Consider the following 143,568-nt stretch of genomic DNA (forward strand, 5'->3'; position numbering starts at 1 on the left):
TATATTACTTATATTACGTATATTACGTATATTACTTACAGGGTTCAGCAAAATAAGTTCAACTTCAGCCTGAACCCTCCGGTCTTCCTCTGTAGTTTTTTTTTTGTTGTTGTTGCAAATAAACTACTACTACTACTACTACTACTACTACTACTAGTACTACTACTACTAGTTAAGTGAAACGTTTTACAGGATCTCAGTGTTTGTACGGAGAGTGAACAGTGACCGATGAGGATCGCTGCAGTTTCACTCTCCGGACCTGGAGAGGAAACCTGGAGAGGAAACCTGGAGAGGAAACCTGGAGAGGAAACCTGGAGAGGAAACCTGGAGAGGAAACCTGGAGAGGAAACCTGGTGAGGTGAGGAAACCTTGAGAGGAAACCTGGAGAGGAAATCTGGAGAGGAAACCTTGTGAGGAAACCTGGAGAGGAAACCTGGTGAGGAAACCTGGAGAGGAAACCCGGAGAGGAAACCTGGAGAGGAAACCTGGTGAGGAAACCTGGAGAGGAAACCTGGAGAGGAAACCTGGTGAGGAAACCTGGTGAGGAAACCTGGAGAGGAAACCTGGAGAGGAAACCTGGTGAGGAAACCTGGAGAGGAAACCTGGAGAGGAAACCTGGAGAGGAAACCTGGAGAGGAAACCTGGTGAGGAAACCTGGTGAGGTGAGGAAACCTTGAGAGGAAACCTGGAGAGGAAACCTGGAGAGGAAACCTGGTTGGGCAAATCTCTGGTGTCTGGTGAAACCCCGGAGGATGTGGAGGTGAAGAAACGAGGTTGTGACACGTCCTCGCTGAGAAAGGCGAGACGCTTTTAACACAACCAAGTCCCTGATGTTCCTCTGGAGCCACAGAAAGGAGGAGAAACTGCTCATGAAGTAGATCAACTGTAACAGAACTACATTCTGGATTGTCCCTTTGTGGTTCCATTTTGGAGAATTGTCTCACGGCATCCCGGGGGATGTTTTTAAATTTAAAATCTGTTTTGACTATAAAATCATGGACCTCAATGATATGGAGGAACCTAAATGTGCTAAGAAGGATAAATGTTCATTGAGACTCACAAACAAGAAGGGAAGAGACATTTTCTGGTGGTTTTAAGCTTTTAGACAATTTAGATGTTTTCAATTTTGCTGCTTTTTTTTTTTTTTAGGAGAGAAGACTTCTTTTGATGTGCAGATAAAAAAAAGAGAAAGACAGAAGTTAATTCAAAGCTCGCTTCAGCTCACCTTTCCCGTGGGGCTCTTGACGTTTCCGGGGTATAAGAAGATTCCTCCGTACATCAGCGTTCGGTGGACGTCGGCCACCATGGAGCCGACGTACCGGGCGGCGTACGGCTCGCTGCCGTCCTGATTGGGTCACAGCATTTCATCCCACTTCATTCAAGAGCAAGAGTCCATTTTCATTTGCCCACATTTCATATGAGTATAAATAAATCCAAGTAATAAAAGAGGTCACAGCACCATCTTGTGGTAAAACATAGTATTACAAGATTTAATTACTTAACGTGCTAACTTGAGACGACGTTCCTGCAGCAGATTTCTATCACACTAAGTCAGCCATTCCCCGTGTTCAGGTGGGATTACCTGCGGGAACTTCTTCTTCTGCACGTACTCTGTGATCGCGGGGTCAAAGTATTTGGCGTAGCCTTCGTTCAAGCTGTAAATCTTCCCCCGTTTCTTGATCCTCACGTCTCGGTCAACGAGGATGAATTCGCCAAGAGCCTGATGAGCAAAGAAGCACAGGATTCAATAAACAACCAGATTTTCCGCGAGAGCCGATCGACCTGAGGCCTCACCGGGTCGAGCATGAAGCAGTTGACTCCGTGGCCGGTGGAGAGGACGACCATGGTGGCGCTGCCGTAGAGGGCGTACCCCGCTGCCACCAGGTTCCTCCCGGGCTGCAGAGCGTCTTTCTCACAGGGTTCATCATCCGTGACCTGAAGCGAAACGTGGAGTCATGTAACGTTATATTATGGCGCTTTTCCACTAGTTCCTACTACTCAGCCCGTTTCCATTACTATACAGTACCACCACGGCGTGGGCGGAGTCATCGGAGCTTTTCCCTGTCGTGTACAAGCGATCACCCCGATATGACATGGAGCGAACATCCATTGGATATCAGCTCAAATTATAAATGAGATAGTATATATTTATCAATAATACTACAAAATGTGTTTTGTTACGATGATGCTTCACTGCCCGGTGCTTCGGTTTCACTGGTGCCCCTGTTAACTGGTGACTTCTGCCACCAGCAGTTAGCAGCAGCTGACGTTAAAATAAGAGAAACAAACGCTACGATACTTTAATGGAAATGTGGTTAAACGACGTTCTCCAGGACAGCTGCCGGTTCTGGTCGGGTTTTTAACATCTGCGGTGAAAAGGAGACGTTGGAGGAAGAAGGTCACCAGTTAACAGGGGAACCAGTTAATCCTAAACACCGCTGATGTCGTGGCTCAGAGACCTCCTGAATCCTCTGGTCGCCCCCAGACGAAGAAACCTCTCAGCTGCTCGCTGCTCCACTGGTTGGTTTCTGAGCGTCTCTCTGGTTCTGATCGGGTTTAAAAATGGCGGCTGAACGAGACGCTCTCTGACTCGTCTGTGTCGTGACGCATCGGCCAATCAGCAGCTGCCGTCTGCTGACGTCACGTCGTCTCCTGGCCTCAGCTCTCTGGGAACCGGGAGGAGGAACCAGGGACATACCTGGTAGCAGGTACTAGAAAGGTACGTGGTACTAGAAAAGTACGTGGTACTAGAAAAGTACGTGGTACCAGGTACTAACACGTAGTGGAAAAGTGGAAAAGGCGAGTCAGGTTGAGTCGGTTCTAGTTGATAAGCGTCATTATTCTTCCCCTGTTGCTCATGACGAGGCAGCGAGCTGGTTCACGGCGCAGCCTTCGCACTGTGGCGTTACTTGGTATTGTATCGGTAAAGACATCAGCGGTTTCTCGCGCCACAACCCACTGAACGCTTACACAAAAAGAAAGTTGGTAACGCTGCAGTAATACCTTTTTGTAAACGGAGAAGATGGTGCCGATGGAGACGAGACAGTCGATGTTGGAGGAGCCGTCCAACGGATCAAAGCACACGATGTATTTACCCTGAAAACACAGGAAACGCAGTAGAAGTACATTAAATACTCTGGTAAATAACAATCCAGGGACTAAAATGAACACTTTTATCAGCGTCTAGTTATTAAACTTTGTTTCCATGACAACGTTTTGAGTTGCCCCCCCCCCCCCCCCCCCCCCCCCAGGAATCCTCACCCTCAGCTCCGGCTCCACGATGATGGCCTTCTCGTTCTCCTCGGAGATGAGCACGCAGGAGGTGAAAGACGACTTGATCATGTTGATGACCAGATCGTTGGACAGGATGTCCAACTTCTTCACCTGGTCGCCCGTCACGTTGGTGCTGCCGGCGATCCCGTACCTGACGAGACACGAAGCGCCGCAACGCCGTCAGCGACGCCATTTTGAACGAGTCGATGCAGATATCGATAATATCCCTACCGAACGATACCAGTACAATGAGATGGATATTTCAGTTTCTCTCCTGCATGCTGCTCCATTTCTAATTTCTTCTGGAGGGAGAGTTTCGTACACTTTGCTGATTTAGGAAAAATAAAAATCCAGACGTTACAGAGTCTGGGAGAAAATGGTTCTGTTACTGTTGTTTGAACATTTTTTATTATGATGATGATGATATACACCAACAGAACTTTACCAAATTCTGTTCTGGGTTCCACTAATTAATAAACCAAAGGAGAAAATCATAAAAACACTTAAAGGTCATGAAGATTCATCCAGATTTTGCACTTTGATGACGCATCGACCTGGAATATTAAAGAGTATTGGATCGATACCGACGGTACTGGCTCAGTATTTAATGATTTCAGAAGGATATTAGATCTTTTGGTATCGCACACCACTACTTCAGAGCTCAAATCAAAACCACGAGTCTGCTCTGTATGAATAAAACATTTCAATTCGTTAAAATAATAGACATTTTGAATCGGGTCCGTCCGGCCCGTTTACACGTCTTAAGGTTTTAAGTGAAAAGAATCGTTTTGCTGTTCGTCCTGGACAAAACCGGGGAAACAGAGTCTAAGAGTCGCTTTACAAACCGCCACTCAGGGAAACAAGAAAAGGTTGTTTGAATAGTTTCATGCTTGACTCACATGAATATTACATCTCAGATTTCAGAAGCACAACTTCAGCATGACTCTGCGTTTTTTTTTTTTTTTAAAAACACTGAAGAAAAACGAATCTGCTGGATGAAAAGGAAGGAGGCTCGGTAGAACTCTGGGTCCTGCAAGCAAAAGGTTGGAAATCACTGGTTTGCTTGATGGAAGAAAAGAAAAAGAAAAAGAAGCAACATCAGAGGAAGGAGTCGTTGGAAAAGAAGAAGAAGCAGAAGTTACCACAGTTTGCGGTCTTTTATTATTGCGCAATATTTGCAATAAAATATTGCATTTGGAGCTTCGTTTTCACGTGCCAGTGGCCCTCGGCTCCTCTGAATGAGACTCCTGCCTTCAGAGGAGCCTCTCGGGATCAGACAGTCTCGCGCTGCCTGCAGGTTTCAGGTATGCGCTTCCTGGTGGAGGCGCACAGAACCGGACTCTCCTGCTCGACGTGTGGCTACGCGGACGCGCAGGTTTGCACAGTTTTAGTCTCTGTTGCTTTAAATGAATAAAAACAAGAGTTTCACAAACGGGAGATGTTCGTAAATACTCATGAAAGAAGAAGTGGAGGACGGTGAACTCACAGATGCGCGATCCCGGCTTTACGCACGGCGCTGGAGATGGCTTTGACCGCCGTGCACACGGAGTTGAGCAGCGTGGTCAGCTCCCCGGTGCCTTTGGCCCGGCGGCCCTCCTCCATCACGAACCGGGTCACGGTCACCACGTTGGTGTCGAAGGCCTCGTGCTCGGACATGGTGGCGCAGGGTTCGGAGGCTGCGGCTCAGGAAGGTGGCGCACGGTTCTCCGGGTGGAGGCTGGAGGTGGTAGCGCACGGTTCTCCGGGTGGAGGCTGGAGGTGGTAGCGCACGGTTCTCCGGGTGGAGGCTGGATGTGGTAGCGCACGGTTCTCCGGGTGGAGGCTGGAGGTGGTAGCGCACGGTTCTCCGGGTGGAGGCTGGAGGTGGTAGCGCACGGTTCTCCGGGTGGAGGCTGGAGGAAGCTGCGCACAGTTTTATAAACGCGCCGCGACGCGGAAACTGGAGCGCAGCGCCAATCCAGAGGCGCAGAAGAGGTGCGTGCCCCCCCCCCCCCCCCCCAGCACAAAGCCAACAGTGATGAAATGAGAGATGTGAGCAGAAGAATAGCAGCCCGGTTGAGTTAGAAAGGTCGTGGACTTTCCATCAGATTTGACGCAGATAAGAAGCTTGAATCAACAGTTCGTCCTTCCTTCTCTTACTGAGATTCACATTCTTCTTTTTCTCAGATTGTAGATTTCCACCGATTTTTACCCTGAAAGTTTAAAAACAACAACTGAAATGCAATGAGACGAGTAACATCCTCAACTTCATCAGGACAACAGAGGATCCAGCTTGTGCTCGTAAATAAAAAGTGTATAAGAAACTTTCTAAGCCGCGTCAGGCGGGTTTTAAAGGTTAAACATGTTTTCTGGCTTCAGTTAAATTCGATTTGGTGGAAAGTCACAGAAAGTCTCTCTGGTTGCAGACCCAGGAACTTTAAAAAGGAAAATCTGCACTGAATGGTTGATCTTTTAGTACAATGATCATTAAGGTTGTGATTCTGATGCTGGTGTTTGGGCTGCGGCGGGAATGGAACCGACACACCGAGAGCCTGTGTGATGGATTTATTTATTTATGTAATGAAATGATGGGTGAGTGTATGAACATCCTCCTCTGGGCCTGGTTCTGCAGGTTTCCTGAGCAGGAAGTCTTTCCTTTCCTCCGTCACCTCCACTTGCTCATGTCATTGGAAATGAATTGAACTTGAAAATATTTAAAACCAAGGAGAATTACTCAGATTACTCCGTACTTATTATCCATGGAGAGAAGCGTTCTGTTTAGCAGAGAAAAGCTTCAGAAGCACACAGACGTTCCTCCAGCAGGGGGGGTGGGGGGGGGGGGGGGAGCTGATTCCTCTCTGGGGCCTGAAGTGGAAGTACAGTGGAGTCCTGAGCTCACTTCTCTCCAGATGTACTTACAGTACTCACACAGACTGGGTATACAGCCTCTGGAGAGTACTCCTCCTGCAGAGAGCTGGCAGCCATTGTTTGGGTCTCACTGTTGCTTCACACCTGCTGCTTGTTTCTACCTGCTGTTGTTACACAACTGAGTTATAAGGATTTAAACTTTATCTGGTAGAAACTGTAGAGTGTGTGTGTGTGTGTGTGTGTGTGTGTGTGTGTGTGTGTGTGTGTGTGTGTGTGTGTGTGTGTGTGTGTGTGTGTGTGTGTGTGTGTGTGTTTTGGCTAAAGTAACACTAAGCTGGATGGATGAGTGAATGATGGATGGATGGATGGATGGACGAGTGAATGATGGATGGATGATGGATAGATGATAGATGATAGATGATAGATGATAGATGATAGATGATAGATGATAGATAAATGAATGAATGAATGATGGATGGATGAATGATGGATGGATGGATGGATGATGGATAGATGATGGATGGATGGATGGATGGATAGATGAATGGATGAATGAATGATGGATGAATGATGGATGGATGGATGGATAGATGATAGATGATAGATAAATGAATGAATGATGGATGGATGGATGGATGAATGAATGATGAATGAATGATGGATGGATGGATGGATGAGTGAATGATGGATGATGGATGGATCTGCTCTCAGAGGCTAGAAGTTCCTGATGTCATTGCAGAATCTGCCACCTGATGGCAGTATCGGACCATCAGTCCCGTTGTGGATTTTTCTCCTTTTCAAACCTGCAGAAACGAGTGACGGAATTCTGTTTGATATTTAAATGAGCTCCACGTTTTTATATTAGTCTAAATTTGTGGCTGAAATGATATTTGATATGTTTAATAAAAATCTCTTCAATGTTTGGACAAGTAAACTGTCAAATTGTTAAACGTGTGTATTTTTCCTTCATCCCGTCGTTTTCCACTTTAGTTCGAATCAAGTTCGAGTCCAATAACAAGGTCCCAGGTGATTGACAGCACTCAGAACCAACAAGGGTTAAGCCCCGCCCCCTTTTGAACAACTCACCTTCTAACATCAAATCCTCTCTAATCTAATTTTTAAATAGTGATCAGTCTAATTGATCCTTTATTAGTCTTTTGAATTTCTTAAATAATTATAGATGTTTTTAGTGTTTGAACCAATGGTTTTATAATTACAACTAACTTTCTTTGTATAAGAAGAAATAATTACAAAATAATGCAACGTAAAGTGTCTGAGTGTCCAGAAAAGCGCTTTATAAAACCTATGTATTATTATTATTATTATTATTATTATTATTAATAATGTGTGTGTGTGTGTGTGTGTGTGTGCGTGCGCGGTCTTCACCTGAGAAAGTAGGCCAGGGAGGATCTGCAGGTAAGCCCCACCTGTGTGCTTGTGTGTGAATTTGAGTGCGTGTGCGCGTGTACGTGTGCGTGGGAGGTTGAGCCTACGGGAGTGTGCGCGCCCCCTGCGCCCCCTGCTCACTGCGCATGCGCCGCTCTCCTCCGCTCCGCCGCTCAGTCTCTCGGTACAAAGACTCCGGACGGTCGCGTCGCTCGTCACCGGGATAAAAGTGCAGGTCGAGGCGGACGTGGCGGCTTTTCCTGCTCCGTTCTCCCTCCAACGACTTCCCCGGGGAGGACGGCGAGTTTCCGGGGCTGAGCTCCAGCGGCGGTCCGGGTCCGGAGACACTTTGTCCGGTGAGTGAGTCGCTCCTGCAGCCCGAGGGGGAGAGGCTCCGGAGTCCGGGGAGAGAAGCTCCGGAGCCCGGGAGGAAAAGCTCCGGAGCCCGGGGGGAGAAGCTCCGGAGCCCGGGAGGAGAAGCTCCGGAGCCCGGGGGGAGAAGCTCCGGAGCCCGGGGGTGAGAAGCTCCGGGTGTTTGAGGCTGATGTCGGTGTTCGTCGGGGAGGGTTTAGTGATCTCAATCCCATGAAGCGCTGCTCGTTAAGCGGGATTATGGTTAAAGTTGGCCGGCCTGTTGCACCTGCTGCTCCCCGGACAGACTGCACCGTGTCCGGGAAGAAGCAGGACTTTGAGCCCCAGACGGAACGGAAACGATCTGAAGCCGCTCCTGCACTTATATGTCAACTTTTAAAGTCTGCACGGTTTGATTCTTGCTACTCAACAACCTCATGGTTCCTCCAAATGAAAACCTTAAAACTGAATGAGAGTCCAGAGAGCAGAGTGTTTCTCCCACCATGTGGTCCTGGACTCCTTCTTAACCAAACAGCTTTAGAATATTAACATAACGTTTATAAAACCACTGTAAATAACGCTTTTGATAAAACTCTAAAACAAAACGGTGTTTCAGTCAAATATACAATTTAAAAACACTTTTAGGCTAATAAATGCTTAATTTTGTTTGTACATTTCTATTTAAGTGTTTTATCATTTAAAATTCTATTAACATTTTAAATGAACAAAAAACTACTTTTAAACACGTCTTCAACTTAAAGTATTTTAAAAATACATTTCTATATGTATATAATGTATGCCGTTTAGGAATCATAACGTTTCAAAGAAAGATGTTTATATTTATGGAGGCAAAACCAAGTGTTTATGTTTTTAACATGTTAAATCCTGTAACGATCGATTTGATGTCAAACAAACAGAACAAGACACTTTGGAGGCAGTTTGAGTCCTGGAAGACTCTTCTTCTCCATCTTATGTGTTTTCCTGCTGAAACACCTGGTCACATTCCACTGTTTACACCCGAGCTTCCGCCGGACCATGGCGTGTTTCCGTCTGAACTTGGCGTGTTTCCGTCTGACCATGGCGTGTTTCCGCCGGGCCATGGTGTGTTTCCGCCGGGCCATGGCGTGTTTCCGCCGGGCAATGGCGTGTTTCCGTCTGACCATGGCGTGTTTCCGTCTGACCATGGCGTGTTTCCGTCTGACCTTAGCGTGTTTAAGTCTGACCTTGGCGTGTTTCCGTCTGACCATGGCGTGTTTCCGTCTGACCTTAGCGTGTTTCCGTCTGACCTTAGCGTGTTTCCGTCTGACCGTGGCGTGTTTCCGTCTGACCATAGCGTGTTTCCGCCGGGCCATGGTGTGTTTCCGCCGGGCCATGGCGTGTTTCCGCCGGGCCATGGCGTGTTTCCGCCGGGCCATGGCGTGTTTCCGCCGGGCCATGGCGTGTTTCCGCCGGGCAATGGCGTGTTTCCGCCGGGCCATGGCGTGTTTCCGTCTGACCATGGCGTGTTTCCGTCTGACCATGGCGTGTTTCCGTCTGACCTTGGCGTGTTTCCGTCTGACCTTGGCGTGTTTCCGTCTGGCGATGGCGTGTTTCCGTCTGGCCATGGCGTGTTTCCGTCTGACCATGGCGTGTTTCCGTCTGACCATGGCGTGTTTCCGTCTGACCATGGCGTGTTTCCGCCGGGCCATGGCGTGTTTCCGTCTGGCGATGGCGTGTTTCCGTCTGGCGATGGCGTGTTTCCGTCTGGCCATGGCGTGTTTCCGTCTGGCCATGGCGTGTTTCCGTCTGACCATGGCGTGTTTCCGTCTGAACTTGGCGTGTTTCCGTCTGACCATGGCGTGTTTCCGTCGGGCTTTAGCTGGTTTTGGGGCATTTCCAGGGGGGGGGGGACTTGGGGTGGGGGGGTAGATAATACCTGCATTGTGAATGAGGCACTTTTTAAAATGAGATTCTTGGGCTTCCAGTGTGACCCGTCTTGGCCGATCCTCTTCTCTGCAGCTGCGTCTCCTGAGAGCAGGTTACAGACGGAGCGTTCATCGGAGGAGGAACTTCAGCCTGGTGAGGCTCCGGTGCTTCAGCTCAACTGTGGCTGAAGCCGCGAGGCAAACATGGAAGTTTTCCAACGACACGGTAGAAATGTGGAGTTTCATGAGTTTGTTGTTGTGGACTCATCGTCTGGAGTCGAACCGTTTGCTTCACCACGATTGTCCGTGTATTAGTGCAGCGTTTGGTTCTGGTGAACGATGAGCCGTCGTAGCAGGAAGAAGCTTTCGGTTCTGGAGCGCCGGGTTGTTTTTGTGCGGGACAGTTTGTACTGTACACATGGTTTTATCTGAGGGCTTATCTGTCTGTTTATGTGTCGGTGCTGTGAAGCTTGGAAGACGTTTCGTTCCTCGGTGGAGACGGACAGATTCATCGTCTGTTATTATGAAAGTTTAGTCTTATTTTGGTGGTTCTGTCGGTTCCAGGTTCAAAATGGATCAAACTCGGGTCACAAGGCCCATCGTTTGCTAATGAATTTGGCTTTTTGGCTTTTAATGAGTTTTCGTATCGGCAAGTTGCTAAAGGTTAGTACTCGAACCCCCCCCCCCCCCCCCCCCCGAGGCTTAGTGTTCAGTCTGTACATAGTACTCGTCTTACGGAGGCAAACAGCGTTTCATAGCTGGTTTCCCACCGAAACATAAGCTGATCTGGTGGCGGGGCGACCCGGCGTAGCGTGGTACATCAGGCTTAGGGGGGTGTGTGTGTGGGGGTGGGGGTGGGGGGGTGTGAGAGACTTGGCCCGTCGCCAACATATGGTGGAGGCCTCGCAATTAACACCTTGGTGAGAAGACCCTCGTTCAGGAGATGAAAGCGGCGACCTCCTCTGTTAAGATGTGCCACCCCCCTGCTATAACCCCCCCTGCTACACCCCCCCTGCTATAACCCCCCTCCTCCAGGGTCCACATGGATCCAGCCTTGATGGGATCCTCATCCAGGTCTCTGTAATTTTCCCTCCACCCGGAGGTGTAATTTCACATCTGTGCACACTTTCTGCTCTCGGCGTCTCCAGCTCGAAATAGAAAAACTCCTCGTCGCCACGAAAACCTGAATTCCTCCCCGATAACCTCGGAGGCAGCGAGTCTTACTGGCCGACTGGAGGAGGAGACCGTTGTTGCAGCTGCTCGGGGTTTAACATGCAGGATGGGATCCGCCCCCCGTTATTATAAGATCCCCAGATTCCACCAAACAATGACGGGAGCGTTCAGACGTTCGTCTTCAGGCGGTGCAGAGCGACGGATCGGAAGGCACGAAGCCCGTCGCCAGGCCTGCGCTGTAGAGTTAGACATAGTAGAACCAACCGGGACGGGAGCGCCGGCCCCCGCGGAGGTTCAACAGTCGCTTGTTGCAGCAGCCGGAAGTCCTTGTTCCCCCGATCAAAGCTCCGACAGAATCGCTGTCAAATCTTTCCTTGTTGTGTTCAGAAGCTTTTCAGAGTCTGAGCCGCCTCAGTGGATCCTGGGACTTTGTCTGGGCCCAGTATGCAACTTTTTCTTTTTTTCTTTTTCTTTTTCTGGCGCACAGCTTCCACATTTCTTTCTCTTGAATGAAAGTCACAAGTAAACACAAACAAAAGGTTGATGTTACGCCGCTATCCTCATGAGTCGTTAAACGTTTCCTCCAAACGGGAGATCGTCTCACTTTAAAAGCTTTTTTCTTGCTTTACTTGTATGTTTTGGCGTTCTCCAGTCTGGGTTCTCCAGTCTGGGTTCTCCAGTCTGGGTTCTCCAGTCTGGGTTCTCCAGTCTGGGTTCTTCCGGCGTTAGTGTTGGAGCCGTGTGTGTGTGTGTGTGTGTGTGTGTGTGTGTGTGTGTGTGTGTGTGTGTGTGTGTGTGTGTGTGTGTGTGTGTGTGTGTGTGTGTGTGTGTGTGTGTGTGTGTGTGTGTGTGTGTGTGTGTGTGTGTGTGTGTGTGTGTGTGTGTGTGTGTGTGTGTGTGTGTGTGTGTGTGTGTGTGTGTGTGGTACAAACACTAGAGCTACACTCGGTAGAGCGCAGACCTTCACCAACGCCATATTTGTTTACAGAACTTAATTAGCATCACTAGCATGTTAGCCGTTAGCTCATATCGATGCTAACTAGCCTGTCAGGTAGCTACATCACTGTGAAACACTGAGCGTCTCCATGGCAACAGACGCTGATCTCCTTTGATCTCCATGAGGAGCCTCTCATCCACTTTGTATGGAACATTTATTCACAGTTTTTTGGGGGATTTATTCCTAAGCGGTTAGCCGCTAACGTCCTAAAATCTAATCGACTGGTCCTTGATGATGACAAATCATCCCTGAAGATTTCATGCAAGTAGGAAGAGTAGTTTTTGTTAGTGAAATACATACGTCCTTACAAACAAACCAATAAATAATTGAATGCACGCAGCGGAAAACCTTACTTTCTCGCTTAACTTTCGTTGGTGAAGGTAACAACCAACAGCACCAACTAGTGGCCTGGCATGCTGACGACATCATTTTTCATTGTTTACGTTGTTGCCTTGTAACCGTGAAACTTTTCTGAAATGAAACTGCCAAGGCGAAGCGTTTTAACCTGAAACTCTGTGTAAATGGTTTACGGAGTAGCACGGGTACTGGAAGTGAGTATTGTGTGTTTGTCTCCAGAGCCCAGCAGCCCTGGAAGTTCTAACTTTCCCTGTGTTCCTAAGTAGCTCCTCTCTTCCTGTGTCCACAAGCCTGATGAGCGGAAGTCGCTGATGTAGACCCGATAAGCTTTTCCCCCCTGGAGGGCGAGGCGCAGAGTTTCTCCACCAAACTCAAAGTGTGTCGGCTGGACTTTCCCCTCGCCGTGTCGCCTCGCGGCCAGACGCTCTGCCGTGAACTGGTCCGTGTTGTTTACCGGTGAGCCGCAGGGCTTTTCGCGGTCGCCGGCGTAGGGAGGATTGCCGGGTGACTCGCTCCAGCGTGCCTCGGCTTGAGCGCGCCAGATTCCCTCCACTGGGGAGAAAATGGTGGCGGCGAACATGAAAGAGGGAAGGTACGGCCCTGCGCGGTCGGGATTAACCTCGACTAAACCCCGAAGTGTGTTTCACAAAGACGTTTTGTTTCCTGGTATGTTAATCCCTTTCTTTCAGTCACGCTTCCTCCCGCTCTGCGAGGAGAGGATCGTTGGCACACGTCACCGATTCTACATCAGCTTCTTCAGCTCCACTTCCACTCGGCTAATTTGTGAAAATGTCCTGAGACGCGACTCGGAGGTGATCCGATGATTCCCATTAATTACACACTGGAGAGCTGCTTGACGAGGCTTGTAGAGGTCGATTTAGTCCGCAGAGGGAGGATCTGTGAAAACACAAGATCCACAACCTCTTTAACAAAAGTCATGACATCATCATATTCCTGAACGTTCCGCTCGTTTTAATGTTCCAACGGACGCTGATCTCCTTTGATCTCAGCTTCTTTCTTTGCAGTGGTAATGGTATGGACTAGCTGAAACCAGCAGGTGGCGGTAGTGAGACTTTATGGACGCAAACAGCGGTTAAACTCAAAACAAGCAGCCTCTCCCGTCTGCTTTGTATGAGACATTCTTGTAACTTTATTTATTTCTAGAACAGTTTTAAAACAACTGAATTGTTAATAAAAGTTGTAGCAACATATTCCTGACCGTTCTGCGCGTGTTGCTGTGCTCTTAGTCTCCGTGCTCCCGGCGGTGTGGGACTCGTTACTCGCAAGAAAGGAAAAGTCAGAAAAAAGACAATAAAATGAAACGGCTGTCTGGGAGAGTAATCTGGCGCCCTGCCAGAGGCAGACACAACAACAATAAATAAAACATGTCTGGACGCTAAACGTCATGAACGATCGTGTCTTTAAACGATTGAGGTTTTATGAATAAATCCACCAATTATCTCAGGATTACGACGGCATAACAGTAAAACGGTGTAACTGTGGTGCTGTGGGAGGCGTGTCCAACACTGAGACATTGATTGTCTTTTAATGGAAATGGCGCAGGTTCGATTCCCCTCCTCCCAACCTTTCCACGTGCTGTAGTGTCCTTGAGCAAGTCACTGAAAGTGAGAGTTCTTGTCTTTGAGCAGTTTTGCACAGGAAGGGATTGTTGCACACTTCCTGGAACGTTGCCAAAGGTTCGTCAATCACGATCTTTTGTCTGTCGGAGACGACGGTTATGAGCGAACCCCTTCAACACCTCCCTCTCACAAACATGGAGGCGCTGCGTGTCGGAGGGGAGGGTCATTAACCCGTCTGTCTCTCGTCCGCTAAGCAGGACAAGGCAGCTGCCAGTCGGGGCTGCAGTGATACTGTGATGATCCCTCAGCTATGCGGGCGTGCTCAGACTTTTACTTGTCGCGTCGTAACATTCCTCAAGGAGGCAGTTTGGGCAGCGATTCAATTTATCCAGAACTCGGGGTTTCCTGGAAAGGGTTAACCAGGGAGGGACGCATGGCCGGCGTCGAACCAGCGGGACAATTTGAGTTTTGCAGTTTTACAGAAGCTCATCGTTTCAGACTTTTATTGAGCTGCTCCTTCTGAAAACATTTAGTTTGCTTTATTCACAGTGTGTGGGTGAGTGGAAGGGTCACCTCCACCCACAGCCTCCAGTCGGTTCAGTGCAGGTTTTAGTTCCTTCCTGCATCAGCAGACCTGAATCTAATGATGATGTCATCACCAAGGTTGTGAAAAAGCCCGATAACGAGCCCCTCATTGCAGACAGGTGTGTTGGAACTGGGAGGAGCTAAACTCTGAGCCCTCCAGGACCGAGCCTGGACACTTCCTGGTTTACGGGAATGAGACTGACCGACGTGCTCAAAGGGACTCTCTGTTTAACAAACTTCCTCGATGTATTGGTGACACAGGAGTGGAACACCGAAAACACAACCCGAAACCATTTTTATACAGTTAAATTCTCAGAGCAGAGCTGCCTAATTGTGGGAGGAGTCAAAGGGAGGGCCGACCTTGATTGGGATTGGCTAAACCCCCGATGACACTATATAGGGTTTGATTTCTGATTGGCTGGTTGGAGCAACACACTTTTTAAAAGCTGAAACAAGCCAGGGAGAGAGAGGACAGACTGTCTTCACTTCTGGGACGTCAGTCCAGGTATGGGGACGAGTAGTACTGCTGGAGAACCTTCAGGAAGTGAATTTTACATAGTGTGACCCTTTAAAACTCCATAACCTTGTATGAATGCATCAATAGTGTATTCGAAGAAAACACACGGTGGTTTTACGGAGTACTCTCCAGGCCCTGGAGAACTATGTATTTGCTCGACAGGCGACGAGTGGTGGCGTTGAGTTTGTGTGTCCTGGGGACGGTGGACGAAGCTTTCTGTTTGGGTTTTAATCCTCGCCCTGGTGTTGATGGAGGGACCTCGTATCTCCGCACATCTTCTTGTTTCAATTTTTCCGTCTGAAACGACTTCAATAGTCCAGAAAACTACAATAAAGTGTTTCCAGCTCTGAAGCTTCTCACTGAGAATGTCTGAGTCGGCGTTTGCTGGCAGTTGGTAGTTGAATGCTATTGGTTTGTTTGCTTTGGGGGGGGCAGCAGAGGAGTCCCTCCTGATCTGGGTTTGTCTGTGACCAGGGATGTTTACGGCTGGCGGCACAGCAGCCTCGGCCTGCCGGTCACCAGCCTGCTCAGGTTACAGCCTCCCTCGCCGTTGTCGGGTTACAGAGCCGCCGGCTGAGAAACGTCTCCGGGTTAATCCATCCTTCCTCTGCCTGGGGAGTTAACGGGAGGAGCTTCACTGAGCGAGGCCGGTGAGTACAAGCGACGGCTCGTGATGCAGACGACGCCTTTTTTTGTATAGAAATCTACATTTTGAATTCCGACGGCTCCGAACTCCTTCGACTTTATTCTCAACCCAGAAAACCATCAACTTTATGGGAAAACAAAGACAAACGGGAAACTAGTTAGCAGCTTTACATGTGAAAATCTGAAGGTGAATGAATATTCTGCTTTCCGCTCTGGATTTTCCCATTTTAGTATCTCACAAGCATCTTTACCTTTTGCGTCTTTCCTCTGGTAGAAACGGGAACACTGAGAATCAGAAGTGACACGTTCAGTGAAATAAGTGGAAAAGCTCGGTAAAGGTAAAACCATTACCGCGGAACATTAAACAGTCACGACACGTCAGGACTTAAAGGAACTTTCTCGAAGCAGTGAGATTCATTACCACAGTTAAACGCCTTATTTTAATTCACTGAAGTGAAGCAAAGCCCCATTTCTTATATTTAAGCTAAGATTTGAAGCTTTACTTGTTTTATTTTTTTTTACTTCTGCAGTGTTCTCTGAGACAATAGAACCCTAAAAGGTAAAATCTAAACTGAGACACCAAAGGAGACAGACGTCTCATATGAGTCTGTATTGAAGGCCCTCTGCCAGTTTCTTAAATTCCCGTCTCATCTACAGACAAACTTCATCAAGAAGCACAATCGACCTGAAAGTGACACTGTTGGTATCTGACCTGGTTTAGGGCGTTTTTCCACCGGTACCTCCTCGGCCCGACTCGCCTCAACTCTGCTTTGTTTGTTTTTCCATTTCAATACGGTACCACCGCGGTGTGGGCGGAGTCATCAAAGCTTTTCCCCGTCGTGCACAAGTGATCACTGCCGATAGAATCTGTGTCTCCTGATGTGGAGTGAACATGTATTCTGAAGAGTGGAGCCACAACTCCACCTTGGAGTGATCTCCTAGGTGGAGATTATTAATATTACAAAATGTGGATTGTTACGGTCGTGCTTCACTGTTCGGTGTTTCGGTTTTACTGGTGCCCCTGTTAATTGGTGATTCTAACAACGTTCTCCAGCACAGCTTCGGGTTCTGGTCTGGTTTTTAACATCTGCTGTGAAAAGGAGACGCTGGAGGAAGAAGGTCACCAGTTAACAGGGGAGCCAGTTAATCCTAAACACCGGTGGTATCGTGGCTCGGAGACCCCCTGAGCCTGGTAATGTGTCGCTGAACCCTCTGGTCACCACCAGACAAAAAAACGTCTGCAGCTCCTCGCTGCTCCACTGGTTGATTTCTGAGCGTCTCTTTGGTTCTGATCGGGCTGAACGAGACGCCCTCCGACTCACCTGTCAGCTCCACATTCTTCGTTTGGCATTCTTCATTTTGTGGGGCTTCTACACCAAACAAGTTTTCCATGAATCCACATGTAGAAACTGGATATTTAAATGAGTGATATTGTAGAGTACTGCCATCATTGTGTCACTTGTGTTGCCAGATCTTTGGTCTTTTCATTGTACAGCCTGTACACAGCAGAGACTGTTATCACTGCACTGTGTGTGGCGAGCGTGATGTGGATGATAGTGGAGTATTTGTGCTTTGTACTTCTAAATGGCAATTCTCTTTCTGTTCTTGGACTCAGCTTTAACCAGACCGCAATGTTTGTTACCTGCCAACGACAGTTGGGCGAGAAGGTTATGTTTTCGTCTACATTTATTTATTTGTTGGTTTGTATGTTTGTATTTTACCAACTTTTCGCAAAAACGACTCACCCGAATTCCATGAAATCTTCAGGGATGATTTGTCATCATCAAGGACCGATCCATTAGATATTAGGACGTTAACGGCTAAACGTTTCCCAATAAATCCTGAAAAACTGTGAAAAAATGTCCCGTACAAAGCAGACGAGAGAGGTACCCCGTGGAGATCAAAGGAGATCAGCGTCTGTTGCCATGGAGACGCTCTCTGCTCAGTGTTTCGCAGTGATGTAGCTACCTGACAGGCTAGTTAGCATCAATATGAGCTAACAATGCTAACTCAGTTCTGCAAACAAATGTGGCGTTGGTGAAGTTCTGCGCTCTACCGAGTGTAGCTCTAGTTTGTCTTTTGATCGTGTGTGTCTGCGGTTCCCACAGGTCGTGTTTCTAGTTTCAGAGATTTTTCTTTCTGTGCTTTTGACTTTCCAGCAACTCCGAATGAATTTAGATTTTTCATTTTCATCAATTTTTATTTTCATTTTTCAAGTTAAATAAAATGTAAATTTTCCTCCCAGATTTTCCACAAACTGGCCTTAAAGTTGATTCTGAGTAGTTCTGAGATGGATAAAGATTTCTCTTTAAGTTCCCAGGACTTCTCTCTTGATTAGAAGAAGTGCTGGCTTCCAGCCGGTGGTGTCGGAGGAGGCTCTGGGGTTCAGGTGAAGATCTTGTGGTCTTCAAATAGGAACCAGAGCAACATTTTTCCAGCCCAGACTGTTTGATAGACGCCGCCTGTGGCCACACGCCGCCTCGGCGTCTTGCTGCAGCCGTCCGGTAAATGATTTCCTCTTGTGGGGTTTTGTTTGCGGTGGAGATCGACCCCCTGCTCGGACCGCTGAGCTCATCTGGTGAAGCATGATGTTAAAGATGTTAAAGTCCGTTGTGATGTATGTGTGTGACTTCGGCCCTCGTCGGCTTGGCGACCATCCCGACGTCCTCTCAGGTTTCAGTTTCCACAAAGTGAAAGGGCAGGTCGCCACGGCAACGCCGTCAGCAGGTTCCTCCTCCGAGGGCTGGACGGCACCAGGTGGATCCTGGTTTCAGGGTCTGGAGGTTATCAGGAGGAGATCCCAGAGGGATCATTGATCTCAGGTGAACATATTCAAAAGTATCACGACATGACTGGTATTAAACGTCTGTGTGGATTACGTTACCGTCTATAGCTGGACGATACCATTTCAGGCCCCGTTAACACGGCGACCTTTCAAGTGAAAACTGTCTGTTTCCACGACAACGCTGCTAGGAGACACTGAAAACGCCACTTTTTGGAAACCGCTCCTAAGGTGGAACTTTTTGAAAACACTCCGACTCCTAAAAGACTAAAATGAGACTTTCTGGAAACGCTCGGGGCAGAAGCGCTGGTCCTGGTCCTGGTCCTGGTCCTGGTCCTGGTCCTGGTCACCACGTTGGTAGTAACTAGTAGATCTGCACATGCTCAGTAGAGCCAATCATTAAAGTTTCCTCCGTGATGTCATGACTCCCAGTCCATCTTCTCCTGGGACTTGGTAGTTTGGTAATCCTCCCGAGTTCTTTGTCCCGCCCCTTATCCAATAAAGCACACATTTACTTCACCGTCATGTTGTGTCCCATGACGTGGCAGAGCCGACCAATCACAGCCCTCGTGGTGGTTCACGCTAACGCAGAGCATCGATTTGGCTTTATACTCCGGCCCCGTCTACACCACGACGTTTCACATGCCGACACCTAATCTGTCTCCACTGCAGCAGCAGACACACTGACAATGATGGCGTTAGTATGCCAGGCCACGGGAGGGCGCTGTCGCTTGTTTTTGTAATGAAACCACCAGAGAACAAAATGCTATAAACATGAACAAAATGTAGAGAAGCGACATTTTAGTGGACTGACGAGGAATCGGATGATATCAGGGGAGAATGTCGAGTATAAAAGTACTGATCTGGACGATAAAACTAGAATACGCCCTGCGAGTCGAACCACGACGGGTCGGCCATGTTGGTTTACTGGAGCATGAGCAGAAGAAGTATTTAATTTGTGTAATTCGTGTAGTCGGGGCCTCAGACGTGACTTTAGTCCAGAAAATGCGGTAGAAATTCGAACATATTAACGATTCTGGGATTTGATTGAGGTGAAGTTGTCGGAGCGGGAACAGAAGCGAGTTGCAGTGAGTTTACATTCCAACGGGGAGAAAACGAGTTTGCAGTGATTCCCAGCCGTGGCGGCGCAGAGGAAGCTGTAATAACTGTGGGACTAACTAATGACTTCCATGTCATCCTTTTCTCTATCTTGGCCTCGGCGGGCGGTCACAGGGTCAGAGGCTACCAAAACACAGGCATGCCTTCATAGGTATAATGCGGCACATTGTATTGTGCTGGCAGCGAGGGGGGAGGGGGGGTGAGGGGGGGGGGGGGGGGGGGGTGTCTTCGTGGTTTAGTCTCCCCAGCCTGACAATGGCTGCAACATTCCAGTGGAAACACTGTGGCATTATGGCCGCCCTCTGTTCTGCGGGAGGATCTCCACTTCCACCAAAACAAAGGGATTAGCTCCTGTGGGATTCTGGGAACGTTTGGGAACCTCGGCCTCGTTTCCCAAATGACTCATCATCAACTTTATTGCTCACAAACTCCAGTTTTCCTCACAATGAAGCAGTTTTTAAGGTTTTCAGCTGATTCACATACATTAATGGCTTCATGTTGTTCACGGCTAAATCACAAGGTGTTTTCTTTGCTGCTCGTTATAATGATGGTTAGACATGGTTAGACATGGTTAGACATGGTTAGACATGGTTAGACATGGTTAGACATCGTTACACATCGTTACATCGTTAGACATGGTTAGACATGGTTACACATCGTTACACATCGTTACACATGGTTAGACATGGCTAGACATGGTTACACATGGTTACACATCGTTACATCGTTAGACATGGTTAGACATGTTTAGACATGGTTACACATGGTTACACATCGTTACATCGTTAGACATGGCTAGACATGGTTACACATGGTTACACATCGTTACATCGTTAGACATGGTTACACATGGTTACACATGGTTACACATGGTTACACATGGTTACACATGGTTACATCGTTACATCGTTAGACATCGTTAGACATCGTTAGACATGGTTAGACATGGTTAGACATCGTTACACATCGTTACACATCGTTACACATCGTTACACATCGTTACATCGTTAGACATGGTTAGACATGGTTAGACATGGTTAGACATCGTTACATCGTTACACATCGTTACATCGTTAGACATCGTTACATCGTTAGACATCTCAGTATCTACTCTAATATCCATTGTTGTTTCTATCGCGTCACATAAACATGGACTGTACAATAATATAGTAAAGCATCAATGAATAATTAGTCTCTGAATTATGTTATATTGATTAAATTGGAATATTAATCGTATTAATCAATACATCTCGAGCAGTAGTAATTGATGCTAATGCTACACTAATAGTTTTTATTTTATTTATTATTTCAATAGTTTCTTATCAGACGTGATCTCAGTTAAACATGTGATCACAATATCATGCCGTAAATATAAATACAAGTGTATGATGTCTTTGTATTGTGGGATTGATGCTCATTATTAACAGTGTTCTTTCTCTTTGCGCCCCGTTTTAATCAGACCCTACTGGCAATGCGCCAATATCGAATGCTGTTAACAGTGTTGGAGCGATGGAGTGAATTTACCTTCATTGACTCAAGATGGAAACTTCATATTGTGTTTCTACTCAAACATGATATTTTCATTTTTTCTGAATGCTTTAGTCCAACATGGGAAAAATACACAAGAAAATACTTCTATAATATTTCAATTAGATCAGCACGATATCGGCGTGTGCGTGCGTGCGTGCGTGCGTGCGTGCGTGCGTGCGTGCGTGCGTGCGTGCGTGCGTGCGTGCGTGTTTGTGTGTCAGAGGTTCGTCACATATTTAAACAGCTGCTGCTCAGAACAACAGAAAGTCTCTTTCAATAAAGGGTTAATGAAGCTTGAGGCTTCCAGTCAGAGATAAGAGATTACTTTTCTGCAGCAGTAACTGTTCACGCCGTCCACTGAGTGCTGATGGATGGAACCTGATGGATGGAACCTCCCGGAACGTCGCTGTTGCAGAATGAAATGTACTGATCAGCGCCACTCGACCGTAGTCGGTCACTATAATAATCCAACTTGGTGGTTTTATTTTGACAGTCAGTGTTCTCTTATTGTTCTCTGTTGCGTGTGTGTGTGTGTGCTTTCATTACAGAAACAAACAGCGCCAACTAGTGGACCAACATGTTAACTACATAGTTTTCACAAATCGTTTCCTTGGTGTGAACCAGGCCTTCATGTTGGGGATTATTTATCTTCCCCACCAGTTTTAACCAACATTTTCTGACATGTAGAATAAATTCCGACGTTAAACGCTTGTAGAGAATCAGTGGAACCCGTCTGGCCTGTCGTCTCTGGATGAACTGAAAACTGCCCCGAGTAGTAAAGTAAATTCCCCCCAGAGCAGAATGAAGCTTCAGCCCAGTCGTCGGTGTGACGTGGTAGATGAGGGACGTTCACTGGGAGGGAAGCTGGCTGAAAGGGGGACGTCGTGTTTTGGAAACAAGCTTCAGAAAATGGTAGTTTTCATCGCTCTGCGGCGGCCGCGCCGCTCTGCGGCCGTCCGTCTTCACCAAACAGACGTTTAAGGACTTCCTGAAGCTGTGGAGTTTCACTGGGTGGAGGCGGGGAGCCTCTTCAGCAGGTTTTTAGAGCCATCGGCTGTTTTCCTGGTACCGGTGACGGGACCAGTTTGGTAAGATCCTTCGCCGAAGGCAGATGATGAGACTTCCTGAAACTCGTTTTAAAAGGTTGAACTGTCGTCTGCTGCAGTTCGGTTCCCGTCCCGTTTGTCTGCTTCCTCGCTGCAGCGCCGGTCGGAAGAATTCCGACCCCAGAATCCGGGCTTGACGTGGCATGCGGGCAACTTTCAGCTGAGCTTTGGGCCCCGTCTTTACTGTCCTCCCCTCCCAAACGCCCCTTTCTTCCTCCCTGTACGGCCCCTTTTTATCTGTGCCCCTCTCACAGCGGAACAAATCGTTTAGCTAATGGGATTACCCCCCCACCCCCAACCCCCGTCTTCTTTCTCTACTAGAGTCCATACTCCAGCTCCTCTCTTTTCCTGGAAAAACACGAGTGCGTTCGTTCAGTGGGGATGTAAAAGAGGGAAAAGTGAATTAATGGGGCCTAAATGGAGGATTTCAAAGCCGGTATTGACCCCGCTGTGGTCTGAATCCGGCCCTCTGCTTCCTCCGTTCATCCTCCGTTCACCGTGTTTTGGTTTCGGCGTCTTAACGGCAGCTTGAGTGGCGGTAACGCCAGCAGTAACCCCCCGCCCATTAACATCCTCCGTGTCCCCGGAGACGAGTGTCATGAAGCCAGTTAATCAGGCCGAACCCGCTCACTGCCGTGACGCCGGCGTTTCTCCGCAGGGAACAATGAGCCCAGCTGAGAGCGGCGGCGTCTGGGGGCGTCAAGGGACATCAGGGGGCGTCAAGGGACATCAGGGGGCGTCTGGGGACGTCTGAGGGCGTCTGGGGGCGTCAAGGGACATCAGGGGGCGTCTGGGGACTTCTGAGGGTGTCTGGGGACGAGGCGCCCGACAGATGGACATGAATCTGTTTTACATTACGCTTAAATGCGGCGTTGGTGAGCGATCCACAATCGGAGCGTCGACGAGTCGTTTCTTGAATAACTGACGAGTCGGCGGTTTACATCTCTGTACTCCCCCCTGGGGGGCGTCATCATCATTACAACTTGGCAACTGTTGCAGGAAATGATGATTAAAAGCTTTTTGTATATAAAAACACGACGTGCTGTCGGAACTGTTTGGGGAAAAATCCTTCCTGTTTGGTTAGCATGGATGCTATCGCTAAGCTGTCTGGCCTGGACTCCCGAGTCGCCGTTCAAAAGTTCCTCTGCTTCTTCTGAGGCGTTTCACCTCGTTTTATTGCTTTTTCCAAAGGTTGTAGGCTTTGCAGCCGTAATGTTTTTGAAGCGAACCCTTAGCTTTAGCAGGACTCGTGTCCATTTCATAGAAAAGCCGGCGACTGAAGGGAAACTTCCTTTATCTTTAGATTTGCAGTAAAGCCTTCAGAGAGCCTGTTGTTGGTCAGACAGCTGCCGTCCGGCCGGCTCCTTCAGTGTTGACGGTGATTATCAGATTCTGCCTCTTCAGGAGGCGAACGACTGAGAACACGACTGAGAACACGACTGGGAACACGACTGGGAACACGACTGGGAACACGACTGGGAACACGACTGGGAACACGACTGGGAACACGACTGGGAACACGACTGGGAACACGACTGGGAACACGACTGAGAACACGACTGAGAACACGACTGAGAAACACGTTCAACAGGAAACTCGTTTCCTCCTGGAGGTTCGAGGCGCGTTGAGCTTGGTGGAATCAGGTGTGTTTTGTCCTCAGGACGTGGACCGAGTCAGGGACTGAGACTCACCAGGGAGTCTTTATGGCACCATCTCCACGTCTCCATGGCAACAGACGCTGATCTCCTTTGATCTCCATGATTTTCCTCTCTTTGTATGGGGAAACATTTTTTTTGCAGTTTTTTGGGGATTTATTGGGAAAAGATTAATCTAATCAGTTGATCTTTGGATGAAGACAAATCATCCCTGAAGGTTTCCTGCAATTCGGTTGAGCAGTTTTTGCAAGAAGTTGAAAAAATACATAGAAACCAATGAATAACTCAATAAATACACGCAGACGGAAATATAACGTTATTGGCCAACTTTCATTGGCAAAGGTAATAAATGGAAGAAGGATCAAAAGTACTGCAAACCAGATCTCCACAGATATCTACACACACACACACACACACACACACACACACACACACACACACACACACACACACACACACACACACACACACACACACACACACACACACACACACACACACACACACACACACACACACACACACACACACACACACACACACACACACACACAAACAAATACATTATTCCAGAGTGGAAGCAGTGGCTGAAGCCACCAGCAGGGGGAGCAGCTACCCCCCTCTCCTGCCCTGTGGTACTGTAGATGCAGTAGGGGCAACTCTGTGTGACTCATTATCACTCATCATTAATGCCATAATTAGTCCAGCAGCTCAAGTGTTTTTTGTGGGGGGGGGGGGGGGGGGGGGGGTCTGAACAAAACACACACACAAAAAGCCTGTAATCAATGCAGACAGGTTGTGTGGCTCCAAAGCATTCCGGACATAGTTGTAGGTGTTGACCCAGCAGGACGCTGCAGTCACTCCCGTCAGTCTGGAGAATGAAGGACGACGTGTGTAAGAACCAGTTTAATTCCACTGAAGTTTCCTTCAAAGCCGTCGGTTTGTGGAGGGATCAGTGTGTTTGGTTCAGTTTGGTGTCCTTCACCCCCCCCCCCCCCCCCCCCCCCCCCCCCCCCCCACCCCTACTGCTGTCATCACTTTAATTAGCTTGTTCCTTATTGTCTGGCGGCCGGATCTCATTGGTCCGTCACCAAAAGGTCAGCGGAGCGACTCGCTTGACACAAAGACAAACATAGGAGCTCTCAAGACGGGAATTTCTCCCACAATGCCTCTTTGACTGACTGGACAACAGCAGCAGAGTCTTCAGAGTGATGAACTCCCTCTTCATCTCCACACGGGCCGTGTTGAATATAAACGAAAAGTCAAAGAAGCAACGGGAGATATTTTGAAGTACCCAAAAACGTGATTTTAATTTGTCTTGGTAGAATCAAACTGGAACTATGATGGACTGTTACCAAACCCTCATCGTAGAGTCGTTACATCACCTTGTGACATAAGAAGTCATTTTATAATTTTATAATAACGGAAATCTCTGTTTAAAGGCCACATTGGGATTATGTCACTTTGTGTGGGATTAGGATTTAGAGAAGAGAAATACTTTGATATAAATAAGCAATTTGCAACCGTAATGACACAAAACACGCAAATGAGCTGAAATCAAGAAGAAACAAACCAAAAAAAAACATATTTTAAAAAATGTATATATTTCATTAGATTTATATGTTTTATGTTAAAAGGAGGCTGGAGGAGGGGGGCTCCAGGGGGGCTCCAGGGGCGCTCCAGGGGCGCATGGATGACTCCAACACTACGTTATTGATTTGAAGTATTTCAACGTATATTTGACACAAAACACAATATATATTTTTCATTATGTAGCTCTCCTTATTGCAGATCACAGTACAAATCTATGCAAATGTACAGGTTGACAGTAATCACAGTAAATGTATCAGTAATACACACGATGCCCACATGTTGGGCTGAAATCAGGAGGAAATCAGGAGGTGAGAAAAACTAAATCTGAATAATTCTGTAGAGAAACAAACCCCCGACCCCCACATCCTCACCCCCCCCTCACCCCCCCACCCCCACCCCCACCCCCACCCCAGCCCAAGTGTTTGTGCGAGTGGTGGGCGGCGTTCTCCAGCATGTAGCTCCGCCTCAGTGACTCCATTCAGGAGCTGAACAAATAAGTGGCTCCAGCCTGTCCTTCAGTCAAGTGCAGGCCGGACAGACGAGGGGGCGGGGGGCTAAGGGGGGGTGGGGGGGCAAAGGCAGGGGTGGGGGGGGTGGAAACAGGGTAACTTCAGATCAGCTTCAACTACAGAGCAGGTGATGATAGAAGAAAAACCTTGAAGACCTTGAGGAGGATCTGCTGGAACACCAGGTCTGGGCTCTGTTTCTGCTGGAACACCTGGTCTGGGCCCTGTTTCTGCTGGAACACCTGGTCTGGGCTCTGTTTCTGCTGGAACACCAGGTCTGGGCCCTGTTTCTGCTGGAACACCAGGTCTGGGCCCTGTTTCTGCTGGAACACCTGGTCTGGGCTCTGTTTCTGCTGGAACACCAGGTCTGGTCTCTGTTTCTGCTGGAACACCAGGTCTGGTCTCTGTTTCTGCTGGAACAGATTTGAATTGTTTGGTTACCTGAGGTTTGATTTTATCATTTTAGTTCTATATGTAGAGTCACTTACAGTTTTGACGTCACAAAGACTTACAAATCAATCGATCGGTTTATCGATCTATGGAGCTCTGAATTGTGACCTTCAAATGGTTTCTACTTAAAGTGTTTATTTTATTCTTATTTTTTTTAAGGTCTGCTCACTTTCAGCTGAACTGTGTATTAATAAAAAAACAAACCATATATAAAGTCAAACGTTTAACTTGGTTTTGACCCACAGATCATAAAAACCCTTTAGTCCCGGACAGAAACGGACCATCATTGTGACTCTGTTGAAGATTTGCAGTTGTCACGGTGCCCGAGCTGACCTGTTCCTCTAGGGGGCGCTGTGGTCAATGTCAGGAACAGACAAGTGTTTGGAAGAAACTGTGTTGGGAAGGTTGTGTGTCCTTTCTGGACTGAATGACCTCGTAAATCTCTTACGGAGCGGCGAGCTGAACAGGCCGATTAATGATAAACCCTCTGCAGGAAAGGCTCCAGTCATCCTTCCTCCTTTATCGTCTGGAATGGAGGGATGGAGGAAGGGAGGGATGGAGGAAGGGAGGGATGGAGGAGGTGAAGAACGACCATGAGCTCAGTAACACAGCAGCAGCGACTCTGAGGAAATCGGCTTCATTCATTTTCAGTCTTTTTTCAAAATAAACTGTCCCCCGGGGTTTTTGGCCTAAAACTTCCACCGGTGCAGGAAAATCCAAAGTTTTATTTAAATGTAATCATGTTTTTATTAACAATTATACGCAACTCAAAATGGACAAACAAGAAAATATACCATAGAGAATTTCAAATGAAGTTTAATTTCATTCATCTATTGTCTTTAAAGAGCAGCAGGGGGTAATGAAGCATGTAGTAATAATAGTTATAATAGTAATAATAGTAATAGTAATAATAGTAATAGTAATAATAGTAATAGTAATAATAATAGTAATAACAATAATAGTAATAATAATAATTAATAATGCATGAGTTTTATATAGCGCTTTATTTTTTAATATATCAATCAATCAATCAACTTTATTTGTATAACACTTTTTTATACACTTAATATAAAACAAAGTGCTTAACATGATTTAAAAACAGTGCAAAGATACAGTAGATAAAATGAACACACACACACACACACACACACACACACACACACACACACACACACACACACACACACACACACACACACACACACACACACACAGTGGTATGGAGACATGGCAGGACACTGAGGACTGAAGGTGAGGAAAGGGACACATTTGGGGGCCGTCCACACTGGGAGTGGCACAGCCTCTAACCACAGGGGGCGCTGCTCCAGAGATCCCCCCCCCCCCCCCCCCCCCCCCCAGCCCGGGCAGACCGCTGAGTCCCACAACATACGTGGGGGACACACCAGGTTCCTGGGACGGGGGAACCATGGGAACGTCCCTCCAGTGGGGAACGTGGCCGCCAACTGTGCAGCGCCCCTGAGAGGAACCACAGGAGATAAAAGATTCAGTTAACAACCTGATAACTGTAGATATATAGATAATAGATAAAGTAGATATATAGATAATAGATAAAGTAGATATATAAAAAGTAGATATAGTAACATATAGATAATAGATAAAGTAGATATATATAAAGTAGAGAAATAGATAATAAAGTAGATAAAAGTAGCAGGCAGGCTGTTCCTCAGGCGGGGGCCATAGGAGCTGAGCAGCCCCCCCGGGGGTCTTGGTCCCCCCCCCCACCCACACACACACACACACACACACACACACACACACACACACACACACCACCACACCACACCGTGTTCTCCTGGGGTACCGAGTCGTTTTGTTGAACTTTTTCTATTCTGGCCAGTGAAACGCAGCACACGCTTCATTTTCTACCGATGTTCCAAATTAAAACTTGAGGGTTTGTTTCTCCCACTAAAGGTTTTTGATGAGGGGAACACCAGCCTGTTGAATATTGAACACCGTCGGGGAACCTGGTTCCCCTCCGGTACGTTCCCTGACGCTCACCGTCCAAACACACAGTAGAAAAGAGCTTTTTCTGTTGATTGATTGAATAGTTGATTGTTGAGATCTTGATCTGGACGGAAAATATTCCAATTCAACATATTTATTTCTCAATAAGTAAACTTCAGCAAATATATGAAAACATGATCCAGCTGCTTTTATTGTGACGTCGCAGTAGTTTCACAAATTTCCTCAACATGAAAACCCTGAACTACAACTCCGCAGTGTTTTGATCTTAATACTCAAACTGAATGTAATCCTCCTGCTTTCCCCTCTGGAAACATTGTGCTGGTAGATCTGTGGCGGTAGACCTGTAGATCTGTGACGATAGAGCTGGTTAGGGTCAGCCTTCCAAAGCCGCCGTCGGCTTGCCAATGTTTTAGTTTGTCTCGTATCGCAGTAAACGCTCGGGGTCGGGTGTCTTTTGAACTCGAACCTGGACCTCGGCGTGAAGAGCAACCCGACCCCCGAGTCGTCGTAAATACACACACACACACACACACACACACACACACACACACACACACACAACACACACACACACACACACACACACACACACACACACACACACACACACACACACACACACCTGCGGCCCCGCGTCATACCTGCCCCATGTTTATGCAACAGCGAAGGAGGACCTGAACAGGTCGTTCTGGTTTGTCGCCTCGCTGTGTTTACTCTGCTGAAGCTGCTGAGTCGGGTTCGGCTCCGCTGGCGAGTCGCCGCCGTTTGTTCAGACGGGAACGTTCGTGTTTCTCTGGAGACACTTTGGCTTTTCCCCGCTCACTCATTGACTTCTTCAACAACGGGTAGCATTAGTTTCATGACTTTTATTTTGACGGTCACGCAGAACTGACCCCATGGAAACCATTTAATCCTGGTCGTTGTGTCGCGGCGTCCAGATAAACTTCACAACAGGTTAGTTTTCTTTTGAAGGCAGAGAAGTGTCACTTTACATTTCTGTCTTTGCTGTTGGTTTGGATGAAGTTTGGGTTTTGTTTTAACAACTGAATAATTCATTCCTTCTACTGGGGCTGGCAACGAATCCATTTAATCGGCCGATCAAATTTGGAGCTAAATCAATTTTTATTTAACAAATTCAAGAAAGACCACACACACACACACACACACACACCACACACACACACACACACACACACACACACACACACACACACACACACACACACACACACACACACACACACACACACGTGAGAAAACATTGAAAAACATGACACATATCCACAAGATAAAATGTGCGTTTAGGTATACTCCAGTAAAAGGTCCAGAGGGTCCAGGTCACCAGATTTACTGTTTTCGTCCTGAAGTTCATTAAGTCGTTCATTTGACCTTTATTCTGAAGGCGGACTCTCCATGAAGCCGTTAACCTGGTAAATGAGGCGTCCTCGTCTCTTTAGACTGAGTTCCTTCCCCCTCTGGTCTGAGCCAAACGCTGCGGCCTTGGTTGATGGGTAACCGTCCTGCAGAAAGCTTTTCCATGACGTGTTGTTAACGGCGTTTCACCTGGAGGCCCGGCGGCGGAGCCGGTTCCCCCCCCCCCCCCAGCGGGCTGGACGTCCTGTTACCTCATATAGGACGCAGATCGTTTGGCTGTCATCTGAGGAAGTCGTCTAATCTTAGCCGTGCCCCCTCCCCCTCCCCCTCGCCGCCGGTGCTTCAGGCTTCAGACTCGAACTCGCAGCCTTGCAAGGCTCCGTTGGTGTTCACCACCTGCGTGACGTTAGCATGAGAGTTTCAGGTAAGCTGCACGAGTCGCCGCGGTTCGGTTTAGTGTCGGCGTGAGTCGGTGGCGTCCTGCCGGCCTCCGACCGGCCGGGGGTCGTTTATATCTGATGGATCCTCAGGGAGGACCCTCAGACTCCGACACACCAGGTCCTCTGATACGAGATGCAGGTTTTACCGGAAATCTTTGGTCACGCTTGTTTCTGCAGCTCCGACTTTCCTTTGGGTAAAATTAGAAACGTACAAGGTGCTTCAGAGCCGCAGTGAAACCTGAGCTCAGGCAACATGTCGGTCGTTCAGAGGTTCGGAGACCAAAAGTAAAGATCAGGTACTTTTATGTTTCTGTTTTCAGTTTGTCTGAACTTCAGTTATCACTATTTAAAAACACCTCGGTAGTTTTGGGTATTTTAGTGTGTTTCAGTGGCGAATTGCTGTAGCGTCCAGTTGTAGCGTCCGGCTGTAGCTTTCAGCTGGAGCCTCTGACTGTAGCTTCCAGCTGTAACCTCCAGCTGTTGCATCCAGTTGTAGCGTCAGGCTGTGGCCTCCGACTGTTACCTCCAGTTGTAGCGTCTGGCTGTGGCGTCCAGCTGTAACCTCCAGTTGTAGCGTCTGGCTGTGGCGTCCAGCTGTAACCTCCAGTTGTAGCGTCTGGCTGTGGCGTCCAGCTGTAACCTCCAGTTGTAGCGTCTGGCTGTGGCGTCCAGCTGTAACCTCCAGTTGTAGCATCCAGTTGTAGCATCCAGTTGTAGCGTCTGGTTGTAGCCTCCAGTTGTAGCGTCCAGCTGTAGCCTCCGGCTGTAACCTCCAGTTGTAGCATCCAGTTGTAGCGTTCAGCTGTAGCGTCCAGCTGTAACCTCCAGTTGTAGCGTCTGGCTGTGGCGTCCAGCTGTAACCTCCAGTTGTCAGCATCCAGTTGTAGCGTCTGGTTGTAGCCTCCAGTTGTAGCATCCAGCTGTAGCCTCCGGCTGTAACCTCCAGTTGTAGCATCCAGTTGTAGCGTTCAGCTGTAGCGTCCAGCTGTAACCTCCAGTTGTAGCGTCTGGTTGTAGCCTCCAGTTGTAGCGTCCAGCTGTAGCCTCCGGCTGTAACCTCCAGTTGTAACGTCCAGCTGTAGCCTCCGGCTGTAACCTCCAGTTGTAACGTCCAGCTGTAGCCTCCGGCTGTAACCTCCAGTTGTAACGTCCAGCTGTAGCCTCCGGCTGTAACCTCAGTTGTAGCATCCAGTTGTAGCGTCTGGTTGTAGCCTCCAGTTGTAACGTCCAGCTGTAGCCTCCGGCTGTAACCTCCAGTTGTAGCATCCAGTTGTAGCGTTCTGCTGTAGTGTCCAGCTGTAACCTCCAGTTGTAGCGTCCAGCTGTAACCTCCAGCTGTAACCTCCAGCTGTAGCGTCCAGCTGTAGCGTCCAGCTGTAGCGTCCAGCTGTAGCGTCCAGCCTGCTTTTGCTCGAGTTAAAATTGTGACAATGTTAGATTTGAGAGATATGGTGCAGTTGTAGTTTGCTTCAGAGCAAAAAGCATCCATACTGTACGTTTCGCTGCAGTAGCAGGGCGGCGTGATGAGATGTGTGCATTGTGGCGTTCCTGAGGATTCCCTGCTTCCTCCTGCAGGTTTGTTCTCTGGCAGCTCATGGAACAGGACACGTGGGAGATGTTTGGTCAGTCCAATGTCTTTCTTTTTATTAGAAGTGTGTTTGCATGGATTTGTGGAGACGAGCTCGTCCTCTGGGGACAGTTTCTCGCTGCCGCTGATTGATTTAACATGTGTGATGATCTGGATGTTAGATTAATAAAAGACTGCATGAGGAATGTCGACTTGCTTCGTCTGTGTGCTGCACTGTGGACGACTTATTCAGTGTTGATGATGTAAATCCTTTCTGGAGCTCCTTTGTAGGATTTCTCCTCTTTCATGTGCGACGAATATATCTGCATCATATTACGGGTCTTCATACTTGCTTATTGTTTTTATTAAAGGATCCTTATCCTCCAGATGTTCACCCTCCTCCTCCTGTTCTCCTCCTCCTCTCCTCTTCACCTCCTCCTCCTGTTCTCCCCCTCCTCCTCTTCACCTCCTCCTCCTGTTCTCCTCCTCCTCCTCTTCACCTCCTCCTCCTGTTCTCCTCCTCCTCCTCTTCACCTCCTCCTCCTGTTCTCCCCCTCCTCCTCTTCACCTCCTCCTCCTGTTCTCCTCCTCCTCCTCTTCACCTCCTCCTCCTGTTCTCCTCCTCCTCCTTCTCCTCCTCCTGTTCTCCTCCTCCTGTTCTCCTCCTCCTCCTCCTGTCCTCCTCCTCCTCCTGGTCTGGTCGGTCCAGAAACCTTCAGTATTCTAAGTTTCTAGCTCCTCCTTGATTTTCCTCATTTGAATATTGGATCATAGGAGCTACATTCAGAATCTGCTGTGTCTGTGTGAGCTGGACTGGCTCCGCCCACACATGCCCATCTTGGGAAGAGGAGGAAGTACTTCCTCTCGTGGTGCCATGTGCCAGAGCAGAGCTGCCTAATTGTGGGAGGAGTCAAAGGGAGGGCCTACCTTGATTGGGATTGGCTGAACCCCTGATGACACTATATAGGGTTTGATTTCTGATTGGCTGGTTGGAGCAACACACTTTTTAAAACCTGAAACAAGCCAGGGAGAGAGAGGACAGACTGTCTTCACTTCTGGGACGTCAGTCCAGGTATGGGGACGAGTAGTACTGCTGGAGAACCTTTAGGAAGTGGATTTAGCAGAATATGAGCCCTTATCCTTTGGCTAAATAGGGTTTTGGAAAAATTCAACTGAAAAAGACAAGAATAAGAAATAAGGGGGATAAAATGCTAAAACAGTAAAAAAAAAAAAACATAAAATGACAAACGATTTCTAAAAACAAATTAAAAAGCTTAAAAGAAAAGAAAACACAAAAAGCTGCTTAAAGAGCAAAAATGGTTTAAAACGGTCTGAAGAAGGTTGAAACCACTAAAATCAGATAAAAGCTCAAATGTGTGTTTGAAACCAGACGGAGCAGGACTGGAGTCTATTTGGGTGCAGGAGCGTTTCAGGTCCCGTCTTTAGGAACCAGGCGGAGCAGGACTGGAGTCTATTTGGGTGCAGGAGCGTTTCAGGTCCCGTCTTTAGGAACCAGGCGGAGCAGGACTGGAGTCTATTTGGGTCCTGGAGCGTTTCAGGTCCCGTCTTTAGGAACCAGGCGGAGCAGGACTGGAGTCTATTTGGGTGCAGGAGTGTTTCAGGTCCCGTCTTTAGGAACCAGACGGAGGAGGACTGGTGTCTATTTGGGTCCTGGAGCGTTTCAGGTCCCGTCTTTAGGAACCAGACGGAGGAGGACTGGTGTCTATTTGGGTGCAGGAGTGTTTCAGGTCCCGTCTTTAGGAACCAGACGGAGGAGGACTGGTGTCTATTTGGGTCCTGGAGCGTTTCAGGTCCCGTCTTTAGGAACCAGGCGGAGCAGGACTGGAGTCTATTTGGGTGCAGGAGTGTTTCAGGTCCCGTCTTTAGGAACCAGACGGAGCAGGACTGGAGTCTATTTGGGTCCTGGAGCCTTTCAGGTCCCGTCTTTAGGAACCAGACGGAGGAGGACTGGTGTCTATTTGGGTCCTGGAGCGTTTCAGGTCCCGTCTTTAGGAACCAGACGGAACCGCCTTGTTTTAACGCGCCGCCTCAAACACTCACAAGAACCTTCTTCTCTTGGGCCTGGAGGATTGTTGTGATGAACACACAGAGATTCTAACAGTCTGTGAGCAAAACTACTTCAAGGCAAGAAAACGAATTTCCGTTACCACGACAACGTTTCCAGTGAAAACTCATTGTTTATCCGTTTCTTGTTTTAAAATGGCAGAAACATTGCAGACGCTGTAGTTAGCCTGCGGGGCCAGGTGTAGGCACTGTTGGTTGTTTTTGTAATCAATTCTATTTCGTATGATTCCCTACAGCCCCTGGATTCCCTGCTCCACCCCTGATTTTCACATTAAAATAAATCCAGCTCTGTTATTTTATTGTGAAAGGCTTCTTTTCTCTCCTCTTAGTGGAACCTTTTGATTTAAAGTTCAGTCCATCAGGTGTATTTTGAGCGTCCACCAGGGGGCGGTGGTCTCACTGTTGGATCAGTGATCAGGAGGACAGAAGACCAGAGTGTCTCTTGTGTTCTGGTGGATGACGTCTCTGTTGACGATGAGACGCTGCACCTCTGACCTCCGCATGAAGACTCACCTGCTTTAGTGCTTTAGTGCAACACGACGTGAATCAAACTCTGATGTCCTGAAGTTTGTCTTTGTCTCACTGCATGTCCACCAGCTGATGTCCACGTTGTACCTCTTCCTGACCCGCTGTCTCCTCTGTGTCGTCCAGCCTGCAGGTTGCATGGTAGCCCGGACTTCATGCATGGCAGTTGCATGACCGCAGTGAGTCTTGTTGTGGGACGCACCAGCTGACGCCATGGCTCAAACCGTGCATGTCAACGGCGGCGATCCAGGGAATCCAGGTAACCCTCCTCCTCCTCCTCCTCCTCCTCCTCCTCCTCCTCCTCCCTGCTCCACTTTAACCAGGCCTGCTCTCTTTCTGCTGCTCCTCCACCCTTTCCTCTGTTTGGAGTCTGATGCTGAGTGACGCTTGTCTGAAAATGAACCTTCTGAATTTAAAACCAACTTAAATAGCGATTTGTTTTATATAGTGATATATATGGAAAAAAATGTATTGTGATAGAACCCTAACCTAAATATGCTCTAAACAATAATGAGAGAACACGGACATTCTAGTAGACAGACGACCAAGTTGGATTGTTATTACGGTGACTGTCAAAATAAAAGTACCAAGTCCCAGTCCAGTTACTGAGCATGTGCACTAGTTACTAGTTACTACTGCCGTGGCGACCAGCAGCAGTGGTTCTGCGGTCTACGAGACGGAGCCCTGAGCATTTCCAGAAAGTCTGGTTTTAGTCCGTTTCCACGGGAACCCAGTCGGAGCTTTTCCAGCCCCTTGGAGCCCCGTTGTTGTGTAAATGTACAAGTCACAACGAAGGTTTAGTGTCTTCACATTCCCGAGTCTATAAAAGTATAAAAATGTTTCTGTTGCTGCAGCGTCGTGTTGTTTTACAGTCAAACTCTCGCCACAAACGGGAGTGAGAGAGAGGAACCACACTGAGCTGCTGTTCACACACGGGTGAGAAATCACCCCGTCTGAACGCTCACACCTGCAGACGGCTCACATTCCTGCTCGGCCTCACGTGGGCGAGTCGAGCTCGTCCTTCCAAATCCTCCCAGGAATGTGCAGCGTGGAGGACAGATGCGCTGCGGACGCTGCTCAGTCTGCAGACACTCCCAGACGCCCCCCCGGAGTCTGTAGCCCCCCCCCCGGAGTCTGCAGACACTCCCAGGGCCCCCCCCCCCCCCCACCCTGGGGTCTGCAGGAGCCCCCCTTGGAGTCTGCAGACACTCCCAGAGGCCCCCCCACCTTGGAGTCTGCTTCCCCTCTAACACCGCTCACCTCCTTCTTGGGCGAACGTGATCTTATTATTATTATTATTATTATTATTATTATTATGATGTGACGGTGTTCCCAGTCCGACCCACTCAGGGTGAACGTCTCACTGTCTATAACATATTTGCACCAATTAAAAACTTGAGTGAGCAGTTACCTAAAGAGGGAAGTGAATGTGAGTCTGAGTGGAGGACCGCGGGAGGAGGAACGGTTGAAGAGTTTTCTTGTCTTCAGACAGAAACATGGAGTACGAGAGGAGGAGGCGGGTCGCAGCTCGTCTGCGGCTCTGAGCCCGTTTGTGAGCGAGGAATCTCTCAGATGAGCCAAATGTGGACTGCGGTCCGCCTCGGCGCGTCCAGCAGCTCGCCGTCCCGCACAGAAACCCTCGGCCCGTCTCACTCCGCGGTTCCTCCCCGCCTGCAGCTGCAGGACTGATCCCTCGCTCCTAAAATACTACGTTTAAAAACGGCCGCTGCACACGGACCTCAGAGGTTTTCTATTTCAGGACTCGGTCGCAGTCAAAGGTGAACGTGTTTAAAGGCCATGTGAGCAGATTCAGGTCCCGTTAGGGTGAAGTTGGATTGTTAGTATGGTGACTGTCAAAATAAAAGTCAAGTCCCAGGAGAATATGGACTGGCAGTTCTGATTGGCTCCACTGAGCATGTGCAGAACTATTAGTTACTACCAACGTGGCGAGCAGACGCAGGAGCAGCGTTTTCAAAATGCCTTGTGTTTCTGTTTTCACTTGTAAATGGAGCCTTAGCAGCAATACTGGTTTTATTAAAATCTTTAATGTTGGAGAGCTTTTATTTTCCTGTAAAAACAATGAAAATGGAGGCGTCTTGCTCCAGATCTGATCGACGGACATTTTCATCTCGCGCTCTGCCAGGTCCAGATGTTAGCCGAGCCGGAGCTTCATCAGAGGAGCTGCATGAGCTGCTGTTCGCTTCAGAATCGGTGAAGCTGCTCAGATGCAGCACGACACCCCGGGTCCCTTATCAGTCGACTCAAACTTGTACGTGGGAGAGGAATGTCCCCGATGAGAGTCTTGGTTTCTGCATGAGTCGTATTGTCTGGTGGGACTCGGTGGGACTCTGTGGGGGGCTCTGCGGGGCTCTGTGGGGGTCAGTGGGCTCTTTGGGGGGTTGGTGGGTCTCGGTGGGACTCTGTGGGGCTCGGTGGGGGTCGGTGGGTCTCGGTGTTTGGAGAGAAGGGGATCCCAGCTGTATGAGGGTTGCGAGCGGCGGCTCCACAGACAGAGGAACCAGTGTGAGCGGCTGCAGTGGTCCCGGTGCCGCTCGGTCACGCTCCCTCTGTGCTGCCAGGTTCTAATAGTCTGCCATGAAGAGGGGGGAGGACCTCGTAAACTCAACGCCGGCATTGTCGCCGCTCCCTGACACTCTTCACTGTCTTTACACGAGCGCCGATGTATGAAGTGCGAACACGTCCCTCCGGGGGGGATAATGGTCTGATTGACGCTGGCTGGACAGAGCCGCGGCAGTGACGGGGAAACACGGCGGCTATTCAGCGTGGACAGTGAGCAGGACCAGTGTCCTTCACTCTTTCACTTGATGGTTGGATTAAATATATACAACTTTCTTCTTTACCTTGTTAATCCAAGAGGATTTTGACCTTCGCCAATGAAGGTTGCTTTTGTCTGGATGTGAACTGACCTACCCAGTTAGCACCGATGTGAGCTAACATGCTAGTGATGCTAACTCAGTTCCACAAAGAAATGTGGCATTGACGAGGGTCTGCGCTCTACCGAGTGTCGCTCTAGTTTATTTATTGGTTTGTATGTATGTACTTTACCAGATTTTCGAAAAAAAACTATCAACTAGAATTACCTGAACTGATTCGTCATCGTCCGTTAGACTTCGTTAGCAATCAGCTCCATCCGTCAGGGCTGAAACTGTCGTTAGCCGTCTGCTAACACACTGCTAACACACTGCTAACACACTGCTAACACACTGCTACCCCCCCCCCCCCCCCACACACACTCTCAGCCAATCACAGGCCAGCTCACTCGTTAACGTTGTCTTCAAGTAACACAAAAGAATAGGAGCCAACAGAACATCTAACCTGAACATTTCAACTAGAAGAAACCCAAACGACCAGGACTGATGGAGGACTGGATCAATAACCTTGTAATCCATTGGTTTCCATGGTGACAAATGCGGCGATGCCGAAGGTCTGCGCTCCGAGTGCCTCTTCTAGTTCATCTCTGGTTCAAATTACAGCCGGAAAAGCGAGAAATGTCAAATACATGCTTAGCATCAATGCTAAAGACTGAACATTTATTCACCCACAGCTCTGAAACTGTCCTTCGTTCAAACATGAAGTTTACATCATTTGTCCAGATCAAACAATGGAAATGTAGTTTCAGTTTAGGGATTAATCTTGTGGGAAAGTAAATTCTGATAATAGTATTGTTTACAAGATTCAACACATAAATCAAACATCTTCAGAACTGTCTCATGGTAAATTACATAAAGTTGGGAGTGCAGTACCTGTCCAAGCCACAGGGGACACCATAACCTGAGCTCAGCTGATCAGAGGTTTCTGCTACTTGGAGAAACAGAAATACACGAGGAAAGTTATGTACATGTAGTATTTAAGAACTACATCGTTTTCAATGTTTCTGTTGTGGACGTCTAAAAGGACATGGATTTCATAACGCTGCCGCGTAAACGTGGAACTTTTCTGATCAGAAACACAAACAAGATGAGTTTCACCTTGAAACGTTGTCGCGTGAACAAAGTCTTACTTTGTTTTTCTTGACCATCTATGAGAAAAGAGCAGGGAGGGCAGAGTTTTTCAGACTTTGCTGTTTGCAGAGGAAGTCCAAACATTTCCTCCCGTCCGCATCGCCTCGTCGGGGCTTAAGCTGTTGAATTTGGCAGCGGCGTCTGGCACGGCCCCGTCACCTTCTACAAGAAGCTCGTAGCTCACAGCCGCTCTGCTGCAGCCTCGTGAGCAGCTCCATTGTACTTTCTGTGTACAGTTCAGCTTCCTGCGTTTTGAGGGAGGTCGGATGTGTCCTGCTGTCGTCGTGTCGGTCTGCTGCAGGGTGAAACATGTGGATCAAACCACTCTTCTCAGGAGTAATTACGACTGCGGGCACAGCCAGGAAATACCAGGCCGCTTGAACGGGGGAGAGAAGTGTGTGTGTGTGTGCGGGCAGGTTTTCCAGGCGTTACGGGGACCTGGGTGTGTTTACATGGTCGCTGTATGAGGACATGTCGTCTTACGGGACCCAAACATTCCTCACGTTGAGGTGAAGGGGATGGGACGTCTAAAACATGTATGCATTATGTTTCGGGTCTGTTCACGTGACGGATTTATGAGACTGTTGTGGCGACCGTATGTCTCCAAACTGAACCTTTGAATATTACTGCAAAGAGTTCTCCAGGAGCTCTTATTGTGATAGGTTTAAACTCCTATAAAACCCAATATGTGCAATTTAATGTCTTGTAAAGTCAAAGTGTGTGTGTGTGTGTGTGTGTGTGTGTGTGTGTGTGTGTGTGTGTGTGTGTGTGTGTGTGTGTGTGTGTGTGTGTGTGTGTGTGTGTGTGTGTGTGTGTGTGTGTGTGTGTGTGTGTGTGTGTGTGTGTGTGTGTGTGTGTGTGTGTGTGTGTGTGTGTGTGTGTGTGTGTGTGTGTGTGTGTGTGTGTTGCAGAATGTTTGTACATTATGCTGGTAAAGGAAATGTAGTTTTCTTTCCCTGCTTTTGTTTTTCAGCCTGTCGATTGCTCTTACAAACCCTGAGATGAGGTTTTTGAGGTCATCCAGACGTGTTTTCCCCCTCGTGCTGCATGTTTGTAATAAACTGGAGCTCATATAAACTGCCCAGAAATTCCAGTGCCTCATGTAAAGCTCGATGCGTTACAGTCATTAACATGTTAATTCATCCGTGTCTTTATTTCCTACATTCTCTCCCAGACATTCTTCTACTGAAAGGGTCAATTTGATTGAATTTAAATGAAATTAAATCTCCTTCACGCCGTCAGACCAACAGCAGCCTGAACTGCTGGAACAAGCGGGATGGATCCACGTCGTCTTGTTTCTACCAGATTCTACAGTCGACCGTCTGAATGCTGGAATCAGAACCAATCAATCATCCGGACAGTATTTACAAAGCACCTTTCATACAACCAGAACGTAACAGAGTGCTTGTTAAGCACTTGCGTCAGACGAGCCCATGTTTGTCCAGCCGCATATTGTCTATTGTCCTCTGCTGACAGCAGTGACGTGCGCTGGCGTTTTGTTCCAAGCTGCTTCTCGAGTCACCGACGTCTCGTCCAGAGTTGTAACTCGTGGTTCTTCTGGGTTCTGATGTCTTCAGCTCATCTCCAACCACTCTGACCTTCATCCTCTGACCTCTGCCGTCAACAAGACGACTTCACTCTGGAGATTCTTTTTCCCACCACCTTGGTCGGGATGGGTACTGAATCCAGTACTTTTGTGGGTACTGCCGAGTACCGATTAATGTCAAATCACACGGTACCATGTTTCGGTGCCTAAACGCAGTCTTGGAAGAGTAGGTGATTTTCCAAGCCGGACTTGAACGCAACACGCACATGAGCGCATTCACACCCGCAGCTGCAACCAAACAAGCATGGCTGACAGGAAGCGCGCCACTTTTCACAACGCGGTGCAGGTTAGGCTCGCTGTAATGGTGGAGAAACAAAGTACGAGGCCAGCGGCGGGAAGACTTCTAACCTGAGGAAACTCTGGTGAAGCACAAGATGTTCCTTAAGGCTGAAAAATCTGCCTTTGTCAACAACCCCAGATCTACCGTCACAGATCTACCGTCACAGATCTACCGTCACAGATCTATCGTCACAGATCTACCGTCACAGATCTATTGTCACAGATCTATTGTCAGAGCTCTACCATCACAATGTTTCCAGAGGTGAAAGAAAGGAAAAGGAGAACATGGAGCTGGGTTTTAATTTGTGTATCAAGAATAAACACTGCGTAGTTGTAGTACAACTGCTATGTTGTTTTGATTCGTTTGTTAAAGTTGAGAAAAATATGTTGTGTGCGGTTTTATTATTAAACAAAATTCACATTATTACCACATAAACACACACAAAAGTAATGAAAATTGGTACTGTTGAGTACCAGTACTGATCCCTGGGTATCGGTACCGTATCGGTTCAAATGTGAACGGTATGCATGCATGTGATTTGACGGTTCAGACTTTTCTGAAACGAAAATGCGACAACGGTGCGTTTTCACTTGAGGCGTTGTCACGTCAAACGCAGCTTAAGTCTGAGTTTTCTACTCGCTTAAGTGCGTCAGATTGCTGCTGGAATGATTTTTGAGTTGATTGCTCGTATAAGTGTTTCTAAAGTCTTTGCCGCGTGGCGAACCCTACCTCGGGACTGAACACGTACCTTTTCCCAGGAGGCTTTAACTTGAACCTCGTTGCTGATTCTGAGCTGCGCAGACTTTCTGTTGTCAAACTGATTAAATCCCTAAGTGGCCGCATCCCCTTTGGAAATCTGAATTTGTTGTTTTTCTCCGCGTCTTGCCGACGGGTGACGGCGTTCGAGGGGTTTGGTATTTGAAAATCATGACTGAGTACTTTGGCTTCCTCTACAAAAACAAACCAGTGGAGAGAATCATGAAGCGACTCGGACTGAGAGACTTCTGTTCTCCGGTTGGACAACAAACAACTGGCAGACCGATTTAGAGCAGCAGTCTAATTTATTCTGTCTCCGAGGGTGTGTTGAATGTTAAAAGGCTTTTGTCAGCTCTAAATTTAAACTTTTACACAGCCAGCAAAGCAAAGCAAAGCGAAGCTGTGCTGCCGGGAGGCTTCGCCCCGGAGACGAGGCCTGGAGGCCCGAGTTTGGCTTCTGTTCAGGCGTTAAAGAGCAACGACCGACGCTTTGTGGGCTGAAACTTTAACTGACGTGTTTGGAAGAGTCTGTCTGAGTTGAAGCTTGAGTTTGGCTTCTCAGTCAGAATAGAAGTTTGAAGAAAACCACACGCAGGTACTCTGTCGTCCAGCTGTGGTCAGACGGTTGAAGTGAATGTCTCAATATGCCAGCTGAGAGTCCTGGATGTTCTTTGTGAGTTGTTGACTTGGCATTTGCACATTTTTGAAATTCTCCTCAGCTGCTGGCTTTCCTCAACTCCACTGACAAAAAAAGGTTTTCACATGAAACTCCACAGCAGCCGGCCAAGAAGAAAGCATTAGTTTATCTTTGACGTCAGAGTTAGTGATGTGCATCGGCAGGAATCTGGCTATTTGATGTTTTATAGCATCAGGATTATAATTTGATATCAGTTTATTGCATTACTGTCATCAAACCAATACCTCGGATCAAGAGATCCCGAGTCGAGAGAAAGAACACTGTTATCATGAATAACAAAGACATGAACGTCATCTGCGTAAGTGGAATACTCTGATACTTGACATTATGCTGACCTACGATTGTCAAACTTTAAAAAAAAAAAGAAAAGTGCTGCTGTGAAGAGTCGAGATGACAAAGTACCCGGTGATGATTATACAAAGTTTTAATAGTTTTAAATGCTCCAATGTGACAAACTGGGACCTAAGCTGTACTCTTCACTCTTCACTCTTCCACATATGGGAAGTTTAATCTAGGCGGAGGTCCCTTAAATACTGGTGGTGCTGAGTCACGCTGGTGGAGCTCGTTTTGGGAAATGCTGCTCGGATCTTGCTTCATCGGTGAGAAATGTCCCATGTTCGGACCTTTGGAGGCCACAGGAAGTAATCTGATTACTGGCTACGAGTTACTCCTTCAAATGTAACTTGGTTACTTTACTTTTAAAAGTAAGTTTAGATTACAAGTAACTTTTTTGTTGTACTTTCAGCAGCTGCCGACACCACCGTGTTCTCCCATTGTTACGGTTTAGAGCCCATTGTTCTCTGCTGCGTGTGTTTTCAATGCTAAAACTAACAACAGCTCCCACTAGTGGACAAACACACAAACATCGTTTTCAGGACATGTAACGATGAAACTCTTCTGACACAAAACCGTTGAAATGTAGTCGTGCAAACGTGACCCGACTGTTGTGTAATCCTTAACTGGAGCAGCCCCCCCCCTTCCCCCCCCCCGACCCCTTCAGTTGTCTCGTGCTGGCGATGAGGTCATCGCTCAGCTGTTGGGGGTCTCTGCCCGGAGGGGGGGGGTCCTACACAGGACTGCGACTGTGCTGCTTCACACATCACACAAGAGAAAAAAAAGCAGGACACACCTTCAGCAAGGAAGTTCAGATAATAACAGGCAGGTCCTTGTTTCCAAACCGGAGTCGGTTCGACTTTTCTTTAGGCGACTTTCCGAAAGCAGAAGGTCTGAAGATGAACAGGAATCATTTTCTAACTTTTGTTGTGGGTTTAAAAGGGACAGTTTTGTCTCTTATGGGTTTTAAGAAAAAGTACGAGTTTTTAAATGTAACGTTGCAACGAGTAACACTCCCTTCTTTCTTCTTAAAGGTGATTTAAATAATCACCACGAGATGCTGAGTCAGCGTTAAAAACCTCCACAGATCAGCTGATTGCTGGCGGTGGCAAATGAACATTTTAAATATTGTTCTCTAATGTGAAACTTTCATGAAAGTATTAATCTTTTCATAAAATAAGTAGAATCTGTATGATATCTGAAGTTTCACTCTGCTGGTCAAACAAAAGAAAACATTTGTAGTATTTTATATCTTTTCACACTTTGAAGTCACACAAAAAATTTAAAAAATGATATATAGAAGATCAAACATTTTTTATTAATAATGTTGCTAGAATAGCTGCTCTAACATTGTCAGTGGCAGATTATACAAATTGTATAAAAATTCTATAAAAAATAGAAATTCGAATCGAAAATTGAAGTCGTCTTTAAATATAATTTTTTATTTTAGGCCAAATCACCCAGCCCTACTCAGTCCATATTCTCCTGGGACTTTTATTGTGACAGTCACCATAATAACAATCCAACTTGGTCGTCTGGGAGAAAAAAAGGATTTTCTAGTGGACAAACATTTTGTCGTGTAAAAGTGAATCTTTACTTAATTGAGTTCAGCTAAACACTAAAAACACAAACCCTGAGTTTTCTTCTGAGGGTTGATGCCGTCTTCTCGGGGAGCGTGACTCCGACTGTTGGAGGAAAGTGTCTGGGGCCAGTCCAGGGCGTGAAGCTTCGACAGAGTCGCTCTGAGGAACAGTCTGTTATTGTGGCCGCTCGGCCTCCCCTCCTCTCGCTGGGACGGGGAAGCGCCCGGCTCACGGCCTCGCAGGATTGGAGGACGCCGCTGCCCAATGGTGCGCCAGAGCAGTGCTGCCCTCGGCTTACACCAATAGAGGAACTGTTCTTCCCCCTCCTTCCTCCCCTGTGTGGAGCGGGGGGATTGAGAAAGAGCTCAGTGTGGAGAGGAACAGCACTTCTACTCAGGGGAGGAAGAGGCAGGAGTGTGTGTGCAGTTGCTGTGAGGTGAGTGAAGCTCCAGGGCTCCAGGGTTTCTGCCTCGGACCCCCCCCCCCCCATCGCTGTGGGGAGGACGGGAGGGACTGACGGGGCGAAGTCTGGTGGGCTGCAGAGGAAGAGCTGCACCGTTTATTTCCAGCCTGTTTGCTTCAGTGGCGCAGAGTTCCTGGCATACCAAGAACAAGACGCTGCATTTAGCCAGCAGTGTGTGTGTGTGTGTGGGGGGGGTAGGGTGGGGGGGGCAGTTCAGCTGGATGTGTTGCTGTTTGGACTTTTATTTCAGCTTCATCAGGTTGGATTCTTATTTCACATTCATTGTGTTTCTGATTGATTTGTTGACACTCGGTGGATTTTGGACTAGAGAGCACCGACGGCCTCGGTCACCCAGAGAACTTTGGATCTGTTATCTGTGGTTCTGTAAACAAGCAGCTGATTATCAGTCACAAGCTTTAACGTTTCGGTGTCTGAACGCCGGGACTGAAGAATACACTTGCAACAAGGATGTTGGCACGACTCTGTGCTACTAAGTATGATTTCTTGGCTTGACGTGGTTGGATCTCACATAGTTTCAGGCTGACTTCAAGCTGCCAAAAAGATTATTGCTCACGCTGTCCCTGCATAAACTCCAGGAACCAGAGGCTTGTTTGTACTTGTGTTGTCAAATTATGGCCAGAGGAATGCTTTACCTGACACCACAGTTATCTAAGGGACTTTATTGCATCTTTGTCTGTCCAACAAATAGAAGCTATTTGTGTTTTCAAAGGAAGCCTTGTTTTGCACATTTTCTGCACTGGTACTTGCTTCCCAAAGAAAATATTTGAAAGATGTATTTGGTTTTTTTTCACGTAAATCATTCTAATGTCGTGTGTTTGTGGTTTGTCTTCCAGAACGAGGACAAAGATGCCCGAGCACAGATGACGACAAGGAGTCTTACTATGTTGAAACTCCCTACGGTTACCAGCTAGACCTGGATTTCCTCAAGTATGTTGACGACATCGAGAGAGGAAACACCATCAAGAAGCTGAGCATCCAAAGGAAGCCCAAACTGGCGAAACCCTTGGCGGTGCCTCGGAGCAGCGCCGGCGGGGTCGGCACGCAGGCTGAATGGACCTCCACAGACTCCCTGTCCTCCTCCAACAGCGACGACAAGCAGTCCCCGGTCTTCTTCGCCTCCAGGCCCCAGGCGGCTGCTCCGCTGACCCCCTCCTTGTCCCGGTCGTCCTTTGAAGCCCCCCTGCATCAGCCTTACCCGAGCGGCGCCGAGCAGAAACCGCTGCTCCCGCCGCCGTCGCCCAGGTTTACCCCCCGACCCAACCCCCAGGTGGAGAAGACCCTGATGGAGACTCGCCGCCGCCTGGAGCAGGAGCGTCTGCTCATGCAGCCGCTCGGCGAGCCCCCGTTGCCCCGCCGCCGCCTGGCCAGCTTCGGTGGGATGGGCTCCAGCAGCTCCCTGTCCTCCTACTCGGGCTCCCTGGCGGCGAGCCAAGTGTCTCCCAGTAGCCACCCGCCTCTCGCCATGAACGGTCACCTCTCCAACGGAGAGTACAGCCTCTATTACCCTCAGTCCGTGGGAAGCTCGATCCGCCACAGCCCCATGAGCTCGGGCGTGGCCACGCCGGTGACGAACGTCAGCCCGCTGCACCTGCAGCAAATCCGAGAGCAGATGGTCGTGGCCCTCAAACGACTGAAGGAGCTGGAGGAGCAGGTGAAAACCATTCCCATCCTGCAGGTGAAGATCGCCGTTCTGCAGGAGGAGAAGCGACAGTTGGCCGCTCAGTCCAAAAATCAAGGCTTTGTTTTCCGTAAGCGCTCCTACAGTGTAGGTAGTGCGGACCAAATGGAGAACCCAGGGCTCGTTCAGAAGGAACCAGAACTGCACATCATGGAGCCCGAAGCCCAGGAGCAGAGTGCTCAACGGCTGGACGAGTTCCGACGTTTGGCCGCCGAGGTCCAAGCTCTGGAGAAAACGAGCCAGGATAATAACGTCATCGAGAGTCCACCTCAAAACCTTGTGCAGAACCAAGCCCACCAAAAGTCCATCGGCATAGTAACGGATGAAAACATGAACAACCTTCCTGTCGCTCAAACTGGACCACCAAAGGAACGTCATTTGCAGGATGTAGGAGTCACAACGGAGCGGGTGGAGACGCGGTGTGCCGCGGTGGGAGTGACCGAGGCCATGCTGGGCATGACCGGCGACGCCGAGCGAGAGATCGAGCTTCAGCAGCAAACTATCGAATCGCTGAAGGAGAAGATCTACCGGCTGGAGGTACAACTGAAAGAAACCACTCACCAGATGGAGATGGGAAAACTGAAACTGGAGCTTCAAGCAGCTGGTGGCTCCAACAAAAAGAAAGCGGACAAAGGTGTGATGGTCCGGCCAGAGGTGTACAACGCCAGCGTGGAGGCCAGGGTCCAAACGCACAGCCAGGGGGTCGGGGAACATCTGGAGTTCAGCCACGTTGGCACGGACAATACTCCCCAAACCCTCAGTGTGGGAGTCTCCTGTCAGCCCAGTGTGCAAAGCCTCGCGACTGGACCCGCGACCCCCATGGACCGCTGGGTGGTGCAGCAGCGTGTGGAGGTGAAGGACCAGTGCGTTGGGAGGCAGGTGGAGATGCGCCATCAGCAGGTCGGCACGGAGCTGAACGTCTCCGAGGTGGGGGTCAACACCGAGGAGTCGGTGGACAGCTTGGACCTCCGCAAACCCGCGACGGAGCCGAGCAAGGAGTCCAGATCGGTGGGTTGTGGAGATTGTTCGGTGGAGGTGGTCGTTGGTCCGGTGAAGACGCTGGAGTCACGAGGAACCGACCCAGAGGTTAGAAGTCAGACCGACTGTGGAGTGATGGCCGCCCCCGAGTCAGCAACTCGACACACCAACACCGAGACGGAAGTCGTCAGCGTGTCGACCAACACGCCGTCGGCCGTCCTGGTCGACTCCTTCACCGACATGGCGGTCCTCACCTGTGATAAGTACACCAGCACGGCCGCCGTCCAAACCAGGACGGTCGCCGTCGGTGACGGACTCGTTAAGGACAGTCACGCTGCGGCGAAGACGCGTTCGATCGCCGTTGGAACCGTCACAGAGGTGGAGTTGGGCTACGGGAAAGCAAACTCCTCTAAAACCAAAGAGTGCGGCGTGGGACCAGCGAGCATCCACGACAACTTCCTGATTGGCCTGAAAACACGAAACATAGCGTGCGGCCCCTCCCAGCCGGTGGAGCCGGTGGAGTCGGTGGAGTCTGTGTCGACAGGCAGCAGCCACGAGACGGCGTCGGAGCCGACACAGACACCCGAGCCGCCGTTGCTGCAGGCGCAGCAGCCCGGCGGCGGCGGGCTGGACCACTACATCGAGCGGGTCCAGAAGCTTCTGCAGGAGCAGCAGATGCTGCTGGCGGAGAACTACAGCGAGCTGGCCGAGGCCTTCGGACAGCCGCAGTCCCAGTTCGGCTCCATCAACAGCCAGCTGGTCAGCACGCTCTCCTCCATCAACTCCGTCATGAAGTACGGCAGCGCCGAGGACATCCTGAAGCTGCAGGCCGACCGCCGAGGTGAGAGCCTTCGAACATTCGCCGCCGCCGATAATCTCACCAGTCCACAGATGAGATCTACAGCGCCAGCATTCCTCTCACTCTGCAAGTGTTTCAGTAACATTCACACACACACACACACACACACACACACACACACACACACACACACACACACACACACACACACACACACACACACACACAGCTGTGTGAGCTGGTGAAATGTCTGCAGACGTTGATTCGTCCTCAGCTGAGTTGCGTCGCCTCTCAGTCCAGTGTCTTTTGGCTTTGGGGGTCTTTGGTTGCTTGAAACAACAAAACATGGATTTTATGAGGCTTCTTTTTCACAACCTTCAAAACGCATTGTTTTTAGCATTTTGGTTTTTACAAAAGTTTCACCAAACAGTGTTCGTTTCCGCGGCAATGACAGAAACACTGAAAACGTGTGTTTTTTTTATCCATATTGAGATTCTACTGTTACAACTGGAGGGATTCAGATGCAAAGAGAATTCTTATTCAAGTCGCACGATTTTTATTTCAAATATCTGACGAGTCTGTTGTAACTGATTTGAATTAGAAGGAATTTCCTGACGTCCTATTTTTCCTTTAACGTCCCCTGATTCTGACAATCAGCTACTTCTCTTACATCATTTTATTTTTTTTAGTTGTAACGTGTTCAAGTGCAGAATTCTCAAGTATCTGCGTTATCACCAGAAACTAGAAGTCATGGATGGATGGATGGATGGATGGATGGATGGATGGATGGATGGATGGATGGATGGATGGATGAATGGATGGAAATGTTAAGGAAAAGAAGAACGTTCTCTGGCCCACAGAGTGGAAACTCTGACGTACTTAAGCAGTTGCCACACTTTAACCTGCAAAATACACAAAACATCTTTAATTTTCAAAAAGTGGCGTAATTGTAATTGTTGGCTCAATATTATGAATCAGCTTAAATAAGAAAACATTGCTATGATTTGAAAAATTGCAAAGCCTCTCAATCTCCTGTGTATCAACGAGAATCTGGCAATAGAAGAAATGTCACTTTACTAGTCAATAGAATTAAGAGCAGCAGGTAGACTGGAGAGCAGCAGGTAGACTGGAGAGCAGCAGGTAGACTGGAGAGCAGCAGGTAGACTGGAGAGCAGCAGGGAGACTGGAGAGCAGCAGGGAGACTGGAGAGCAGCAGGGAGACTGGAGAGCAGCAGCAGGTAGACTGGAGAGCAGCAGCAGGGAGACTGGAGAGCAGCAGCAGGTAGACTGGAGAGCAGCAGCAGGGAGACTGGAGAGCAGCAGGCAGGTAGACAGGAGAGCAGCGGCAGGTAGACAGGAGAGCAGCGGCAGGGAGACTGGAGAGCAGCAGGTAGACTGGAGAGCAGCAGGTAGACTGGAGAGCAGCAGGTAGACTGGAGAGCAGCAGGCAGCAGGTAGACAGGAGAGCGGCAGGTAGACAGGAGAGCAGCGGCAGGTAGACAGGAGAGCAGCGGCAGGTAGACTGGAGAGCAGCGGCAGGGAGACTGGAGAGCAGCGGCAGGTAGACTGGAGAGCAGCGGCAGGTAGACTGGAGAGCAGCGGCAGGTAGACTGGAGAGCAGCGGCAGGGAGACTGGAGAGCAGCAGGGAGACTGGAGAGCAGCAGCGACGTCGACTGTTCTTTAATATTCATGGGAACAACAAAGTAGGACTGAAGACTTTGCTGAGCCGGCGGGTCACCGTCTGGGTTTAATTCACATCGTCTCACTTCAAGTCTCATAACATCAGAACTACTGGAGGTTCTACTACTTGGTTCTCTAAAACCTGCTGAAGTTAACGTTTGACGGAACCAGACTTTGAACAAAGAGTTTAAATCCTGTGGACTGTGGAGGTTCTTCCTGCTGAGATGTTTTCTCAGCGTCTGGACGATCTTTAGATTCTTCTCAACTCTTTGATAAGGTTCTGTTCAAATGGTGTGGATGTGATTGGAGGTATTCTTCCTGGTTCTCGTCGGTTCTTGTTGGATTCTTGTCAGTTCTTGTTGGCTCTCGTCGGTTCTTGTTCTTGTCGGTTCTTGTTAGTTCTGGTCGGTTCTTAGTTATCGTCGGTTCTCATCGGTTCTTAGTTCTTGTTAGTTCTCTTTGGTTCTTGTTGGTTCTCTTCGGTTCTTGTTAGTTTTGTTGGTTCTCGTTGCGGTCGCAGCGTTCACACATGCTCCGAGTGGAGCCCTGATGGGCCCAGACACGCCCGAGTTCTCTGACCCAGAACAATGTGGCGAGGGGGTTTGTTTTGGACGAACACCAACAATGAGCTCATCTGGTCTGGGGTTCTCCAATCGGCTGCTCGCTGCTTGTTTTCTTTTCCTTTTCTCTCGGCGGCGCTGGCCCGGCTCACACCTCCCTGTTGGTGCTGAATCATGGTCCCACCGAGTTACATAACGGGTTCCTGCTGGCCGGCCCTGTTCTGCTCCGCCGTTGGTCTTTTTTGGTTTGTTAAGATTTGTTACGGTTCATGGAATGACGAATTAGACTTGGTTCCTCTCCTTGGTCACTATGGTCGGGGCATTTAAACCAGTGGACGCTGTGGGCCAAGGGAAAACATCCATAAAAATAAACTGCTTGGAAGACGGCAGTAATGATTGTGTTCTTACAGAAATAAGAGAATTACTTGTGATTAAAAACTGTCATCTGCTGCTTTAACATGATTATTAAACTCCATTTGAGACAAACTGAAAAATTTAACTGAAATCGTTTAATTTTACCTGAAAATTTAGTTGCAAGATTTTTTCAGATGCGTGTATTTATTATTATTATTGTTATTATTGTTATTATTATTGTTATTATTATTATTTTTATTATTATTATTATTATTGTTATTATTATTATTGTTGGTGTTGTTGTTGTTATTATTATTGTTATTATTGTCATTATTATATTTTGTTATTATTGTTGTTGTTGTTGTTATTATTATTGTTATTATTATTGTTGTAGTTGTTATTATTATTTTTATTGTTGTTATTATTATTGTTATTGTTATTATTGTTGTTATTATTATTATTATTATTATTTGCTTTGTATGGTTGAATTTTACCAACTTTTCACAAGAACGACTCCGTCTAATTACATGAAATCTTCAGATATGATCTATCATCAGAGACTCCAGTAGATTTTGGGACGTTAACGACTAAAAGTTTCCAAATAAAACCAGGAAAAACAATGTCCCATACAAAGTGGATGAGAGAGGCACCTCATGGAGGAGATCAAGGGAGATCAGCGTCCGTTGCCATGGAGACGCTCCCTGCTAGGTGTTTCACACAGTGATGGCGCTACCTGACTAGGCTAGTTAGCATCGCTATGAGCTATTGGCTATCATGCTCGCGATGCTAACTCGGTTCCACAAACAAATGTGGTGTTGGGGAAGGTCTGCGCTCTACCGAGTGTAGCTCTAGTTACTGAATTGGTGGTTTAAAAAGAAGCAATATGATACAGTGACTCACTACACCACCCTCTGGTAGAAAATGGTATTTAATCACGAGCAAGCATTTTTTGTGTGCGTTGGTTGTGATCTGGAGCTGCAGCGTCCAGTCTGACCTCAGCAATGCTCTCAGTTTTTGTAGTAACTCCTAACTTTTTATGCGTGTTATTCTCAGGACAAGTTGCTTTTTGGGAAAACTAGACGCTCGAGTGACTCTCCACACCATCTTGTGGTACAAACTGGTATTGCAAAACAGACAGCTTGATAATGTCAGTAGATTTGTCTTCACGCAGAAGAACTTTTCCCCTTTTATTTATGTTTTGTAGAAACTCTGGAATCGCTGACAGGCGACTGTCCCCTGTGTGGAAGCTCCTCAATGTAACGCTGTTGTCCATTTCTTAAGGGGCCGTTTCCACGGCAACAAGTTTGAGTGAAAATGCAAAAACTTTTGTTGCGTTTTGGTTGTTTACGTGACATTACGTTTTGGAAACGAAAAAAAAACGTCAGCTCTGTTTTGGTTCTGACGTTTCCTCCCCTCGTGTTTTTCTAGAGTGCGCGGAGCCGGCGGAGCGGAGTGCGGCGGAGCGGAGTGCGGCGGAGCGGAGTGCGGCGGAGCGGAGTGCGGCGGAGCGGAGTGCGGCGGCGGCAGATAAACCATCACAGCAGCTGAGCGCGGCGCAGCAGAAGAGCCTGATGGACCTGCAGATGTCGACGGCGCTTCACGGTATAATATCACAACTTGTAAATAAGTTTCCGTCTGGTCCTGATCTGGTCCCGGTCCTGATCTGTGATCTAGTCCTGGTCCTGGTCCTGGTCCTGGTCCTGATCTGTGACCTGGTCCTGGTCCGGATCTGTGGTTCTGTTGGTAAACATCTCCTCTCTGGTGTTCAGGGGAGCCGTGCGGTCAGAACACACTGAAATCCATCATGAAGAAGAAAGATGGCCGCCCCGACTCAAACGCCACCAAGAAGAACCTGCAGTTCGTCGGTGTGAACGGAGGGTCAGTCCTTCAGATCGTCTCCACTTCTTTTTTAAGCTTTTTGAAGTTTTGGGATATTTTTCTTTTAATGAGCTGCTTCACATTTCAGCTTGACTTTATTTGGTCATTTTTCTCTTTTTGTTTTATTGTTTATTTTTTTTATTTTTTAAGCTTCTTGACGTTTTGATAACTTTTATTTTATTTTTAAAGATTGTTGACTTTGCTGATCAATCCTTCTTCGCACTCTTTAAGCTCTTTTAATTTAAAAAAAACTTCCCCCAGTGTGTTTGTGGAAGAGCTGATTCCCCCTCTGTCGCCCCCCTGTGGCTCAGATATGAAACTACGTCGAGCGACGACTCCAGCTCGGAGGACAGCAGCTCCTCTGGCTCGGAGGAAGAGGAGGATGAGGAGGAGGAGGAGGAGGAGGATGGGGGAAGCAGGAAGGTGGAGGGAGAGAGCAGCATGGAGGAGGTGAAGCCCGACGAGGACGACGACAAGAAGGACGGAGAGGAAAGTCCAGAGAAGCAGGAGACGAGAGAGAGGTTGGTTCCAGTCCAGTCTCATCATCCACCCCGTGGCCTCGAGTCCAAACATCTGGACAATCTGAACTCAACTGACTTAATTTCTGGTGATGCACCGATACTGATACCGATACTGGAGTCGATATCGGTGCATCACTCGTAAATCATAATGAAGTTATGCAGCAAGTTGGCATGTTGCTCCAGTATCTTTATAAAATAGTCACTCCTGTAGATCTGATCCTCCTGGTCTGGTTCTGAAGGTAAACATGACAAAGTGTCCTGTTCTGGTTCTGAAGGTACGAGCTGAGTGAGAAGATGTCGGCCGCCTGCAACCTGCTGAAGCTGCACCTCAGCGACGCCAAAGCTGTGAGCGGTAAAGACGTGGTGAGTCTTCCACGCTTCACTCTAGATTCTGTTTTGTAAAACAGTCGTTCGTGTTGGAATATGGACCAGCCCTGCCTGACGGGTCCGTCCAGAAGAGAACCTGAAGTCACTCGCTGGTCCCACATTTCTTCTTCTGCAGATAAAAGAACTTGTTCAAGTGGAAACGTTAAACTTCCAGTGTGTTTAAAACGCCTCCCAAGGTGGCGCCGCAGAGCACCTGTTCACTAGAAAAGCCTTCCTGTCAGGCTCCGCCCACTCCGCAGGGCCCCGCCCACTCCGCAGGGCTCCGCGCTCAACGGGTTTTTACTAAATCTTTTTATTCTAGTAAATGAAAGTTAACAGATTAAAACAAGACTTTTACACACAAAGGTCATTAAACATGAAGAATATTATTGAAGAAACTTGAGACCCCCCCCCCCCCCCACCCCTAACCCCCCCCCCCCCCCCCCCCCCCCGGGGTGGTTCACCTGCTGTCCTGCTTTATTTTGACGCCCTGTTGGTCTCCGCCCCCCCAGAGAGCCTGCCTCAACACCGTGCAGCACGAGTGGTTCCGCATGTCCAGCCAGAAGGCGGCGGCGGCGGCCGTGGTGGAGGACTTCCTGGGGGGGCTCGGGGCCGTGGCGCCCGCCGTCCTGCGTCACGTCGTCAACATGGCGGACGGCAACGGGAACACGGCGCTGCACTACAGCGTGTCGCACTCCAACTTCCAGGTGGTGAAGAAGCTGCTGGACGCAGGTGAGGAGCTGAAACCGTGGCGAGGCGGCGGCGGCGAAGGTTCCTGGAGCCGCCGCCGCCATCCAGACGCTCGTCAAACAGTTAAATTCCTCTGTGTGTCCGTGTCAGATGTGTGCAACGTGAACCAGCAGAACAAGGCGGGCTACACGCCCATCATGCTGGCGGCGCTGGCCGCCGTGGAGACGCCGCGGGACATGAGCATCGTGGAGGAGCTGTTCACCAAGGGCGACGTCAACGCCCGGGCCAGCCAGGTCAGTGCCGGAGGTCAAAGGTCAACACATTGAAACGGCTTTGACTTTCATTCCAGCCTTCACAGACACACACACACACAACAAAAAGCAGCTCTGCTGCCACCAAGTGGTGGGAGAAGGAAACTGCAAGTAAAACTTCATTTCTCTGATTTGGTTCAACATTTTATCAGAATCAACTTTTTCCAAGTATCATTAACTCTTTCTGAGGCAGACGACATAATGGCCACATTTCATTCAAAGTGATTTTGATAATAAGAGTCAGGCGAGTGAATCGTGTGGAATGTTTTACTTTTCTGCATTTAAGTAATAAATTCAAAAGATCATGCACTGGATGTTTTTCTTTTTTAATGAATTGAAATGAAGTGTCTCTCCCTGTAATAACGAACCATTGCTGTGTGTGTAAAGTATAGAAGTACCTGTATCGGCTGTGATGCAGTACTGGTGTTTGGTTAATGTAACGCGTCGCCGTCGGCAGGCTGGTCAGACCGGGCTGATGCTGGCCGTCAGCCACGGCCGGATGGACATGGTCCGCGCTCTGCTGGCTCACGGCGCCGACGTCAACGTCCAGGACGACGAGGGCTCCACGGCGCTGATGTGCGCCAGCGAGCACGGCCACGTGGAGATCGTCAAGCTGCTGCTGGCCCAACCCGGCTGCGACGCCACGCTCAGCGACAGCGTGAGTGACCTCTGCTCGCTTTGGGAACTCCTGGGGTTTTTATAATCGTTCCTCTCCGGGTCAAACAGAAACACAAACCGTGAGGCGCCGCAGTTCTGAACACGCGCCGGTGAATCGGAGGACATTTGCTTCACGTTTCCTCCAAACCGGAGAGTCGGTGGCGTTTACGACATCGGCATTTCCTTTTGTCTGAATATCGTACTTATTTCAAAACGTCATAAATCTGGTTAAAAAACGAAGTAATTTCTAAAACCTGGTTTGTATCTTCTTTTCCTCACAAGCAGATTTATATAGATTTTTAAATAAAATAAGTTTTGTGATACGGAAAATATTATATTGGCATTTCCTCTGAGAGGACGCCTCTACTACATAAACACAAAATTTTACTTCATCCTGCATTAAGCACCATATATGGGTAAGCCCCAGGAGTGGTTGCCATAGCAACAGCAGTTTAATGAAATTGCCTGTTTTTTAAAAATTTTTTGCAATATTGAAAATATTGTCAATTTAATTGTGTGTACTCCCTCTCAGTACAGGATGAAGTAAACGTTATGAATATGTAGTGCAGGTGTCTTTCTCTAAACTCAATACATGGGTATAGCCAGTAGGGGGCGCGATAGTGGTGCTTCATTCTCGCATAAGAGAGGAAAACTTCATGAAACAAAACTAACATTTTCATTGTAAAAAGGATATCCTGATGTAAAGTAACATATGTCTGGAAAGTACAAGAGTTTTAGTAAAATAACTGCTAATATGACGACTTATTTTTCTTTTTCGTGATTTAATTTTTTTCCTCCGAAAGTAGAACATGGCTGTTTGTCCTCTGTGGCGCCCCCCTGTGGTAGCAATGATAAGCCCGGATGTTGATCTCTGTCTGTGTCTGTTGTCTTCAGGACGAGAGCAACGCGCTGTCCATCGCTCTGGAAGCGGGACACAAGGACATTGCCGTGTTGCTTTACGCTCACGTCAACTTCTCCAAGGCTCAGTCGCCGGTGAGTCTCCTCGTGCCCCTGGTACGACGTGCCAACGCAAACCACTTCCTTTAAAAACCTTCCCTCAGTAACGCTTCTCCTAAAGTGACTCACGTCACCATCTGGTGGTACCAAGTGGTATTACAACACATTTTACAGTCAGGCGAGTTCTGAGGCGTTCATACCAATAGTGGTAAATCTTAACAGTTTATGTGTTTTTAGGTACTTTATCTGGTGCCTTGTTAAGAATCAGTTGGGAGACGTTCTCTGTCCAAGCTTTCGTAGTTTTCCCACTTTCCCAGTGGGAAATTCCGGCTTCAACTCAAACCAAATGTACTTTTCTTTACGGGTAACCTGGAACATTTCCAGCTCCCAGTCACTGTTCAAACGCAACACAGACCAGCTAATTACTACTAATCAGTACAGCACGGTAACAACCAGTAGTAGAATGAGTTCAGCCCGGTATCGGTATCGGTATCGGTGCGTCCCTGTTTGTCCCATTGTGACGTTGTGTTCTCTTCCAGGGAACGCCGCGACTCGGCAGGAAAACCTCCCCGAGTCCGACCCGGAGGGGCATGTTTGATTAAACCCCGCCCCCTTCCCCCCCCACTACCCACAAACCCCCACTGCTGCTAGACGAGGGACTTCATCCCAATCAACCAATGAGATTTCTACTTTTTTTTTTGTTTAGTAACTTTAAATGTGAGCGATCCCAAAGTGCCCTTGCAATATGAATGTAGCGGCTGGAAGCACTGGAGTTCAGACCAACCAGACACATTCTACTCTACTACGCCTTTTTTCTTTGGTACCTCCTCGTGGAACCTTCTGCTCTCTGTTGATCATTGAAGCACGGAAAACGTCTCCAGCTGGGATCGTTGGACCTTTTTCTGTTGGGAGGAATCACATGGTGTGTGTATATAGTTCTAGATGAACCCAGAACCTCCGGATCAGGAGGGAATCGGCTTCTGCTCGTGACCCGGGAAGGAGAGAAATGTACTTTTATATGAATCCTTTGTATCTATTTAAAAAGAAATCACAGTATTTTGAATATTTGCTATAACTACTTAACAATCCATGAAGTTCTATATTTATCAAAGTATACTTTGTAAAGCAGATGTGTATTTCGTTGTACATACGGTGGTCGTTGGAGCGTAGATATTCTGCTGTACTGCCTCTGGGGTAATATGTAGTACTGGAAGGTACTGACTGTCATCAAGTGCCTGAATACTTTCTGTGTAACAAACATTCATTAGAGTCTAAATCCATGTCGTCTGTGTATTATAATGGTTTCCAGTCAAATACTTTTCAAACCCAAAGTTTGTTTAAGTTTTTTCAACATTTATTTTTCCCCCAAAATAATAATGAAGCAAAAAAATCCCACAAATATATTTTTAACGTTTTTTTTAACTTAAACACCAAAAGTTTTAATTCCACTGATTTGCAGTAAATTTCCATTCATACATTCTTTTAAGGATTTTGTCACGATCTTTAGAAAAGAAACGGTAAATCCTCCCGTTCTGACGTCACAAGATATAATATATATATATAATATATAACTTATTTCATGTGTAGGAATGTTGGTAATTTGGCTGCAGAGTGAAGAATCGGTCCTGATAGTAGTAATCATAATATAATGATGGACTCCTTGACTCCCGTTTCTCATGACCGAAGTTAAACTTTCATTAAAATCTTCTCTCGAAGTGAGAGCGGTCGTAGATTTAAGATCGTCGCCTTCTGATGAAACCAGAAGGATCAATAGAGACGCTGATGGATTTACATTCTAAGAGGTTCTGGCCACGTAGTTCTTCTTTCCTCTCAGTGTTTGGTGTTTGGCGCCGCGCCGCTGCTGCTGGAGCCACTTCCCGTCCGCGGCGCCGTCTTCTTGGGTTTGGACGTTGGGTCGACGGGAAGCTGGTGGTCGGTTCTGCTGCGGGACGCCGCCGGGGCCGGGTCCACTCCAGAACGTCTGGAGGCGTCAGACAGACTTTAGCTTGGATGTGCGGTGCAGAAAGCCGTCAGGCGCTTGGTTTACCCAGATTCTGTGGCGGAAACGAAGCGTCTGAGCAGAACCTCCAGCAGCTCCTGGATCAGCCGCTTCCACCTGAGGACCGGGTCCAGGACCGGGACCGGGTCCTGGTCTGGAGGTGCCTCCTGAGGGGAGCAGAGCAAAGAGAACCCACACACACACACACACACACACACACACACACACACACACACACACACACACACTGAGGCCCTGCAGCTCCAGCAAGCGGCTCAATGCTTCAGTGACGCCTGACCTCCTCAGGGGGGCGCCAAAGAGCCGTGGGGGTGGTGAAGCGAAGCCCTCTTGATTTTAAAGGGTAAAACTTTTTGTTTGTTTGTCTTGTATAGAAATAAGTGAGTCTGCATTTAATTAATTTATCCCACAAAACTACAAATGTTGTGCTTTTTACAAAAGAATAGTTTTAAGTAATAGACACGTTTTAAAAGGAAATTAAAATGTATGTATGTATACTGAATGATTAAAATAGCCTATGGCTTATTTTTTCATGAAAAGTAAAAAGTGGAAATGGAAGAAAGTATTAAAAGTAAAGAAAAATGCTTGTGTCGCTAAAACTGCTGAAAATAATCAAACTAAAATATCTAAAGCTGTTTTTACCAACATCGCTACCGGTGGCTGAAACGCTTTATCGTTTTCAATGTTCCTGCCGTTGCCGTGGAAACGTGGTTACCGTGGTTACCGTGAGGGCGTGTTGAAGCGTGAGAGCGGCGTCCTGCATGATGCTCTTCATCTTGCTCCTCCTCTTCCTCTCCTCCTGCAGCTCCGCCTCCACCCGGCTGACCTCCGCCCTGTCTGCACGGCGCTGCTCGGCGAGCGAGGCCTGCTCCCGCCTGCAAACACAAGCACCAGCCGCCGTCACACCAGAGGGGGCGTGGCTCGGCGGCGGGGGTCAGGAGGTCTCCGGTTCGAGTCCGGACCAGGCTCTGTGCCTCGGATCAGTTCGTACTGGACCTGAGCTCCTCCGTCTCGGCCTGCAGCTCCAGGTTCTGACCCTGCAGCTGCTCCACCTGCTGCTTCCAGGTTTCCTGCTCCGCCTGCAGCTGCTGACACTTTCCAGTGAGCTGCTCCGCCACCTGGTGGAGGGAGGTAGTGTCGTGACGCTGAAGCTCCAGTCCTGCGTCGGAGGAGAACGAAGCCGTTCCGTGTCTCACCTTCTTGCGGATGCAGCTGGTGCGAGACGTCTGGCTGAGCGTCTGCTCCAGGACGTCCACGTCGACGCCCAGCCGGTTGCTCCGCCCCCGCAGAGCGGCGTTCTCCTCCGTCAGCACTTGCACGTGCTCCGACAGCAGGCCGAGGCGAGCCTTCGCCTCCGCATTCTCCTGCAGAGCCAGCCTGGTGCTCTCCGGAAGCTTCTGCTCCACCTGCTGCTGCACCTCCGCCGCCATGGCCACCAGGTGGTGCTCCAGCTCGCGCTCCAGGCTGAAGGAGGAGGTGGCGGGGCGGGGCGGGGAGGAGGTGGGACAGGATGGAGGTGGGACAGGATGGAGGTGGGACAGGAGGCAGGAAGAAGGCAATCAGAGGACATGAGTCTCCTTCAGCTGTCCACCGTACAAACACACATCTGGATCAATACAAACCTCCAACTGAACCGTGATTAATTCTATGTACCATAAGAACAACCAATTGACTAACTAACCAACCAACCAAAGTAACCAACCAACCAACCAATTGACTAACTAACCAACCAACCAACCAAAGTAACCGACCAATCAACAAATTGACTAACCAACCAACCAACCAATTGAGTAACCAAACAACCAACCAACCAACCAACCAATTGACTAACCAACCAACCAATTGACTAACCAACCAACCAACCAACCAAAGTAACCAACCAACCAACCAACCAACCAAAGTAACCAACCAATTAACCAACTAAAATAACCAACCAACCAATTGACTAACCAACCAACCAAAGTAACCAACCAACCAACCAACCAACCAACGTAACCAACCAACCAACCAGTTGACTAACTAACCAACCAACCAACCAAAGTAACCGACCAATCAACAAATTGACTAACCAACCAACCAACCAATTGACTAACCAACCAACCAAAGTAACCAACCAACTAACTAACTAACTAACTAACTAACCAACCAACCAACCAACCAACCAACCAACCAACCAACCAACCAACCAACCAACCAACCAACCAACCAACCAACCAACCAACCAACCAACCAACCAACCAACCAACCAACCAACCAACCAACCAACCAACCAATTGACTAACCAACCAACCAACCAACCAACCAACCAACCAACCAACCAAAGTAACCAACCAATTAACCAACTAAAATAACCAACCAACCAATTGACCAACTAACCAACCAACCAACCAAAGTAACCGACCAATCAACAAATTGACTAACCAACCAACCAACCAATTGACTAACCAACCAACCAACCAACCAACCAACCAACCAAAGTAACCAACCAACCAATTGACTAACCAACCAACCAACCATCCTGTTCCAGGTTGCAGGTCTGAATCTCGCCTCTGAACCAAACCAGATCGCCACTCCTGCCTCTTTTCCTATAAATAATATAAATTTAATGTCGACGGAGATTTTTCTTCCTGTTTTCGTAGTTTTTAAATTAAACCACTGAAACCTAAACTTTACTTCATCGACTGACGGAGACTCTACCTCCTCTTCTCCATCAGAGCTTTCATCTCCACACTGTGAACGTCGTCTCGATGCTCCTCTCTCTGATTGGTCAGCTGCTTCTCCATGGACGCCATCTCGGACATCAGCTTCTCCTTCTGCGTCTGGAACTCCTCCAGATGGGCCAGGTTCTCCGCTGGGAGGAAACCAGAAGCACCAGTCAAGACTAGCGATGCACCGATACACCAATGTACCAATACCAGCATCAGGTATTGGCCCAATACTGATACCGGCATCAGGTATTGGCCTGCAACCAATACCAGCATCAGGTATTGGTCCAATAACTACATCAGGTATCAGTCCGATATCGATAACATCAGGTTTCGGTCCGATAGTGGTAACATCAGGTACCGGCCTGCTACCGATACTAGCATCATGTATTGGTCTGATACCAGCATTAGGTATCTGCTTTGTACCGATAACAACATCAGGTATCGATCCGATACCAGCATCAGGTATCAGCCCAATACTGATACCAGCATCAGGTATCAGTTAGATACCGATACCAATAACAACATCCGTTATCAGTCCTATATCGACACCAGCATCATGACTCGGAATAATATCCCCGATAAAAAAAGATGAGTACGACATGATGTCATCCATCAGCAACGTCGGCCACAACTGCACAAGAGAAGAGAAGCACAAGTGGTGTCCACCGTGCACACACACACACACACACACACACACACACACACACACACACACACACACACACACACACACACACACACACACACACACACACACACACACACACACACACACACACACACACACACACACACACACACACACACACACACCCAGTGATTGGTTCTCTGACACCAGAGTGTGGATCCTGTCCTGCAGGTCCTGTGTCAGCAGGCGGTGCTGGAGCTGCAGGTCGTCTCTGTGCTGGTCTGCAGTCCGTCTCTGGTCCTGCAGACGCTCCATCAGCACGTCGACCTCCGCCTCCTTCTCCAACACGCAGCCCTTCAGGTAGGCCGCCATGTCCTTCTTCTCCTGCTCCAGCTCTCTGTGCTGACCCAGCAGGACTTTATTCTGCTTTCCCAGTTCATCACATCTCAGCTGGAAGCTGCAGGAGGAATGAAGACAAACAGGTTCCAGGGTTCTGCACCATCACTGATGAAGGTGTGTGTTAGTGTGAAGCAACGTTGCAGGACCTGCAGGAGGTCGAACTCCAAGCTACGAGTCGAAACTGAGGCTGAAATGTGAGAAACACCAGAAGTGACGATGGAAACTTTCTCACTAATTCAAAGTGTTTTTATCAACACAGAAATCTGAGTATTCAAAGAAGTATGATGATAGGTTATTCATTACACACGCGCACCCCCCCCCCCCCCCCCCCCCCCCCCCCACACACACAGAATTTATAGTCACTTTAAATAAATTTCCAGTGAAATTAATCTTTCAATAGTTAAATTATGTTTGAAGCTTGAAAACAAATAAATAAATAAATAATATATTTCTATATTTTACTGTCAGAACTTTGAAGCTCCAGATGATTCAAAACTTTATAAAGGAGCAACAGAAAGAGATAAAGAGTTAATTTAATCTAAATTGGTCTGAACTGGTTGAAATAAAACGGGCCCTGTTGTGCCAACATGGAACCAGAAGGTTAAAGTGTTGGACCTCTCCAGCTGCTCGGACAGGAAACCCATCTGGATCAGCATTAATTCTCTCTCCGTGTCCTCCGAACCGACTTTATCTCCACCGCGTGGCTCCGACTCCTTCTGGCTGCTCTTCTTCTTTTCCTCCGGTTTCTCTCCGGTCTTCTTCTCTTTCTTTTTCGGCATCGTGTTGACAGAAATCCTGGAGCTCCGGACGGAAGCTAAACTCGGAGCGTTGCGAAGCGACCGCTGCCTTCAGGGACTGTCGGAAAAACCAGCGTCACCTCCCGGACCCCCCGGTACACGTTTTAACGGACGTGGGTCAGCCGTCCTCTTTACGTCTGAAAACACACACACACACACACACACACACACACACACACACACACACACACACACACACACACACACACACACACACCTCTAAACAGGTGCGTCCTTTAAAAAGCCCGAGATTATAAATGTTTAACTTGTCCTTTGTTGCCTTAGTTTACTCAGTTTTACGAATTCTGATTATTTAAAATGCATCATGGCATTTCAGAGAAGAACTTGATATTGCGCAAATTAAGATCAATTGTATTTATTTTCCTTCTGGAGAAGTCATTTGGTCGGGTCGGGTCGGGTCGGGTCGGGTCGGGTCGGGTATGGTATGGTATGCTTTTTATTTGGACAGGGACAGTGTACAATTTAACAGTGAGCAGAAGGAAGGATGCATTGTACCAGGTTACAGCAAGAATGCTCATTTCCACCTGTAGTCCCTGGGCAGGTTGACGCTACAGTACACAAAACTGATTTGAAATGTAGATGACCATGTGACCATGGGTTTATACATTTGATCAGAATCGTTAACATACATTTAATTTAAACAACTTTGAAACGTTAGAAGATTTTTTCATCAATCAAACAAACCCAGCAAAGACGCCAGCGTTAGAAATTTGGTGTCGGAGTTAAAGAAACAGTGTTGGTGTCACTTTAACGCCACACCGCTATAAGATGACATTGCTGGTGTTCTCAAACATTCTCATGTTGTCAAACTGGAGTGTTGATTGGCTGGTGTCAAAAATAAGCCACGCCCACATGTGCAAAATGAAAGTCTTTTAGAATAGAACAGAATAGAATCGTTCTTTATTGTCAGTCTGAAAGCAAGTTGAAGCTTCTGTGGCACAGTGGAGCAGCGGTTGGTGCTGTTGAGTCACAATGGGAAGGTCATGGGGTCAAATACCAGTTGGGGTTGGTATTAATGGCCGTCAGTGTCCCAGTAATTAACTTTCCAACACCATATCTTGTCAGGATATTACTTTACTAGTGTTTTTTTTAACACCTTAACAGTAGCGTTGAATATTTACAATAACAGAAGTTAGAATTGGTGCAAATCTTTTATCACTTATGGAAATGTTACTTTAACACACAGAGTCAACAATCAACAATGAGGGTGTTAAATTAACTGGCATTTATTTTTACTTCGGGTTGTTGAGTTTATCTGAGTTTTTATTGGCTTTAGCATGATTTGGACACTTGGTGGCAGATGGACGGATGTTTGCTGGAGGACCACAGATAGATGTTGGATTCCTGTGAGGCCGCTGGGGTCTAACATGGCTGTTTGATTATCTATCACATCTAATTATCTCTTTATCAATAGATACGCTCCTGTGTGTGACTATCCTGACTGTCTTTGCTTATCTGTGCCACGTTGAGCTGCTGCGACGACTGGATTACCTCAAGTGGGATTAATAAAGTCCCGTATCGTCCCGACTCATATCAGTTGTGTCTCTGCAGCTTGTTACAGGAGTCTGATAAATAAATTAACTGCTGACTTTAGTGCTGTTATAATCTATCTTTATACTATAGATCTAATTAAATCAGTGTTACAACCCTGCTAACAGTCACCTTACGGCAGTAAGTCCACAGCCAATGAAGTGTGGCGGGTGTTTGTCTCGACTGAGTGATTCAGGCTATTTAATTGGTAACTCTTCATCCCTCCTCCATTTGGCTGCAGGGATTTTAATTGGGGGTCTCTGTGTCCCAGCCTCCACCACCACCTCCACCCCCACCCCCACCCACACAAAGACACCTGAAGGTTAATTTAGTTTCAGCTCAGTCAAGCTCACAAATTAATAGGCGAGTTTAAAGCGTGTGAAGATGTTGAAGGGCTTTACTGAGAATTCAAACCCAAATAACTTCACTTTGAGAATATTTCCAGAGTTTTCTCTGTATAAACTAGTGTGTACCTGTGGGTTGTATAGAAGAGGAGAGGACACGTCCAGCTCAATATTAACGACTACTGAGGGAAAGATGAAGTAGTTTTATGAAACCAAAGTATAAAGAAAGACAACAGAAGTATTTTTCATGTAAACATTGTGGACAGCGTCAGCCGGGTTTTAGGTCTCCTCTCATTTTTGTGTTTGTATTTCTGTTTTCATTCGATAACGCACACTATTGCTGACGTGTACATGTTTGTATTTACGTTAACTCCTTTGTTTACCTTGTTCAAAGCTCACCTTTATATTTTTTCCATCTCTGCTCTTTCATCTGTGTTTCTTCATGTTTCTGTTTTCTCTTTTGTTTGTGGTGAAATCTAGACTTCTGTGTAAAATGTTTTTGTTTGAAGATTACATTTATTTCTATTTTGTTTTCCACAGACGGGGTCTTAGTTTCTTGGTTGCCTTCTTCTCCATTTGTGCAGCTTCATATTGAAGATGACTTCTTGGACTCATGCGTTTCTCCAGAATAAAAGCCTCTCCCCCGCCTCCAGCTCTCCTCCACCCCCGGGCTCCAGGCCAGGTGGGGCGGGCCGCTGTACTTAGAGCCTGCGGCCCGCTGTGAGCGGCTCACTCCGGACCTCTCTCCTCCTCCTCCTCCTCCTCCAGCCCGCCGCCAGCCATGAGCAAAGACCGGCAGAACAGCAAGCAGGTGCCGGAGTGTACCGGGCCGTTGTCCCCGTCCAAAGGACTCAAGTCCCCCAGGATGCCCAAGTGCTCCCGCTGCAGGAACCACGGGTACGTGTCGCCCCTCAAGGGCCACAAGCGCTTCTGCAGCTGGAGGGATTGTCAGTGTGCCAAGTGCAAGCTGATCGCAGAGCGGCAGCGCGTGATGGCAGCACAGGTGAGCGCCGAGCCCCGGGGGGTGGGGGCGGGGGCGGGTAGCGGACTGCGGGAGTCCGAGGCGTGGAGGCGTGTAGCGGGCCGCAGGGGCCCCGGAGCCCCGGGCTGTCGGTAGCTGCCCGTAGGGAGCCGCTTCAAACACCGCAAAGTTTCTCCCGGTTAATCCGGACATTTTCCAAACTATTATCTTTATACGTTAATTAAAATTTTACTTTATTTACAGTTTCGCTGAATGAACAGGAAAAGTGCTTCTCGCGAGCCGAACTCAAACAAGCTAACGGCTAATTAGCTTCTAGATTTTAACATTTCATCAGTAAATATTCAGTAAAACACTTTAAATACAGTAGAAAGTATTTTCTTCTCTTTGTTCCATTTAGTTTATTTTTCAGTTTTTAATTTCTATCTTTGTTTCTGCCTTGATTGGTTGTTTGTTGTTGACTTTTAGTCTACCTGTTTGGAAACCTTGTTTTTGTTTGTTTTTCTTCTCATGATTGTGTCTTTTAGATTTCTGCTTATTTTTCTTTGTGTATTTTATTTGGTGAACAACTTAATGTAGTTTGAGGCGTGTGTGTTTTCCATCTCTCGATATAAGTTAATACATTTGTTTGTGTTTTAATGTCTGTTTTTGTGTTTTTATGGCTTCTATACAGTGAAAAAAAACGTCCTTTTGTTTATATTTGTGGAGTATTTAAACATTTCCTTAATGTTTGTGTGTTTCATAACTTGATAATGTTCACCTTTTCTTATGTTTTTGCTTGTATGTTTGTGACGTATAGAAATATATATATACCCTTATGTTATTTGTGTTTGTGCACACTATTTTGTTTTTAATTCTGAATGTTTTGTATTCGTGGGACTGTTTATTTTCTATTTATCCATTTCAATGTTTTTCTTTTATGTATCTGTGTGTACGCAGTTAGTCAGTGTTTTCTGTTTGTATTTTCTAACTGCGCTTGTGTTTTTTCCCACCTACTTTTTTTTAAACGTATATTTGCTAAACATTTGCAGATGATTTCTGTTTTTTAAAGACAAGAAAAAAAAGAAGAAATGTGGCGAACCCAAGCCTTTAATGATGAAGCAATAATTACTTTTTATTATTTTGCACTGTGAATGATTTTACTTAAACTGATTAAGTTTTTTATTTTTAATTTTATATAATTAAAATAATGATTTATTGAGTTTTATTCTGTATTCGGCCTCTCGGGGAGTCAAACTGTAGAAGATGAATTGCTGCAGCCTTCAGAGCTGTGAATGCTGACAACCAGACGTGAACGTTCACACACTTTGACTTTCTCCATGTTTAAGTTTCCGCTGGTTTCCTGCTTTGAAAGTTTGTAGCGTTGAACCTTCCAGTGGCCCGTAGCGAACCCTGATAGTGGATTACATCCAGAGGGAGTGACGGCAGCACGTTAACGGGAGTTAAACACACAGGGATCCTGGTTTGAACCTTTTTAGTGAACCGTCAGTGTGAAAAGCCCTTTATTACACATTCACATGCTTATTGTTCAGACGTGGTGTAAAATAGACCGTCTCCAGTGGTTTAAGATAGAATCTTTTTCATGTATTTGTTTCTTTTTATTTTGTTCGTTCATGAGCAGAAATGAGCATTTACAAACTTTCTGGTCGATTTTTCTTCTATTTTTTGTGTCCTTGTCCCTCCGTTTTGGTTTTCTGCCCCGTGGCTACCGAGTAACCAGGGCTGTAAATGTAATGAAATATTTTAGTTGTTCACACAGTTGTTTTTGTGAATTTATTGCATTTTCCTTCTCATATTTGAAATTCTATCACAGTGCACGGAAACACAATTCATCTTCTGGGATTTATCTCAAATTCCATGTTAATTTGAGATAAATACTGTCACTTCGTCATGTTAATATCGTTGCTCTCAGATTTGGCCTTCTTTCTCTTTCTCTTACAAACTCAGGCCCCGTCAACCTAACAGTGCTGCTGCTGCTGCTGCCGGCCACCAAGGCCGTAGTAACTAGTTACTCTGCACATGCTCAGTAGAGTCAATAGAAACAATGTTTCCTCTGTGGTGTCATGACTCCCTGTCCATGTTCTCCTGGACTTGGTACTTTTATTCTGACAGTCACCATAATAACAGTCCAACTTGGTAGTTTTATTTTGACAGTCACCATAATAACACTCCAACTTGGTAGTTTTATTCTGACAGTCACCGTAATAACAATCCAACTTGGTAGTTTTATTTTGACAGTCACCATAATAACAGTCCAACTTGGTAGTTTTATTTTGACAGTCACCGTAATAACAGTCCAACTTGGTAGTTTTATTTTGACAGTCACCATAATAACAGTCCAACTTGATAGTTTTATTCTGACAGTCACCATAATAACAGTCCAACTTGGTGGTTTTATTCTGACAGTCACCATAATAACAGTCCAACTTGGTGGTTTTATTTTGACAGTCACCATAATAACAGTCCAACTTGGTGGTCTGTCCACTAGACTGTCCGTGTCCTCCCATTGTTAATGTTCAGAGCTTGTTGTTCTCTGCTGTGTGTGTGTGTGTGTGTGTGTGTGTGTGTGTGTGTGTGTGTGTGTGTGTGTGGATTCATTACACAAACAACCAACGGCGCCACCTACTGGCCCAACATGAAGCTCCATCGTTTCCAGTGTTTCTGCCATTCCTGTGGAAACGGAATCGTCGCAATGTAAACGTGAAACTTTTCTTAAACGAAGAGTCGGAAGCGATTCGTTTGGACTTCGTGTAAACAACCAATTTTTTTTTTTCTATTTCTACACAATTTCTGTAAATTAATCACAATTGATGATTCCTCCATATTTAATCTTCTGCCTTTCCTGATCTGCAGAGAACCCACGGTGCACAGAAACATTTAGCGCCGTTCAATCAGTTTTCTGTGAACTTTATTTTGCACATTTTGATATGACAACAATACGTTAGTTTTGTGCAGCCCATCATAAAAATGATCTGGTTGTTGGATAGACTCCCTAACTTTTCACTTTCCCGTCCCCAGGTGGCCTTGAGGAGGCAGCAGGCTCAGGAGGAGGAGCTCGGGATTTGCAGTCCGGTGGCTCTGTCCGGGTCCGAGGTGATGGTGAAGAATGAAGTGGGAGCGGACTGCCTGTTCTCGGTGGAGGGACAATCCCCGACTCCGTCCAGCGCCAGCGCCTCGTCTCTGGCTGCCGCAGGTGGAGTGGACCTCAACTCAAATCCATTCTGTTCTGTTCCATCCAGTTCACACCACTTGGGCTGTGCGTTTCTCCACGGAGACGGTCGGAGCTGGTTTTCAAAAAGTCGTTCATTTGTCGTCACGGTAACATGAACTAAAGTTTTCACTTGAATACGTTGTCGTGGAAACGGAGTCTCATTCGTCGTTTAGTAAACCTCTGCTTCATGGAGGTCGGTCATAGTGGTGGGACTTGGACAGAACCGCATTAAAGGCGCTTTATTTTGAAATGATGCATTTCCTCTGCTGGCAGTAGAGGTGCTGATAAATGGACTTCAGCCGCGATGCTCAGGTAGACTGAGGAGTTAAAACTTGTTAATGAGGCCAAATCAGAGCCAGAAAGGAGACATTTTCCTATCCTGTCAGTTTGATCTGTTTGTTTTGATCATGATGCTTTAAATTCACCCCCGTAGTCTTTATACCAGCGTTTATTAAAAGGTTCTTTCACAACCTTTTATCTGAAGATGGACTAATGAGCATTCACAAGATTGTCTGGTCATACAAATCTAATTCCCCAAAACGGGACAATTAAATGACAAAGAAGTTATGATGTGTTGAAAGTGGAGCGTTTTAACATTTCATGAACAACATGTGATCAGTTTGGATTCTGAAGATCTCCACACACACACACACACACACACACACACACACACACACACACACACACACAGTCCATTCAGATGCCGTAAAGCCGACAGTCTCAGTCATTTCCACTTGGTGGAGGATTTCCCAGTGGAACCCTGAGGCCCGGTCCAGCAGAGCTGAAGGTCCACATGATGCTCAGGTCCGGTGTTGATGGTGTGGGTTGCAGGTTGTTGGTGGTATCGCTGGCCGGGTGACAGTTTGGCTGTGAGGTGTGTGTTGTTGTTGTGTGGTTTCTGAGGATCACCAGCTCCGTCTGAGCCGAGGTGTGGGTCTGACGTTTCACAGTTTGAGGCCCACGTCCAGAGTTTTATTAAGAGAGAGGCGAATTGATTTTGTAGCAGCGAGCATGAAAGCGTGTCCTTGACTTTCTTGAGTTGGTAATGTGGAGGCGGGCACAGATAAAGTGTTCCCTCCGGGCCTGATAGCACACACTAGGAGGTGGAATACGACCGCGGTCAAGGCTGCCGGCGAGCTACTGAGCTCCGGGTCCCTGGCTCGCCAACAGAGAGACGGGAGACAAAAGGTTTTGGGAAGGAGGCTAGCACTCCGCGACTCGCCGATGACAAGCGACGGGAACAACACATGTGATTATCTCGGGTCCCGCCGGTGCACAGTGTCTTCACTGGCCGAAAGATCGCGGCCTGCCTGAGAAGAATGTGGCCTTGCTGATAAAGAAAAGAACAGCAGATAGAGAGCGGCGATGACCTGGTGGCCCACGTTAGTCCTGATGTGACGGGCTGGCGTACCGGCCGCCGCCTGCAGATGGTGCTGTTGACAAGCTGAAGGTCTGAGAAACCCTCTCACTGCTGTGTGGCGCCAGAGTCTCTCCCACACACACACACACTCATGGATAATAGAATATCTGTTAAAAAGGTTGAAAAAATGATGTTAATGTTTCTGTAAACATCACGGCTCCTTTTCTCGCCCTCACTGGGACCCGGCTGGACAGCCCCCACCACTGTTTTAGTTAGTTTTTCCTTAATATTTGTGCTTCTGACCTCTGCCCTGCAGCCCCCGGCGATGACATCATCGCTGATGCTTTTTGGATCTGCAGAGCATAATTGCATTGTGCTTAGAAACATATGATATTATAACGTGTTGATAATGAGTGAATGCTTCACGAGCCTCTCGTGGCTGGATGTTGTTACACCTGGATGATATGTTGGCCTCAATCTGCACACGGCAATCTTCACCTCGAGCCCAAAGTGATTAGAGTCATCGTGCAGTGGAGCTCGCCGTCAACTCATAAGATTAAAATCACAGTTTGTGGTCGACCATTACAGACGACCTGTGTCACATCAGGATTCTCTGTTCCAGGGGGAGTCATGGCAGGAATGCACTCATCCTAATACACATTAGACACGTGTACAAATATTAAGATCTTTTCATTAAAGATCTACAAATGTCATGACGCCACACAAAACAGAGGCGCACAGGCTGATTTCTACATGCAGACACTGGAAAGACTGAGTGTGTCTCAAGTCAGCAGCAGCATGCATCAGTTCTCTTCATGTTCACATTGAGGATTTACCTTAAAGCAGATGTAAACACTCTGTCCTTGGTGACGCAGGGAGCCGCTCGGCGTCCGCCTCCAGCCCGTCGGCCGCCGCCAGGTCTCACGGCGAGGGGGCGTCCGACCTGCTGCTGGAGAGCCCCTACTACAACTTGTACCAGCCGTCACGCTACTCCACCTACTACGGCAACCTGTACAACTACCAGCAGTACCAGGTGAGTTTCAGGACGACGTCTGTGCGCCTTCAGCGTCTGCGGTTCCGTTTACACGGCAGCGACACTCGCAGCCACCGAAAACACAACTTTTTCAAAACGACTCCCGAGGTTGGAACTTTGTGGAAACGCTTGAGGAGCTGCTCCTGGTTCAAATATTCTGCTATTTTGCTCATATTCAGGCCCTGGAATTATTTATTTATTTAGTTTGTTTGTTCATAAACCGTTCTTTTCTTCTGCACATGCTCAGTAGAGTCAATCAGAACAAGGTTTCCTCCGTGGTGTCACGACTCCCTGTCCATGTTCTCCTGGGACTTGGTAGTTTTATTTTGACACTCACCGTAATAACAATCGAACTTGGTGGTCTGTCCACTAGAATGTTCTCCCAGTGTTCATGTTTAGAGCTCATTGTTCTGAATTGGTACCAACAAGGCCTGGGTCTGCTGGGAGAAAATTCTGAATTGGCGCTTTGTCACGGCCACAAAACCAGTCGGATATGAGTCAGTTGTGAGCACAAAATCTGAATGGGGTCCCATTTCCCTGCAGTGTGAACGAGGCCTCTGTGGTACCAATTTGGACATGCTGATAGTGAAAGTTTTCTGGGGAACGCTCTGGTGCTGACCTGCCATTCGTATTTACGTCTGCCAACGGCGTCTTCTGCACATGTGCCGGGTTCGATCACGTTCACACGGCAGTCAGATAGCGATCGCGTTTAAGGCCACGTTTACACAGACCTTAGTATTGTGATATTTCTCTGTGTTTGGGTGCATTTACACATGAACCAGCAGCGACTCGTCACAACGATGGTTCCTGAAAACTCTGACCACTCTGGAGATCTGGAGAAACTCTGTGTTTCTGGTTGCATCTAAAGGAGGAAGGCGGAGATTTATTTTACAATTTGTGACGTGTTTTTTTCCAGGATTCTGATTGGTTCTCATGGCTTCATGCTTCTTGCTACACCGCCCCCTACAGGTTTGCTGCTCATAGCAGCTCTGAACCAGCTGTACATCCGGACCGTGTCAATGAAGATTTTCTTTTTAAACATTAAACAAGCAGCATTTATCGTTGTGTCAGATGGAGCAAAATTGTGTGTCTGCATCAAACTGAGCCTCCTCGTGTCTAAAGTTTACGTCCGTCCATCCACCCACACGCGGTCGTCTCACAATCGGAAGGTTGCAGGTTCGATTCCCATCTCTGCCATCTCTGCCTGCCTACATGCCGAAGTGTCCTTGGGCAAGACCCTGAACCCCAAAACTGCCCCCATTGGAGTGACAGCGCCTTGCACGACTGCAGCCTCCAATGGTGTGTGAATGTGTGTGTGAACGGGTGAATGTGATGAGCTCTGTAAAGCGCTTTGGGGCTGTTGTAGCTAAAAGGCGCTATATAAGTTAGTCCTTTTACCATTTTACCATTTAACTAACCCAGGGGTGTCAAACATAAGGCCCATGGACCAAAACCGGCTTCAATCTGGCCAAACCACCAAGTAACTTGTAAGCATGTTCAATAAAACATTGATCTTATTTTAACAAATTTAAGAGTTTTGGACAAAACTCGACACTGAGACCCGGCCTGAGACGTCAGTGATGCTTCCATGAAAGCTAGTAAACCAGCATTAACCGTTAAGCCGTGCTGTCAGGGTGAGTTTGTAAAAAAACACCCAAAATCCAACAGTTTTTTGGGGCGTTTCAATGTATTTTGCACCAGAAGGCTTCATTGAAATTGGCTGTGTGTCTTATGTTGAGATTGTAGATATAAAACTAAAAGTGGATGACATTAATGTTCCCCAATAGTGAAGCAAAAATACCACAGACAAGGACTTTCTCTAGATTGAAAGATCCATGGATGCGTTCAGTGTTTAGTCCTTCTTATCACAGACAAGATGACCTTTCAATGTACCAACCTTCCCTCTGTTAGTTGACGTGATGCGGGCAAAGAAACCAGATTTTTAGGGTCCGAGCACTGGCTGTGTGTGTGTGTGTGTGTGTGTGTGTGTGTGTGTGTGTGTGTGTGTGTGTGTGTGTGTGTGTGTGTGTGTGTGTGTGTGTGTGTGTGTGTGTGTGTGTGTGTGTGTGTGTGTGTGTGTGTGTGTGTGTGTGTGTGTGTGACTCTCCAGTGATCTGTGATGAGGTGGTTTGTTTTTCCATGCCGAGCCCCCCCCCCCCCCCCGGGTTCCCCCCTGTAGCAACATTCAGTTTTCGGGGTCACTGCCTCCGCTAACCTGCCAGCGCCGAGCGGAGCCTGAATTGCAAAGGTTAATGGTATTGTCTGTCGGCAGAGGAGCACGCCGCCACGCCTCAGCGCCCGGGCGAGAGAGTGAGCACATTAATGCTAATCAGTTAGCGCTCTTTAGCATAATTTAGCCATCCCCCTTTGTGATTTATGATATTTTCACTGGCGTTGTCAGGCTACGTGCTACGGTTATTCAAATTCAGGCGCCGCCGTTTCTGTTTTTGTGTTCGAGCTGACGAGCTCCAAACACACAGTTTGTAACCACTGTCTCTGAGTCCGTCTCGTTCCTTGGTTCCACTAATTGTACTAATTGGCGAGAGGTTCCTCATGGAGCGTTGGTGTGCTGCCTCCACCCTGCTCTCCTTTACCCGTCCTAAACCTCCTGCTTAATGGCCGATCTGCCTTTTCTAGCATCTCTGAACTGACGCGATTATCCTTGAGTTACTCCCATTTGATTTTGTCTCCATATTTGCTGCAAACTATTTAAAACTAAAGCAGAAAGGACTTTTTGATCAAACGCTGTTGATGAGACTTCTCATTCATTTCTGGATAGCTTCTATATATTGTGAATGAGGTAACCAAACTCACACATACGTCCACTTTTGTAGTTTAAAACAGGCTCTTAATGTTGATAGGTTAGTATATACTTAGTATATTCTGCAGAAACTGTCTAAAATAAGACTTTATTGGCTGTATAAAGTCAAACGATAGTTCCACATGTACAGTTCATGTAGTCACCCACAGTGTTTTGAATGTTGTTAAAGTTCCTAAAGAAAAAAATCTTTAAACTTCCCATAAAAAGTCTGAGTTCTGCCCAGAGAATAAAACAAAACACCAAAACCAGAACCTCTCCTCTCATTTCAACCTGCAGTTTCCTAAATCCTTCTCACAAAACTCCAGAACTTTACAGACAAACCATCAAACTGTTCATCATTCCTGAATGACGCCATCTTGGGGAAACCTGCCCCAAGGGATTGTGGGATATCAAAGCTGGATATCCACCTGCCAGGCGGCAGATCCAGACAGAACATCAACATTTGACCGCTTCAGGGAGAAAAACCTCCCGACTTTGTCCAAGAAAAAGTCTTGAAGTCCCGAGAAAAGTTTGAATGTAGTGAAACTGATGGTTTTTCCAGGGCGAATCAAGATCCAGAGAGGTCGTGTGTCTTGGTGATGAAGTTGCTGGTGGTTAAGTTGCCGGTGATGAAGTTGCTGTGGTTAAGTTGTTGGTAATTAAGTTGCTGTGGTTAAGTTGCTGGTGGTTAAGTTGTTGGTGATGAAGTTGCTGTGGTTAAGTTGTTGGTGGTTAAGTTGTTGGTGATGAAGTTGCTGTGGTTAAGTTGTTGGTGATGAAGTTGCTGTGGTTAAGTTGCTGGTGGTTAAGTTTTTGGTAATTTAGTTGCTGTGGTTAAGTTGTTGGTAATTTAGCTGCTGTGGTTAAGTTGCCGGTGATGAAGTTGCTGTGGTTAAGTTGTTGGTAGTTAAGTTGCTGTGACTAAGTTGTTGGTAATGAAGTTGCTGTGGTTAAGTTGCTGGTAATTAAGTTGCTGTGACTAAGTTGTTGGTAATGAAGTTGCTGTGGTTAAGTTGTTGGTAGTTAAGTTGCTGTGACTAAGTTGTTGGTAATGAAGTTGCTGTGGTTAAGTTGCTGGTGGTTAAGTTTTTGGTAATTTAGTTGCTGTGGTTAAGTTGTTGGTGATGAAGTTGCTGTGGTTAAGTTGTTGGTAATTTAGTTGCTGTGGTTAAGTTGTTGGTAATTTAGCTGCTGTGGTTAAGTTGCTGGTGGTTAAGTTGCCGGTGATGAAGTTGCTGTGGTTAAGTTGTTGGTAATTAAGTTGCTGTGACTAAGTTGTTGGTAATGAAGTTGTTGTGGTTAAGTTGCTGGTGGTTAAGTTGCCGGTGATGAAGTTGCTGTGGTTAAGTTGCTGTGGTTAAGTTGTTGCTAATGAAGTTGCTGTGGTTAAGTTGCTGTGGTTAAGTTGTTGGTGTACAAACTTTCTTCCTCCGTCTCTTGATATTTTGTCAGAACATAATTTACAGTCGGTTCTACTTTTGTCATTAATATTAGAGAATCTCGTGGGCGACGATGCTGACCCAGTCCTGTGATGTATCACTGGGTTGTAATTAGTCCAGATTAGAAGGAGGCTCTGCCGCCTCGTGTCACGTGAGGCTCTGAACTTTGTGGCGAGCTGGGGAGCTTCTGGGGGGGCTGGCTTACCTCCCTGTCTGCTTATCTGGCACCATCTCAGCCTGGAAGCTCCACAGCACCCTCATGGTATCTCCATCCACCTGCATGACAGCCCAGCTCCGCTGAGCGCATGGCAGCACTGATAACGGCCATGTTGTTTCCTCTGCTGTTGGGATTATTGTGGGAAGAGCTCAACAATAGACGGCTGTATTATGACAAGTGCTCACTTAAGATTAGCTTGATGACTGAAGGAAAACGCAGGTTGGACTTGAAACAGATTCAGAGGAAACTGGATCACAGCCCCACACCGAGCTCTGGAATTAAAGACCTTTTTACACAAACGCATCAGAAAGAAAAACCGAATTCAAATCCTCAAAGCTCCGAATTGAAAATACTTCAAGGACACAATTTAAAAGAATACTCAGTACATCAAAGAGACTCGAGGGTTAAATAAATGTGCAATAATAAAGATTAACAACTCAAAACTGATTAAGTTAATCATGTTACTGATGTTATCAACTATCAATAAATAGAACTCAGACGGGTACAGATAAAGAGGGATGCTCTATAATCTGATGTTAGAGGAGGAAGATGCTCTATAATCTGATGAAGATGCTCTATAATCTGAGGAAGATGCTCTATAATCTGATGTTAGAGGAGGAAGATGCTCTATAATCTGATGAAGATGCTCTATAATCTGCATGTTAGAAGAGGAAGATGCTCTATAATCTGCATGTTAGAGGAGGAAGATGCTCTATAATCTGATGTTAGAGGAGGAATATGCTCTATAATCTGATGTTAGAGGAGGAAGCTGCTATATAATCTGCATGTTAGAGGAGGAAGATGCTCTATAATCTGATGTTGGAGGAGGAAGATGCTATATAATCTCATGTTATAGAGGAAGATGCTCTATTATCTGATGTTAGAGGAGGAAGATGCTCTATAATCTGATGTTAGAGGAGGAAGATGCTCTATAATCTGCATGTAGGAGGAGGAAGATGCTATATAATCTGATGTTCAACAGTGGATGAAACATTTATCAGCTAATGACAAAAAGCGACTTTATATTTTATCACTAATTTGACAAAAGGAATCGGGATGTTGCTGCGAAGCGAAGCAATATTAATGCATCACTTTTTGAAGTGTCGCCTTTACCAATTTATTTCCAACACGAAGCGGTGGATCTATTAACTGGCATTAAAAACCCTCTTCTGGGAGCAACTTTGAGTGTGATAGTTGAGTTTGGAGGCGAGCGTTTGGTGGAAACCAGCAGCTCAGTGAGCCTGAAGAAAAGCCCCAATCTCTCTTGTATTTTTCACGGCCTAACGCAGCAGCCGAGTGTAGCTTAAATAACAGTTTATAAAGCTGTCGCCGAACTGATGGTGTGGACAATACGGGTGACATATTACAGGCTGACAGAAATCAAATTCCATAAAAATGAAATTGAAAACCCTCGGCCAGGCGGCCTTGCTGCTGAGTAGACAGCTCGTTTTAAAGTTTTCAGAGGAGTGTCGCCGCCGCCGCCGCCGCCGCCGCCGCCTATTTTCACAAGCAGCCACAGAGCTGTGAAGTCAAAACGCTGCAGATTCCCTCTGGCGGCTCGTTCGGCCTCCGTATGTCTTCCTGTCACTTCAGCCTGTTAAAGTGTTTCCTGTGAATATCTGTCGGAGGCTGCGAGGAATACGCGCGTGGACTTTATATCGTACTTCAAATTGTCAGACGCACAAAAGGAAACGACCGATCGCTGATGGATTATTTTCCCCGTCCTTGTTTTTATATTCAGAAACATTGACACAGGACACACGCATGATTACATCTTGAGTAGGTTGATATTATTTACGTACTGTGACAGCAGGTTGAAATATAAATAGCATTAAAAACCTCCAGTCCGAAAATTCCTCTTGTGTTTTAAATACTGTTATACTCTCGTCGTGATGTAAGTATCATGAAAACGTTGTATTGTGATTCAGGTACTGGTATCATGTTGTGAGTGAGTGATGATATCGTCATACTATTAGTATTGGGACACTGCATTGTGATATTACTGCTAATATGAGACCACATTGTGAGTTTATGTACTTTGATGCTGTATTTTGATGGAACTACGATAGTGATACCATATTTAAGTAGTCCTGAACTTGTATTGTGACATAAGTACCAAGATAATATAGTTTTACATATTAATTAGAAATAACCTCTTCAAATATAATGTCTTATTTTTTACACTTTTGTATTGTGATATAAGTATTTTGGAAATGCCGTATTGTGACTTCCATAGTCATGCCATTGTGTGACATAAGATAACATCACACCGTGATACGATAGATTTATACTAAAATTATGTGATTTAAATCATTAGTTCCAAGATACCATTTTGTAATACTATCTTGGTGTTTTAAGTACCAAGACAATACCAGATTTGGACGTCTGTAGGAACTATATTGTTTTTCGATTTAAGTACCAAGATGATATCATAGCGTGATAATATCGTGTCATGATATATAAACACTGTTATACTTTCATATTGTCAGTTAAGGAGCCAAAATACTGTTTTGGGACATAACTATTGGCATGTACCTAAAGGCCAGTACTTGTACTCGTCCTTAAAAACGTCGGTATCGGTGTATCCCTAGTTATCATATAGTATTGTGATATAAGTACCACAGTATTTCCACACTGTGGCTCCAGTGGTCATGAGATTGTGTTTGTGACCTAAACGCAGGGCTGCTGTATCGCGGGATTAAGTATTGTGATATGATGGGTGATAACCAGCCCCCCTGCTGGGGTGGCGTCACTCCAGCATACAGACGCTGTGGTTTCCTCCGTGTGAAGCAGATGCCTCATGGCGACGGGCGCCTGGCCGGACACAACGTGTCGTCTCAGTACCGCATGCACTCCTACTACCCAGCAGCCAGCTACCTGAGCCAGGGCCTGGGCCCCTCCGCCTGCGTGCCCCCCTTCTTCAGCCTGGACGACAACAACAGCTGCTCCGAGACCATGGCCGCCGGTGAGTGACACACACACACACACACACACACACACACACACACACACACACACACACACACACACACACACACACACACACACACACACACACCTCGCAGGCCCCATAAACCTTTAGCCAGATTTGATCAACACTACATTGAAGGGAGGACTGCACTCGCGTCCAGTTGCGCCATAAAACTCTTTTTTTTTTTTTTTTTTTTTTTTCTTCTTACTTTTACTGGACTGACTTTTTACTTCTTACTTTACTTCAAATACACTGAACAGAGGTTTGACTGAGGTTTTGTTAGATATTAATCCCCATCGTCCAGGTCCTCAGCTCTTCTCAGGACGATTAGTGGAACTTTAGAGTTCCTTCACCACGGTCCACCTGGAACAGATCTAAATATTTAGGATCCAGTTTTTAGTTGTTGATCCACGTCTCTAATACATTCTGAACGCGATGGAGATTACTCTTCACACTCTCACAAACACATATTGACAGCATTTAAATTTCATGCAACATCCTCGGTTTCTTGACGTCTTATTGGCCACGAAATCTCCCGAAGATTCCCGAGACTTCGTGTCACCAGATCCCGTTTGTCCACTGGATCTGGTGAAATCTCGATTCGCACTGGAAGAACGACCTATGATCGGTTTCACTACATTCAGACTTTCTCCAGGCTTCAAGACATTTTCTTTGAGAACCTTTTGGAGGTTTTTCTCCCTGAATCGGTCAGATGTTGATGTTCTGTCTGGAGCTGCCGCCATCTTGGATATCCCACAATCCCTTGCGGCAGGTTTCCCAAGATGGCGTCAGTCAGGAACCATCAACAGTTTGATGGTTTGTCTGGAAACTTCTGGACTTTGTTGTGAAGGATTGAGGAACCTGCAGGTTGGAATGAGAGGAGAGGTTCTGGTTTGGTTGGTTCTCTGGGAGGAATCCCTCGGGGCTCAAGAGTTCTTTTTGTGGTAGAGGAACTTTAATAAATTTGTTTTTGGGTTATAATTTGCAGAACTCCCACGTTAACCCATCTAGAGCCGGCAGTGTAACTCTGCCCTCGGTCCTGTTTCCAGGTGAGGTTGATTCTATCAGTGGTTTGTGCAGCAGCGGTTTTCTGGCACTCTGCCTCTCTAAGCTCAGATGGTAATCTGGCTGCTGACGCTCGCTGCCCTGGACGTTCCAGCGCCGCTCGCTGCCCGTGAATGAGGGTTCATCAGATCGGGAGGATTGCTGGTAAACTGTTTGTGGAACTTTGTAAAGAATGCGTGTAAGTGCACGATGGGGGTGTGATTGGGAGGGAAGGTGGAGCTCAGCGGGGTGTGAGGAGGGCGAGGACGCCGGGCTGATTGGCAGCTCTGCAGGAAGGAACCCTCTCTCCTGGTTTGAGCAGCTTCCTGCACTCTGGCTGGTCGGAGCTGGTTCCCAGGTTCACTCTGCTTTGTATCATGACTTGTGGATAATCCAGAGTTGTTACACTGGGGATATTTTGATGGTCATGTTTTCAGGATTACCAGGATTCAGTCCCCGTTTAGACGACGACGTCTCTCCTGAAAACGCTTCGAGGTGGATTTTCTTTATCCATCGAAATGTTGAATCAAGTACAGGAATGTTGCGGGTAATGTCAGGGCTTACTCTAATCTAAAACACAAACCAAAATCCACAGGCTTACAAATACGGTCTAATATCCAGATTTCGTGTTGTTCTAGTACTCCAGCCCTGTGTGGCGACGAGTCACAGTATTTCGGATCCTTCATCTTCCACTAACAGTCCTCTTCGTTTCCTCCTTTCTCCTCCTCTTCAAAACGGACTCAATCCGGTCACTGACACAGAGACCCCCTTCCTACCTCTATTTATTTACGACTTTCACATGTCCTTTTTCCTGTGAGGGTCCCGCTTCGTCGGCCCCCCTGCCGTGAACCGCCACGCTCCATTACAAAATAACAGCGCGCTCAGCAGGTGGTCTCCGGTTTGGTGTCGACTTCCAACAGCAGAGAAGCTCACCGCTCAAATCTTTTTCTTTTCTTTTGAACCCCTGGGTTTGCTTTAAAAAAAAAGCTGAATACAAATTTCACATGATTTCTCAGTATTTTTGCTGAAACATAAACCCTTAAACTTTAATAACAGATATTTTAAAAGCATCAACATCAACCGTAGAGTTTTATTCAAAGGTATTTCTCCTCATTCAGACTTTAAACTTTGCTGTGGTGTGAATGACCAGCAGTCAACAAGCAGACGGAGCCACAGCGTTTCCAGAAAGTCTTGTTTTCTCCTGTTTACACTGCATCAGAGCCCGGGCGTTTCAGAAAAGTTCCACCTCGGGCTGGATTTTCTCAGAACAAATTTAGATTTACCATTTTTTCCCCCCCGCTTACTTCTAAAAGAAAACAAGAAGTACAAATGACACCGATTTCTCAAAACAAGTTTAGATTTTTTTGGAAAGGGAACCCCTATTTACCTCCTGGAATCAAAGTGCCGGCTGTTCTTTTGTTAAAGAAGAAACCAAAGAATAGATCTGCAGTTTGAAAGGAGACTGAATTAACATTCACATTAATGGCTGCACCATTTTCAAAAACATTAACAAGGAATTGTCTCAATCCGTCTTCACCTGAAGACGTATTGAGGCTGGATCCCTCTGCTTTACATGTTGGATAAGTTGGTTGTGCTGCTGCCGGTTGGGGCAACGGGCTTCAGACAAACCTGGAAGCAACAGACAACTGACCATAATAATCCCTTTTCTGGGACAGACGTCTCGCTCTCGATCGCGGGAGCCACCTTGTTGTTGTTGTTGTTGTTGTTGTTTGTGTGAGAGAAGCTAGGGGGAGCTGCAGAGCTACGGAAGCATCAACATATCGCCCGGGCCTCGTTCCACCTTGAGAGCCATTCATAAAAAGCTCCGGGCTCTGAGCTCCGTGTAAACTGACACCGCGAATGCAAAGAAAAGTTGCACGTTTTCGCGCCAAGTCGTTGCAGCATAAACGTATAAATAAGAATTCTGGACGTGTTTAGAATTCGATGTGACTCTTTGCTCTGGAGGCAGTTCACATGTTTGAACGAAGTTTTTGATAGAAACGAGTCGATCAGGGGTCAAAGTGCTCAAACACTGTGGTGCATATTCTCTTATAGCAGAATCCCCCCACTGCACCCGATGGACAGTAGGAGCTCTGGGGAGCTGGACGGACTCGCCTTTAAACAGTTAACACACCTCATGAGAGACGACCTGCCCGACGCCCACCGCACACTGGTTCTCCTGGCAAGTCTCAGGCTGAGCGACACTAACAGAGCCAAAATACTCAGGCTGGACCCGAGTATCCTGATGACTCCTCTTCAGCTTCACTTTAATACACCAGGGGAGTCAAACATGAGGCCCGTGGACCAAAACCGGCCTGCAAAAGGCTCCAATCAGGCCAAAGCACTAAGTAAAGAGGTTCTTAGGATTTATAGGAGGTTTTTGTGTTTTAACATTTCACTGTATTTTGCACCAGAATGTTTGATTAAAGTTGACTTTATGTTGAGATTTACTATTTCTTCAGAACTGATTGTGTGACAGTTTCATCACTGTGCGCCTCAACAACGCAAAACTGTCAAGCGTCGCTTTAAAGGTTATTATGGCAGTACTTTACCTGTCCGGGACGCTCAAGCTGGAACGGGACTGTACGTGGTGTTTCTTCCACAACATATTCCGTTTGCTCGATATCAGCTGCTCCTACAACTTGTCCTCGTGACCTGCGGAGAGAGGAACCTGTCTTCGGGGGACACTTTCCCTTGGATTTTAGGGCGTCTCTCCATCAGAGGTTTGGCTGTATATCAGGGCGTGCGGCCTGCGGCGGGAGGAGGAAGGGAGGCGGCGCCGCGGCGCGGGACTGCAGCCTTGACGTTTTCCCAAGGCTAATCCATTTCTTATCAGCTGCTTGTAAAGCATCCGGGAGGTTCTAAACACGCAGCGGTTCTGAGAATCACGGTTCCTGCTGCTACTTTGTTTCCGTCTGCAGGAACGGCTGCATGTTGTGTTTTCAGTGAGAGACGACGACGTTGGAACGCTCCCACACCGTCCTTACACCAGGATCTACTTTATTTACTGTGCAGAGGTTTGGGAACGCCACGGGGGGATTCTGGCTTTGTTGCCCTAATTTAGTTGAATTAACTCCATCATAATATACATTTTTAAATTTTTTTTAATACTTCTTTTATTGATTTTTCAATTTTATTAGTTTTATTATTTCAGATTAGAACAATCAACGTAGTAAGAAAGAAAGAAAAACCAACACCAAAAGGCCCACCCCAAGGATCACAGATCGCTGCTGGACCTTTACAAGAAATATAAATATGAGGACGACAGGAGACGGTAGCGTTTGACATATATGAAGGAAGAAATGGTGATTAAAGGAGAATTGTAGTTTTTGAAGGAAGGAGTACAGTGGTTTCCATATCCTCCAAAATCCATCAGATTCATGGATTAGATCATTTGTGATTTTTTTCAAGAAGAATAAATGCAGGAATCTGCGAGACCCACGTGTGGACTGCAGGGACCTGGAGAGTCGGCCTCCGCAGCAAGGTACATCGTCTTCAGCTGAAAACAACAAGATTTAGTTCCTTTATGTAAAAGATTTCCTGGATTATCGTTTAGAAGACGGAAGCAAAGCGATAGAGGAAACTTTACCACTGATCGCTCCTATTTATGTATTATTTTGATATTAATCGAGTCCAAAAAGTAAAGAATGATGATTATGCCGGATTATTTTCTTCAGTTTATTGTACAGCTATTTGTATGTAAGTATTTATTTTTTGATGTTTTCTTCTGAACTACACATGGAAAAGTAAAGAAATAATCTGATATATGAAAGCGTTAGAATAGAGATCTTGAAGAAGTTTATTGAGGAGTTCTTTCTAATACCAGCGTGTTTTTGACCAGTTTGCTGCAGTAATGATGTGATGTGGAGTCAGAAGAAAGAAGATGAATTAAAGTGATAAGACAGGAGCAGATTGAACATCAGGGTGGAGCTGGTGGAGGTGGTGGAGGTGGTGGAGGTCCAGCTGGAGGAATCTGATGGAGAGATCATCTCTGGTGTTTAACTTCCTGTTTCTCTGTGGTCAGACTTCATCCTGATGAAAAACATCTGGTTATTTCTTCATTTGCTTCAGGAGGTTTTTCATCCTGACTGAGGAGGAAAAGACTACAGGGAGTCCTTTTCTCCTCCTCTTCCTCTTCCTCTTCCTCTTCCTCTTCCTCTCCTTTCCTCCTCCTCCTCTTCCTCTTCCTCTTCCTCTCCTTTCCTCCTCTCCTTCTCCTTTCCCTTCTCTCCCCTTCTTCCTCTCCTTTCCTCCTCCTCCTCTCCTTTCCTTTCCAACCTCCTCTTCCTCTCCTTTCCTCCTCTACTTCTCCTTTCCTCCTCTCCCCTTCTTCCTCTCCTGTCCTCCTCCTCCTTTCCTCCTCTCCTCCTCTTCCTCTCCTTTTCTCCTCCTCCTCTCCTTTCCTTTCCAACCTCCTCTTCCTCTCCTTTCCTCCTCTACTTCTCCTTTCCTCCTCTCCCCTTCTTCCTCTCCTGTCCTCCTCCTCCTTTCCTCCTCTCCTCCTCTTCCTCTCCTTTCCTCCTCCTCTCCTTTCCTCCTCTCCTCCTCTTCCTCTCCTTTCCCCCTCCACTTCTCCTTTCTTCCTCTCCTCCTCTTCCTCTCCTTCCAGGCTGCCAGCGGCTCCTTGTCAGATTTATCTCTCTCCCAGGATAAGACTAATCAGTTGGCCAAATACAGAGATCCAAATAACCTTCAGGAGTGCCACGCTGTCCTTCTTCCACCCCCCTCTCCTTTCCTCTCCTCCTCCTCCTCCTCCTCCTCCTGCCACCCCCCACCCCCCCACCCCCCTCCCACCCTCCGCTGTCTCCGCAAAATTGCCTTCTGGAGTTAGTGAGCGGGAACAGTTAAGATTTACAAACAATGATGAAGCTTGTCATGCGTCTTTCTCCATCCGTCACGGCGGCCCGGGCGGAGCTGTGGGTAGAGCCGTCCCGGTGTTCTTCATAAAAGCCAGCTCCCTGTGAAATACGCCCCCCCGGCCCGGCCTGTTTACTGCCCCGCGCTCGTCAGCAGCCCCGCCGCCGTAAATCGCCGGGCGGGAGGTGACAGCGCAGTCCATCACACACTCCCACCCCACCTCCCAACATCTCACCTCGCACTGCACCTCCACCCCGCCGTATAGAAATATATATAGATATATAGAGAGAGATATATATATATGTGTGTGTGTATACAGAGAAACACCGCTGCTGTGTTTCTCCCAGCCTCAGATGAGCTGCCCGACAGAGTTATGGTTGTTTCAGTCCTCCAGGAGGACAGTCCCTCAGTCTCTACGCTCCGTCTTCTCCCTCTTCGTCCTTGTCTGGACTTTTCCAACAAATTTACACCGAGTCTACACAGCAACTTTCCCTCCGCCTCATACGTCTTCCCTTTTGTTTTTTCCTTCTCTCCGTCTCGGGCCCTCCGGGACGGAGCGTGGACGTTTGTCTGTTTTTGTTATATCGGTGTCAGCACGCGGCGCAGTCATTTAAATGCAAATCAGATGGTTGAGGTATTGCAGATGTTAATCCTGCTAATCGATCGACCCATGTGAGCCCATTAAGTTAGAAATCCATTACTATCTTTCTAGATGATATTCTATTGATTTTCACGCCTTGGATCCATACTGTACTGTACACCAGCGTGAGTTACTGCGTATAAACTCTGTCGTTTCAGACTCTCCGCCCTGGAGGAGGAGAAAAAAAAGGTAAAAACGACAGAGAGATTGGCGTCAGGAAGTTTCTTTGTTTCGCTCTACCTGCTTTCAGATCACGTTACCTCACCAAGACATTCAAGAAACTTTCCTACACACACACACACACACACACACACACACACACACACACACACACACACACACACACACACACACACACACACACACACACACACACACACACACACACACACACACACACACACACACACACACACACACACACACACACACACACACACACACACACACACAGAGCATGTACCTGCAGGCTGCACTCAATCCAGAGATGTCAGAAAGGCCTCTCACTCTTTTGGATTTATTAAAGCTGAAACAAATGAGCGCCTCAGCGCTCAGAGGTGACCTTTCAGAGGAAGTGCTGTTTCATGTCGTGTAGCAGCCGGAGTTCGTTTCCCTGAGAGCGTCGCTCGGCTCGGCTCGGCTCGGCTCGGCTCGGCTCGGCTCGGCTCGGCTCGGCGTCCAAGTTCTATCCCACCAAATCAAATTTACCTGAAGCTGCGTAACACGTTCAACCTTTAAAATAACACATCTTAAGTTTCAAATAGTTTAGAAACACGTATAAAAACTGCATCTTATGTTGCATTTATTACATTTTCAGCTGTTTTTGCACTTGATTTGAACAGTTTCATCCTTCTGTTCCAGTATTTTTCAGTTTTGATATTTTAGAATAGAAATATTTCATTAATCCCAGAGAGAAATTCTTCTCCTTTAAGCATTGCTCCACACAGAATGGACAGAAAGTTGAAAATCAAATAATACAGGAGGGAAGATTAAATAAGTGAGCACTATAAAAACAACCACAGCTGAACCAATGTGCTGTACATCAATAGACAGTATAATAAAAATACTAGAGGTGATTAGTACAAAACCAAAACCATAAAATACAGGAGCAGAGACTCGAGCTGGTTAAAAGCTACGGGACAGAAATGGGTCTTAAGAGGAGTTTTAGGTCGAGACAGTGAAGGTTTCCCTCTGAGCTTCTGTTCGGACCTCCAGGAGCCCGCCTCGGTCATTTCTTTAAATATAAAACCACAGGAATGACGTTAACTTAAACACAGCAAAGTGTCTTTACAGGGACGAGTTTTAGTCTCTTCGCCACGGGAAGGAAGGCAGGAAGGACTTTATAACCTTTTAATCTCTTTTTGAAGCAGGTTTACTTGTTTTTGTTTTTTTTCCATAATTAAGGTTTTTCACCCTTTTTAGAAAATCTAGTAAAAAAAATTATCGCAAAAACAAAGATTAAACTCTCATAAAAATATAATATTGGGACTGGAGGTTCGAAGTTTGTTTGATCATTTTCAAACAGTTTTTTAAAAAATAAAAGCCCTTTTATATGTCAAATCGTCCTTTTATTTCTAATGTTGACAGTTTAATTTCTATTTTCCAGTAAACTAACAATAACAACTATTTCTTATTCTCTTCTACTGAACTACATGGCAGTGTTGTGTTCACTTTCTTCATCTTGTTAATTGCTGCTTCTCTAAACATGAAGACCGATTCCTGATCGCTGCTGTGTTTGAAATGATGCCGAGTCGTGAGGAGAAACATCCTCTCCTGTACGCTGACTGATTTTATCATAAACCGTTTCTGCATTAACGTTAAAAGACGCACGCCTACTAGATGATGCTGATTAATCTGAATCATGTTCATCTGCTGAACACAAGTTTCCTGAAGATGGTCACATTTCTGAGGAACCATTTACACTGAAAATGACAACAATCTCAACATAACGTCAATTTTAATGAAACATTCTGGTGCAAAATACAGTGAAATTTATATATATATAAAAAAACCTCTTATAAAACTGCTATGAATCCTATTACCTTTATTTTTGACATGTCGCTGTATTTTGCACCAGAATGTTTCATTAGAATTGACTTTATGTTGTTATTGTAGTTATTTGCAGTAGTAATTGTGTGACCTTTAAAACAACAGACAGTTTCATTACGTACACTGAGCAACACAACAGAGCAAAAACCTTCAAATGTGAATTTAAAAGTTATCATGGCAATATTTCACCGGTCCGGCCCACTCAAGAAACTGGACTGTATGTGGCCCCTGAAGTAAAACTTTATGTTGTATTTATTATGTATACATCTTTCTTGGTATTGTATACATGTGTATGTATATTGTATAAGTCTTTATATTGGTTCAGTTATGGGCTTTTAAATAAGTATGTTTGTTCCATAACATATTTGGTGTTTGGTTGTCAGTCAATAAAACACATCGTCTCCACAAGCGTTTCAATCAGAAACGTGAAAATCCCAAAGTACATTGCAGGTGATACACAATGTACTTCAGCAGCAGAATAATCATCATTTATCTCTCTCACACACACATAGCAGTACGGTAGGATGTGTGCTCTGTATTTAACCCTCTAGAAACACTCCAGCTGAACCCTGACGCTCTCTGCCACTAATCCCCCAGACCCCAGTGAGTCCAACCCCCCCCCCCCCCGGGCTACTCACCCGGGAATACCCCTTCCCATTAATTGAAAAACGAGCTGGATGCAGCCAGTAAGTAAGAGGCAGCGGTGGAGACGGGGATCCGGCCGGGGTCCTCTGTGGCCTGTCAGGCCGCCGTGGCCTCCTGCTGTGCTGCTAAATGCCCCCGAGAGCCTCCGGGGCAGTGGTCGGCTAAATACCGCTGTAATTGTCTGCGCGGGGCCCGAGCATCGCTGTAATGTGTTGTACAACACCGCCATTAACACAGGCCCGGGGCTGTGGAGACATTAAATGGCCGGGGCTGTGTAGTTTATGTCCTCTTCTCCTCACTCTCTCTCTCACTCTCTCTCTCTCTCTCTCTCTCTCTCTTCTCTCTCTCTCTCTCTCTCTCTCTCTCTCCTCCCCCCCCCCCCCCCCTGGTCTGAGTGGCTGCAGAGGAAATGAGTCCCACTTACTGCCCGTTTACCTTTAATTGAGTCTGTCAGCTGACGTCACTTCACACTGAGTGTAGAACAGCTGATCCACTGTCGCCACACAGAAGATTAATGGAGAAGCATGAGCTCCACATTCATGAAGATGGTGAGAGACGTTTCCTCAGCCGGTTTGGAGACGGAGTTATCACATTTTTCTGTGTCACATCAGACTCTTTGCGCGGTGGTCCTCCATAGTGCATTTTTCTGTTTTGGCAGCGACTTCCTCCACTGATCCATGGAGCTGCATCGTACCAGATTTGATTTGTTCTTGTGAAAACTCCGTCTAATTCCGGGGCGTCAAGCACGTTTTAGTTCAGGAAGCACACACACATCAACAGACCGCTAAGGTAATGTTACAATAAGCTTTACATTTAGGCTTCATCTTTGGTGTGGTGCAAAATATACCTGATGAAAATGTCTTAATTACGACCAAAAATTCCTACAATTTCCACATAAAGCCAATTTTAATGAAACCTTTTAGTGCAAAATACAGTGAAATGTCCCAAAAGCTGCTTTTTCTGTTGCATTCTAGCTGTCTCTCATGGCAGCATCACTGACATCTCAGCTCAGGTCTCTGCCGTGTTTCCTTGGATATATTTATCTTTTCTTGGGGTTTTGGTGGGATTGGAGCGTCATGTGGGCCGGTTGTGACCCACTGGTCTTATGTGTGAGACCCGTGGTCTCAAGCATGTGAAGCCCCCATTTGAATATTTCTTTCTGCTCATGATGTCTCTTTCTTACTTACTGTGGGATGTCCGTCGGTCCCAGAGGAAAGATTAACAGTGTCGAGAGAACCATGTGGACGTCTTCGGTCTCGGCTCTATATCTTTGGTCCCACGTCGCTGTGAGACGGTTCAAGGACGGCCGTTGTCATGGCGACCAAAGACAAACCTGAGATAAAATCCTGACGGTGTCAGAAATGTGTGGCGACGGAGAAGTTGCTGCGACCGACATCAACTAACTGACCAATAGAAACTCAGGATGAAGTGAGGAAGTGATCAGAGCCTCACTGGAGATAAACCCAGACACAGGCTTCAAGGCGACGATGGAAAAACAACAAACTGGTCGGAGCAGATGAGGTTTCTGATGTTAGCTTTGTTGTGTTTCATTAGAAATATTACAAACTGGTATTTTTGAGTAATACTCCTCACTGCAGAGGTTGTTTTTCCTCTCCGTAAAGCAGACAGAACTCTGTTGAAACATTCTCCACCCCGTTGGCCCGTCGGCTGCTCCTCCTGAACTGGAAGCTCCATAGTCCTGCTTCCCAGCGTCTCTGGGGGCAGAAGCTGCTTTACAACTTAAAGCTCCAGACTCACGTTTACATTAAGAGGCTCAGTGAAATCATTTCATCCTACTTGGGATCCTTTTTTAAACTATGTACACTCGTCTCTGGACCTGTCCTCTGAGCTGGAAGATTGACCCCCCCCACCATCCACCACCCACCACCCCAGTACTTCTTTCTTTCTTTCTTTCTTTCTTTCTTTCTTTCTTTCTTTCTTTCTTTCTTTCTTTCTTTCTTTCTTTCTTTCCCTACCTTTGTTTAATTTACCCCTCTTTGTTAGTGTGGTTGTAGGTTTTATTTCTATTTTTTATTTGTATTATAATATTTTTTTCTTCAGTGTTTGGCCTGGCGGGGGTCGGGGGGGGGGGGGTCGGGGGTTGACATTCAGATGTGACTATGTTTACTTCAGGTTGTTTTTTTACACTGTTCCAGTTAACACTGCCCGTCCATATTGTTCAAAATGTTCTATAAATAAAGTTTGAGAATCAAACAAAAGAAGAAGACAGCAGACCGAGAGGGACTAAAGCAGGTCTTCTGCTGTTTTGTCTCTTGTCTCTGTGTTAAACTAACGTCTGTCCTCCCTCGGCTGCCGGTCGGAGCGGCGGCAGCTCGCCGCATCCTGACAAATGATTCTTCCTTGGCAGCTCTGTGAAACAGCCCAACGACTCGGATAAACACATTCCACTGTTTTAGCACCCGGGGGGGGCGGGAGGGAGGGAGGGGCAGGTGGGGGGGGGGCTCCGTCCTTCTTTCCTTGGCAATATATTTCACTCTTCCTGTGTCCTTTACTTTGGCATTTTTCTTACCCTGTCCAATCCCAATGAATCTCTTGTTTAAAACGCGATGATAGAAAGACCCTGCGAATATTGATCGGCGCTGCCTCAGCTCATTATTGCATATCCATAACTCTGCCATGGATCACGTCGGACAGCCCGGCGATGGACTGACGTGTCATTTTGCGAGCTGATGGGGCACAGTAGCCGAGATGGAGATTTAGCATAGGGAGGAGGGCCGCGTGACGCCGGCGTGGCAGCCATCAGCGGCGTGGACAGATCGGTTAACAATGCAGGAGCAAAGGTTCCTCTCTGCTTAATTAGCCTCTGACCTCCACACTTGATGCCTTCTGTCGGCCGGCGGCGGCCCGCCGCTCTCTTTAGCTCCATGGCAAACCAATAATGAGAACTTAAGTGCTTTCTGACCTCTGTAATGGCCGCGTGAGACTGCAGCCCTTTGAACAGTCCTCCCAGCGGCCCAGAGGACAATGAGAGGCGTACGGGAGATTTAACCGCTCCGCTAAATAAAAGGAAGAGTCCATATTCATGATCACACAAAGGCTTTTATGGAGGCTTGACTTACTTGGTAAAGGTGCTCGATGTGGCTTGAAATGAGTTGTCGCCCAGGCTTTGACAGTTTGGGATTAAGTCTCTGCAGAAAACGTATTTACTTTTACTAGCTGTTAGTTTATCGTACAGTATTTAATGGCGTTCCTTCAGCCCCAGTACATGTCTGCGTATCGGGTACTGTAGGGACATTTCCTTTAAAAGATTTACTCCTTTAAACACCCTCGTGTCTCAGTCCTGGTGTGTTGAGCGGCAGACTGGGGAGGGGGGGGTCATTACAAACTGCATGCTGAGAAAGGCACATCCAGTCCTACAGGTCATTTCTACTGTGAATATCAAGATGAACCGACGTCCTCCAGCTGTGACTTCATGCTCATGGAGGACTTCAGTGATTTACTAGGATTGTGTTTGAAGGAAGTGTGAATCGGCTCAACAACTAGGATGATAAACTCCAGCAAACAGGAACAGTTTCCAGCGGATCTTTAGAACGACCATTAAGACTGATTCCAACTGTGTTGCTGTGAAGCTCCGGCCGTCTGCAGCGCCGACAGCAAGGCCTTTATTTCTAAACTCTGACTTTCACTCATCCGACACGCCGGCGCTCAGCGTGCCGATTTATTAACGTCTGTGGACATTCAGTTCTAAAAACAACAAGATCACTGGAATATTGAGGGATTGTGTTTTTTTTAAATGTTTCATTCTGGAGCAAAGTGACAATAACACATATTAATAATGATGTCATTTCTGAAATCAACCTCCGAACGGCTGAAAAGCCTCGGTAACGGTCTGGTGAGCACCGTGACCTTGGTCACATGGGAAAATAAACTAGTGGTCCATAAGCATGAAACCAGGTTTCATTTAAACTCAACAGATGTAGATTCTGGGAGAAATGAGACTTTCTTCCTCCCTCAGTCTAACGCTAGAAGACAAACGGACCCGCAGCCTGTTTTTGTTTTCCCTGTCTTGGTTTGCGTCCAGCGTCCCCTGCAGTGGAGGAGGGCGGAGCAGTTTGAACCTGGAAGGTGAAGGTCCAGGTTGTGAACACTCCTCTGTTCACTGCTCCGTACTCTACGCCTGCTGCCTGTCTGCTCTTTGACTCACTTTTCTGGGCCATTAAGTCCTGCTGCCGGCCTCATGATGAGGAGCCAGACGCCCGTCCCGTCTCCAGAGGGGCGTGTCCGTCTCCACAAGACTCGTCCTCAGTTGGACACACATGGGACCCTCTCAAACTGGCCAGGGACTTTTTTTTTTTTTCCCCCTTCGACACAGCCCGTATCATTTTAATGGGAGCCATTTAATCGCAGGTCAACCTTGTCATGTGACAGGCAACTCTTCATCCCTCGGATTGAATTTCTGCTCCGCTGATGAGCGCCTCTGTTTCCCGGACAGCAACGACACTCCCGTGTCTCCTGGTGTTACTTTGCTGGCAATATTTGACCATGTGGACAGTCTTTAGGCTCCATTCATATTTATTTTAATTTAAGAAAAGTTTCACGATTATGACTGTCAAAATAAAAGTACCAAGTTGAATTGTTATTACAGTGACTGTCAAAATAAAACTACCAAGTTGAATTATTACGGTGACTGTCAAAATAAAACTACCAAGTTGGATTGTTATTACAGTGACTGTCAAAATAAAAGTACCAAGTTGGATTGTTATCAAGGTGACTGTCAAAATAAATCTACCAAGTTGGATTCTTACTACAGTGACTGTCAAAATAAAAGTACCAAGACCAGGAGAATCTGGACTGGGAGTCATGACCCCACGGAGGATACACTGTTCTCCTGGTCTCTACTGAGCATGTGCAGAACTGCTAGTTATTGCGGCCGCAGTGAGCAGGAGCAGCGTTTTCAAAAAGTTGTTTCCACTTGAGATGGAATAGAAGCGTTTTCGAAAAGTTGCGTATTCAGTTTCTCCGAGCATCTTTGTTGTGTAAATGGACACGTTTTCACTTAAACGTCACGTAAAGGAGCAGAATATGTCGACACTATGGAGGAGAGCTGAATGACAAAAAGTTGTCCTCGAGGTTCGTCTGTCCACACGATGGTCAAGACTTGGTTGAATGACTCTTCGTCAATGGCACCAAAGGTTTAGTGATCGTCTGACTCTTCCCGTTCACCATCAGTCTACTTTTTTCTTAGATTTTGATTCAGTTCCATGGAGACTTTTGAAAACAAAAAGGAATCTTTCTGAATTTGGAGCTTTGAGCAGGAAGTGTCAGAAAAGTTCATATCAACGGCGCTGTTTGATCGCTGGATATCAGCTCTTACGATCATTATGAGCCAGAGACTGGTACTTATCACCTCCTAGTAAGAACCGTGAGCTGCTTGACACAGATTGGTTTTACTCAACTGAGGAGGTGTTGTGGCGTTTGTAGGACACTCTCTCCCAGAAGTTCAACCCCCTGATGTATTATCAGGATATTTCAGTACTTAAGTCAGGGTAAACGTCCATATGTGCCTTTTTTATATATGAAGTTTGTCCAACACAGATCAAAAATAACAGAACATTCCCCAAATAGTCTGTGAGTTGGAAAAATACTGAGAAGGCCGGGATTCATCTTACTATTTATTGTCGGACATTTCCAATCTCGTTTTTTATGATTGAGTATCGGCCGATCCCGACATTTTCCTGATTAGTTTCTTACATATTTACCTTCCCCAACGAAAGTTGGGCAACCAAAGAAGTTGGCCGAGAAGGTTGTATTTTCGTCTGCATGTATTTATTTATTTGTATGTGTATATGTACGTACAAAAACTACTCACCCAAATTGCATGAGATTGTGCTGATTTGTCATCAAGGACCAATCCAGGAGACTTTGGGACGTTAGCGGCTAAATGTTTCACAATAAATCCCAAGAAACTTTTCATAAATGTCGCATACGAAGCAGGTGAGAGAGGCACCTCAGGGAGATGAAAGGAGATCAGCGTCTGTTGCCATGGAGACGCTCTCTGCTCAGTCGCTACCTGACAGGCTAGTTAGCATTCATATGAGCTAATGGCTATCATGCTAGCAATACTAACTCGGTTCGGAAAACAAATGTGGCGTCGGCGAAGGTCTGCGCTCTACCGAGTGTAGCTCTAGTTCCTTGTGTATTGACTTGTGGAGTGATTTTAAAGTACACACAATAACATGAAGTCATTGGTCTTTTATTTTCTGAGTGTTGGTCTTCAGGCGACTTCCTGTGTAGAAAGTGTTGCTGCTGATGGAAGTCCAGTCTGGGTGTGAGTAGAGACGGTATGTGGACAGAGTCTGTCCTCCTCCCTGAACCCTCGTCCTCTCCTGCTGGATATAAGATTTCTAAACTACTGAACAGTCTTTGTGCAGGGTAACAAAGGGGGGCGGGGGGGGCAATCGCTTCTGCTCTGAGGGGAACAAAAGCCCCGATGTGAGAGGACATGCCAACCATGACACACACACACACACACACACACACACACACACACACACACACACACACACACACACACACACACACACACACACACACACACACACACTTTTTTCTTCAACATCTTCAAGTAACCCAATTTCTTTTCAGGGTTGGAAAATCTTTTCACTCGACCAAAACTTTTTTTTAAACATTACACTTTATAAAATAACAATCATTAAGACTGATGAGGGTTATTTATTCACTTCAGCCTCTTTATTAATAGATTAAACTTCTCCTATCCTCCTGTTCACCTCCTCCTCCTGTTCACCTCCTCCTCCTCCTGTCCACCTCCTCCTCCTCCTGTTCACCTCCTCCTCCTGTTCACCTCCTGTTCACCTCCTCCTCCTGTTCACCTCCTGTTCACCTCCTCCTCCTCCTGTCCACCTCCTCCTCCTCCTGTTCACCTCCTGTTCACCTCCTCCTCCTGTTCACCTCCTCCTCCTCCTGTTCACCTCCTGTTCACCTCCTCCTCCTGTTCACCTCCTGTTCACCTCCTGTTCACCTCCTCCTGTTCATCTCCTGTTCACCTCCTCCTCCTCCTCCTCCTGTTCTCCTCCTCCTCCTCCTGTTCTCCTCCTCCTCCTCCTGTTCTCCTCCTCCTCCTGGTCTGGTCGGTCCAGAAACCTTCAGTATTCTAAGTTTCTAGCTCCTCCCTGATTCTCCTCTATTTGAATATTGGATCATAGGAGCTACAATCAGAATCTGCTATGTCTGTGTGAGCTGGACTGGCTCCGCCCCCACATGCCCATCTTGGGAAGAGGAGGAAGTACTTCCTCTCGTGGTGCCTGTAATTAGCCGCGGTGTGATTAGCCGTGCAGCTAATGGAGAAACAGGCTTTGTGCAGTTTCAGCGACATCAATCTGTATCAAAGAGCAGAGAAGAGGCGGACGAGCTTCACTCTAATTACATCACAGATTTCCTGCTGATGAACAACCAGAGAATTAACAACCGGTGCCCCCCCCCCCCCCCCCCCCCCCCCCCCCCCCGATCACTGTTAGCGTTGCAGCACTGAAGGATGATGGGAAGGAAGAGGAGAGCAGCACTTAGCTACACAAACATCAGTGTTAACCACCACAACTGGTGACAAACTGCAGACGCACAAAAACCCGAGTGTGAAACCAATCAGGGAGTTAATGAGGAGAGAAATGACTCCTCTGTTGTACCTCACACCACCACCGGGGGGGGAGGGGGAGGGGGGGGTGGGGGGGTTCAAGTGCCGCTACTGAAAACGACGATGTGGTAAATCAGTTTGTGACTCGAGTTCATCAAGCGTTTTTATCGAAGGAATCCAAATGTGACCTGATTATTTAAATCATGTTTTACAGTTCAGATCATTAGAGCTCAACATTAAACATTAAAGGGTTCAGTCGGGAAGTTACTGTGATTAAAGTGTGAGTGTTGGAAAAACTTCAGAAAGTCTTGCATTTATAGTGTTTTAATATTCTTATTTCTGTTACTGCTTCTTGACTTTAAATGAACAAGCATTTGTGGGATGAGGTGTGTGTGTGTGTGTGTGTGTGTGTGTGTGTGTGTGTGTGTGTGTGTGTGTGTGTGTGTGTGTGTGTGTGTGTGTGTGTGTGTGTGTGTGTGTGTGTGTGTGTGTGTGTGTGTGTGTGTGTGTGTGTGTGTGTGTGTGTGCGTGCGTGCGTGCGTGCGTGCGTGCGTGCGTGCGTGCGTGCGTGCGTGCGTGCGTGCGTGCGTGCGTGCGTGCGTGCGTGCGTGCGTGCGTGCGTGCGTGCGTGCGTGCGTGCGTGCGTCCAGACCCTTTAGGATTCCTCCTTTGTGTTTTTATGGATTTCATTCTGTGACTAAAGACGAATCTAATTGCAGGATTAATAAAGTCTGACGTGTGGCGCTGAGGAATCCTGTAGAAATCTTCTCCGACGTGATGAAATGAGCATTGACAGGAGGGAGTGTTGGGACGGGGGTATTGCTGTGGCGTTAACAGTGGAAGAGCTGAAGCTCCAGCTCTGGTCACTGTCTTCTCTTTTCTCCTGCTTCAACGAACCATAAATCCTGGGCTCGGCCCAGAATCACGTCACCGTCGACTCATATTTACATCGGCCTGTTTATTTCTGCGCTGCCTTTTCTGACTCCCTCCGCTTTTTCCACGGCGCTTCTTTATCGGTGTGTGTGTTTGATGTGTGTGTCTCCCTTCAGCAGCCAATCTGAATTGATCATGTTAACGACTCCCCGCACGCAGATTTGTGGCTCGATACCTGGAGGAGAAACCACATCCCAGGTGCCTTTTGACATCAATGTTAGTAAAGGTGTGTTTAGGATTTAAGAACGAAGCATCCCCGGAGCAAACTAACGAGTTCACGGCGTTTCCAGTAAAAAAAAAAAAAAAAAACGTCGATTTCGGCAACAATCTGAAAACCGTGTTGGCACGGCAACGGCGGAAGCGATTCACCTCGGCCGTGGTAAACATGCTGCAGCGCTTTCGCCCGTTTCCATGGAGACGGAGCCCGAGCATTTTCAAAAAGTTGCTTTGTCATTGACCCCGAGCATCGTCGCAAAAACCCTGAATGTATTAACGCTCGTTGCTACGAGACACGAGATGAACTCACAAATTGTTTTAGTTTGTTTATTTTAAAAGTGCAGCAGTCAGATTTCACTGATGCTGCTTTTCTCCACTGGGTGGCACTGTAACGTCCCACCAGCTGGGCCAACCCGTTTCTTCCTTTAGTTTGTTGATAGTTTCTGAAGAACAATAGCGAGACTCACTGCGCCCTCTCATGGTTCAAAGTGGTAATACATCCTATCACTAGCTTTAATTAGCCTGTTAGCTTCAGTAGAAACTTCTTCTTCATGAGAGAATCGTCTCTGGGATTATGTCACCACCCTGGTTTTTTGATTGTTCAGAATAATTTCTAATTAAATAAATATGCACAATGGACCTTTGAGTCTTGTGGCTATTAAGAAAGAATAAGAAAATATCAACATTTGAGTGATTGAGGGAGAAAAAGCTCCAGACTTTGTCAAGGAAAGAGCCTTGAATCCTGGAGAAAGTCTGGATGTCGTGAAACTGAAGGTTTTTCCTCAGAGAATCCAGATGTGCAGAGATCCAGAGGACAGACGGGATCTTGTGACACGAAGCCTCGGGAACCTTCAGGAGGTTCTGTGACGCTGAGACGTCAACAAACCGGGGATGTCCCGCCAAAATAAAATGTTGGAAATACGTGTTTGTGTTTGTGTGACGAGGAATTTCCTTCAGGAAGGTTTAGACGACGTGTTAGAGACGAACATCAACAACCAGAACCGGATCCTACGGTTTTCATTTTTCCGGTATGGACTCCGGTGGAGGAACTTTAACTTGCTCCCGTTCCAATGTGGTGTCTTTCCTCAAAGCGACTCACAACACCACCTTGTGGTGCCACACGGTATTACCATTCTCTTTAACGGTGTCGTCCTGTGTGTGCCCTCCAGCCTTCTCCCCCGCCGGCCACGACCCGGCCATGACCTGCCGCTCCATCAGCTCCCTGGTGACCTCCGACGTGAAGGCGGAGTGCGAGGCCGGCAGCCAGACGGCGAGCTTCACCGTGGACGCCATCGAGGGCGACGCCACCAAGTGACGGGAGAACGCGCGAGAGTTTCAGCGTTCGCCCGCGTTGCCTTCATGTTCACTGTTCCTGCGATGTTTTTAGCCTCGACGCAGTTCGTTTGAAACTTCACACACGAGGGTTCCTAGACTACGACTCCTGATCCGTCAGAACTCGAGCCAATCATTAAGCGTTCACAGTAACAAGTTTTTTAAAAGGTACGATACACGTTTTTCAACATTAACGACAATCAGAGCTCAGAGCTGGAAGCTTGTCGCAGTAATCCAGCTGAGATTAGCGGTGGGATTATGAGAGAGTCGCCATCTGAGAGGCTGAAAGCTGGTTTAGTGTTGGCAGGAAGTACGAAGGTACTCCGGGGGTCACGTTTCCTCGTACGAGTCCCGGTTCCTCGTACGAGTCCCGGTTCCTCTGACGAGTCCCGGTTCCTCGTACGAGTCCCGGTTCCTCGTACGAGTCCCGGTTCCTCGTACGAGTCCCGGTTCCTCGTACGAGTCCCGGTTCCTCGTACGAGTCCCGGTTCCTCGTACGAGTCCCGGTTCCTCTGACGAGTCCCGGTTCCTCGTACGAGTCCCGGTTCCTCGTACGAGTCCCGGTTCCTCTGACGAGTCCCGGTTCCTCTGACGAGTCCCGGTTCCTCTGACGAGTCCCGGTTCCTCGTACGAGTCCCGGTTCCTCGTACGAGTCCCGGTTCCTCGTACGAGTCCCGGTTCCTCTGACGAGTCCCGGTTCCTCTGACGAGTCCCGGTTCCTCTGACGAGTCCCGGTTCCTCGTACTCACAGTTCAGTAATGTGGCTGTAGCGTTCGGTCCATTTTGCTTTTCAGTCTTTGTGTTTCCTTTGCGTTCGCGCGGCTTCGCCACCCGACGCCTCGTTGTTTGTTGGACAGACTGGACGCTACACGGACTCCGTTGTAGCTCCACATGTCGAGTGTCTAAGATTGAAGTAAAACTCCTTCAGTGTCCAGTCTGTCCTCGACCCTCCTCAGAATGTTGAAGCCATCATTATTTTGGGGATTTCACCGTTGTTACAACCATCACATTCTTCTTTGTCGCAGTACTTTTGAGTCCAGTCTGCCCATGACAATGTTTTAGTATTTTTATATATATTTAGTTCATGAGTACTCAAGCCATCATTTTTCTATTCCCCAGTGTTTTAACACTAGACGCTGGAGTCACACCCTGTGGTCTAAAGTTAATTTAGAAGTGCAAACAGAAACCCAAACAAATGACGTAAAACTCACTTTTTAGAACTTAGTGAGTCCTGTAGAGTCCAGTCGGCCCTCAAATAAAGGTGCAGGGATTTTGTTTAGCCCGTAGGAATGAAAGTCTTCACTTTTCTAGAACCATCTGATTGGTTTTCTGGTCAAACTAGATCCTAGAGTCTCTCCCTTCACAATAATGTGTCCAAATTACAAAATCGGACATTCCAAAGGTAAACACACCCAAATAAACTGTCTTTACTGTGAAAACATGTATAGTACATGAAGTAGTATGACGTTCTGTAGAGTCCAGTCGGCCCTCAATTAAAGTCTGCTTTTTTCATTTAGTCTGTATTTATTTTCGTGTCCTCTGTATTTTGCCCTATAGGCAGACTTTACGCTATAGTGACGCCAAACGCCACCATGTGGAACAAAGTGGTATTACCACGCTGGATGGACCGACGCTAGTAAGCTAGCTTTCTAACTGGATCTACGAAAATGTTTTGTTGACGTATAAAACGTCATCAGTTTAAAGGAGTGAAGCCTGTGGCACGGCGCCACCTCCTGCTCCATCGTGGAACTACAAGCCTGGTGCCATGTGAACATGTTTAGATAAAACATGAGACGCTGTAAATCCGCGGCGTCTTCAGTCAGAATGATGGAGGGATTCTGTGTTTTCAGCCTCTCAGATGTCGACTCTTGTTTCCTGCTCTGACTGAAGCACATCAGAGACATTTCACAGTTAAAATCTTAAGAATTTGCAAAAAAAAGTTATTTTTTTTTTTTCCATCTTTAAAGACGAAACACGAATGTCATGTTACATGGAGTATTTTTTAAAGTAGTTTGCAGTTGAGCTCAGCTTCTCGTGTCATTTTGTGCCTTCATGAACTGACAGAAGTCGTCTGCTGTTGAATCGTAGAAGAAGAAGAAGGAGAAGGAGAGAAGAAAGAGAGGAAAACTCCCCCGGGGGGGATGGGGGGGGGAGTTTTTCTTTGGCGGCTGAAGCCGGCGACTCGCGCACAGTTTGTGTTTTATGGCCGTTCGTTTCCAAGCGCACGCTTCCAACATGTTTATTTGTGTTTGTGTTTGAATAAGACGGCAACAAAAGTCACTTGGGGCTTTGGAGTTTATGTCGCTACAAGTTTTTTGGTGGAAATAAAAGCGCTGCAAGTGATGGAGTGTGAATGTGCTGCTGCGCCCGCCACCGCCATATAAAACAGAAGCAGAAAATTACTTGTATTTTCTTTCTGCTGCGCGGCGGGAACATTCATTGGATTCTGCCCCATCTGCTGTAATCAATAACGTGACCATCTTGTTTTGTTATGAAACGCACTTACTCTTAATTTCATCCCCCAGTGGTTTTAGAGAGAAGAATGTGGAGTTACCTAGAAGGCCCCGGCGTTATAAATCACCCCCTGAGAGCAGATTGCGCGGCAGTATCGATTGATCCTGATATATCACAGAAATTTACTGTCACTTCTGTTTTCAATTAAAGATACAATCAGTCAGATAATGACTTAATTGGATTTTACAGGAGATTGACTTTTATCGCCGCCTGCTTTACGAGTTTAGTTAAGGAAAGGCCGTTTTATCACGCCGGCTCGTCCTTCTGTAGCCGCCGCCGCCGCCGCCTCCTCCTCCTCCTCGTGTACGGCACAAAGTGTCCCAGGATTGGTTTTCCTTGCCCCCGCCTCCCATGAATCACCGCCGGAGGTAAAACCCGCCCGGCGCCCCTGTGACGGCGCCGGTTGCAGGGACTGAGATGGTGGGAGAAAAACAGGCTGCAGAGGCTTGATGAAAAGCTCTTCTCCTGATTCACTCATTAGTGAGAGGATCTGGATGTTAAAGCTTGATAAGCAGAAGATATTGACGTCCAGCAACGAGGAAACTTTCAGATTAAAAGCACCTTTCTAACAGTATCGGTATCAAATCGTGATTTTGATGAAGGAACACGACGATGAAGGTTTTTTTCTCTGGTTTGGGTTTTAGCATCATTTTACCTCATTTTAAGACACAAAGTTAAATTTAAACAGATTTACACTTGTTATATTTATTACGCTCAAATTACATTTATTATTTAAACATAAAAATAACATTTAGTTAAGACATTTATTTCTTAAAAACAAAACAAGACACAACTCGGGGGCCCATCAAAGTGGCAACGATTTCAAGTGGAAACACAAAACTACCTCTGCTCGGAGCCACTCAACTTTTTGAAAACGGCTCCCAAGGTGGAACTTTTCGAAAATGCTCACCGTCTGTCACCTTGGAAACGGGCGAAAATGACCCTTCCTGGAAACACTCGGGCTCCATGTCCTTGGAAACGGCGGAAACTCTGGTCCTGGTCCTGGTCACCATAGTAACGAGTAGTTCTGCACATGCTCAGTAGAGCCAATCAGAACGACGTTTCCTCCGTGGGGTCATGACTCCCAGTCCAGATTCTCCTGGACTTGGTACTTTTATTTTGACCGTCACCATAATAACAATCCAACTTGGTAGTCTTATTTTGACAGTCACCATAATAACAATCCAACTTGGTAGTCTTATTTTGACAGTCACCGGAAAAACAATCCAACTTGGTAGTCTTATTTTGACAGTCACCGGAATAACAATCCAACTTGGTAGTTTTAGTTTGACAGTCACCATAATAACAATCCAACTTGGTAGTCTTATTTTGACAGTCACCATAATAACAATCCAACTTGGTAGTCTTATTTTGACAGTCACCGGAAAAACAATCCAACTTGGTAGTCTTATTTTGACAGTCACCGGAATAACAATCCAACTTGGTAGTTTTAGTTTGACAGTCACCGTGATAACAATCCTGCTCATTGATTGGTCCGGCCTGAACGCAGAGATCCCGCCCCTTTAGCCGGCTGGTGGCTAACGGTTAGCCTCTAGCAACACACCAGATACTGAATCTTCCTCTCGACCTGTTTGCGTCTTCCTCACTGCTCCACGTCTGCCCACCAGATATTTTCCAACTTCTTTCTACATCTGCTCCTTCTGATTCACGCTGTGAGTCTTGTTTGTTTACGACCCAGAATGCACTGCGCTCTACGCCCGTTGGAAGGTCAGCTGATTCCGTTCACATTGACGGTGAACCGAGACCCAGGTTCTCAAGTGGACCAGAGTTCACTTGTTTGATCGGGACCAGAGTCCGGGGAGCGTTCACACCTGCCGTAACGAAGCGGACTTTCCCTGAAACCAGCTCCAGTCTGGACCAAACGGTTCTGGCGTGAACGCGCCCCGACGGGAGACGAGGATAGGTTCATCAACAAACGCCCCGGCTGTCTGCTGTGACCGAAGACCAGATTCCCGCAGAGAAATCGACAAGAGACGGACCTGCAAAGGTAATTATTATATTAATAATGGTGGAATAAACTGTTTGGAATGTGTTTATATATGAAAGACTTTTAATGTCTTTAATAGCAGATGTGTAGTACCAACTAGTACCACTAGATGGTGTGGATGAGTCGGTTTGAGGTCAGGATCCAGCATACAGTTGGACCGGGGCAGTTTCCTCCTTTTCAACACCTCCGGAACCGTAAAAAGACACAAAACGCCTCAGTGAACTCTTCAGACTGAAAGAGAGAAGCTGTTTGAGGAAATTATCAGAATCATCAAGTCACGTTTTTCTTTGTGACCCCCCCCCTTAAAGAAAACTGCACACCCCATCTGTGACCTCCAGATTCACCCAAACGTGACAACTGGAGGTCCTGGTGGTCCTCGTGGTCCTGGAGGTCCTGGTTGGTCCTGGAGGTCCTGGTGGTCCTCGTGGTCCTGTACGTCCTTGTGGTCCTGGAGGTCCTGGTGGTCCTGGTTGGTCCTGGAGGTCCTGGTGGTCCTGGATTCCAGGTTGGCATGATATTGACATGTTTGTGTTGTGATCTTCCCTTAGCTGGCGCTGAAGAGGGAGCGAGCCGACAAGTGACTGATGTTCTCAGCAAAAAACCCTCTTAATTCAGATGTCCGGCTAATTCCTCCATAAACACCCCCCCCCCCCCCCCTCCCCTTCACCCCCCCCCCCCCCCCCCCCCCCAGGGGAAACACTTAAATCAGCGTTTCTGAGACAGGACTTGAGTGGCAGCGACGCCCCCAATCAGCAGCTAATAATGGGAGCAGTCAGCAGAGGTCAGACCCTCCTCCTCTTCTTCCTCCTCCTCTTCTTCCTCCTCCTCCTCTTCCTCCTCTTCAGGTCCCCGGGTCTTATCGGGTCTTATTTTTTCCGTCTCATCTCACTATTGTATGAAATAAGTAGAAACGTTGTTGCACCAATCGGAGGCTCGTCTCCGTTGCTTCTGGATTTTCCACCAATTGTCTGTGAAACTCAGCTGAAGTCGCCGCGGCAACAAAGCTGAGTGAAGAAACAACCTGAATTATCTGAAAAGGTTTCCACTCATTCATATTGTTAATTACTAACTTCACCGACGGTTTCTCACGCCGTTCAAGTGAAACTTTAACTTTCCAGTTTGTGAGTCTGAGGCCTGGTCTACCACGCGTTGGGCCACTAGTTGGCGCTGTGGTTTGTTTTTGTGATGAAGCCACACGCGGCAGAGAACCACCGGCTGTAACGTGAACGATGGAAGAACAGTCCATTGCTGTTTTGTTAAAATCAAATAATTTCGTTTTATTTTATTTTTGTCAATAAAGATTTTTACATTTTCTTAACGTAACATTTTATTAACTTTGTTGACATTTAATGTTTTTATTTATGTAACATTTCGTTAGTTTGTTTTTAACATCATTTTTATTGATTTAACGTTTTGTTAATGCAGCGAGTTGTTGACAAGTAATGTTTTTGTTAATAACCAATAATTAAGTTTTATTATTATTATATTTTATTATTAGTTAATGTTTAACGTTTTTTATCATATTAACATTTTGTTCATGTTTTTGTTAACGGAATATTTTGCTTGTTTATTGTTTCAAAAAATAACATTTTATTAAATTTATTAACGTTTTTTTATGTAACGTGTTGTCAAAGTAACATTTTGTTAAAGTCTGTTGTTTTTAATGTAACGTAACATAAAATATTTTTGTTTATAAGTAAAGTTTTGTTAACTAAACGTGGTAACTAGTTCTGCTCTGGTAACAAACATGGCGGCCGACTCCCCGTCCACGTTCTCGTCTTGTTTTATATTTGAGTTGGATTTCCCTCCAGTCACATCCAGTTCATCAGCGCTCCATAGTGAGCAGCTGCAGAACAAGTTTGACAGATGAATTAGTCTTCTGTCATTTAATACGTACTCGGTATCAGTACTTGATATCGATACTCGGTATCAGTACTTGATATCGATACTCGGTATCAGTACTTAATATCGATACTCGGTATCAGTACTTGATATCGATACTCGGTATCAGTACTTGATATCGATACTCGGTCAGTACTTGATATCGATACAGTACTTGATATCGATACTCGGTATCAGTACTTGATATCGATACTCGGTCAGTCCTTGATATCGATACAGTACTTGATATCGATACTCGGTATCAGTACTTGATATCGATACTCGGTCAGTCCTTGATATCGATACAGTACTTGATATCGATACTCGGTATCAGTACTTGATATCGATACTCGGTCAGTCCTTGATATCGATACAGTACTTGATATCGATACTCGGTATCAGTACTTGATATCGATTCTCAGTATCAGTACTTGATATCGATACAGTACTTGATATCGATTCTCAGTATCAGTACTTGATATCGATACAGTACTTGATATTGATACTCGGTATCAGTACTTGATATCGATATAGTACTTGATATCGATACTCGGTATCAGTACTTGATATCGATATAGTACTTGATATCGATACTCGGTATCAGTACTTGATATCGATTCTCAGTATCAGTACTTGATATCGATACAGTACTTGATATTGATACTCGGTATCAGTACTTGATATCGATACAGTACTTGATATTGATACTCGGTATCAGTACTTATATCGATACTCGGTATCAGTACTTGATATCGATTCTCGGTATCAGTACTGGATATCGATACAGTACTTGATATCGATTCAGTACTTGATATCGATACTCGGTATCAGTACTTGACATCGATACTCGGTATCAGTACTTGGTATCGATACTCGGTCAGTACTTGATATCGATACAGTATTTGATATCGCTACTCGGTATCAGTACTTGATATCGATACTCGGTATCAGTACTTGATATCGATACTCTGTATCAGTACTTGATATCGATACTCGGTAGCACTTGTCCTTTTAAAGATGTGTGGTATCGGTGCAAACCGAGCATTTCATGTGAACGTGCCTCTGCCTTCCAGCTGTTTGTCCCTGAGGTTGTCTCACCGGAGCGGAGGAGGTCAGACCAACGGGGATTAGGTTGAGTTTGCGGAGCGTCGAGCTCCTCGACTCCTCGACTCACCGCGGCGTCAGGAAAACAGGCTGACCGAAAAAGAAAAAGAAAAAGGGGGAGAAATCATAAAAATCTTGCAGTATAAAGTTTTATTTTGTGTTTTGGTCTCCGCGCAGGAACAACATGAATAAATTTATCAGGCGTCCGCCCGCCAGCCTCCCACTCCCACAAATCTATTCGTCCGGCACAAACTGCGAAGCCACTCTAGTCACCTTGAAATTTCCTCTGCTATTTTCCAATTAAAAGCTTAATAGCCCCGGAGACGGCTCCACGCCGGGAAGTTTACCCCGCTCTCATTCTGCGCCGGCCGATCCCATTATTTGCTTGAATAAACCTTTTTTACGGTCAGAAATGGGCCCCGGCTTTGCCCGGTGTTATGTTTCAACGCCCTCTATTAGTCCGGCACAGGGGCCGTGTCGGCGTCGTGCTCGCCGCTCCCCGAGGGGCTTTTATCCACGCGGGGAGCTTAATCATGGAAGTTATGTACCGCCGTGTTAAAGGCTGCCGGCGAGCCGACGCGCTCCACGCCGCTCCAGGTTCCGCGGAAACCGAACGACGTCCGCGGGATGAAATGGAAAAGTTCCAGCTTTCTGTCCTCGGCAGCTTCGAGCTCCGGATCCAAAAGTAATCCAACAAAGAAAATAGGAAACAGGAAAGAAAAGAAAAGCACCTTGTGCAGCAATAAAAGCTCCAGGCTTTAATCTTCGGTTTCACACTTTGACAGTGACGAAGGCCTCAGCCGCTTTCTCTCACTCTTTCTTTCTTTCTTTCTCCTACATTTGCAGGATGTTTTAGCGGATTTCAGCTCAAACAGAGATTTTTAGTTGGATTATGATCAGAACTTTGGGGCGATTTGGCCTAAAAGAGAAAAAAATATCATTTTTTTAAAGAAAAATTGGAGTTTCCATTAAATTTCGATCATTTTTTTCTCAATACATTTAGGAACGACAGATTTATTGGCGATTGTCCTCAGAGTTAAAATGAATGTTAACAATGCTAAAGTAAAAAGTAGAAGAGGCTCGGTGTTTCAATAAATTCAAGCTTTAACCAGGTTTAAGTTAAAGTGCAACAGCAACTATGGGAAGTCACAATGACCGGTAGAACAGAACCAGAAAACTGGCAGGGGATTGAATTTGTAAAATAAAATTTGTTTTCAGCTTCAAATTCGATAAATCGATTCGATCAATTTTTTGCCCTTTCAGAACTCGTTGTATTAAAACGTCCATTTCTTCCTTCCGTTCTTTTTGGACGTCTTTGTCTCGCTGGAGACCAAGTTTTCTAAAAGCTCCACAAACGGCGCCATGTTGGTCTGTCTGAGGCCGGAGGTCGGGTCTGGGAGAACTGTTGGTAAAGTCCGGCTCAAACCGGTTCAAACCAGCTCAAACCAGCTCAAAGCGGTTCAAACCGGCTCAAACCAGCTTGGTGTTCAGTTCCAGGTTGAGGTTCCAGTCGTCCTCCTGAACCGCTGTAGATTATATATTATATCAAACCAAAGGAAATGCAGGATGACGTGACGTAGTTTTCTGCTCAACAGCAGGATGCTAACATCCCCAGTTCTCTCTCTCTGAGCCTCATTCTCCTCCACCTTCTCCTCCACCTTTTCCTCCTCGTTCTCCTCCACCTTCCCCTCCTCGTTCTCCTCCACCTTCCCCTCCTCGTTCTCCTCCACCTTCCCCTCCTCGTTCTCCTCCTCGTTCTCCTCCTCGTTCTCCTCCACCTTCTCCTCGTTCTCCTCCACCTTCCCCTCCACCTTCTCCTCCACCTTCTCCTCCACCTTGTCCTCTTCCTGGCAGGGGGACAGTTCTGTCCCTGCTCAAGACCTTTATCTTCCCTGATGTGAGACGAAGGCTGACGGTGTTTCATTCTTGTGTAGTCAGGTGGAGTCGTGCGGTCTGCAGAAAACTTTATTTAAAATCCTCTCGTACAGCGGGGGACGGCGGGACGGAGGGATGGCGGGACGGTGGGACGGCTTCAGACTTTCTCTCTGAAGTCAGTTGACAGTCGTCTGCGTTCTGGACGAGGAGACGCAGCCCCACACAGCATGATGGTTCCTCCACCATGCTCAGCTGGTGGTCAGGTCTTCTTCTCCTTCTTGGCTTCATTCTCTGTAAATGAAGTCTTGGTGTTACTTTGTCAGAAGAATAAACTCTATTTTAGTTTCATCTGTCCACAAAACATTTTCCCACAAGAACCGGTCCTGCTGAGTCTGAGGCCTCGTTTCCACGGCGACGTTTCCTGTGAGAATTTACCTTCAGAATAGTTTTGGGGTACAAACACTGAAAATGATGTAGTTCGCATGTTGGGCCACTAGTCGGTGCTGTAGTTTGTTTTTACAATGAAACACCTGCAGCAGAGAACAATCTGCCCTCAGCATTAACAACAGGAGCATTCGTATGGAAACAGGTCTTCAATATTTGTATAAGAACGCTTCGCTGTAATCGTGTGTCTGTTAATACAGTCGGTCGGCTGTCAATCACCTGAAGTGACACCTCAGGCGTCCAGTCAGTCTTTAGAGGCGGGCCTCCACCCGTTAGCCCCGCCCCTAAATGAAAAGTATCATGACTTCACTGAACAGAGTTTTCATATCTGGGACAGTCAGCAGTCTCAGGGCAGTTTGGAATGGGACTTTTCTTTGCAATGATTGTGATTAATTTCCATTCTGTATCTATATATTTGGAATATGTCTCACATCAGTAGAGACATAAGATGGACTGCAGGACCTCCATGACTTTTAGTCACCAACTTTTCCCTCCATATTTCTGGTGAGGCTTCAGTCTCATCCCTTCTTCCTTTTAGTGAATAGAAGCAGATTTCCACTGATGGTTTTGATTCAAACAGCGTCTGAACCATGAAGAAAACTCCTGTTAATGCTCCTGTTAATGCTCCTGTTAATGCTCCTGGAGACGACGCCACTGACTGAAATGAAGGTTTATTTGTTTATCAAATCATCAGACAATATATTTTAGCTTTGGAAGATCAAAGAGCACCGAAGGAATGTTGAAGTTTTGTGGACTCAAAGGAAAATGATGCAGTTTGTGACACTTTGATCTACGATATCATAAAGTGGCTCCCTGAATCTCGTTCATTCATTTTTAATGATGAAGATAATGAAGATGATCCGAACGAAACATCAAAGAATCAAGACCATTAAACATTCTAAACAATGTTTAAAAGGTTTTACTTAAAAGCTCATTTTTTATTTCTTTTATCTTTTATTTCTGCCTTTAATGTTCAAAACTGTGTGTGTGTGTGTGTGTGTGTGTGTGTGTGTGTGTGTGTGTGTGTGTGTGTGTGTGTGTGTGTGTGTGTGTGTGTGTGTGTGTGTGTGTGTGTGTGTGTGTGTGTGTGTGTGTGTGTGTGTGTGTGTGTGTGTGTGTGTGTGTGTGTGTGTCTTTGCGGCAGGCTGATTTTAAGCCCCGCCCCCTTTCTCTCAGTAAATCTCTTTAATTTGATCATTTTATCAGATGAAGGTGAATTAAATGTTCATTAAAGATGAATCCCTAAACGAACCTAATCAATGTGATCAATAGATAAACTCACAACAAGCAGACGATTCCACACAAAATCTTTAGAGATGAAACATTTTTAAAAACATGTTTATATTTACTTCGTTATTCTCATTTACTGCAGTGATATTAAAGGTGATAAATTTATGTTTTTAGTGAAATATATAATTTTCCTTTTGTAACAGAAACATTTATTCACATTAAACTTCCATTTCATTTATTAAATTATGTGGATTTTCAGTCAAACGTAAAGTTTTTATAAAGTTGTCAAAGATTTGACCTTTTTTTTCCAAACATGAGCAAAACTCATTATTTTATTAACTGAAATCCTGTTTTACTGTTTTCTCTAAATGAGAGGAATCTTTGTAAAATGCAGATTTAGAATCATTAACGACAGTTCAGTGTCATTCAGCCTTCAAACCTGAAATAATCCCTAATTATTATTAATCTGGATCATTTTAAAACATTTATCACCTAAATTCTACCTCACTTGTTTCTCTTATTATTAGCATTATTAAAATAAATAAAGTAATATTCACACTAATAGGTTTAATTCCAGATCTCTAAACGAAGTTTAATAAGAAAGATTTTAGAAAGTGAAATATTCTATTTATTTATTTGCAGTTTATTTCTCTTTACTGCTTTTTTTTTCCTGTTTCTGATCATAAAATAACTTCTGCTCATCATTTTACTCTAAAACGTGTCGATCAGAGTCTGAATAGGTTGAAGTTGTTATTACGGGGATTTCTCCTTTAGAATGTTGAGTAGAAACGGGATTCTGACCAGCAGCTTCAGCTTCAGCTTCAGCCTCTCCGACACCTTTACTTTCTCCTCCAAACGCGTCAGTGCGCGCGCGCCGAGGCGGAGCCAGGCTCCTTAATTAAATCCTTTAAAACGTGTCATTGTGTTTGAACAGAAGTAAATTGTTATTATAGGGATTTTCTGGAGAGGATGTGATGAGGTTCTGACTGGCAGCTTCAGTTTCAGCCTCTTTGACACGTTTGGTTTCTCCTCCAAAGCGCGTCAGGGCGCGCGCTCTGAGGCGGAGGAAGGGCACCTCCTCCTCCTCCTCCTCCTCCTCCTCCTCGTGCATCTCCATCCTCCTCCACCTCTCCTCCTGGCAGCACCTCCCGCCGCTCGCTCCGCGGAGCCACAATGAACGGCTACGGGTCCCCCTACCTGTACATGGGGGCTCCGGTGTCGCAGCCCCGGGCCCCGCTGCAGCGGACCCCCAAGTGCGCGCGGTGCCGGAACCACGGCGTGCTGTCGTGGCTCAAAGGTCACAAGCGTTACTGCCGCTTCAAGGACTGCACATGCGAGAAGTGCATCCTCATCATCGAGCGGCAGCGCGTCATGGCGGCGCAGGTGGCGCTGCGCCGGCAGCAGGCCAACGAGAGCCTGGAGAGCCTCATCCCGGAGTCCCTGCGCGTGCTGCCGCCGCCGGCCATCGGCCTGCAGCCCGCCGGGGCCTCGGCCGGGGCCGGGGCCGGCGAGGGGAGCCAGGCGGCCCCGGCGGGCCGCGCGGAGGAGCTGGAGCTGCGGTGGAGCGGCGCGGAGGCGGCGCAGCAGCCCGGGGGCGCAGGTACGACCGCATCACACAAACACAAAGACACGGGGACTATTTATCAGCTTTAATATGATCAGCGTTGTTTCTAAAAGATTCCAGGTCTGAGGGGAAGTTTTCCACTGAACAAGGGAAGGTCGGAACAGTTTTCCATTAGAAGCGTTTGGCTCCACTTTTCTTCTCGTTTCTCCCGGAAACACAAAGACGGAACGTCTCCGAACCCAAAAGTTCCGAAATACAGAGAATCCAGAATTCAACCTATTGGAGGGAGAATCAGCGTGTTTACAGAGTTTAATGATAATTGTATTTCTCCTTCATGTTATTACAAGAAGAGCGAGACCAACAGGAAGTTTTCTACTGAACAACTCAACATTTTAACTGTTTTTAATCATAAACACTCAAACTGTCTTTAGCGCATTTAGCTCCAAACTCTTTTAACTTAATGTTTTTTTACAAGATGAAAACTGCTCTAAAGATATGGAAATGTGCGCAATATTTACAAATACTTGCTTAATATCAAAAGTAATATTTAGGCTGTTTGGATTGTTTTTTCTCTAAAATAAATTGTCACTATTTTCTGGACAATCTGAATGAAAATGTAATATTCAGAGGATTTTATTCTGAAGAGCGTTTTTAACAACTGGTCTTTATTTTATTGGAATTTGATCGTGTTTGTTTGGACATTAAATATATTAAATATATTTCTAAAAAAACAAATTAAAGAGCGTTTTTTTTTAAATTTCTTAGTTTTTGGATTTAAATCTATATTTAAATTAATGAAACTGCTCCAGTTTGATGTTTGGGAGATAAAAAACAGTTTAAATTAACACAATGTACAAACACACGCTTGATCAATATGAGAAGTTATATCCAGGACGGATGTTTATTAGTTTATTACAAGAAGTGTGAAATATGTCAAACTGTGTGTTTTTAACAGACGATTGTTTTATTGTGTTGGAATCTGATCGAAATTATTCAAACGGACTTTTTAAACTTCAACTTTCTAAAAACAAAGTAGAGGATTGATATTTCTTTACTTTTCCTTTTTCCAACAAATTAAACCGTTAAAAACTAAATGAATGAATATTAAAATGTTGACGAGTCTTTCAAAATAAACTTTTGTCACAATTTAAAGGGTTAAATCGTTAAAACAAATAAATAAATCACTATTTCAATTCCAATTAAGAAGAATGTGTTTAAACTTTGCTCCTTCTCAGATACTAACGGTTCACTACAGTTTGAATCCTCTGCACTCTGACCATTTTTATGTTAAATGTCTCAAACTGAAGGTCTATTTTAGGTAAAAAAAATATAAAATAAATAAAGATTAAAAAGTAAATCTATGATATTTGACATTTTGTGATCGAGGTTCAATATCACATTCATTCTTGACAGAAACCGACACGTTTGAACGTAATGAAGAGGAAAATGCTCCAATATGTTAATTCACTCAAAAGACGACACGTTTTATGTAACTTCAGCCTTTTTCTTATTAATCTCATTTTAATGTCATTTCCTGGAAAAGCTCTGATTTTCTTCACATATTTTTAGTCATGAATGAGTAAGAAAAACAGGTAATTCGGAATAAAGTGAAGACGAAAGTGGTCAAAATGACTTTTTATATATATATATCTATATATAGATATATATGATATTATATATTTATATATCTCCTTTGTGTACTTGTGAACATGATAATAATGTTTGAGTTTATCTAAAGTAAAAACTAAAGGAAGCTCAGTACTGGAATTCGCTGCTTTGAACATTTATTCTTCTCACGTGACGTTCCTTCACTTCCATTTGAGTATTTTTTCAGTTTACCGTCTTTAAATTGACTTTAAAACCCAAAGTTGCTCCAAACAGGAACTTTCTAACGATTTGATCTGCTTGTTGTGTTTCTGACTAAAATCTCAAAAACTTCAAACTTCAAACTCCGAATTAAAGTGATGAAACTGATGTTTCCTTGTTTGTAGTTGTCAGGAGTGTGTGTGTGTGTGTGTGTGTGTGTGTGTGTGTGTGTGTGTGTGTGTGTGTGTGTGTGTGTGTGTGTGTGTGTGTGTGTGTGTGTGTGTGTGTGTGTGTGTGTGTGTGTGTGTGGGTGTGTGTGTGTGTGTGTGTGTGTGTGTATTTTCATGACTTCGATCACAAATCAAACCAGTTGATCAGGTGAAGAAGTTCATCGATCCTCCAGGAGCAGCAGATTTTTTTTCATCACTTTGACTCTTAAAAGGTTCAAATATTTAAAATCAACGTTAAATAATGTTGAAAACAAATTGTGTTTTAGTGATTTAGAAACAATATTGAAACGATTCAACAGGAATAACTGAACTGGAGAGCAAAAAGCAATAATGGTGCAAAACGACATAGAAAAGTGCAAAATTACAACGAATACTTCAGTTTGATAAAGATTACTGTAAAATAACAGTAAATATTACAATACGTCAGCAGGGTCCAGATGTTTGTGATGTGCAGAATCAGTGAATGTGAATATTTACAGCTCAAACAACAGAATAATACTTACAATACGTGCTTGACTTTGTGTTTTTAATTTTAAAGGTATTATAATAATAATAACAACTATTTATAAAGTACTTTTAAGAACAGTTGTGACACAGAGTGTTTTCATAGTTGTCATAAACTTCCTTTAAATCTTTAAATTGATGCAAAATTAAGAAAACATAATACACAGCTTTATGTCATCATTATAAAACTGATACTTAAATTTAAATAAATGTAAATACTGGGATTGTTTTTTTTTCTTGGAAAAAAACTTTAATTTTCTGTGTTTTCCCTTATTGAGTAAATGTATTGAGTATTTATTGTGTCCTGACATAGGATGTGTGTGCATTCGATGATATTCTTACTTATTCTTATGTAATTTGATTATTGAGTATTGGAGAATATATATAAATATTATCATTAATAATAATAGTATCAGCATATATAATTTTATTGGTAAAAATCGAGACCTCTGACAGTAAAAGATTTTTTTTTAATAGAATTTATAAACAACAATTATGAAAAACCACCGATGTTGTTCTGATATTTTTGTTTCTGCTGTAAAGTAATTAAATAAAAATACTTTATCTGCGGTAAATGAATGGAACCACTTTGGTGCGTTTGTTTTGCGGCCCCGCAGAGCCGGCGGAGGACGGAGCGGACGAGGGTTCGGGCGGGGACAACAGCTCCAGCGACAAGGAGCAGGACCCGGCCAGCTCCCCGGAGGGCTCCAAACCGAACTCCTGCTACACCCCCGAGCCCCCCGAGACCCCCTCCCACCCGGAGGAGCCCCGCTACGGCCTCCCCAAGACCCCCGGCGCCGACAAGGAGGCGCACAAACCGGAGAGCCCCCAGAAGTACCCGCCCAGCCCCGCGGAGCAGGCGGTGCTGATCGAGGGCCTCGGCGGCTCCATCAACCTGCCGCTGAGCCTGCGGGCCAACCGGCCGCCGCTCGACGTCCTCAAGAAGATCTTCCCGGCGCACAAGCCGCCGGTGCTGGAGCTCATCCTGCGGGGCTGCGGCGGAGACCTGGTGGGGGCCATCGAGGTGCTGCTGTCCAGCCGGGGCCCGGACGGCGGCGGCGGGGGGATCCCGCACGCCGACCCGCACCCCGAGGCGCTGATGCTGCCCTCTAACGGACACCTGTTCGAGCACGCGCTGGGCACGTACCACCCGGTGGCGTCCTCCGCCAAGTGGTCGGTGGGCTCCGCCTTCCGGGTGCCGGAGTCGCTCCGGTTCGGCCCGGAGTCCGGCCCGGGCGCTCTGGGCGTCCCGCTGCAGCACGCGGCGGCCGCGGCGTCCTTCCCGCAGCCCGCGCGCTACCCGCTCATGTTGCGCAACTCCCTGACGCGCAGCCAGACCAGCCCGTTCGTGCGCAATGACGTCACCCTGTGGAACACCGTGGCGCTGCAGCAGCAGTACCAGCTGCGCTCCGCCGCGGCGCAGTACGTCTCGCCCTTCTCGCCCTCCGCCGCGGGCCCCGCCGCGGGCTCCGTGTTCCGCGGCTCGCCGCTGCTGACCTCCAGGCCCTCCGAGGAGGAGGCGGCCTGCCCGCTGGGGCCCAAGCCCGGCCTCTACTCCCCCGACGAGGAGTACGAGGAGCGCTCCGACTCCGCGGACTCGCGCATCCTCAGCTCGTCCTCGTGAAGCGCTCGCGGACCTCAGCTTGGACCAACCGGACCCGCGGTATTGTGACTTGGCTGTGTGCGGGGTCGGGGGACAATTACCCCCCAAATGGAATAAATACCCCACACTGAAATGTGTGCGAATACCCCGGACTAAGTTCCCCCCCCCCAAAATACCCCAGACTGACCTACCCCCCACCCCCCCTCACCCGGAATAAACGCCCCAGACTGAGATGTTTACCCCTCATGTACCAGGCTGAAATGCGTGGCACCCAAGTACCCCCCCCCCCCCCCCCCCACCCCATCCCACCCCCCACATCAGCATGTTGACCCGCTGCATGTTGTTGAATTTCAAAATAAAAGCTTTAGCTGCTGTTCTTCAGTTTTTCTTCAGGAGCCACAAACAGGAAATGGATCAAATGTGAATAAAACCTGAAAAACTTTCATTTGTTTTTAGAGCAACTTGATATTGTGGTGAATTAAAATACTACATGGAGTTTACTCTGTTGTCTTATAACTGAGGTACTTTCACTTTCAGGACAAAGGAAGTTTTCTTCTTAAACTGAGTTCAAGTCTTTTGTTAGAAAACACGAGGTGTCAGCAGTATTTCATCTGTGTGGGATTTCATTACAAAAACAACTACTGCTACTACTACTACTGCTACTACTACTACTACTACTCCTGCTACTACTACTATTGCTACTGCTAATACTGCTACTACTACTACTACTGCTACTACTGCTACTACTACTACTACTACTACTGCTACTACTACTACTACTACTACCCCTGCTACTACTATTATTGCTACTACTACTACTACTACTGCTACTGCTAATACTGCTACTACTACTACTATTACTACTGCTACTACTACTACTCCTGCTACTACTACTATTGCTACTACTACTGCTACTGCTACTACTACTATTACTACTGCTACTACTACTACTACTACTACTCCTGCTACTACTACTACTGCTACTACTACTACTGCTACTACTACTACTACTCCTGCTACTACTACTACTGCTACTACTACTACTGCTACTACTACTACTACTACTCCTGCTACTACTACTACTGCTACTACTACTACTGCTACTACTACTACTACTACTCCTGCTACTACTACTATTGCTACTGCTAATACTGCTACTACTACTACTACTGCTACTACTGCTACTACTACTACTACTACTACTGCTACTACTACTACTACTACTACCCCTGCTACTACTATTATTGCTACTACTACTACTACTACTGCTACTGCTAATACTGCTACTACTACTACTATTACTACTGCTACTACTACTACTCCTGCTACTACTACTATTGCTACTACTACTGCTACTGCTACTACTACTATTACTACTGCTACTACTACTACTACTACTACTCCTGCTACTACTACTACTGCTACTACTACTACTCCTGCTACTGCTACTACTACTGCTACAACTGCTACTACTACTATTACTACTACTGCTACTCCTGCTACTACTACTACTCCTGCTACTACTACTACGACTACTACTACTATTACTACTACTCCTGCTACTACTACTACTCCTGCTACTACTACTACTACTACTACGACTACTACTACTACTATTACTACTACTCCTGCTACTACTACTACTCCTGCTACTACTACTACTACTACTACTACTATGACTACTACTACTGCTACTCCTGCTACTACTACTCCTGCTACTACTACTGCTACTACTACTGCTACTACTACTCTGATTAGATGAATCAGTTCTGGTCACTTAGTTAAAGCAAGTTACTTTAGAGAGTGCAGTAAACGTGAATCAAAAGATGTGACGTCATGATATTAATCTTAAATCATCACTTATAATAATCAAGTAATCATGACGTCCTGATGAGGTCACAGAACTTCCATCTTCCCTCACGAAATTTAAATAAAGTCAACTTATATTTATCTATATTATAAATACTTATTATACAAACAGTCTGATCTGACTTCAAGTTAAAGGTGAAAAATAAACTTGAAATACATTTTACATTTCAGTCTTTCTCTTTGTTTGAAAACAGTCATTGTGTAGAAATTTACATTTGTTGACATATTTTCTCTAAAGTTGATTTTTTTCCTCTAATTTCTCAATTTACACATTTAAAGTGAAAACGCGTCATTTTCCATTTTCTTTTTAGAAAAGTTTCACGTCACTGCGACTTTCTGAAAAAGATGTAGTTAGTATGTTGGTCCACTCGTTACACACACACACACACACACACACACACACACACACACACACACACACACACACACACACACACACACACACACACACACACACACAGCAGAGAACAATGAGCTCTAAACATTAACAAGGAGAACATTCTAGTGGACAGACCAAGTTGGATTGTTATGACGGTGACTGTCAAAATAAAACTACAAAGTTGAATTGTTATTACGGTGACTGTCAAAATAAAACTACAAAGTTGAATTGTTATTACGGTGACTGTCAAAATAAAACTACCAAGTTGGATTGTTATTATGGTGAGTGTCAAAATAAAACTACAAAGTTGAATTGTTATCGGTAACTGTCAAAATAAAACTACCAAGTTAAATTATTATTACGGTGACTGTCAAAATAAAACTATCCAGTTGAATTGTTATTACGGTGACTGTCAAAATAAAACTACCAAGTTGGATTGTTATTACGGTGACTGTCAAAATAAAACTACCAAGTTGAATTGTTATTACGGTGACTGTCAAAATAAAACTACCAAGTTGGATTGTTATTATGGTGACTGTCAAAATAAAACTACAAAGTTGAATTGTTATTACGGTGACTGTCAAAATAAAACTACCAAGTTGGATTGTTATTATGGTGACTGTCAAAATAAAACTACAATGTTGAATTGTTATCGGTAACTGTCAAAATAAAACTACCAAGTTAAATTATTATTACGGTGACTGTCAAAATAAAACTATCCAGTTGAATTGTTATTACGGTGACTGTCAAAATAAAACTACCAAGTTGGATTGTTATTACGGTGACTGTCAAAATAAAACTACAAAGTTGAATTGTTATTACGGTGACTGTCAAAATAAAACTACCAAGTTGGATTGTTATTATGGTGAGTGTCAAAATAAAACTACAAAGTTAAATTATTATTACGGTGACTGTCAAAATAAAACTATCCAGTTGAATTGTTATTATGGTGACTGTCAAAATAAAACTACCAAGTTGGATTGTTATTACGGTGACTGTCAAAATAAAACTACCAAGTTGGATTGTTATTACGGTGACTGTCAAAATAAAACTACCAAATTGAGTTGTTATTACGGTGACTGTCAAAATAAAACTACCAAGTTGGATTGTTATTACGGTGACTGTCAAAATAAAACTACCAAGTTGGATTGTTATTACGGTGACCCAGTCACAAGGATTTTAATGCATCTGTATTTTACTGGAGTATTATAGTTATTTTTCAACCTACTTTTTACTTATATTTCTTACTTTTTCAGGCAGTTTTCTATACTTTCTACTTCTTGCATTTTTTTTTTTTTTTTAAAACAGTCACTTTAACTTTATTTATTTTTTCGCACTGTGATTGGATGAGAAGTTTAAACATTCCCACGATGGTAAGTGATCCGTCGCCCCTGAACATGAATGACAAACGGTCCAGCCCGGCAAACCTTTGCTCGTATGTAAATTAGCCACGTGAGGTCCGACAGCAGTAGAGTCACGGGAAGAACGGAGCTCGGGCTGAGACGGTGATCCTCGAATACTGAAGATATTCTTCACACTGGTCGGATCCAAAGACTCCCGAAGCTCTACTCAGCAAAGTACCACAAGGTAATGACGTAAAGATAATCTGACGTCACAGTCATTTAGGAACACGGTTGAACTGTGAGACGCTCTGGGTCCAGATATTCCAGAGATTAAGATCAGATCAGAGATTCAGCTGGAAGCGACACACACACACACACACACACACACACACACACACACACACACACACACACACACACACACACACACACACACACACACACACACACACACACACACACACACACACACCTGTCCAGGTAGGAAGCGACACTAATTGTGAATCAGTTTCACCTGTTGAACAAATGAAACAGACGTGAGGAAGTGAAGCGATTATCAAAACAAAACAAGGAACATTTTGGAGCTTTTATGATTAATTATGTTGAAGTTTAAGTTCACAACAGATTCAGACCCTCATTGAACTCCAGAACTTATTTATTAGAAGAATAAATAAAGCTTCTATCGAGAAAGAAATCACTGATATACTATTTATAGAATCTTCTACCTTTAAATTTGTAGATATTTTACTTAAAAAACATTAGAAATACTATTTCGAGTGAAAAGTAAAAGTCGTTTGTCTTTGAAAGAGTTTGACTCATGATGCAAGACGTTTTAACGTTTAATCACTCGTCTGGATGAGAAACACAAATATCCACTATTCAATTCCTACTCGTCTAAATAAACATTTCAGATAAAAACACCGTCATTCCTACGTGTAAGAATGACGTCACCTTCCCCGTTCAGTTGTCTGGAGCACGTGATTCCAGATCTCATCAATTCAATTACGAACATCCACAATGTGAGATCTTGTTATCTACTATTTCATTTTGACTCGTCACCACTTCCGTCCATTAAATATATCTGTGGTGGCAATTATAGATATCTTTAATCACGTTTCACCGTGTCGAAATGACGTCACAGATATCTCTAATCGTCATGGTGACGTTGTTGATGTCTATAATGTTAATTCCTACTGGAGTTGGACTTCTACTTGGAGTTGGACTCCTACTTCTACTTGGTGTTGGACTCCTGCTTGGAGTTGGACTTCTACTTGGAGTTGGACTCCTACTTGGAGTTGGACTCCTACTTGGTGTTGGACTCCTACTTGGAGTTGGACTCCTACTTGGAGTTGGACTTCTACCTGGAGTTGGACTTCTACTTGGAGTTGGACTCCTGCTTGGAGTTGGACTTCTACTTGGTGTTGGACTCCTACCTGGAGTTGGACTTCTACTTGGAGTTGGACTCCTGCTTGGAGTTGGACTTCTACTTGGTGTTGGACTCCTACTTGGAGTTGGACTCCTACTTGGAGTTGGACTTCTACTCCTGCTTGGAGTTGGACTCCTGCTTGGAGTTGGACTCCTACTTGGTGTTGGACTCCTACTTGGAGTTGGACTCCTGCTTGGAGTTGGACTCCTACTTGGAGTTGGACTTCTACTTGGTGTTGGACTCCTGCTTGGAGTTGGACTCCTGCTTGGAGTTGGACTTCTACTTGGTGTTGGACTCCTGCTTGGAGTTGGACTCCTACTTGGAGTTGGACTTCTACTCCTACTTGGAGTTGGACTCCTACTTGGAGTTGGACTTCTACTTGGAGTTGGACTCCTGCTTGGAGTTGGACTCCTACTCCTGCTTGGAGTTGGACTCCTACTTGGAGTTGGACTTCTACTCCTACTTGGAGTTGGACTCCTGCTTGGAGTTGGACTCCTACTCCTGCTTGGAGTTGGACTCCTACTTGGTTTAATATTTACTTTATTAGATCCACAGTAATCCAGCTCAGTCCGAAGCTTTTTAACATCTCCCTCTGAAAGTCATTAAATCTAATAATCCTCACAGTTCAAGCGGCTCATCGATGGTTTTTGTTGTTAAAACATTTTGTAACTCTGCTCTCGGACTCCGTCACGTTCAAAACCTCTCATATGCTGCCCCCTAGTGGCCACAGCTTTACATGCGCTTCCTCCCAGAGTCCGGAGAAGAAATAAAAGATGAAGAGAACAGCATGAAGCATGAAGCAGAGTAGTTTTTAAAATAGATTCTGAAGACAACAAATTCAGAATGATTCCAACATCACAAATCCATTTAAATGTTACAAGTTTTACCTCCTTATATAATATCATTTGATCATTTTTAACATTAAAAAGTGTCATGTTAAAAAGAAAAATCTGTTTCTCAGGTTGGATTATTTGCTCTAGATGATCTTGTATCACTCATTTGGTATTTATCAGTTAGTTTTCGTTTATTTCACTCAATATGACTTAATAGAAATATAGAAGGTTTTTATTGAGATGACGGACGGGCTGCCGCAGTCTGCCCCCCAGTGGACATCAGTGGGATTACATCTTCATCCCAGAGCTGCAAACTTTATGAGCAGAAGAAACTTTTTCACTATTTCACAATAAATAAACATGGAAATGATCTGGAATGAAAGAAAGAAGGAAAAATGATTGATGCATACAAAAACTGAGGTTGTATTCACGAAGTGTCACCGGTTCAATTTATTTTATTACATTTTTATCTTTTGTGGCCTTTTTATTTAGATTTTATTCCTTCTTCTTTGTTTACAGCCGCTGAGATTCTAATTGTTTGAGCTGCACTTGGCATCTCCTCCCTTTTTATCCATTTTTGTTTTTTAATTATCTTGCTTCTTTTTCTAGTTCTTTTGTTTTCTGTCATAAGTATTTGACAGTTCTGGGTCTTTTGCATTCATAGAAAAAGTTTTAGATCTGTGAGTTCAGCTCGTGAAAAATAGCAGCAAAAACAAAAGTGTTGCGTTTATATTTTTGTTCAGTGTATATATATACAGTATATATATGTGTGTCTATGCCTGCGCCTGCTGATGATGTCACACACTATATGAACTACGGCAAATCCACATGGACAAACTCCGATACGGGACCGACACGTTCAGTCTCTCCTGAAGCTCCACCAGACAAACCACTCGCGTCGTCCTCCTCACCTCACACAGCCACGTTAGCGTTCCACGAAGCTACGACGCTAACTGTGACAGCCAATCACAATGTGCCACGTCATTGGAAGGCGTGGGCTCAGCCCCCCCCCCCCCCCCCCCCCCGGACAAGCCCCGCCCCCCGGACCGATGTGGACGCTCCACCTGTTCAGCAGGTTCCTTCCTGTTCACTGGAGGTCTTCTTTGCGTCGCCTCTCCTCAGTGACTCGTTGGACTCTCCTCCTAGAAGGACTGGGTTCTAGATCGGAATGAAGACGGTGAGTCGGTAATCCAGATTAATCTCCAGTCTGATCAGATTGAATCTGGAGCTTCTCACAACCAACTTAAACAACATGAATGAGTTTGGTGACGGAGTGAGAGAAGACTCCGGGGTGAGGCGGAGCGACGCCTCCTGTTTGTTGCACTTCGGCCAGGAGAGGTCGAGGTGTCAGACAGAGACTAATGCCCCCTCTTGCCCCCTCTTGCCCCCTCTTGCCCCCCGGCCTGTTTTTTGCATTCCGCTCCATGTGTTGTCGCTCCATCAGAGGCTAATTAAGCCAACAGGATCCCGCTCAGCTCTTCTGTCTCTCCACAGCTCCGGTTACACTTTACAGCTTCACAAGACGCTGCGTTTCAATCCGACGCCGTCCGTCTGCCTTTAACTGGGATTAACGCTCCGCGGGAGCTCATCCTCCTCATCCTCACCCTCGTCTTCATCCTCACCCTCCCCACCCTCCCCACCTTCCTCACCCTCCTCATCCTCCTCATCCTCCTCATCCTCCTCATCCTCGCAGTTAAATGAAGCCCATTTGCAGGAAGTACTGATGTTTTTATTTAGAGAATCTGGATTAAAACCTCCAGATTAGCGTTTCCTGTGAATCCCTGCAGGTGTATTTTCTCCTTTTGAGAGACGAGCTGAAGAGAAGTAAAGGATCTTCTGTCCATCCCAGAAGCTGGATTCTCCTCAAACACACATGGAAGTCCTCCAGAGGCTTTACAGGCCGGCTGCACCTGGAACGCCTCAAATCTCTTCCAGGATCCTGGAAAAGTACTCGGATGTCTCCGAAGTCCCGCTGCGCCGCTGGAACCTGCTCCGGATCCACGAGGAACCTTCATGAACCGGTTCTGGGAATCTTTTACTGAAGGATGAAGGTTTGAAAACTTCCTGGAAATCCTTCAGTTTTCTCTCCATCGTCACCAAAACATTCGGTCCTTTCAAACGATCCCAGAGCTCAAAGTGGAAAAACCTTTCAAAACCTTTTCAAAACCTTTCAAAACCACCTTGAAACCCTCAGAGATGAATGAAAGGGCGGCTAAGGTCTGAGGCCAGGGCCAAGTGGAACTGTTCAGTTGCTCTGTTGAGTTGCTTCATTGAGTTGCTGTGTTCAGTTGCTCTGTTGAGTTGGTTCATTGAGTTGCTCTGTTAAGTTGCTGTGTTGAGTTGCTTCATTGAGTTGCTGTGTTGAGTTGCTGTGTTAAGTTGCTTCATTGAGTTGCTCTGTTGAGTTGCTTCGTTGAGTTGCTTCATTGAGTTGCTCTGTTAAGTTGCTTCATTGAGTTGCTGTGTTGAGTTGCTCTGTTGAGTTGCTTCATTGAGTTGCTGTGTTGAGTTGCTGTGTTGAGTTGCTGTGTTGGATCCAGCTCTTTAATATATTGAAGGAATGAATCCTCTTAAAAACACCTTGTTACATCAGTGATCTAGTTGCTCTTCTCCGGCCCGTTGCCTTTCTGCTTTCTGCCAGAAGCAATCTGAGATTTATTATATATTTATTATATTAAAATTCACATGATGCAGTTTTTCAACAATTTCACATCGTTGTCAGAAGTCGTCTTTGAGCTGGTCTCACAGTGGGACGTCCGTCCCTCCGTCCCTCCGTCCAAACAACATCCTCCAAAGGAAATAATAGAAAAACTATAATAAAGAAAAAGACAAAAGGAAAAATAAAAAAAAAGGAATAAGAGAAAAAAGAGAGAAAGAAAAACCCACCAAACATCCTGAACCGACCAGCGATGAGACCGAAGGGATGAAGATATTATAACCATCTTTCTTTCTTTCTTTCTTTTCTTCTTTCCTACTGCCACCAAGCGGCCAAATCATGCAACAACAACAACAACAACAACAATGTAAACAACCTGCCAACAAGAGGTAGAAGTGTCACCGAGTTTATGTTGAAGAGTTGATCTTCAACAGAATCTGGAATATTTCTCATATGAGGCTGTTTATCTCATACTGTCCTAGCCCCCCCCCCCCCCCCCCCCCACCACCCCCACCCCCCACCCCACACACACACACACACCCTACACCCCCCCCCGCCACCCCCCCCCCCCCCCCCCCCCCCCCCCCCCCCCCCCCCCTCCAGCCGCTCGGTTACTTGTCCTTAATGACTCCGTGGACACAGACAACACTTTTCACCTGGAGGGTCCTGCTCTGGATCCTCCGCCCGCCACTTCAAAGCATTCCTGCGGGGGAAGCGGCAGCCCGGGGGGCGGGGGGGGGGGGCGGGGGGGGGCGGGGGGCGGGGGGGCTGCTCCTTAAGCCCCCAATAAATTAAGACGAAGGGCCAAATAAAAGTGCACCTGCAGGGCCTGACGTCTTCACCCCCGCACACATGGAGGGGCAGTTAACGGGGCCGCGCTGCGGCCCGGAGGCAAAGAGCGAACAGGAGGTCCAGAGGACCAGAGTCACGCGCTTCACTCCGCAGGTCCCGCAAGACAAGTCCCTACACAATAAACTGGGCCTCGGCTCATCAAAATAAAAGACTGAACAGGTTGTTGACATTAAATAATTGATCTATTTTATATAACATATTGCAACGTCATCATTATCACGAGACCAACACGCAGAATAAAGTTTTAAATCTGATTGAAGAAAAACACAAATATATCAACACGCAGAAGATCTGCGGCAGATTATTTATTCATATAATCTGCATTCATGCTCTGTAAATTTAAAACAAAACTCTTAAATATTGAGGAGAAAAGGCGAATTTTTCACTAAAACAAAAATGTGCAAATTCAAAGTAACAACCCCCCCCCCCCCCCCCCCCCCCCCCGCCCACCTCCCCACACACACACACACTGAACAAATATTACAAAATACACAGTACAACCCCTGGTACATCAGGTTTCATTGCGTTGTGGATTCTTGCTCAGCAAATTTAGAAGAACAGAATCTTAAATATGATCGGAAAATGCAGAGAAATCACAAAATCCAGGGGCAGAAAGAAGTGAGCAAATTCACGTATCGTTTATTTATGATATAAATACTGAACGAATCCTGAATATGACGGGAAAATGCGGTTAATTCACTAAAAAATGCGCAAACATCAGGATGCATGAAGACCAAAGAAGTCAAACTAGTTATGTCGAAATGTGATTTTTAAAATGAGAAATGCGAACATTTACTAAAAACCTGCGAAATATAGTTTAAGAACTTTGTAGATGAAGTTCCAGCTATTAAGCGTTCATGCAAATTTAAAATGACAGAATCTTAAACATGGAGGAAAAATGCGATTAATTAAAAAAAAAGAAAATAAAAGAAGAATAATGATCGAGGTGAAACGCTTCCAGTGGTTTGTCCAGACCGGAAGTCAGCGGCAAGAAAATCCAGAATAAAATGAAGTCAAAGCAACAAAGTTGAGCCTCGAGAAGCTGCTGGTCGGTTGCAGGTTCGGTTCCGGATGATGCGAGTTAAAACTGAGACTTTCGATTGTAGTTCAGGGTAAAACGTGTGAACTTGCTGTGTCATTGATTCTCCTGGATTTCCAGGCTGGTGCTTGAAAGGTGAACGGCTCAGGTTGTGCGGCAGGAACTTTCTCTACAAACGATTCGTGTCTGAAACCTTCAGTCGCATAAAGAAACTAAAGAAGCTCGTTCAAGGCGTCATTCTGGGTCTTTAGATTATTGTTCCTACTTTTATTATTCGGGGGAAAAAACACAAGAAACACACTCGTTCAGAGCGGGACTCGAACCCGCGACCAACTTATTACCCCAGATCAGCCCAGTAAAGAAGCAAAACGCGTCTTAAACGATCAATGTTATTATATAATAATAATAATAATAATAATAATAATAATTCATAAAAAAATGCGCTTTTTTGTCGTTTGAAGCTCTGATAGATAAATAGAACAAGTAAAATCAGTAATTAAAATTGTGACGTAATAAAAGGTTCACCTGAACGTTTCTTTTCTGGTTCTTCATAATAAAGTTAGATGTAAATATAAATACAAGGAGCCGGTTTAACTTTCCTGCTGTCTTTGTGTTTTTGTGATTTCTCTGAAAAACTCGGTCTGATCCTCCGCTGATATTTGTGTGAGAATAACAAGCCGCTGGATTATCAATCCGTTAACACCCTGAGGAAGCTCGTGACGTCCGGGAGCTTCAGCTCAACTTCATTTGAAAGAATTGATGAGGAATGATTATGATGCTGCAGCACAGATTAATTTAACTGTCGGTATCAAAGCTCATCCATCATGTCTGGAAAACCTCAGATTAGGAGAGATTATTGTTGCAGGATTAACACTTTTTATGACAATAAATCAACTTTACAAAGTGAAGCCTGGTGAGTTTATGTCTCATCAAATAGAATGCTGAAAAAGGAAATAACACACTTCTGATATAATCTATTGCTTTTACTCTATTTTTCCATTTTCCCTTGAATTGAAAGGTTTTATAAATAAATAAATAAATATATATATAAATATATATATGGTTGAAAAGGGAAGGAGAAAAAGTCAATCATTGCATGTTTCAGTCATTTTACTTGAGTACTATTATACATCAAATATGACACTGAATGAATACTGGGATAAAAATACTGTATAGATTTTATATAAATAATTCATTTCATACATGTCAAAACATAGAGAAAATGCATATTCATATAAAAGAAAATATATTTGTACTGATTTGAATTTATCTCAATACACTTATTCAAACGCACACACACACACACACACACACACACACACACACACACACACACACACACACACACACACACACACACACACACACACACACACACACACACACACCTGAACGTACTTCTATAGACATATAAAACATATATCTAATTCAATGGTGGTGAAAAGAGGGAGAAAGAAGTAAAAGTATTTACTCCTTCTATATTCAATATTATCACATTTTATACTGATCCTACTTCCTGAATACTTCTAACGCTAAAGTAATCTGATATATCAAACCTGTGTACAGGCCTATTGGAATTACTTTTTAGTTTCACACCCAACATATTCAGTCAGTACACACACACACACACACACACACACACACACACACACACACACACACACACACACACACACACTCTCTCAGGTCCAGTCCTGATGACAGGGTTGAACATTCTGGGTCAAACAGCTTCACTGAACTTATTAAATCATCTCTTCAGCAGCAGCGGCGGCAATGTGGCTTCAAATTAAACGTCAGTGTTCAAAATAAACAACAACAACAACAACAACAAGCCCCTCAGAGCCTCGGTTGTTTACTACTTCAGAATTAACCTCAATAAAGTGAGTGGAACCGTCCTCCTGGTGGCCCCGCCCACTTTCACAGCTTCTCACGATCCCATTGGTCGGTGCGGTGTGTGGCAGCAGCCAATCAGAGGGCGCGCAGCGGCCTCCGCGGACACTGATAGGCGCGGCGCACCGCGTGCCGCTTCAGAACAGCGTGCGCAGCGTGAGAAGCGCGAGCTCCGCTTCAGAGGCTCCGTCAGCGGCTCGTGACGCACAGAGGACGCGGAGCGGAGCGTCTGGAGGTAAAAACTGCTTCTTATCACTTTAAACTCAAAACAAGTCAATCTAATTCACTCAAATCTGCAGCGCGTGATACGGAAACTCTCGGTTTGGCGATTAATTAAGAAAATTGAGAAGTTATTGGACTTGTAAATAAACTTGCACGTTTTACGACAAAAGCAATATTCACGAACTACATGTTTAAAGTTCAGTTTTTACCCACTTTATTCTTACATTTTGCTGAAGTCTAGTAAGTTTCCCATCGATAATATCTATAAAACTTTTAGTCCATACAGGCGCTCTTTGTTATATTAGAGTTTTCCTTCTTAATTCTCTTTGAAATCAACTTTGGGGCGTTTAAGAGATACAAAATAAGAATAAGCTAAAATTCAACAAATGCTGGGATTATTTGGAAAAAGGTTTGAAATGTATTTTACTTTAGTTTACCCTGTTTTTACTGTTTCATATAATATTTACCTTTGTTTTCTATTTATTCTGTGTAAATCCACGTTTAAAGGAATTTCCCATCGTCGATTGATAAAGTATTTATTATATTTTAATTAGAAAATAAAATGTGTATTGTGACATTGGATAATTCAAGTTGAAGGTTTCCGGATTAAAGTGGAACATTGTGATGATATTTATATATTCAGTCCTTATAGTGGAAATAATCCCAGGTTTTCTTTCCTCCAGAGGAACCGTTGGAGCCCCTCCGGAGGAGGACATGTCAGACAGCGGCGGCTGTGAGTATGAGATCGACGTGGAGAGCCTGGAGACGGAGAGCGACGACCCGGCGGAGGCGCCGCTCGGCCCGGCCGAGGAGGAGGACGCGCAGTGCGCGGCAGGGAAGGCCGTGAGGCCGGCGCAGGGCGGCCTGAGCCCGGGGGACCAGAGGAAGCTGAGCCGGACCCCGAAGTGCGCCCGCTGCCGCAACCATGGCGTGGTGTCCTGCCTGAAGGGCCACAAGCGCTTCTGCCGCTGGAGGGACTGCCAGTGCGCAAACTGCCTGCTGGTGGTGGAGCGGCAGCGCGTCATGGCGGCGCAGGTGGCGCTCAGGAGGCAGCAGGCCACCGAGGTAACCCACATTATTATTATTATTATTACTAGTATTATTATTATTACCTTTACATATAGAGAGTTCAGAGAGGAAATATTGTGCGTAATTACGCACGGCACGTTTATTAGTTTTGCGCCGTTCATAATCAAAGTGTGTCACAAAGGCAAATACATCCCATCACATTAAAATCATAGAAATAAAACAATATATTGTCAAAATCAATGAGCATTTAAGAGACAAAAGGCCATTAAACACACAGGAGAATAACTAGTTAGGAATTAAAATGACCAGACAACCAGATCAAGTTCAGTCAAATTAATTCTGTCTTCAGACGATCTTATTGGTACGAAGGAAAAGTAACCGCGACTCAGTCCTTCATTCCCTTTAAGCTCCTAAATGCAGATCATAACCATTTAAAATGATTTGATCTGAGGACATTAGTAATTTCTTGTGTATTTGTTTCCGTCACAGTTTTCATATTGTCTTGTTGTGACGTCATCTGCTTCATCTGGTTTCTGGTTTTATTTCCTCTGTAAGAAGCGACTTGTAATGTTCTGACGTCTCCCGCTTAAATTACCTTTCCTCGGTACTGATGGGTCGATTATTGATATTGTTATTATTTATTTAAATTGCTGAGTGAGTGAAGCGACACTGGGAAGTTGGTGGGATTAGAACAAGTTCTCTGATCCAAAATGAATTTAGAATAATGAAGAATGAGGATGACTAATATGTTAAATATGTTAAAATCGCGGCTGATTTAAAAAAGTGACAGTTCGAGCGGAGCAGCTTGGAGTTCAGCCTGAGGTTTGCTCAGTTTGGTTCTGGTTCTGGGCCCACGGTGGACCGGCGGACGGGTCTGGGTGCTTCCCAGGGACCTCCGAGGTCTCGGTGCAGCAGCAGGAAGAGTCTCGATGTTTCGTTCAGCTTAAAGTGACTTTCCCTTATTTGTCGTCGCATGAGTTTATTCTCCAGGCTCGGGAATCCACCTCCAACCAGTTTACTGCAGCAGTTCGCTCCTCCTGTTGTTGACTCTGCTTGTGTACTTTCCATAAGCTCGTGAAGTTTTTTTTCCCGTTTCTCTCAGTATTTAAATTTTGCTCTTTTTTTTTTTTCTTTCGTTACGCTGAAGAATCGCTGTTCCTCTTTTGTTTGCACACGAGGTTTCGAGTCATCGTTTCTCTTTTTGCAGAAACGTTAGTTTTGGCACGTGAACGGTGTCAGAGAAATGTTCAAATGAAATGAGAGCATGAGGTGCTGCAGGAAACCGGAGCTACTGTGTTCAAACCTCTGGGGGTCAAACTGAGAGGTTTTTTTTTATTAATCCAGGAACTAGAAGGGCTAATTTATGTTTTTGTTTCACTGCAGAAAAACTCTTGTTTTATTATTATAATGTCCCGGCGAGGCTCAAACTCAACATTAAAACCCCTCTCATGGCATAATTATATTTATATATTTACACATGTACAATTTATTACTATTATCTTTTTTACATTTAATTTTTTTTTCCTGTTTGTTCTTCTTAATAAATGTGAATCAGCAGTTCTGGGTAACTTCTACTTTTGATCCAACAAATCCTTGAAAAAAACAAAAAAAGACATTAATCTGAACATCTTCAAATGTTATTGAAACATTTTATGCTAATTTGAGCCGTAAACCTGGAGAAAGTTATAATATCTTCTCTTTTATTTTGTCGAGCTGCACTTTCATTGGATATCTGTGTCAGATTATCTCAGATTAAGATTTAATGGAAATTACTTTCTCTTGTTGACCATCTTGAAGCAACACACACACACACACACACACACACACACACACACACACACACACACACACACACACACACACACACACACACACACACACACACACACACACACACACACACACACAGATCCAGCTGGAAGCTATTTAAAGGTTTAGGTTGTTTAATACGACGACACCAGAGAGCTGCGTTGTGACTCGTGTTTCCAGTGGATTATTCCCGTTAGGATGTCGGCTTACGTTATCCAAACACATATAAGACGGGGCCTTCGCCTGTGACGGATCTCGTTTAATGTGAGGCTCAAGGAGAAGCATCCTGACAGCCACTGTGTTTTCCTCCGCAGGACAAGAAGGGAATATCTGGGAAGCAAACTCCGGCGGAGAGGAGGACCGTCTATCAGAGGCACATCCGACCGTCCACCATGCTCGCCAAGAGCATCCTGGAAGGTACGACGCCGCTCTGCGCCTGTTGTTGGTGTCTGCTCGTGTTAAGGAACACTCAGGATTTGTTGGGTTTAATCTGAGCATTCTGACAGGGCGAATGTAGGGCTGCAAGTACCAGTACTTACCTTCAGCTACCGAGTACCAATACCAGTACTTATTAAATGCCATAAAGCCGAATTCATACTCCGTAAGCAAATGATATTCAAAGGCTGGCATGTAGCTTTAGCATGTAGCATGTAGCATCGCTGGTGTGTGAGCACTGAAATGCTTTAGCATGTAGCATGTAGCATCGCTGGTGTGTGAGCACTGAAATGCTTTAGCATGTAGCATCGCTAGTGTGTGAGCACTGAAATGCTTTAGCATGTAGCATGTAGCATCGCTGGTGTGTGAGCACTAAAACTCTTTAGCATGTAGCACAGCTCAGAGTTACATGCTGAGCAGCTAAACTCCTGAGTGACGTCGGGGTAACTCTGTAGTCAGAATGCCTCTGGTGATGAAGTTGCTGGTGATGAAGTTGCTGGTGATGAAGTTGCTGGTGTTGTACGAACTATCTTTCGGCTCCTCTTGATATTTAATCAGAACATATATTACATCCTCTTTAATATTGAAGGATCTCCAATCCGCGGACGCTCAGCGTCTCGTCGTACTCGCCCGGTTGTTTTAGGAATCTTTCACGAGTAATCGATGCAGTATCCTGATACTGGTACCGGTATCGATGCATCCCTGGTTAAATGTTTTGACGCTGGTTGTTTTGGCAGGATACCGTCCGGTGCAGACGGATCCCTTCATGTCGGCCAACCCGTCGCTCCCGCCGCCGCTCAGCGACCGCATGAGGAAGAGGCGGGCCTTCGCCGACAAAGAGTTGGAAACCATCATGCTGGAGCGCGAGTACAAAGAGCGCGAGCTGCTGGAGAACAGCCAGGCCGGGCCGCTCCTCTTCCCCAACGCCATGGTCCACCACGCCGCCGAGTACAACTCCTACAAGACGGCGTACTCGCCGGTGGGGGCGGCGGAGCCGCCGCCCAAGGAGCTGTGTGGCTTCCTGGGCCCGGGCTGCCTGGACCTGCCGGTGCAGTACCCGGCCGGCTCGCCCAACGTGGAGCTCATCTCCTCCAACGTCAGCGTGGCCACCACCTACCGCCACTACCCTCTGCCGGCGGCGCGGGGCGGCTTCATGATGTGGCCGCGCGGCGCCGCCAACCTGGGCGACGCTCTGCTGTACCAGCAGTGCCTGTTCAACGCCACCGCCGTGCAGAACATGAAGCCGGGCGCCGTGTGGGAGCCCAAAGCGGCGCCGGCCGAGAGCCAGCCGCCCGAGCAGGACGCCGCCGCCGCTCTGGCTAAGCTGGAGGGATCCCGGGCCGCCGACGCCCCGAAAGACTCCTCGGACCCTCCCAAAGCCCCCGGCGGGGCGAGGGAGCGCTCCGCCTTCGCTCCTCCTAAGAGGATCTTCGGACAAACATTCCCGGGCGGCCCTCATTCCCAGAACTCCGGCCAAGTCCTGAACAAGCTGAGCAAGGACGGCGCCAAGCTCTCCGTGAAACTGAACTCCTTCCACTCCCTCATCCAGCATTCGCTCGGCGAGAAGGCCGGCGGCGGCTCGTCGGGGCCGGACCCCCGATCCCCCTACTGCAGGGAACTGTTGGAGGAGACGGCCCGCCGGTTCAGGGAGGGCTCGGCCAAGGACGCCACGGACCGCTACGGGAAGGTGGGGGGCAAGTTACCGTCCGGGGAGTCGCTGTCCTTCTCGGTGGAGGCCATCTTGAAGCGACCGGCGGCCCCCCTCAGTCGAGCATTCCATTAACCCCCCCCCCCCGCTGACTTTCTTGCACTATAAACGCCCGGCGGGTCACAGGGACTCCACCTGGAGCCGTCCTGGGAGGTCAGAACTCAACCAGCAGGAACCCCCCCCTCCCCCCCCCCCACTACATGTAATATTTATGTCCACTATAGAATATTGTACATGTGCATGTTTTCATCAGTTTATCTGTGAGGGTATTTATCTCCATGTTCTCCTCGTGTCAATAAACTTTATTAGACTCTTTCCTTAAAAAGTCTCCGCCTTCATTTGATGCTGACTCCAGCTGGATTTACACCGTCGGGCTTTTTAATGTAAATATTGATCAATTTAAATGGTAGTAACTTTAAGACTTAATTTAAAAAAAAATTCATTTTGTTTTTCGTACATTTCAGAACACGTTTAGTGTTTATAACTTGAGAAATGAGCAAAATGGAACAAAGTTCAACATTAATGTTAGAATTTCTTCTGGATTTCTGTTGAAAAAGACGTTTTTTCGTCCGCGGTGACGCTTCTGTGTGTTTCTGTTTTATTCAGAGAAAAAAAGGATATTTACTTACTGACTTACTGACCTTCAGCTACTTTCTGGTACAGAGAACTAAAGTTTATATTAAATATCATAAAGCCTAATTCATACTTTGTGTGCAAACGAGATTTGAAGGCGACGTGTCGACGCTGCGTCGCCTCCGCCAGCCTCACAGTCTACAGTAGCATAGCATAGCGTAGCATCTCTCTCTGCTCTGCGCTATGCTAATGTAGCCTGTAGACCGAGCTGCTGGCGAGGAGAGGATCAGCCACTTTACCATGATTAGCATGTAGCATGTAGCATGTAGCGTAGCTCGGAAATGAGGATTTCTTCATTATCTTTACCGATGTACTATTATACGTACTATCTCCCGCTGCTGCGCCAACATGTGGAATCTTCTGTGAACTGAGAGATTATTAAAGGAAACTCTCATCTCACTTAAATGAACTGATCTAATCTAATCTAATCTAATCTGAAAAAAGTGATGTAATCAAACTACTGTAATCCAACTGAACTAATTTGATCTATGACTTTGGGAAGATGCTGAAGACGCTCTCCACATGTTGCTCTTTCTTCTCTTTTATTTTTCCCTCCATCTTTCCATGAGATACTGCGGAAGCTTCCTGGAGCCGCTGCAGAGCAGCTGAAGAGCCACACTGCCGCTTTAAACATTTAAATAATCCCACATGAGCCGGCCTTGGTGACTTTCTTTTTTTTTTTTTTTTAAATTAATCCGACATGAAATCTAATGAGAGCCATTCCTTGGTGGGCGGGATGCTGATGTGAACTCCTGCTGAGCTTCCATCCATCCATCCATCCATCCATCCATCCATCCATCTTCTGCTCTATTCAAGTAAAGTGTTGTGGCTTCTGGATCCTGGCCAAGATCCCACTGGATTCAAGCTGAGAGAGATGTTTTGCCCTCATGGCCATGGTTTCTGGACGGCACATCTGGATGAACGACTGGCAAAAGGGAAAAAAGAAGCTACTGGAACGTCTCTGAGTGTAAACATCATGGGAAGAATGGGACTCGTTCCCAACCTCGGAGTGTCAAACCAGGAGGTAAAGGGACAAGGAAGACACTGCTGTGTGTGTGTGTGTGTGTGTGTGTGTGTGTGTGTGTGTGTGTGTGTGTGTGTGTGTGTGTGTTCACGTACAAACTGCTGTGACAGCATTTGGTGGCTGAGCAGAAGGTGACTGTGTTTGTCGGCACTAACGGCCACTGATAAGTATCTGCTGAAATCCTTTCTCCAGCCTCATTCCCAAAGTGTGAGATTCAGCGTGTCAGCAGAGTGAGCAGGTTGTTGACACTCCCAATCCCCCCCCCCCCGCCCCCGCCCACGCCCCCCCACAGTTCACACAGTAGCATTTTGTTTGCAGTGTGCAGGTGGCAATTGCCATTTAGAGACTTCAGTGACTTTCCTTCATGCTGGGATGCAGAGAGAAAGGAAAACACACACACACACACACACACACACACACACACACACACACACACACACACACACACACACACACACACACACACACACCTGGGAACTCTTGTCTGTCGCGGCTCTTGTTTCAAGAGGTCAGCGACGGTGTTTGTTGCTCACACAGCGTTAAATGTCACTCGACTGCACAAAAGAAAGAAAGAAAGAAAGAAAGAAAGAAAGAAAGAAAGAAAGAAATCCAGTTATTCAGTCCAGAACCAGTTATTCTGCTGACTTACCAGAACACACACATACTTTATTTATATGTCAATTTGAATATCCATTATCTCATAGCTCCGGGGTGTTTCACCGATGCTCCGTTTACACGTCAACGACCAACGATTTTTTTCCCTTGATGTTGTCGAGGAGTTTTATTGCCGCTGTGCTCAGAAACTGAATTGACTTTCGACTAAGCCCCGCCCCCAAATGCAAACAAACCAATTTTTTTACCTTCGCCATCAAAAGTTGTGAGAATCTTATGTTTTCGTCTACGTGTATTTATTTGTTCATTGGTTTTTATGTATTTGACCAGATTTTCGTAGAAAGTAATGACCCGATTTGCATGAATTTTCCGGGATGATTTATCATCATCAAGGACCAATTCATTAGATTTTGTGACGTTAGCGGCTAATCGTTTCCGAATAAATCCTAAAAAACTGTGAAAAAATTTTCCCATGCAAAGCGGATGAGAGGCTCCTCATGGGGGAGATCAAAGGAGATCAGCGTCTGTTGCCATGGAGACGCTCCCTGCTCAGTGTTTCACAGTGATGTAGCTACCTGACAGGCTAGTTAGCATCGATATGAGCTAATGGCTATCACGCTAGTGATGCTAACTCGGTTCCACAAACAACCAAGTTAGGGAAGGGCTGCGCTCTACCAAGTGTAGCTCTAGTTATCTACTGAGTGTAGCTCTAGTTTAACATATATTTCATCAAGTGACTCATACCTGATCCTCGCGATTCTGCTTTCCTTCAACATCAGAAACATTGTGATCATTACTGAACGCAGCGCTAACAGACCGTTTGAGTTTAGTGTCGTGGTTCATGACACGTTGGTAGGATTGCATCTCATGCACATGCTGAAAGTATTTCCTGAGGTCATGTGACCTCGTCAGCTGACCACGGACACATCAGAACAAAAAGTCAGGATTAGGTCAGCCTGAGTTTCACAATCAAGGTCCTGTTGGGATTGTATAACGTGAGATTATAGAAGCTCCTGCCGTGTTCCCGTTATGCTCTCCTTAAAAACTCCTAATGCCTCCAGCGCTCTGGGATTCACACTCTGATGTAATCGCGCTCTTCAGAGTCGTTCTGCCGTGATACAACGGCTCTATTCTTCTCCTGCCCATATCGCAGCGCTTCATATTTATCTGCCCCGCCGGTGACTGTGTGGTTGGCTCGTTGCTTTATCGCCGTCAGAGCCGCCTCATCCCACAGCACTCGAACGCACCGCGGAGCCCCTCCAGGTGTTGAACCAAGCCAAGCATCCCTCTGTTGCCATCGTCACGCCAGCAACTCTCAGCCCATCTGATATGCTACAATCCTCCGCACATTAACAATCTATTAAGCGCCGCAAACTCCAACAAAGACACACACATTCGGGCAGAAATCCCACGGTGGCGTATTTTGACTCTGGAAACAAATGGCACATGCAGTATTTTGCGTTGGCAGTCAGCGGGCGTGACGAGACGGGGGAGGACCTCTATTCATTTTCACCGGGTTGTTTCCCTCGGCCGCTACCAGCAGCAGCCGCCTCGTGCATTCCTTCCCAGCACCTTGTAATCCAATAAGAAATGTGTTGCTCTCAAGCTTTTTGACAAGTAGCTCCCACTTAATTACCATGTTATCGGGGCAGACACGGGGTGGTGTGTGTGGGGGGTGGGGGTGGGGTGGTTTGTGGTTTGAAAGGGAGACTGAATACACTCTCACCCAGATGGGCTTGACGTGTCGGGGGAAATATTCCCAATATTCCCAAGCTCCCTTGTTCACCTGAACAATGGCAGTGAAGCGCTGAGCTTTCATGTGAAGGATTCAACTGGTCTGTTCCCTTGACTTGTCTTGTGAAGGGAACAAGTCTTTGAACCACACACACACACACACACACACACACACACACACACACACACACACACACACACACACACACACACACACACACACACACACACACACACACACACACACACACACACACACACACACACACACACACACAACAGAGAACAATGAGCTCTAAACATTAACAACGGGAGGACATGGACATCCTAGTGGACAGACCACCAAGACTGTTATTACGCTGACTGTCAAAATAAAACTACCAAGTTGGATTGTTATTACGGTGTTACTACGAAGGAGAACAGGGTGAAGGAGAACAGGGTGAAGGAGAACAGGCTGAAGAAGAACAGGGTGAAGGAGAACAGGGTGAAGGAGAACAGGGTGAAGGAGAACAGGGTGAAGAACAGGGTGAAGGAGAACAGGGTGAAGAACAGGGTGAAGGAGAACAGGGTGAAGGAGATCAGGGTGAAGGAGAACAGGGTGAAGGAGAACAGGGTGAAGAACAGGGTGAAGGAGAACAGGGTGAAGGAGATCAGGGTGAAGGAGAACAGGGTGAAGGAGAACAGGGTGAAGAACAGGGTGAAGGAGAACAGGGTGAAGGAGAACAGGGTGAAGGAGAACAGGGTGAAGGAGATCAGGGTGAAGGAGAACAGGGTGAAGGAGAACAGGGTGAAGAACAGGGTGAAGGAGAACAGGGTGAAGGAGAACAGGGTGAAGAACAGGGTGAAGGAGAACAGACTGAAGGAGAACAGGCTGAAGGAGAACAGGGTGAAGGAGAACAGGGTGAAGGAGAACAGGTTGAAGGAGAACAGGCTGAAGAACAGGGTGAAGGAGATCAGGGTGAAGGAGAACAGGGTGAAGGAGAACAGGGTGAAGAACAGGCTGAAGGAGAACAGGCTGAAGGAGAACAGGCTGAAGGAGAACAGGCTGAATGAGATCAGGGTGAAGGAGAACAGGGTGAAGGAGAACAGGCTGAAGGAGAACAGGCTGAATGAGATCAGGCTGAAGGAGATCAGGCTGAAGGAGATCAGGCTGAATGAGATCAGGCTGAAGGAGATCAGGCTGAAGGAGAACAGGCTGAAGGAGAACAGGCTGAAGGAGAACAGGCTGAAGGAGAACAGGCTGAAGGAGAACAGGCCCGTCAGGCTGGGAGCAGCTCAGATTTCACTGCAGTACCTGAACGCATCTCATTTGTTTTCCTCTGCTTGTGCACCAACAAGTGAATTTGCAAGCTGAAGCTACTTGAGGGCTTGTCTCGTCTTCCCCGGAGTCATTTTGAAACATTCATGCAAGGATCAAGGAGAAAGGCAAATCCGTCCAGTTGAAATCCAGATGATAGCCACATTTGCAAGTGTATGCAAATTCGTGTAAATCTTTGTTCTGTCAGAGTTTTGGGAAAGTAAAGCTTGAGACCAACACAAAGCCCTCCACCCAGGACGGGATCTGTTTGTGACGTCGGACCTTCAGCTCGGTGCTTTTCTGTCCTCACTGCAGTTCTGGAGAGGAATTCTGGATTGGGCCCAAACTTTCTGTGAGACCGAGAGAAAGTTCAGGTGCTTGTGCGACCTCCAGAACCTCTGGCGTCTTGTCCACCTGCTGAGCTTCTGCAGGACATTTGCCAGTCTAAACATTCATGTAAATACTATGGAAAAACTCTTTGTGTTGCTTCGTCACCCAAAGAAAACGTCACGACCCTCGGCGGAGTCCCGTCGCTCTGCACGACGTTCACAAGTGTTATTTCTGTTGTTGTTGTTGTTGTTGTTGTTGTTGCCGTCGCTGCGGCGGCCTCACTCGCGGCTCCGAGCGCCAGAGTGGAAAAACAGCCCTGCAGCGCCGCCGCGCCGCCGCCGCGCCGCCGCCGCGCCGCTCTAATCCTGCGGTGATAAATGACCACCGCACCTGGCTCGCTGGTTAACAAGAGCAAACACCACAGTCGCCACCGTTCACACTTAGAAGACGGGATTTGCATCGTCCCATAAGAGTGTATTCAAATGTCACTCCGATATGAGGCGTCCGTTCAAACAACACGTATGTTTAGAGTACACTGTGTACTCTGTTCATCATCACCTCCAGTGTGACGTCAGCTTCACATAACTGTGAAATTACTGCTGATCTGCAGGTTTTCTACAGTTTTGTAGTTTCTTTACTACTGTACTTCTACATTACCATATGTTCTAGATTACTGTGTGTCTACAATACTGCAGGTTCTACATCGCAATATGTTAACATTATGGTATTTCTACATCATCATATTTTCATCATGACTGTGTCTACATTATCTTGTGTTCTACTTTACTGTATTTCCACATTCTCTCTGTTATGGTATTTTATACTACCATAGTTTTACGGCACTGCAGATTCTACATTACTGTATGTCTACATAACCTTATGTTCTATCTGTTCTACATAACCATCTGTCTACAATACTGCAAGTTCTACATAACCATATATTAACATTATGGTATTTCTACATTACTTTATGTTCTCTGTTACTGTATTTTATACTACCATAATATTACCAGACTGTAGACTCTACATTACTGTATTTCTACATTACCACATGATCTATGTTACTATATCCTTACAGAAGGTAATAGTACACATAGTTATGGAGAACATGACGTAATGTAGACATACTGTAATGTAGAACATTACCTTATGATCTATTACATTCTTTTAAATACATTTCAGGTTTTATTACATTATTTTTGATAATTGGGGTCGTTGTTACATATTGGGTCAAACAGCAACAAGGTGTATTTAACTATTCAGGTTCAGGGGTAATGAAGTGCCCAACCCTCTACCAAAGTGACTGGATGGTACTAACGGAGCCCCGGCAGGTTTTCGGCGCCGGAGGAGCGACAGTGGAAAGCTACTGGCGCCTGCGGGCGCGGGGCCAAACTTTAACCTTGGAGTTGCTCTCACACAACCTGTTGCCACTGTGACACTTTGGCCGTGTTTAGTCAACACGCCTGTGCGATTCTCTGTGTTGTCACATCAACACATTGTGTTTCCTGGACAATACAGTGTGAAGAAACTGGTTTCCATTTCTGCTCTGCTGTTTGAAGAGGCTGGCGGCTCGCCGGCTCGCGCACGCTGACGTGGGGTCGCAGCGCCGCCGCCGCCGCCGCCGTTTCTGACCCGTCTGATCCCGTCAGTCTCTCCGGCGGGTCGCTGGTGTTTCTGCTTATCAGACCGTCACAGACAGAATCTGCTCGTGTCTGAACTTTGTGTAAGAAGGAGATTAAACTGCTGCTTCATTGTATCTCGGCCTTTCACAGTTGCTATTTCAGCGATGGTGATCGGTCGTTATTATTGGTGCTTTATAGCCACTTAAGATTATTGTGGTGGGAAATTTATTGTTTTCATATTGAGCAACTTTAATGAGATTCCAGTGTGTGAACTGTTAAATACATTATTCATGTGCCTGCCTTAGTGGCAAGACGCAAAAAAAGGTGGGTATTTATTATTATTAATATTATTATTTCTATTAGTTTCTGCGGTTTCTTTTCTTTGGGGAACTAGTCCCACACCGTTGGGACACAAAAAGCTCCTCAAACACGCAGAACGTTTGGGACTATGCTGCTCTGTGTTTTGTTAACGAGTCAGTTTAGCGGTTCTGATGAATGTCCCACACGAGGCCGATGGGAGAGGTACCTCATGGAGGAGATCAGGCACACAAACTTCCCCCTGGAATCTTTTACTTCTTTCATTTAATATTTGTTCAGTTCAGTGATTTCCAAGAGGTTAAACTGAGATGAGACGTTCTCTGACTTCAATCATTCAACCTTATTCAGTTCAGTTCAGTTGTGTTTGTTGTTGTTGTGTTTGTTGTTGTTGTGTTTGTTGTCGTTGTGTTTGTTGTTGTTGTGTTTGTTGTTGTTGTGTTTGTTGTCGTTGTGTTTGTTGTCGTTGTGTTTGTTGTTGTTGTTTTTGTCGTTGTGTTTGTTGTCGTTGTGTTTGTTGTCGTTGTGTTTGTTGTCATTGTGTTTGTTGTTGTTGTTTTTGTTGTCGTGTTTGTTGTCGTTGTGTTTGTTGTCGTTGTGTTTGTTGTCGTTGTGTTTGTTTTCGTTGTGTTTGTTTTCGTTGTGTTTGTTGTCGTTGTGTTTGTTGTCGTTGTGTTTGTTGTCGTTGTGTTTGTTGTCGTTGTGTTTGTCGTCGTTGTGTTTGCTGTTGTGTTTGTTGTCGTTGTGTTTGTTGTCATTGTGTTTGTTGTCGTTGTGTTTGTTGTCATTGTGTTTGTTGTTGTTGTTTTTGTCGTTGTGTTTGTTGTCGTTGTGTTTGTTGTCGTTGTGTTTGTTGTCGTTGTGTTTGTTGTCATTGTGTTTGTTGTTGTTGTTTTTGTCGTTGTGTTTGTTGTCGTTGTGTTTGTTGTCGTTGTGTTTGTTGTCGTTGTGTTTGTTGTCATTGTGTTTGTTGTTGTTGTGTTTGTTGTTGTCGTGTTTGTTGTTGTTGTGTTTGTTGTCGTTGTGTTTGTTGTCGTTGTGTTTGTTGTCGTTGTGTTTGTTGTCATTGTGTTTGTTGTTGTTGTGTTTGTTGTCATTGTGTTTGTTGTTGTCGTGTTTGTTGTCGTTTGTTGTCGTTGTGTTTGTTGTTGTTGTGTTTGTTGTCGTTGTGTTTGTTGTCATTGTGTTTGTTGTTGTTGTTTTTGTTGTCGTGTTTGTTGTCGTTGTGTTTGTTGTCGTGTTTGTTGTCGTTGTGTTTGTTGTTGTTGTTTTTGTTGTCGTGTTTGTTGTCGTTGTGTTTGTTGTCGTGTTTGTTGTCGTGTTTGTTGTCGTTGTGTTTGTTGTCATTGTGTTTGTTGTCGTTGTGTTTGTTGTCGTTGTGTTTGTTGTCGTGTTTGCTGTCGTTGTGTTTGTTGTCGTTGTGTTTGTTGTCGTGTTTGTTGTCGTTGTGTTTGTTGTCGTTGTGTTTGTTGTTATTGTGTTTGTTGTCGTTGTGTTTGTTGTCGTTGTGTTTGTTGTCGTGTTTAGGAGTTCAAATCTTTTTAGCCGATCTATTCTGATTCTAGTTTGGTTATTTTAGTCTTGTTTTAACCAGGTTTAACTTTACAGTTTGACTCCTTTTTAAGTTTTTGTTTTCGTCCTTCTAACATTTATTTTCTGGTTCTCAGCAATTTGACCAGTTTGTAGTAAATTATTTATTAGCAATTCTATAAATAAATAGCAGTTTTAAAATAAAAATACCAATTCCATCAGATTGTTTAGCCGATTTATCTATTTACTTTTTGTTTTATTAAAAAATAAACAGTTTTTGACTTTTTAAATAACCATTTTAGCGTTTGTTTGTTTTAAAAAAAGCAATATTCTTTTTTTAATGGCAATTTCTAGCTCATTTGGTTTTTCAGTTTTTGGAATTCAGGCAGTTAAGATCTGTTAGGATCTCGTTAAAAACAGTTTCCTGCTTGATTTCATAAAAGTAGATAAATAAGAGCAATGACAGTGAAGCTGAGTGTGAATGTGTGACCGAACTGGAGGAAAAGTTCAGAAAGAGGAAAACTGACAGTCAGGATGAAGCACAGTCATCTTCCTCTTCATCACTGATGAAGTGAATCCCAGAATGAAGTTCAGTGGGAGGCCTGGCCGCTGCCCGTCAGGTTCCTCCAGTAAGGGGATGTGAGTGAGGCGCACTCGGGTTTACGATGCAATCTGAAGCCTGTGGAACGCCTCAGCGTGAGAATCCTCCGCCATGTTTTCACCGAGCCGTATGAAAGGCTTTTATGAGGAGGGTCTCCCACCTCTGAAGCTCGGACACTCGACTCATCCTGCACGTCACCTGTAAATCTATCTGTGGCACAGACAGTGGCGCTGCCTTTGATCGGGGGCCACCGCAGGGCCGCTTCAGGTTCAGGGGTTATTTCGTGCTCCCAAACAATCCCGTCCCACATGCCACAGTCCATCCAGCCTGTCGTCACCAGACGCAGCGTTAAACCTTCTGAGTGGCTCTGGAATGAAGATCTGATGAGATCGTGAAAGATCTGGAGATTTTTGGCTTCATCAGTAAACACAATACAACAAATGAAGGCGGGGCTTCAGTCCCCCCCCCCCCCCCCCCCCTTTACTGAGACCTCACTCTCTGTACATGTTGGCGCCATCTTCTGTCGCCCAGTGCGAAGACAAACAGCAGACGGCTCATCAGTTAGTTCTCACCAGCAGAGGAAGAAGAAGTTTGATTCCACCAGAAAAAGTGTTGCTCCTTCCCACTGCCACAGACCAATCAGCCCACGTCAGAACTGAACCTGCGCTGCAGTTTTCCAAGGAAACTTTCCGTGGCGAGGCCGGCGAACAAGCTGTTTGAGGCGCAGCGTCATGATGGCAAAGACTCGAGCAAAACGACGAACGTTTTCTGACTTGACTTGGAAACCGTCTGACCGCCCTATTAAATAATCACCACAGTGTGGAATCAACGCTGAAACCAGATCTTCAGTTTCCTGCGCAGCGGGATGTTTAACGTGGCGTCCGATAGAGCTACGACTGCAGAACTCATTACTTACAACCTTCCAGCCTTCAAATACTCTCAGCCGTCACAAGAAAACCCAAATATGGTTTGACAAGTCAAACCACTTTCTCGGGGCTTTAAGGTTTTTCTTTTGAAGGCCCGTTTACACAAAACTTCCTGAGCGTTTTTGGGGGTCTGTTTCCATGACAACGGCGCTGGGAGTCACTGAAAATGCCCACGCTCATTTTAAAAGAGCTTTTTAAATCATATATCATTAGTAAGTATAAGAAAGAAGAGCAACAGTCTTACCTAAGACAGCCACAATATACAATATGTATATAATGATATAAAATATATTAATACTTATTAAACATTATAAAATGCATATATTGTGAAAGTGAATATTATTAATTTAAATGTTGCCACACTATATCGTAAATAAATAAATGTATATAGTATATTATTAATATTAATATTATGCACATTCATGTGTTTGTGTATACATGTGTGTATATGTATGTTTGATGTGCATGTATATATAAAACTTTTGTATAGTATATATTGAATGTGTATTGGAAAAAAAATATAAGTAAAACATTTTTTGTGTGGGACATTATCTAGGGAACCTGGTTTTATTTATTGTGATGGAGAAGGTGTGAAAACCTTTCGGCTGATTAGTTTTGTTTTGTTTGTTCTGTTTTCTGCTGAAATAAAAATTCTAATTCAAAAACTTTCATGTTTAGAGCGTATTGTTCTCCGCTGCACGTGTGTGTAGTTTCAATACAAAAACAAGCAACAGCGACAACTAGTGGCCCGACATGCCGACTACATCATTTTCAGAGACGTTGCCATGGAAACGTGAAACTCGTTTTCCCCTGAGACGCTGTGGGTTGAGCCGCCGAGCAGGAAGCGGGAAGCCGCGACAACCGCCCACCAGCTCTGTACCTGTTTCCACATTCTAGAGGTCAGAGGTCAAAGTAAACTCCACGTTCATACTTGCTCCAGAAACGCCACGCGGCGTTTGGCGAGTGCAGGTTAAACTGCTTCACCTGGAGGATATTCATCAGGAAGGGTCTCTGGGAGGCGGCGGGAGGTCTTTCAACATGTGCGACTCAGCTGCTGCCTCAGAGATTCACACTCCTCGCTCCCGCAAAGCAAAAAAAAACTCCATCCCACTTTCTCTGGCGGCGATTACCGCTCGCGTTCAAGAGAGCGTATCATGTTCAAGAGTGTGACTGTGTATGTGGCCGTGACACTAATGACTTGTGGTTTTTGGAAGTTGAACAACTTCCCAAAGTCCTTAAGGTTCTCATGTCGCGTCTCCTCCGCCGTCGTAAGTAATGCATGTAAGGAGTGACATGAGTGGCCGGACAAACCCGGGCAGGAAAACTATCCGCTTCCTTTGGGCCTGAGAGCCGAGTGTCGACAGCTGAAGCCTGCAGCTCTCAGTTCT

The 143,568-nt window shown here is 46.0% G+C and overlaps 5 protein-coding genes across 7 annotated transcripts in view; 4 read left to right on the top strand and 1 right to left on the bottom strand.

Moving 5' to 3' along the window:
• Positions 1–5,269, bottom strand: part of fbp1a (fructose-1,6-bisphosphatase 1a) — a 9,794-nt gene extending 4,525 nt beyond the window's left edge. The window contains exons 1-6 of the mRNA XM_080467335.1: positions 4,760–5,269; positions 3,262–3,424; positions 3,004–3,096; positions 1,795–1,935; positions 1,583–1,720; positions 1,226–1,345 (exon numbers count right to left, since the gene is read on the bottom strand). Of these exons, the coding sequence (XP_080323461.1) occupies positions 1,226–1,345; positions 1,583–1,720; positions 1,795–1,935; positions 3,004–3,096; positions 3,262–3,424; positions 4,760–4,929 (825 nt within the window). The 5' untranslated portion in view covers positions 4,930–5,269. The remainder of the gene's footprint in view (positions 1–1,225; positions 1,346–1,582; positions 1,721–1,794; positions 1,936–3,003; positions 3,097–3,261; positions 3,425–4,759) is intronic.
• A 2,408-nt stretch (positions 5,270–7,677) lies between these two features.
• Positions 7,678–56,920, top strand: kank1a (KN motif and ankyrin repeat domains 1a). Of its 3 annotated transcripts, none has more exons than XM_080467325.1 (12): positions 7,678–7,862; positions 34,460–34,592; positions 44,928–47,591; positions 51,573–51,746; positions 51,914–52,022; positions 52,334–52,543; positions 52,819–52,906; positions 53,422–53,641; positions 53,750–53,892; positions 54,368–54,568; positions 55,462–55,560; positions 56,064–56,920. In XM_080467325.1, exons 2-12 carry the CDS (start codon positions 34,547–34,549, stop codon positions 56,124–56,126), a joined length of 4,017 nt encoding a protein of 1,338 aa, XP_080323451.1. In that variant the 5' UTR covers positions 7,678–7,862; positions 34,460–34,546; the 3' UTR covers positions 56,127–56,920. The 3 variants fall into 3 exon arrangements, with proteins under 3 accessions (XP_080323451.1, XP_080323452.1, XP_080323453.1); XM_080467326.1 differs by lacking the exon at positions 7,678–7,862 and adding an exon at positions 29,168–29,296; XM_080467327.1 differs by lacking the exons at positions 7,678–7,862; positions 34,460–34,592 and adding an exon at positions 43,978–44,046.
• A 4,389-nt stretch (positions 56,921–61,309) lies between these two features.
• Positions 61,310–97,477, top strand: dmrt1 (doublesex and mab-3 related transcription factor 1). The gene is made up of 6 exons (XM_080467328.1): positions 61,310–61,390; positions 64,509–64,971; positions 67,966–68,140; positions 70,394–70,551; positions 77,798–77,972; positions 97,141–97,477. The coding sequence occupies exons 2-6, from the start codon at positions 64,750–64,752 to the stop codon at positions 97,284–97,286; spliced, it is 876 nt and encodes a 291-aa protein (XP_080323454.1). The 5' UTR covers positions 61,310–61,390; positions 64,509–64,749; the 3' UTR covers positions 97,287–97,477.
• Positions 97,478–109,532: 12,055 nt separating this feature from the next.
• dmrt3a (doublesex and mab-3 related transcription factor 3a) lies at positions 109,533–114,102 on the top strand (the record flags this gene model as incomplete). Its single annotated transcript, XM_080468308.1, has 2 exons — positions 109,533–109,959; positions 113,081–114,102. 2 exons carry the CDS (start codon positions 109,533–109,535, stop codon positions 114,085–114,087), a joined length of 1,434 nt encoding a protein of 477 aa, XP_080324434.1. The 3' UTR covers positions 114,088–114,102.
• A 12,390-nt stretch (positions 114,103–126,492) lies between these two features.
• dmrt2a (doublesex and mab-3 related transcription factor 2a) lies at positions 126,493–131,877 on the top strand. The gene is made up of 4 exons (XM_080468122.1): positions 126,493–126,588; positions 127,259–127,640; positions 129,728–129,830; positions 130,586–131,877. Exons 2-4 carry the CDS (start codon positions 127,290–127,292, stop codon positions 131,629–131,631), a joined length of 1,500 nt encoding a protein of 499 aa, XP_080324248.1. The 5' UTR covers positions 126,493–126,588; positions 127,259–127,289; the 3' UTR covers positions 131,632–131,877.
• Positions 131,878–143,568: the final 11,691 nt, after the last annotated feature.

Source organism: Lipophrys pholis, assembly GCF_963383615.2.
Source record: "Lipophrys pholis genome assembly, chromosome: 7".
In the NCBI taxonomy this organism is placed as follows: domain Eukaryota; kingdom Metazoa; phylum Chordata; class Actinopteri; order Blenniiformes; family Blenniidae; genus Lipophrys; species Lipophrys pholis.

Bases quoted from the DNA above. Each gene is read 5' to 3' on its own strand.
- kank1a (XM_080467325.1), top strand. From the start codon at position 34,547: ATGGCTCAAACCGTGCATGTCAACGGCGGCGATCCAGGGAATCCAG. The intron at 51,747-51,913 runs GTATAATATCAC...TCTGGTGTTCAG, and splicing joins GATGTCGACGGCGCTTCACG to GGGAGCCGTGCGGTCAGAAC. The intron at 55,561-56,063 runs GTGAGTCTCCTC...GTTCTCTTCCAG, and splicing joins TCTCCAAGGCTCAGTCGCCG to GGAACGCCGCGACTCGGCAG.
- dmrt1 (XM_080467328.1), top strand. From the start codon at position 64,750: ATGAGCAAAGACCGGCAGAACAGCAAGCAGGTGCCGGAGTGTACCGGG. The intron at 68,141-70,393 runs GTGGAGTGGACC...TTGGTGACGCAG, and splicing joins CTCGTCTCTGGCTGCCGCAG to GGAGCCGCTCGGCGTCCGCC. The intron at 77,973-97,140 runs GTGAGTGACACA...TGTGCCCTCCAG, and splicing joins CTCCGAGACCATGGCCGCCG to CCTTCTCCCCCGCCGGCCAC.
- dmrt2a (XM_080468122.1), top strand. From the start codon at position 127,290: ATGTCAGACAGCGGCGGCTGTGAGTATGAGATCGACGTGGAGAGCCTG. The intron at 127,641-129,727 runs GTAACCCACATT...TTTCCTCCGCAG, and splicing joins GGAGGCAGCAGGCCACCGAG to GACAAGAAGGGAATATCTGG. The intron at 129,831-130,585 runs GTACGACGCCGC...TTGTTTTGGCAG, and splicing joins CGCCAAGAGCATCCTGGAAG to GATACCGTCCGGTGCAGACG.